General features: G+C 38.7%; 1 protein-coding gene across 1 annotated transcript; it reads right to left on the bottom strand.

Annotated features, from left to right (window-relative positions):
• Positions 1 to 32,849: 32,849 nt before the first annotated feature.
• On the bottom strand, positions 32,850 to 139,076 carry ATXN10 (ataxin 10). Its single transcript, XM_075162139.1, has 11 exons — positions 138,940 to 139,076; positions 132,980 to 133,171; positions 129,786 to 129,868; positions 109,882 to 109,978; positions 108,771 to 108,935; positions 96,283 to 96,363; positions 90,291 to 90,456; positions 85,176 to 85,284; positions 81,757 to 81,926; positions 51,736 to 51,799; positions 32,850 to 34,813 (listed from the first exon to the last, which is right to left on the bottom strand). Exons 1-11 carry the CDS (start codon positions 139,062 to 139,064, stop codon positions 34,626 to 34,628), a joined length of 1,440 nt encoding a protein of 479 aa, XP_075018240.1. The 5' UTR covers positions 139,065 to 139,076; the 3' UTR covers positions 32,850 to 34,625.
• Between the last annotated feature and the right edge of the window lie 5,103 nt (positions 139,077 to 144,179).

Genomic DNA, 144,179 nt, shown 5'->3' with positions numbered 1-144,179 from the left:
TAAGCTATTTCAGTGCAGATTGGACGTTAAGGTGTCAAATTAGACAAACAATTAAGATTTTGTAGGCTTCACTCCCAACAATAAGAATGGCTGAATGAGCAGGATGGGGAGGAATCAGAGCGTTACGATACTTGGGTTTGTCTTTCTGCAATTACAGAGATGAATTTAGATGAAACCGTTCTGCTGTCTGTGGCTTTAATGAAGACCACTTGCCTTGCCTAATCAAAAAAACAAAAAGTATATATTTGAGAACCAAAAATATCTTGGTTTAATGACGCACACAGACAGAAGTTTATAAGTGGGTAAACTTCCTTGCTGCACAGCCTCAGTGCACCTGTGCAACAGCTGGATTTAATCTATCGAGGACTGTATTTTAGAAGCCATTGCCGGATTTTAGGCTGGAAACTGAATAGTGCCCCACCCAGCCATGTTCCAGTCCACAAACTACTTTTAACATTTCAGTGAGGGTAGAACAATCGTGTTCTGTGGGTTAAAGAAATCCAGGGATGATTTATGTGTTGTTGGGAGTTTAAGGAGGAGAAAAGAAAACAGGCAAACTCAGCTGACAAGAAAATAACCTACCCATCTGGTCTAGTGCTGCAAACAGAACATCTAAATTTATCGATAAATGTGATTGATATTTGTGCTAGATTCATTACAGAACAGATATGTACAAACAGGATCCTGATCAATACCAGCCAAGCCAATAATAATCACAGTTTCATAAGAAATAAGAGCTGTATTTCCTCCGTATCTTTCAACAGTCACATACGTGTCCATATTTTAACAGTCTGTAACAATAAACATACAGATTTAGGCATAAAGATCAAATACTCTGCCCAAGGGCCGAGCACAAATAACTATCAGCCAAATGACAAAACAGTAAACAAGTGAGGCTCTGAAGCCTACAGGCTTTCCCAGCAGCGATTTAGGAAACCTATCTTTGGACACTTTTTTTTTTCTCCTCCCCCTCCAATCATGGGTAAAATCTTGATACCACTGACCTAAGTGGAGCCAGGTTTTTAACCGTTAGCCTTACCATACAAATCCATCTGTTAAACAGATGGTATGAGGTCAGGGTATGATCTCATACCTTCTCAGGCACAATATCAAACCCATGTGATCACACCCGAAGCATCTACAGCAAAGGATCTGGATGTGACAAGAGCACCTCGGCACCACTGCTTCATCACGAAGAGGAGCGGAGCTCTCTTTCCAGACTTGTAGAAGGCAGGTTTTTCAAATAAGACAATAAAAATGTTGTCTTGCCTGCTCTGTAAGCTCTGAGACTCCATGACACTAATCCTAAGACTAAGGGATGGACACGCTCCTTGATAAAGTCCCCCTTCTCCCTTCTATTGTTGAAGCTACTCTACTAGCATTGAGGATCACTAGACTGGAAAAGCGAAACGTTGTAAGAAAATTAACCAAAATTATTACTGAAAAAATAAACCCTCCTTAACATTGTAATTAAACAGTCAATTTATGGCGATCTGGAAAAGTTATTCCACAAACAGTGAATCTAATCTAGTGACCCTTTCTATCCATTCAGGTGCTAACGTCGCTCTATGCTCTAAGACAGCATCTTAATACCACTCGGCAATTCTCTGCTTTATATAATTGTTGGAGGATTTGTTTTCCTGACCTTCCCTTTCCATCAGCTACAGATCGACATCCTATCTAATTCTCTGGTTCAACAGATGTCTGATACAAAGTGAAGCTGCTCCTCAGGAGAGGCTGATGAAAACTTATCCCACAAGCCCTGACATCCCAGTGGTTAGACATCCATCTAGGGACGGGGCCCTGGATTGTGTTCCTTGTTTTGGGGCCTAATTATGCACGACCTAAAGTGCCATCGCAACCACAGAAATTAAGAATCCTCCCGAGTCCGGTGACCAGGACCTAGCTCTGGGAGAAGCTCTGCTTTAGATCAAACCGGTCATTCAAGGCTGAATGAAGTGGGAACACTTGCTTTTCATTTTAATGAGCGAGAGGGAGGGAAACTAGCTGCAGTTGACCTGAAGCAAGAGTTTTTTCTAAAAGTTTTGCTGAACTGGAAAATCAACTTTTCACAAAGCCCCTAATCAACACAGGCTTTCATGTTAAATACAGATGGATAAAACCCCCTATTGTACATTACTTTTTTTTCCTTAGAAATACTATTATTTTCTTCCTTTGTTCCACTTTTCCCCTGGAATTAGCTTTGCTTACACTAAACTAGAAGTTTGAGCTCAGAAACTTAGAGGTGCAAGGCGAGTCTTCTAATCCCATAGTGCAGTCAACCTATGGAAATTAGAAAATCTTCTAATTTTAAAGATTTACCAATGAGTTTCAGTTAATCAATCACAAAAGAAGGATCTCAGCCTGCACATAATCTAATGCTAAAAGGAAAAGCAACTTACCAGAAACGCACGTTTGAAAATACAAAATAAGCAAACCCCCAATCCTCAGCTGGAGTAAAACAGCAGATCTTCGAGTCGCAAGGCTGTGGGGTGAGAAGACAAAGTCAAATTCCCATGGGGTGAGAACGCACGTATGCCAATTACATCTGGAAACACACAACTTGTGGTATTATTTGGAGGCTGAAGGTTTCACCACAATAGAACGTGAGAGGGTCTTTCTGTTGGTGACAAGCCCTTTCACATATCCTTGCCCTGAAAAGAAAGGAATGCCAACACACCGAGTCACTTCTGCATCTCCTGTCACCATATTTTTCTTTCCCATGCTCATCTTGGCCAGCTGTTACATTGTCCTGGCTCATCTTTATTTGAACAGCTTGATGGTATTCTGGAGCAGCAAGGTGGCCTGCCAGGCAACTCCCATCCTGATACACGGCTCTTGCTGGTCCCGACCACATTTCATCAAGCAGATTTACAGGGACAGACAAACAGCTAACTTACAGATGGACAATTGGTGGATAGTGGAGCTCTGCAAGTAAGTGTGGACTCTAAACTTCATTTATTCATGTTTTAGTTCTTGGTAAGGGCTTCAAAGCAAAAATTAGCACATTTTCTAAAATTATTTCCTTAACAACAAGCTCTGCAGAAATCCCTTTTGCCAAAATTCCCAGGAAGCAATTTCAAAACAGCTTTATGCAAATCTCATTTTTAAATGGCAGCTCCGATTCTTCTACTCACCTACGCTTTCATGAAACAACTAGAAATTTTGACAGATAGAAGCTTAAGCGCTCACTATATTTCACCATATGTATGACCCCTATATTAGCATGCTATTTGTTTGCTCAAATATTTATCTTAACTGTGCCCCTGAATGGTTAAGAAGTGTTACTAATTTCCCATCTGTAAAATAGGAATTAGGCACAGAGATGTTAAGGACCAGATACTCCCCGCTTTCCCCACGAACCCCATGATAAAAGGCGAAGTCTGAACACAAACATCTAATGTTCGTGAGGTGAAATTTGGACTGTCAAAATCTGAGCACATCTTTCACAAACACACTGCCTAGGCAAAACTTTTGTCAGTAAAAGAATATATTTAACTACCTAAAGTTTTTCCACTGTGCTTGCACAGGACTGCAACTTTCTCATCAGAAAAGGGAGTCTTTATTCTCACCTCATGCGAAAGCCTGTTCGGGAATTACAACTTAGCAGGAGGAGTCCTTAGGCCTAAAATCCCTTAAGGAATCTGAGCATATCCAAAACACGTTTTCTATATTGAGTTCAATACCAAACACAACAGACTTTGGTTTTAGCATCTAAAGAAAACATATTCACATTTGGTAAACCCTCCAAAATGAAACCATAGATAAATTAGCAAGTTCAAATCACCTGAACAAAGCTTCAGATGAAATCCATCTTCAAAACAAATGACAACAGAGATGATTTCTAAATGTGACAGGGTTCACAGTAGATTACAGCATAAAACCAACAAAGTCCAATTTCAAAGGTGCATTCAGAGAGGAACAATGGTGACCTTCCCACAGAACATTGCCAATATACAGGGGCACATCTACCTGCTCTGAGCTCACAACCATTTCTGGGAGAAACTCCCAGTAAATTTTGCAATAGAAAGCCTTAAAATCACAGCTCTGTCTTCTGCACACATGCCATAAATAAAAAGTATTCACTTAACGTGCTTCAGGTTCCACCTATACCATTAGCCATTAAGGAACTTGTATGCTCAGTGTGCCCTTGTCAAGTTCAACAGAAATCTACTGCAAGAGCATTTCGATTTCAAGCTCATATTGCAAAGGAGGCAATGATAAATAAGTAAAAGGGGAACCACAGCATTAAAAGACAAGCTGAAGTGCATTCCCAATGTTGGAGGTCCAACTACTACTGCGGCATTATATTTAGCTCTGTTCACTCGACTGCAGTTCATATTATCATGCAAAACTTTGCGAACTGAGTTCACAGAGGTTGGACAAATGTTCCCACTTTGGTCCAATAGCATATTACAGGGGAGTAGAAAGCAACTGAAAGTGAAACGCAAAGGGAGGAACTCCTCCAGTAAGACCTCTGCCTTACCTAAATCTTCTAAATTGAGCTAAAGTTATTCTTAAATGCAAATGTATGTTGCATCTTCCATAGTTTTAGCTGAATGGGAGACACCAGTGCCATTTGGGCAGAACTGAGATGGGGCAATGACTGCTTTGAGCCGCAGCTTCAGGCACAGAGAAAGTCCTGTCCCACAGAACAATAAAAAAAGAATAAAAAGCTGCCAGCCTCAGACAGTACAAGGCTGCGTTATCCAGAGGATGCAGGCACTGTAGGGATGGAGGCATAAGCAATACCGATTCTCTGGCCACAGGAAGGTGTAATAGCATGTGTTACTGACCCAATGTACTCGCCATCATGCTGTTCTTTTCCAAAACAGGAAACATAACTCTTGTAGAAAATTACTGCCAGTCTGAAGATTATATGCATCTACTCAGGCAATTACATTCAATATTCAAAAATCTTGACTGGCATTAAGAAAAGCAGATCACTTCGGCCAAGTCCTCCGTCTTGCCAGAAGTCACAGATTTCTTTCTCTCTCAGCTGCAAGCCTTGCTCTCAGGACTCCAGCCACTCATCACGCCGTAGGTTCAGTTGCGACGGATGTAACTCGCATTGGCAACCACCAGCCCATATCATTGTGCTTCCTATGCAGCTGCTCATAACTCTAGGTCTCTCCACAGCACCGAGCCTTCAATCAAAACAAATTGTTTGTTTCTTTCTGACCACAAGAAGAAGTCTGGTTTCATCGTTTGCTTTGGCTATGTCGCCCGAGTAAAAACACGCTATAATGCTAGGAACTCCACTCAGCCCTCTCTGGAGCTAAAGCCATACGGTTGCAGTTTACAGTTCTGACTGACAAAGCAAAATAATTCACAACCGCTTTTGAGGCCGTGGCACTCACCAAGGAACCCTTCTTTGTACGCCTTATTCATACACCGAACTCCCACACGAGCGTGAAGGTGAGGATACTTCCCGAAGGGTTTTGAAGGATGGCATGAGAAAGGGTTTCCAAGGGCGGCGTAGCGCCCAATGTAGGGATACTCGAGCTAGCATGGGAATGGAAAGCCACCCAGCTGGCGCAGCGTGGGGCTCCCCAGGCACCAGTTCACCCCGTCCCCAGCACCCAAGCCTCCTTGGCTCACCCTAGGCTGCACTGCAGGGTAGGCAAACCCGGGGGAAGCATCTGCTTTCATTCCTCTGACAGCAGGTTGGGAACAGAAAGAGAAATAACATTTGGAAACCTTATTTTCCGACTTCATGCTCCTCCTGCCTGCTGGAAGAGCTACCCTGAATCCTCGTTCTTCATGCTCTGCTTGCTATCGTCGCTGCCTTTGCCCTCCACAGTCCCCAGCTCCCTGGCACATCGCCTCATTGTAAAACACAGCCACCAGCAGAAACTTGTGATAAGCCTCTGTGTGGGTCCAATCCCACAGCTAATGGAGACAGAGGAAAACTATACTGGACTGGGACAAATCTGTAAATTTAAACCCCCATCTTTTGTATCACCTAACGGTACGTCAAGATCGTAACACAGTCTGAAAGAGGGTAACACAATGTGGTTTCCTGAGACTGGGAGGGACTGGAGCCAGTGACCCAGGAGGTCCCATCCCTTCCCATGCTCTTCTTTTCTTTCCATGCTCCCTTCTTGCTGCCACACATCTAAATTTAGGCTGTAAACTAATTTTAACTGTAAGGGGCATGGGGTTGACTCTTTTGAGTGTCTGACACACTGTAGGAGCAGGGTAACTAAAACACAAATGCTTATGTAAATTCATCTTTGATTTTGTAATCAATTTACTTCACTGATTTGTTGCAGGGATTGGCTGAAGTAACATGCCAGAATTTTTACTGCCTCTCTGCCATAAAACTGACAAGCGTAGGTTTTCTGTTTTTGTTTTTACTTCCTTTCAAGTGTAATAACTTCCCTTTTCATAAAATGCCAACATATTCTTTTAAAACTGTCAGGCTGCCATCAACCTGGTCATGATCCAGTGCCAGGCCATAGCCAGACAAGATGAGTTACAAGGTAATCTTTTCCCTGCCAAACAATACAAAGATATTGGCACCTTTCTCACGGCTGCAAATCAGCTCAAAGGGCCACAGAAATCAGAAACCCGAGAATCACTTCTTCCTCTTTTTGGTGTTTGCCTTGCGAGGAAAGTGGCGTTCTGCAAGGAATCTAATGTTTTCATTAATAGCATACTGGCTTCTTCCCTTTCTCCAAGCCTTTTCCTCCACAGAAGTCCTGGATATGATTTTAATGAAATTGAGGATACCGTCCCCCCCTCCAAGTTACACACTGGATTCCTGAAGACTGGTTTCAAGGAAATGCTACTCCCAAGATGAAATACAAAGCAGCTGCACAACTTTGGCAGGGGAGGCTGCACAAATGTCACCAAAAAGTGAATCGCTGTCTCAGCCTAACTGGAAGTGTATCAATATTCCTATTCAGGAAGGCCATGCAGCAGTGGAGACCATCCCTTACATCATGTAGAAAAAAATAGTACAAAAGGCCACAGAACTGGAGTATTGACCCCATTTTTTCCATATGACTGACATTGAAAATGAGGCTTTTCAAAGTCCATCAGCTGGTAAATTAATACATCAGCATAGTCAGAGTTTTAAGACAGATCTTTAAAGCAGTGGCAGCTTCATGTGATTTTGAGATTGCGCCTACGTTTTTTGCTGCTACAATCTCTCCAAATTCCTGTTGCTTTTAAATGATTTGAGATGTATGTGGGTGGTACTGAACTTCCACCTCCTACCTCCATCCCTCATCTGGCATTTCAAAGGATGCGTCAGCCTCTTAATTTCATAGTTCTGAAAGGGCATCAAGAACTGTGATGAAAACAAGTGTCTCCACGAAGTACTTTCTATGCCCCTTATCCTAGTAAATGCAGAACCGGCAGCTTTGCACATGCAGAGAACGTGTAGGGATTGCAAGAAGATCCAGTTAGTGCTGCTGGGAGAATTTTCTTTTTTTTAACAATTTTAATTGTATGACCATAAAGTATACAGCAACATTAGTGCATCAATCCTTCCTCATACCAATTTATTGAGCAGCATGGTACTTATGGTTGCCAAGCTGAGAAAAGTTAGCCTGGGCTCTGACTGAAGTCAAGCTGGTTTTTATTTGACCTACGTAGCACCACCAGTAACAGAGATTCCTGAAGCCAAACTCTGCCCTCAAATCAATGTGGACAACTCCCTGTTTCCAATAAGGTAGAACAAGGGTAAATAAAAGGCAGGATTTGCATCCACAGTAGGAAAATAGTTAACAATGCCAAGACTTATTCCAAAACTGAGACAGCTGCACACTTTGGCAATGCTTGCAGCAATAAAAGTAGTAAATATTAATTTCTTTCACAACAGCAAGCATATAGGGATATGTTATCAGGTATTTGCTGATAATGGTGTGTTATGGAGCGATAATGGTATGTTATGGAGCGATAATGGTATGGAGGAAAGGTGAAATTTTTTTCAGAATGACTTTTCAAAGTAGAAATGTCCTCTGGAAAGCATTGGGTTCACTAATATATTACTGATATTTATTGACATTACTGATAATTACTTGCTATTAGAACAAATATGCACGCATATCCACACGCAGTACTTGTAAAAATGCCCATACAACAAGTGTAGCATCTATCACACACATCCTTTTTGAAAACTTGGACTATCATTGGAATTTAGACAGTTTTGGGCTCTACACGAACTATTTAGCAATAGACAATAGCCATTTAATAAAGGGTTTGGGCAAGGTATTAACTTTGGGAAACTTGGATAAGAATTTACAGCAGTAGGCTACAGCTCCCCAGACGGGGAAGGGTACTTAACTCTAGTATTCACAATTCTAGTGTTTGCATCCTTTAATCCAACACAAGGTATCATTAGAAAAGTAATGTTTGCAGTCACGTTAGAAATCGCAAACCCCAAAGCATGCATTATGAGAGAGATGGTAACTGAATATCAAACACACTAATTTTAAGGTATGAAGTTTGAGACAAGCACGCAGAAGATGATAGTAAAACTTTTGCAATACTGTGGCTCAATCATTCCGGAAGCATGAAAAGAATGATTAAAGAAAATAGAAAAGAGAAAGGTGACACAGCTCACTGAAAGCATGAAGTGATTTGGGAGTTTGTCTAGTTCTGCTTAGGAAGCCAAACGAACCACTCACCAAGGGAAAATGATATCCAGTACGGAAAGGAAATCAGATGAATACACAATTTACACACCATCTAGATAAGAGATATTTACCTTCAGATAACTTTAAAATTCAACAACTGAAATCAAGTATTTCCGGTCTCCAAAACTCTTGTGACTTATACCAACATCTTAATAGCTCTAATCCATGTAGTTGGAGATGAAAAAAAAAAAAAAAAAAAAGAAAATCAAACAGAGCTTGAGGTACCTTACACTCCAACTTGATCTGTTACTGGATACACAGCAAGATAAGGTGCATTCAATAAGGAAGTCCTCAGGCAATCTTCTGCCTGAGTATTCCAAACAAAGTAGTCGTCTTTTTCTTGCTCAGTATATTTCATTTCAAATGTTTAACTGGAAAATGGGATTATATTAAAAACAAATTTCCAGGGAGAGTTGCACTTCGGCTGCACTCCAAAGCTCAGTGCAAAATATTAGACATGCAAGTTATGATGATGGAGAAACCAAATTTCCACTCTTAAATTTATATAGTATAATTAGTAGCAAATCTACTCAGAAAAATATTTTAAAAAGATTTTAGTGGTTAAGCAGCACCTTCCTTTCTGATGACATAATGCTATTCCTTACATCAAATCCAACCTCACTCAATAGTTGCTTTTGATATTAAAGTGGAGCCTAGCAGTATGAAAGAATATTAAAACTGATGTAAAATTTAATTTTACATGCTCTTCAAGGCATCTTTAAAAAGCGGTAAAGGTTGTCTTGATGTTATTGGAACCCAGTTTCTTTGCTAATACATGAAAAGCCTTTAAAGGTTTCATTCATCTGGAAAGCAACAATATACTAGCATAATACTTGCCAGTGAATCATGTAAACCAAATGAAAATGTACCCACTGGATCTCAGTGGGTCAGGAATCAGCACCAGAATCATTCTCCTCTTGATCTCCGTGCTAGTCTCCATGAAATGGCCTATCATAATCCCAAAGAAGTCAGGAGGACAAAGCACCAACAACCCCGTTTTGCACATCGCACCCACAGTCCCAAGGTTTTTGGACAAAAGCACATGGAAGAGTGTGGGGCAGAGGTAAGCGGAAAGCCCACAGACTATGTCCTATCAATGAGCTCGCCATCTCTTCTTCTAGGCGAAACCTCATGTAAAGGGACGGCTGCTTTTGTGCCAAAGCTGTAATAACATACAAAATAAATGACTAACCTAAAAGACTAACTTTATAAAAGAACTAACTTTATAAAAGACTAACCTAACTCCTCTCTTAAGGAAAGGACTCATTCTTTTTAGGAAGTACCATATGCTGTTGGATGTATGGGGAGTGAGCATTAATTATGGGCAAGGATCTAGGTGCTGTATGCACCTAGAAAGTAAATTTGGTTCTTGCCTCAGAGAACTTCCAAATAAAGAGGTTGAGAGGGAAGATGTGGATTCAGGCAGACAGGTAAAGGACAAAAGATGGCCAGGGACAAAGGAGGAGAGCAGCCTTGTGAAAGTACCTGCAACAAGCTGTAGACAAAACTTTGTAGGCATTCTTACAGCGCAGGCTCAAGGAAGATTTTGAAGGAAAATAACATAATACGTGATTTTGTATGACTGTAGAAGAATCCTCTGACATACAAATAGCAGCAGTAGAAGGGAAGCTTGACATATTCAGCATACGGCAATGCATCATTTTTAAGACTTCACTAAAATAGCTCATGAAATGTCACCAACATACCTTGAGCACAGGGTGATATTTTTTAATTATCTTTATTTGTTTTGACATTTCAGCCTTTACTATTTACATACTCTTTAGCATTAACGTTGAACCAATCTGGCTTTATTTTAGCAGGCAACACTTTATTAACACTCTAAAACTTCAAGTTTCCTCAGAAATGCCTTCAACATGCAATCTGGATGACAGCCAGGCATGAAAAGCCACCTGTAGCTGAAGAGTATTAAAAAATGGAATGGACTTTGGAATGGAGAATATGTAAGTTCAGTTACCTAAGTCTTATGCAAATATAGCAAACATGAAGAGTAGATGGTGTGCCACAGGGAAGAGTCTTACACAGGTTGATTGCCTAATCAACATTTCTTTCATGGATGCACTCTCACTCACAGCATACTGGTGAGTAAAGCAGTGCCAGTGCTTTGAGTTACATTCACATGCCAATTCAAACTTTTAACTGTATTTAACATATTTGCCTCAAAGAAGAAACAGTCCCACAGTAATCTCACAGTCTACCTCAATCCCCCTACCCCAGGCATCCTACAACTGGGAGGGGATCACTTTCTGCAACATAAATGGGAGTGAAAAAAGCCTAAATATGATTTGAAACATTTAGCTAGTAACTTTTTTAAAAGTAGTTTACCTTGAATATGCATCCTGTTTCCCCCCCCATGCTCTATCAGCATGGCGGTACTCACAGCAACACGATGGTGACTCTCTTCACTTCAACTCCAAGGGTAGCTGTAAATGTTCACAACCGTGTTTTGCCCTGGGTCGTTTGCTTCAAAGAGGAAAGAAAAAAAGAAAATAGAAAAAGCAAAATAGGGCACAGCATTAGCATTGTTCTTTTCACTCCTGCAGCTGACCAGGAATGAGGATTAGCTCATTTTCAGAAATCCTCTAGCCTTTAGCCTTTACAGGCCCGACGAGAAACAATGAAATTTTGCTTGTTCCTCTTCCTGGGGGTTTAAAAGATGACCCGATTTTAGGAATTGAACCAACAGGAGAGGGAAAGTGTTCTCACAACTAAGTGCCTTCCTCGCATTCTTTCCCAGCATTCATGGGACAGAAAAAAAAAGTCAGAATAAAGTGCCTACCCTGCCACACCTGGTCATTATTAATTACATAGTTAATCAAACTGGAAAGGCCACACAACCTAATTTAAGCAGAAACTTGGACACAAATCACTTTTTTTTACTGTTGATCTTCCACTGCTTTGTATGTGTGGGTAATCAGAAGCTGTCATTTTCAGACTGCGCGGACAGGCAAAAGCCAGAACTGACATATTTAACTTGGGAGGAGGAAAGCTGAGATTTATGGTGAATGGCAGGAGCCAGTTAAAAACTAAACACCTGTCATATTAAATAGAAAGAAACCTGCTATCTACCGAAACTCTGCTGAGCAGAGTTTGACCCCACCTACGGAGAGCTTGAATTACAGGATATTTGTTATAACAAACAGAAAAATACTGAGGAACCCAAGCCAGGAGTCAGGCTGGGCAGTATGTTGCTGCTCCCTCCCCAAGGTGACAACCTTTCTCCCAGTGGGAAGAGCAGCCCTGCCAAGGAAGAATTTATTATTTGCTGGGGAACTCGGGACCTCATGTGCGCCCAGGACTGGTCTAACGCAGCAAGAAGCAGGATTGCCACGGGAGTGCAGGGCACGCACTCACTCCTTGGAATTCAGCCTATCGTCTGCCTTATTTTGTGGCTAGCTGATGAGAGATTACAGCCACAATTATCTTACAACACATAAACCAGAAACACGACTAACGGCATCAGAAGTATTACAGCGGGGCAAAGGCAGTAGCAAAAGGGAACAAGCTCTGTGATTACCTGACGTAAGATAGGTGATAAAACGGATCCCAGCTTAGGAAACTACTATATAAGAGCATGCCAAGTTATTCCAAACCACTGTCTAACCCAATATCCTGCCTCTGATGGTATCCAGCAGCAGATGCTTAGGGTAGGTGTATGAGAAACATAGCAAGAATAAAACAATCCTCCTTGATATATTCCTTCTCAGCTTCCAGCAATCCTGAGTATTATGGGGGATATAGATAAAAACAGACCATATTCCTGCTGATGTGCTTCATGGACCTGTGCAAATCACCATCCTTCTGTGCCTACCCTGGCTTGCCCTCCTTCCCCCAACACTTTTTCCTGCTCTTTAGACTGAAGCAGACCTGGGCAAGAGCTGCCTTGCAGTACATACAAACGGCACTTAATATAAACAAGCCCTCATCTTGGCTGGCCCTCAACAAGCTCTACAGAAAAAATTGTAGGTTAAATCCCATCTTCATCTAGAAAAGTCAAATGAAAAAAGGAAAAACTCATATTCTGCTTCTGCACGCAAAAACAGAGAGATGATAGATAAAATCCCTCACTATGTAATCCCTCCCCACTTTTTCTGCTGCCAGAAAAACAAAGGAACTAAAAACAAAACTTATAAAACAAATTCAGAAAGTAAGCTGAAATACAGCAGATACAACGTAAGAGCTACTACTGCTGCATTTGCAAGAACAATCTGATGATCTATTAAAGAACTAAGATAGCAGAGACGATTGAGAGGCCAGTCACTGCCTTTCATATGCAAACTGACTATGCTATAATTATTTTCATCTTCTTTCTTACAAATAAATAAAAATTTTATTTGAAGGCATAGTTAGTCTCAGGAAGCAATGGCAAGTATAAGCCACAACCTTAGTGTAAACTACTTGCTTTCCAATGTATTTGGATACCATTATCAAAAATGCATGCATGCAGCTGAAAGGTTGAACAGCTATAATTGAGGGGAAAATTTGGCCTGGTCTCTAAAATCAGGCTAAAATGACAGTTAGATCCATATTAAGTACAGCTTTTTTTTTTTCCTTTCTTTTTTTTTTTTTTAAAAAAGCATCAAAACCATTAGTTTCCTAGCTTAAATCTCTTGCTGAAAATGCACTTTAAAATCTGATACTAAACAGCCCAGCCATAGTCCTGATACAAAATACAGTACTACAGATGACACACTGGGAAAAATAAAACAAAATTAACATACCAATGTTTGTGGCTGGACCACTATACCATTACTGGCATTTTGCTTATGTAGTGATTCCATTGGTGTTTTGCATTACATGGCAAAACCATAGGTTCCCCTTCTAAGAAAAGAATTGCTTAATGTGCCAAATGGTACATCTGGAGAGAAGTATTGCCAGCCTGCAATGATAAAAAGAAAAAAAAAAAAAAGAAAAAAGATTAATCTGATGCCTGCTGGCTAGGTTTCTAAATGATGATGCTCCTCACAATATTCCTATTGAGAATCATATTTTGGTAATGTATTGTCTAAAGCTTTCAGGCTGGAAAGCATCTTTAATCCATTATTCTATGGCTTTTTATTTTTTTGGCAAATCCTGTAGCTGCAGGGGAGACGACTGTGGTTTTGGTGAGATAACATGTATTATTAGTGCTTTGCTTTAGCTTTCTAATTAAAATATTCTGTTGCCTTCCACTGTCAGAGACACCATCAGGCACAGAATTTGTTTCATCTTCAAATGAGTAATGTAAAATGAAGCCTTTTGCCTTATAGTGTGGATTTAGCGTCACGTGGTATTTAAGGTTCAGCACATGTATCAGAGATAACAGGTAGAACAGATCTATTAGATCATACGTGATCCATTATAACATGTTTTTCCGAAGTATATTACACTACTACAGCATAAAGTCAGTGACTTCCGCTACTTCTTTGGAATGTTACTGCACAAATCAGGCTGTTACTGGCAATGGGATTCCTGCAGGGTGGACCTCTGTGCCCCTTGTCTACTGTTGCAGGGCTCTGGGGGCTAAAAGGCTCCGACCGCACAACTCCAAGTGGAGTCATGAGGTGTAGCAGACCTCCATCTGAAGTTTTTAATTTATTCAGCTTCAAGCTATGCCTCCTTTCTAACGGTGTTTGGTTCCTGACACTTCCACAGAAAGAAAGAAAAAAAATCCCAAACATTTTAGACTCTGGGGACTCAAGTTTGCACAGTGGCCAGATCTGCTACGATTTAACTCCAGTGATAGAAAATATAACCTCTATTAGCAGAAGTAACATACCTTGTGGAAGATGCTACTGCAGCAAGGCACACAAGTAATTCACAGTAGGTTCAAGACATCACCAAACACATCTGTCCCAGCAGACAAGGCAGGGATACAAAGACGCCTTGGAGCAAGGCTGTGTGTCGCTAAAGCTGTGCCAAACCATCTGAGAACACAACTGTGCAAATCTGCAGCAGTTTCAGAAGCTGAAGGAGCTCTCTGGTTTTGCGGTTTGTAACAGCCCCTGCGTTACAAAAGGCCATCCAAAGAATACGGATGATTTTTTTTCCACTAAAGGTGAATGATTTTCCAACTGAATACCTCCCTGATTTGACAGTTCTAGGCATGCTTTCTGGAGTTTTTGGAAAGAGGCCTACATTATAGATCTCAGAGCAAAAGTTCTCAGAAACGTTGCTCTGGAGTTGTTCATAACCAGTCTCAAATAGTCTGTGGACCATATTAAATACTCAGTGGAGAAAAAAGGTGAGGCCTTTTTCCAGAGTATTTCACACCAAAAAAATCCAGAGAGCACGCTGAGATAGCTGAGAGGGGTACTTAATACAGCAATACAAATGCTTCAGGGGTGAGACATCAGTGCATGTGACAATGTAGACACAACACAGGTAAAATATTTGAAATTCTGTAAAATGCCAAGGGTCATTACTACTAGCTCACACTGCTGGGTTGGGGCTGGGAGGGGGAGGTGAGAAGAGACGTGCCTTTCAGGGCTACATCCCTTGGAAGCTGCCTTTACGGTGTGAAATTTCTCACCAGTTAGAACAAAGACACCAACAGCTCTGGCTTGGTCAGACTGCTGGTTTTGAATGGCACGTGTACGGCCACACTTTGCCTGCTTCCCTGCTGGTTTAGGCATCTGTAATTGTGCTACAGATGTCCCTTCAGCTCTGCCGGGTAGATATACTAGTCCAGTCTTCTACTAGGTAATTACCTCTTCCCATAGTATTAATGAATACAGAAAAATAGAATTAAACCCATACTGACCTTTTCAAAAGTCTCCATCATTATCTTCCCTATGCTGACACATTGCCAGCTGTCACAGGAGGCTTCCATGTTTCATAATGTGAAGAGTGTAAATTGCTTTGACTTTAATCAGTGTTGCCTACATGTGGGAGCACCTCCTCACAAACTTGACTACACACATTAAAAGATAGACTTGAAGTTTGCAAATAAGTCAAGTTTGGCAAACAAGCTCACCTGTCCTCCAAATAAATTGACATTTTTCATCTCTCACATCCTTTATTTTACCAAAGATCAGAATTTTTACATTCCAGGTGGTAGTTTTCAGGATCGCTCTTTAGTTCCTTCCTGAAGAAACATGTTTGAAAATTGATCTTATCTAAGTTATTTCCCTTCTCTGACACAGAATATTAATGGAAATTTGAACAAAGAATTCAGAGCAGCATGCCTGTCGACAAGTGGATGAGGAGCGTCTACATTTAGGCACAAGCGACTGAACTTTTTGAACAGCTTTGGGAGACTGATCTCTACAGAGCTTGATGTTATTTGTTTACTTTCAATGCCCAGACCTGTGTTTCATTTTATTGAACAATCAGCTGTGAAGTCTTTCCAGTGGCATTTAATGTGCATCTCTTATTTTAGTGTCAGACATCAGATCTACAAGTATGGCTCTCACGGCATGTACCATGAATTTCTGCTTAACTTATTTTTATGTAGAGAAAACATTGTTTTTCCTGAAAAACAATGTAACAGCAAAAGAGCAAAGTTCACAGTGAGAATAGATGTGGCATGGTTTTATCCTACGATAATGTAACAGTTCCTTAATATTTAACTTTTATAATAACAGCTAAATTAAATACATGCTTTCAGAGACACAAACTGTTCCAAGCCTTGCTGTTTCACAGATGGTGGATGCAGAGATTAAGTGACTGGCTGAAAGTAACACAGGAAGTCTGTGGCAAAGTCAAAAACAGATCCAAGAACTCCTGATTCCTGTGCACTGTCTAAACCACAAGACTATTGTGTCTTCCAACTTGTATTATTATTTTGTACCTGTATATACTGTTCGCCCTCACCACGGTCTGTTAAAAGAGCTCTCGATACCATTAGAAAACACCAGTTCTTATCTCCGATAACCCCCACGTTTGGCCTCACAAGCCCTAACCCCCTCTCAAACTTGGATGGAGGTCCAGGAGCCCCTTCCACCACCATTCCCAAACACACAGCACTGACAGCCCACCTCTCGCCAGTCCTATGAACACATCCCCACAGACCTCCCACCTCCTCCCAACCTCTTGAACGCAATCTGCCTCACAATCTATTTGCTAAACCTGCTAATCTGGCAGCATAGCTGCCAAACTAAGCATGGTACGTGAGTCTTCTCTGTCCATTACTGTCTTGAAGGTACTTGTGGTTCAGAAACCCCTTCCCCATTTGGTCTGGGAGGTCCACGCTCACTCTGGTGCCCAGCAGCTTCATCCAGACAGCTCCAGCTGCAGGAGCGAGCTGCCAGTGCTCTTGGAGGGACCGTGCAGTAAATGCCACCACTGCAAATGTATTTTTGCAGAACTTACATTCCAGGGAAGAAAATGCCAAAGCTTTCACCTTTTATTTGGGATAACTGAGAACATGGAAACCAAAAGACTGTATGGGAGGGATTCAGAAAAATACAACCGGCTGTTAACCGCTTCATGTTATTGCGTGTCAATGGGAAATAAATACCAGACATGTGTGTCTTCGAAAGCCTCCCTGATGTGATTTGTCTAGAGCTGCAAAGCACATGCCAGAAATACAATCCGGGAATTGCATACCATTGTGTCCTGGCACTGATCACCACAAAACAGCTCGCTGCACCTCATGTTCACACGTGGAGTGCCTCAGGTTCTTGCTAAGCGAAAAGAAATCGCGGCGGTTCAGAAGCCATCAAATCCAGCTTCCACAAATCTGCTAAAAATGCTGAGCGAAAAAATGAAACAAACATGAAAAATGTTTGTATACAGCAATAAATGAATAGGGAATACAAAATTCTAAATCAATCACCACTTTAAAACCAGTGATTATTTCCCTTTTAAAAATTCCTTAATTTTCACAAACACACATACCTGGGCTTATTGTTCCATACACCAGTTCATCCAGATTTGTTCCCATTAGCCAGATTCCATAACTTACAGTGGACCGAAAAGGAAAAGCTGGATCCTGCCAATGGATGCCAGACAACTTGTGATTAAAAAAGATTTTTGGGATGAAGTTTCCCAAGTAACCATGGAAAAACCACATATTGATCATTTGAATTCAGCGTTCTCCTTTTCCCAAGGGAAAGAACATAAAAACATGCATTTGTTTACATCAGTTAGAAAGGAAGTGGTAGAAAGAATGACTGTAATACTGCCCTGTCCAACATTATTTCCTGGAGCTCTCAGCATCTGCTGATGTTTGAAGTCAATCTGCACAAAGTGTACCTTTGCTAAATTTCTCAAAATATATGAAATCTCAACTATTTCTGAACAACAAAATCAAAATAAGGTGATAACGGATACGCAAAACCAATGCCACCTTCTCTCTCTCTCTCAGTCCACCAGCAGGAGCTAGCACAGCCTGAATTTGTATTTGAACCAGCACCAGTGGGAATGTGTTATTCAGAAATCTCAGAACAATGGAGTTTATTTCAATACTAGCACTAATTTCTGGTCCCTGTCTCCAGTTTGACCAGTTCCCATAGAAAAGTGAGGAAGCTGTGGAATCGCAATGACAGCAGATAAGGAAAAGAGGATTATCAGAGACTTACCTTACAGTGATCATTTGTCAATATTTTAGTTATGCCTTCCATTATCATAGCATTTGTCATATTCTTTATATTACAGACATAGAAATGCCGTGTAAATATTAATTTTAAATTATTAAGTAATTCCAAAGGTGATCATTTTGAAAAAATAGAATACCTTACTCGGGCTACTCACGAATTTAGTTGCACAACATGGAAAACAGGACTGCACTCTTCCTAACAAGCATAAAGTGGAAACAAACAGGTCTTGTGTGGAGACTCATGCTGTTAATTTGATCAGTAATCCCCGGAAGACTCTCTGCCATTGGCATATTATCCTCCTGTTCCGCAACACATCTGACAATTTATTGACAGTTTATTTATCTGACAATTTGCTATTACACCTCAATGCACTGGGCAGCCTCCAGTCTGTAACAGGCTCCAAAGCAGCACTCTCCTAAATTCAAAGTGCCTCATAGGCTCCAGTAATGATTAAAATGAGAAGGGACAAGATGCTGAACATTTTCTGTGAGGGTTCTCCTGCCCAGCAATTCACACGATTGGATTTGTAATCCCGTTAACTTTGTTACCTCAACAATAAGACTGGACTTTTTTTTTTAGGTTTTTTTTTTTTTTAGGGAGTGATAGGAGATAGCAGGACAGCAGTGAATGAAATAGAAGGTATCTGTTTGGCATTCAGTGCCTGATAGTTGCTAATGTCATGGGTTGGAACAGTTTAATTTAGGATTTGCCTTAAAAGAAAGAGAGAAACAAAGGGTAATAAATAAAAGGAGATATGTGACTGTGGTGGAGCAACTCTGGAGAACAGTCAGTGGATTGGGCACTTAAGGAGAAGCAGCACTACTCTTCCCTCCATACCAGCTTCCACACAATCCTCCTCCCCATCTCCAACACATCCTTCAAAGCAACAAGTTGTCCTTGGCACGACCCACGTTTCCAGCTAGTAAAGTCCTCCTCTGTTCCCCCCATTCCCTCAGAAGGCATCAGTTTTCTATTTTAAAAATATCAAGTCACCCTATCTCAGCTGCATTATAAACAAAGACAAACAAAACAACCCAAAACAGTTTTTTGTGTGTGGAACAAGAACAAAACACTTCAAACCCAAAGAAGTTTCCAATAAGTCACTCATTGAAATTCAGGAAGAAAAAACCCCAACGGGTAAAAATACCCCCACGTATCCAAGTTCTCTGAGGCCATTTCTTTCCCTCATCTGTGTTCCATCATCTTCTTCCTTATCCAAAAAACTTGCGGTGTCCGTGGGAGTATGAAAAAACATTGGTGTGACCACCGAAAGGAACTCTCTGTCTGGCAGCATAAAGCCACGCGTTATCCCGTCTCCAGGAACTCAGCCTTGCTTCGACGGTCATAAATATTCTCTGATGACAAAGCGAAGGGTAGTCATTCATCCACACTGAATAATACTTTAAAACCTTGAAAAGCACACTGGGATCTGTGCTCTGTCCCTGGCCAGAAGGTAAGATCCATGGGAAACAACCCTGACTGGCTTTGCGTGTAGGACACCCAGCGCTGGCCCACCTCCATCTTCAGGGTGATCCAGGCAGGAAAGAGCGTTGGGCTTCTCCCTTTCAGAGGTCCCAATCCACCTGGTGGCCATCAAATTTATCTGAAGACAGTATGAAGCTTTAAAACCTTCCCAATTCCCTCCCTTGTAAAAATACTTGCTGGGTTTTTTTGCTTGCTAGCCTCATCCCATCTTGAATGTGTATAGGAAGCCAGTCTTCACATTATGTAGGCATCACTGGATGTAGTTTCACAGGGTAGCAAATTAAAATATTTTATCAGTGAGAGCCATCAGCCTAACTACACCACTGAATGACACACAGACACATGAAAGCTGAAGAAAGCATCCAAGCACAGGCTATCTGATTAATGATAGTTAGTGTATGCTATTAAAGGGTACGCAGAAAGTTAGGTCACCTTTTTAGATAAGCTCTGCCCTTGGAAGCTTTCAAAGCTTTACAGAACATTTACATATGTGTTTTTAAAAGGGAGGGGAAAAAAAAAAGACTCATTACAATATTAACTGAACACTACAGTGCGTAATCAGAAATCTCCTAATTTTCAAGAGAGTGTTACTTGACATCTTGTTGCATAAATATTCTGCTTATGCAAGCAGATCCACGAATGATCAGTAATGTACGTCATAGTCTTGCAAAAGTTATTGATGAGAAAATTATCTTTATGACTAGCTTTCATTTAGTCAGTGGGGAAAAAAAACCCGATCTAAAGGTAAGTCACTCTCCTCTCTTGGCCTCCCTTTCCACCCCCCAAATTAATATATTTACAATGAATAAATAATAACTTTATGCTTACCTGTATGCCTTCTCCTTTTATTGTAGTCTTTTAAATTAAATTTAATCTTGCCATTCAAGGTAGAAACAAGTAATAAAACCAACCTGTTTATTAGTTAGTATAGTTTTAGAATTATATTCACATTTCTTCCTTTGAGAATGTAACTGATTGTTGACACAATGGAGGCCAAGCATGCATTTATGGTGCATGATATCATTATGTGGCTAATAGAGGGAGTTTACTTATTCCACAGATGACTGCCACAAGAGAATGTAATTGCTCAATAATGTGTCGATGTACCCATGGGAAGGATTTAAGTCATCTGAGACCTGTATTGGGAACTTGCCAGGGACCCCAGCACTACCTCTAATTTGCACGAAATGGAAGAATTGTGGCCATCTTCCGCAATAAGGATAAACAGAATGAGGGAGAAAGTCAGAAAGAGCCAAAAAGGCACCCCAAATCAAAAAATCGGTTAGACTTCCAGTCAACATGAATAAATTGAAGGTTTAGTGATTTAAAAAAAAAAAAAAATCAAGTTTTTAAGTTTCTGATTTAAGAGAAAGACTAAAAAAACATTAGATTAAAAAAAAGCTTTTTAAAAAATTTTGATTTTTATTTTTTAAGGGGTCCGGGATGTGGAGAGTATTGCCACCTAGCCATAAGATCCTAGCAAATGTAAATGCCTCCTCATAAAAAATGATTATGACGTGCTACTTTAGAAAAAAAAGAAAAAAGAAAAAGTATTTCTCAGAAAATTGAACACAACTAGAAAGGAAAAACTGTTACCCAGGTGCAGGAAATAAAAGCTGTAAGAGTAACAAACTTCCAAGGGGACAAGTCAACGTAAGTGTGGTATACTCCAGTACATAAGATGATCTGCATCAGGGAGAAGTTACCTCACCCAGAATTAAAGGCTCAAAAACAGATACAACACCTGACTGAAAAACTATTTACAGACAATGAAATCTGTGTACCATGTACACTATGGCTTTATTTTTTTAAATCATGTATCAAATTAAAGTGGAACATCTGACTGACTGAATACTAGTGTGAGATAAAAAATAGTCAAAGCAGGGTTAAGAGCTCACTGAATATTTCAAATTAAGTAGCACAATGCAGGATCAACTCAATCAATAGGAATATTTTCCATACTTCTCAAGGATGCAAAGAGTCATAGGATGAGATTCAGCTTGTTGGATGCCTACTTTTAAGTACATAGGTCCTTCCATTGAAGAAGGCTACCCAATTGCTTTAGTTTGGGGACATGCCTAAACAAAAATGGGTGAATGAAGGTCTTGATTAGGAATTCACCTTTTGGATGTGAGAAGCTTTTCAAACCAATGAAAATTGTAACTCCAACGAGACCCATAATAATGTAAAGAGACCCTGTGGTTAAAATGAGAATGACCAGACAGCCCCCACTGGCTAGGGCAGAACTGGAATTGAAAGCCTCTCCCAGTACCCAATTGGAGAATTTTTCCTGTTTTCAAAATGGTTTATAGGATATTTTCTGTCCACCTTTCCTCGACGCTGCTCAGAAGAACCTGCCCACTTCTAGCACAAAAGAGTTCAGCCCCAAACCCCACGAGTCAAATGATCTGATTCAATGAGATGCACTGTGTCATGATGTGATGCTCAGCTCAGGGCCCATATGTAACCTACTACACTTAAAAAAAACCCAAACCAAAACCCAATTATACTGGTTCAGCTAATTTCAGGTTAGTTTTTCAAATGGGTCCTTTCCTCCAGCCCTCCCTCTATTCCTCCCACCACCCCGATCTGATTTTTCCCATTTTCAAATAAGATTTAGAAATCTGCCCAATGGCAGGTGGGTGGAGGCACTCCAGATACTATGTTTATTGGTAGCCCAGCAGTTATTTGTGGTTGACTTTTTTGGTTGCCCACAGGAATTTCCAGGGTGGTGTAAACAGACAGATGTGGGTTCTTTTCTGCTACATAGATCACACCAGAGAGAGATATCAAAGGAAAAAAACAAATCCATGAATAATGTACTAGTGGCAGCGTTTGAAGCTCAAAACTTTAAAGACTGGCCTCTGAATTTATTGGTTTAATTGTTGGGTATGGACATTTAGGCCACCAGATAGCTTTTGAAATCAAAACATCACTGAAATGTTTCCCAAATATTTAAAAGTTCATACAAAGTGAAAGTGGGCTCAAGTACTAACAACTCAAAGCTGCTCCCTCCCTGACAGCACTGCCCTAGTCTTAAATGCATTGCTCTTTCCGTCTTTTCCTTAGTATCATACTGGTTTGCTTTTTACTTCAGTGAGGCATCTCAACAACTATTCCATGGCTCTTTGCTGCTGTAACATTGGCAAGCTAAAGGGGAGGGCTTTGAGGATATGGGTGACAAGGCAGACTTTTCCTGGCGTAGATGAGTAAAGCTCCATTGATCTCAGGCTAACTCATATTAGCCAGGAAATTTTGCTCCTTGTTCTCTTTTTTTTTTGTTTTTACTGGTATCACTAAGCAAAATTTACTTTTGTCATGTGATTTTTGTGTGCCTTATGCTCACAAAGCAGACACATCATGGCAGTTTTTCCCTTGAGATTAACAAGTAGCACATGATTAAAATCATGTTAACTCAACAGTGCAACTTGCTAATGATTCTTACTCTGAAATTGCCAGCTAAAGCTTTTTCCATCATTTATTTTTTCAAGAGGATTTGTATAGGTTTCTGTCAGTCTATTTTAGAGCATGGCAGGTTACAGAGGCGCTTTGATTCATGGCTGGACATAGATTATTTTAAGTAGAAGGAAAAAGGAGTCTTGGTTTAACAGCATTGCACTGTCATCTTGCGGTTGCAGTGCTCAGTTCCTAACCCTTATTTGGAAATGCCTTGAATAAGAATTCAATGTGAGCAGGAAGAAATGGTAATTGCCTCACTCCCGGGGCTTCGGTTTGTTTGGAGGCCTCCTTCCTGCCACTCTTGTGACAAGACAGACTGGCCTTGCCAACTGTTTCCACTTCAGTTCTTTCCATCTCCTTCCTTCGTGAGAGGAGAGCGTGACCTCCTCCATAAAACCATCATTATTTAGAAGACTTCACCTCCTCCAGACTTGCAGTACTTCTACTATGAACAGTTAGTCGAACACGCATTTTCAGGGCAGTGTTGTGTAGAGTCCTCCTTCCTGCCTGAGCTTTAAAGAGGGAATGCTCTACCACTGTCAGCTCCTGATTAGTTATGCATCTCTTTCACAACTGAGGCAAATCATCTCAAACACCTTCTTGGCTTAACCACTTTTTCCAACTTGTAAACAGCAACCATTTTTGCCTCTTTTTCTGGACTGCTCAAGATACCAGCCAGTGCGGGGTTCTCCTTATAGACTCTTCCAATCATCTCAAAAGAGTTAATTTCCCGAGCTTGTCCAAAATGTAAGAGAAAGCCCTGCGTTAGCCTTCCCTTCGCCTCCAGTTGTGCTGTTTCCAGCTAGAATGCTGCTCTCCCACCAGCCTCCTTACATCTTCCTGCCGGCTAAAAAAAAATTAACACACATTCCAGAAAGGTGCACAACATAGATCCAGTCCCAGTGAAGTCTGACCTAATCATCTATCAGCACGAATAGAAACCATGAAATGGTAGTCAGCCTATCTAGTTACTCGGCAGCGCGCGGCATGATGATACCCCTAACCTAAATCACAGATTTCAAAAGCTGCGACCCTGTCCTCCTCCTCAAAAGGCAATGCATAAATCCCCTATTATACAGATTCTTCCTACCCTTTTACCAACACCAGGAGTCAAAGGCTTAAAAATCTACTTACTTGTTTCTCTTGGTGCTCGTCACTTTAGCCGTTTCTTTCAAGTTAGAGAAGAAAAACTAATACGGTCACTATTGTTAACTTCGGTTTCGACCTTCATATGTGGGTTGCCAATACTTCGAAGGAATGTTTATTTTTGCAGAAATCACTATTAACATTAAAACTCAGGGGAAACAAAAATCAGAAATGGGTTCCTACAGAGCTTAGTTTAGTATCTGGGAAGAAAAACACTGTATTTTGATTAGAATTGTGTTACTATTGTTCCCCTGCATGGAATTCGGAGTATGCATACTGAATTCCCCATTTTCAGAAAGAATTGCCTACAGCTTAAAATGCTGTAAACCATGTTTACTTCAACTTTTTTTAAATGTGGAAATTTTCGTCATCTTGCAAATGGATTACCACAGATACACTTATGCATCAACCCAAAACCTTACTACCAGCAGAGGGATCCTCTGTGGCCTTGGAATCCATTAATGCACCATTCAAAGTACACGAGAGTCGTACTCTAAAACTCCCAAAATACAAGATATTTATTGCAAGATTCTTTTTTTCAGCAATCAGATATTTTAAAAGGTAAGAATTATTTATTTTTTCCTCACACCTTCAAAATGGCTACATTTTGGTTTAGCTTCAGAAAAGAACAAAACTTCTTGCAGAGATAAAATGTAAAAAAGCTTCAGAAAGAGGACTGCAAAACGATGGGGATGGTATGGAAACTTTTGCAACTGACAGCTACCACTGGTGCGATTGCCATTATGAAACAAATGAACTGAAATGTGAAGAATCTTATTTGTGGTAGATTTAGCAGAGATGTTAGGGGACTAATCTGACTAATAAAGGGTGCATGGGGAAGTCCAACTGCCAGGTATGGAGATGCCCCTGAACCCAGGAATCGATAAACTGCAGAAGACAGAGCAAAACCAAACCAAAAAGGGGACACGACTGACAGATTGATATCACGGGAGTAGGAAAAGTTGCAGTCTCCCCAGAGGGAGAAAATATACGTCTATACGCCATCCAGACAGTGTCAAAACTAAGCTGCTGCTGCTGCAAGACTCCAAGAGCAGGGTGCCTTGGCTCTGTTTCGGAGAGACCACCTCTAACAGCAGAAGACAGCTCGATAGCTAATTCAGTCCTTCGCCTCACTTAGCGATACTGCCAACAAGGCTGCTAATTAGTACTAACTGTGACGGTGGTTTCTGTGATGTGGACAGCTGTTTGCGAAAAGCTGGACTGAGACCACCAACTCACTTCAGACAGGCCACTAAACAGCCATCTGAGGGTAACCACTAGGTTGCTAGCAACTTGGGTTAGATTCAAACTAGTGACTTCGAGGTGAAAAGGCTCCATATTCAATTACCAGTCCCCTGAGTCATCCCATCCACCCTCTGTAGTTATTTCAAAGTGCTTTGGTAAGCAATATCTGAGGACATTACATGTGTTCAAAATGCTAAAAATACACGTCTAAGAGGGCAGGGAAAAGATCAGATCACCCAAAAGTAAATTTTCCTTCCTGTTTAAAAAGAAAATAACGGGAAAAAAGAAAAAAAAAAAATCACGATTCTAACACTTCGAGCCTGTTTTTTTTTAAAAAAACCCCAAACCATAAAAAGTCCCCCCCCTGCTTTGCCATTTCAATTCATTTCTTGCAAATATCATTAGAATACTAAAGAAAGAGAGACTTTTCTTGGGGAAAAAAGTAATATTCCTTTTACCTTTGTATTTTCCGAATAGCCAAATCAATAGTAGAAACAAGGGGAAAGCACTTGAGGGTGGGGGTGTGAGAAGGGTAGCAGGAACAAAACAAAATGCTCAAAGATGGATTAAAAAAAGCCCCACGCTGAAAATGACAACTCCCAGGGATTCCACCCAGGGCTTCTCAAACTTGCAGATTTGTTTTAAGAGCAACGCTGCCCTCTGGTACCCCGGGATATGGTATTTTCAATGCAGCTCCAGAGGTCCACCAATCTATTTTTGTCACCTATCCTGGGATCTGACAACTCTCACCAGGGGCTCCGTTAAACAAGCCTCCAGTTTTTAAACAAAGTGGATTTTAATTGAGAAGCACCTGTGGCGAGAGAGTCTACTGGCATTATTAAAAAGCAAATTTATCAAGTGAATCATAGAGGCAGGGGGTAGGGGAGCGAGCGGGGAGGGGGAGTCCACACATACGTCATACCTGCAGCACAGTACCATTCCTTTCATAAAACTCCCTTGAAGAAATGTGTAGGATTTGACTGCACCCCACGAAGAGTGTTTTTCCCAACAAGCTGTTCCCAGGGTGTTGAAAAGCTATCATTCATAAAAAATTATTGAGGGGGAAGGAGGTAGCAAAGGGGAGTTCAGAAGGCCAGGGATGCCAGTGGAAACCACAGAATGAGACCCTCTGTAAAACACGCACCTGTTTATGGCCACCATAATAGCTTAACTAGAAAGCTTAAAGTTCCAAATTGTGGGGGGTGGGAGAAGGGGGGAAAGAGGGAAAACATAATGAAAGCTTGTTCTAATATCAAAATACACTTTAACCCATGGAGTGCAGGCTCACAACGCATGGCTGCAATTTGGAATAAAGCACTGACAATGCAAAATCCACAGAAGTGAGGAAGACGCTCTTCAGACACATCTTGCTATCATTAAACAGACATGGGCTGGGGCCAAAGATTGGAAGATGCACCACTTTATAAAGTATGTGACTAAAAAAACCCTACTTATTAAATAATATTTAATGTTGGCCCAGAAGCAGTTGAGAGTAGAGAGTAGGTGCCAAGGTCTGTCTAAATGCAGTAATGAACAACTCCTGTAATAAAGAATTTACAAGGCAGGGAAAAGAGAGTGAAGCCACCCTGCAAAGACTTGGACGATACACAAATGTTTAGAATGACAAAGAATGTGCTGTGATTTTAGTGACGCTATTAGTAAAATCCCTTGGTGATTTGTAACACTGTTATGCAGGCACTTTGCCCTCAGTGAGTGGTAGAAATGATGTACTCAAGCCTGTTGGTCCAGCTGAGACGACTTGACATTAAGGATGAGACTCCTCACAGGTATTAGTCAGTAAGGATGCCTTTTTCCCAGGAAGGAGGCTAGGCATTTTCATCCATTATTCCCTTATGAAGTGGTTTTTGTTGACATTTTTGCCAAGACTTCTCGAAACATTTTGAGAAAACAAATCTCAAACTGAACTGAGGGAAACCACAGGCAGGGGGAATATACATACCTCACAGAGAAGCTGGGTTTAAATCTTTTATCTGAAGTATTCTGAGCAAGGCTGGAAGGCTGCCTTTGAAGCAGAGCACTCAGTCTTGTTGACAAACTAACACTTCTGGCAGAACCTATCACGATGGGCCTATAAAAAGCAGCACGGGAGTTTGAAGGGGAACATGGGGTAATACAAGACAGTTGTATGTTTCTTTTCATTAATATTCTTGGCCCAACATTTTCCCATTTATTAGTGCACAAGCAATACTGCATTTTTTTTTTGCCTTATTCATATAAATCAGCCTACGGAACCTCACTTTTAATCAAAAGTAGGAACAGTCTATGATGTGCAGAAGAAAAGAAACACATGGTGCAGAATAAAGGGGGTAAGGAACTGAACAGAAGCATCACCCGCTCTACAACTATGTCTCGGAAAACATGATTTTTTAATTGGTTTATCAACAATTTATGTTTTTTTTTTTTCTTTTAAAATCACCCCCAAAGTAATAAGCTACTTTTGCCCTGCCAGAGGGCTTTGATGTGCAAGGCTTGTCTTAACTTTTTTTTTTTTTTAAACACAGACAACTTAAGACTGTTTAGATCTGTATTTCTAGGTCTAATCTTTTTTAGTCAGCCTGTCTTATATATTCTTCCAGCATGCTCTTTCCGTCCTCCACTTTAATTCTTACATATAACATTAACAGCTGAAAAAGTTCTGTAGCAAATGTAGGTAACTTCATCCACAGTTAATGAATAGGTAACCTGAAGCAGCAAATGGATTCTTCCACTCCTCCCCCAAAACCCCCAACACCCAAATAAAAAAAAATACATTGCAAAGCCCAGCACAAGACATTGACCTTGCAACGTGTGACCATAAGTCCAGGCACTCCAGACAGAACATTATAGGTTCTTATCACTCTTTCCACTGTTCTTCCTAGGCAGTGCTCTACCCAAATTCAGTATCACTTCCTAACATTTCCAATAACAAAATATTTTTAGAAATTACTGGGAAGGGATCATCACTTACCGTTTAGCTAGTCAAGCTGTGAATTATATAAGTAATTAGCCACAGGAAAGTCCTTTGTCATGAATTCTTCCCTAAGCATTACTTCCCTAATTTTTACCCAATTTGCCCATAAGCGATTTATCTTACAAAAGCCCACATACACTAGTTTCATTATCTGTTCTGCGAAAATGTGTCAAACAACATATTACATGCTAATGCTCAAACTGATTTCTCATTAAAGTTGTTTAAATATATTTAAGACAAGCAGTATATAAAGGATTTATCATGAAAAACCAAGAAAATGCTTTCATAAGCATTCATTAAATGCTCACAAAGAATAGATTTTAAAAGGTATGTAATAATAGAAGGATTCGGCTTTATAATATCTTTCAGTAAACAATTTCAAAACTCAACAGGCTAACAGCTGAAAATTCCCTCTATACCCAGAGTTAGGACTTGATATTTAAGATAAATTACATAATCCATATTTTTTTCCTTATTATTGTACTGTGAACACAACATAAACACGTATTTCTGAAAAAGAGGTCAACAGCAGAATAGCCACCAATATTTGCTATGCTTATGTTTTAGAGTTAACACCACCGTTGAGAGGCCTGTTCAGTTCATACATTTCAGATGTATTTTTGAGATTTTTTTCCTTAGGCAACATAGCTTTTGTGCCTACTTTGATCACATTTTCAAAACCCCATGAGAAGAAAACCTTTTAAAAACAAATGCAAATTAGAAATTGGACTGTTCATCTTCTAACAAATATTGACTATGAATGTGTGTCAAAAAGTGTGACGATGTTCAGCACTCTTGAATTATTACAAAACACCCCACCAAAACTAAATGCATTGCATAACAACTCTACAAGTGGACGGACAGGTTGAAATACTTCTTGAATGACAAAGTAAAAATTCAAATAGAAATCCCTTTTGTGCTATTGTGTCTCTAAACTTATGTTTGCTTATACTCAAAAACGATAGAAAACTTCAAGTTTAGCATAAATACGTTACGGAAGTCACCTGAAGTTTAAATAAGACCAAGTGCAAATTACAGTGCATCTTACTAATGGAGCTTCAGTGATGCCTCTACATCACTATTTGTGAGGCGTTAGCTGTGCTTCTGAACTGATGTGAGATGCCATGCAGAAAAAAGAGGATGAGGTTAATTCTAAATGCTCTGGACTTCCACCTGCTTTACCTCCAGCTGCTTTTTCTTTTCCTATGAAAAGACATGAAAAATTAGAATTCTCTGATTTATTTGTATGTTTTCTGTTTTCGATTTAAATATTTTAGCTATTTAAGTATTTTCTGTATTATATATCACTTTTAGAGTAAGCTGTAAGGCTGCAAAAAATGCTGAGCCAGATAGCAGAGCATCCTTGATTCCAATAAGGTAATTAAAAGCAGTACAGAGCCAATCCTGTCCAAAATAAATTTGAGGTGAAAGTACATTGCTTTGATCTTAGTCTGGAGAGGGGAGGCTCTTCCTAAACGACGCCTTTTGGATAGCAAACTTCTGCAACTGTCAGAGTCTAGGAGGAATGATGCAAAATAATAATTTTGTTTTACAAACAGACTGACAATGTGTTCCCCATCCTCTAGAAGTTCTCTCTTGGACCTGAACTGCTCCCTCTCTCACCCTCTGAGATTCATTTTTATTTGTTGCTGCCATCTCCAGTCTAAGCAGCTCCTTACTCCACGTTAGATGGACATCAGCAGGCAGCTCACAGAAGTGCAGAGAATCAGTTCTCGATTTCTTTTGCCAGCACCACGCTAGTGAGGAGCAATAGCTGTTGAAAATGTCCTGTACAGACCCTGGATTCATGACTGGAACAAAGACAATGCAAAAGCAAATTCAGCAAATTTAGTAGCTCAGTTCTCACAAGTCTCTACTTACAATGTATAAACTAAGGATTTCCAGAGCTTACAATGTGGCCAAATTTGGACTGGATTATGACAGAGGAAAATGCATAACCCTCATTTATATCAGGAATAGTTAGTCTTTAAAAAAAATGATTTTAGGGATACTATTAACACATACAAAAAACAATGCCAGTTTCTCATCCTCATAAATTACTGGATCTTATCAGAAATCACTGTGAGAGAAAGTTCCCGTAAAGAAGCCAATTAATCCTAAAGCAGCATGGAAAATTTCCACTGGAATGGTTACGATTTGGCCAAGCTACAAGCAACTGGAACCGGATCTTAACATGGAAAGCATCCTTTAACCCTAAACAGAGACACTGCTAACAGATCTGCCCATAAACAACAAAGACCTAAATATCTTCCACATGTAACGCAGTAAGAAACATTTGTCTTCGGGTATACTTTAAAACCAGCACGCAGACTGTTACCCAGCTGTGACCTCAACATGCTGCAGCGAAACTCTAGGGGAAATCAGGAAAACAGCGGCAACTAAACTACGCAATTGCTTTGCAGGGGAAGGACACGGGAGGTTTGCAGAGCGCTCCCTTCCACGGAGCGATGGGCAGTTTTATCAGAACCTTGGACAGCACTGAAGGGACGCCACCAACGCGGCGCTCGGCCCCGCCGGCTCCGGCCACTCTCCCCCCGGGGCTGCAGGCACTCGCCCGGCCCCCGGCACACCTTCCCTCCCTACCCCGGCTGCCACGGCCACCCTCAAATACCAAGGGGGTGTATAGTGCATACGGAAGCCTTAGGGATTTTAAGAAGGAAGTGAAAAGGCAAGGGAAATTCGGTTCTTCTGCATTACTTCATAAATTCCCCCCCGCCCCTGAAATTTAATACGAAGAAGTCTACTTAGGGTACTGTAAGAAGACAGCAAATTCTAAGCCAACATAAAACAAAGATATAGATAAGGCTACGTACAAACAAAGATTTAAGGCAATTTTGGGTACAGCCTCACATTTTTAATACTTTTTCATTTGCAAATAAAGGGGAGTTTTTTGGAGTCTTGCTATGCAAACACTCACACCAACCTCAAAATATAAAATCAGCTGCTATATAAAGATTGTGACAATGGTATTAACTGCCTGGGGTTTTATTTTTTGTTGGTTGCATTTAAAAATGCATTTTACAAGTGCTTTAGGCAAAACAAACCTAAATTATTAGAAGCAGTAAAAATTCAGAACTTTGCAAACATTTAAGCTTACTTCTCACAACTTGTAAGAAAGCTCTTTAAAAATCTATCCACTTATGATGAAAAACCAACTCCCTATTCCCTTTTAATAAAAAAATAGACCTTAAAAAAAAGATCTGATCACTATTGTTTGAGAGCACTCGAAAGCAATAAGATGGTCACAAGACTTGATCTGACTGTTCTGCCCCTTTACAAACTCAATAAAGCTTGCTTTTTATGACTGATTGCTGTGCTGTATTAATCCCCTAGCATATAAAACAAGCCTATTGGAGACTGCGACTCCACTGGGGGAGGACAGGGAAGCTGTTGTGTTCTGAGAATTAATCCATCTAGGAAAATCAAAAGCCAGCCACTCACAATACAGTAATCAGCATGTTCTCCACTGTGAAAGCCCTACATTTCCCATTTAGAAAACACAACTATTACTCCATTATGTAGTGAAACACACAAAACGCTTTTATTTATTTGTGTTTGTTATTATTTGGCTTATATTTATGGGTTTGTGCATATTCCATTGGTGGGTACACAACCATCAAGTTTTTTTTTTAAAAAAAGTCTATTCCCAACTGCTTAAAGGGAAAAAGGGACTCCCACTGCTTTTTCCACAACCAAAGTTCTTTCTGGATTTGCTTTGTGAACAGGATTTTAACTCTTTATTAGCCTAAACAGAAGGAAATTCTTTGCATTTTTTTCCCTTAACAAAGTTCATTTTCTTTTCAGGATAATTACGTTTTTTTTTTCCCCCTCACTTTGTTAAATTATCTAACATAAGTTTCCTAAATAGTGGTGCTGAAATAAAAATGTTTGAGGTTTTATAATTACTCAATTGAAAACTACATCACTTTATTTCTAGGTGCTATTATATTTTATGCTCCCTTGTTAGCAAAAATTTAATTCTTTCCTTTTAAAGTTGAATGATGCAGCCTTCCAAATAAAACCTTTTTTTTTTTTTTTTTAAGAGTAGAATTCTATTTTTTGCCATTTAGGTGCTAGAAGTATGAATTTTCCATTCTGTTATGGAGATAAAGATTAAAAAACCCAAACAAAACCAGCTGTAAATCTTATGTGACACAGTAATTAAACTGCTAAATGCATTCTGGCCTAAACACAAATATTAAGGCTTCTGGAAACCATTGAGAAACCACAATCTGATAGACCATGTGCTCAAGAAGAACCAAAAACATATAACCTTCTCCATTCAGCTACCAAAAGGCACCTACCTGTATAAGAAATGACTTTATAAACCAGCACTTAAACACAACAGTTTTTAATATCCTCTGAAATGTTCCTGTCAAATTGTTTTTAAAAAGCAAATAAAGCACTTTAGTTATATTCATATTTATTCTTTGCTAAAACAAAGAACACATTTCTCCCCTATTTGTTTTTAAAGTAATAAGTCACTACAAGCAATAAAAGTTATAGTCTTTGTTCCTATTGCCATTATCCCTTTATACACAGCCTTTACTTAATAAAGACAGCAGTTTTATATCATTGCCTTTCAAACTAACAGGTGACTAAAATCCCACTAGGTCAATTCCATAGTCCTACCTGATCAGCATGGTAGACATGGAAATCTTATGATTAACTTGAAAATATCTTAGCAGTCTGGCTACACTCCCCATCACTTTTTTAAGCATTTTTAAATGCTGTATTTCTGAGATTACTATGTATTTCTCACAGTTCAAAGTACCATGTGTTTTTTTTTTTTAATTTTTAAATCAGAAAGCGAATTGGAGGAGCAAAAGCTGATGCACATGGCTGAGCGTCTGTTACATGTACACGTAGTTTTAGGACATAAACCTCCCTTTCCATTTAAAAATGGCATTAAATGATGAAAACAACATGAACAATTTAACTTTTCTGGGACCTTCCTGTGAGACACAACTGAAGATAACCAAATGACAGCAAGGATATACAAGTGCTAGTAATATCAAGTTGCAATTCTTGTTTTGCTTAGGCACAGAGGATTACATTTCTTGGCCACCAGGGCACAGCTATGGCACACACAGAGTTAACCATGCCCCCCCGCCCTTTCTTCACCCCCCCTTCTCCCCCATCTCATTCATGCCACATTCCACAGTGGCAGGGTCCAACAACAATATAGGAGGGTACCCAAAATGAAGAGGCAGGGCCTTCCATTCTTCTGCCTCTCTTGAATTAATTAACTGGAAATGAGTTTTGTCAATGTTTTGGAAAGGCAGAGGGGTGAAAAGAAACTGCTAGAATTAATCACAGTGAGAAACTACCTCTTCAGTAGTCTGCCAGAGTTCAGAAAACCCATGAGAAGTGCAAAATAAAAGGAAAGTGGGCTGACTTACCATCCAAAGGAACAAATAAAATTCAAACAAACACCCAAGTCTCCAAAACAGAGACATGCCCTAGTGCAAAGGAATGTAGCATCTGTTGCCACAACAGCTTCAGCTTTTTTTTTTAATATACTTATCATGGAGATTGAAAGGTGACAAGGTAGAAAAGACAATTTACTAATAATTTAAATACACAGAAGGCATGTTGTGTTTAATTCACTAAATATTTATGTACATCCAATGTTCCACTGATCCTTATATAAGCAGAGATATTTAAGCACTATGATTGAAAATGAGTAACTTTCATTGTTTAGCCCTGACTCAGCATGGATCTTTTAAATGGAGAAGGCAGACTGCAAAGCAGTTATTTCTTTGTTGAGTTTTTAATGATAATTATCTCCAGGTTCAGCAATGGAAATTATAACAACTCAATACTGCACGCATGACATCTTTCTACTAAGGAAACAAGAAAATAATGGAATTTCAACCATATGAAAAGAAGGATCTTCTTCCATAGGTTAATTTACCTAGGAAAGTGTGTAGGTATCCTTTTGGTTATGACAGTGAGGCAGAAGTATTATTTGGCAGTTTTTCTGAGAATGAACGTAACAATTCCAGCAGACTGGAACTAAAACTGAAGAAATCTTGATTGCCTGAGCAGGGAAAAATACTTTAGAAGAGAAATCCGCTTTTAATGATTTGACTGTTCTTAATTTTTTGTTCACGAGGGCTTTTTCCTGACAGATCTCAGAATTAACTTGTCGTCTCGTTTCTCTACCTCTAAACCCATACTCTCAAGGGCAGAATTGTCTGCCAGCCCCTTCTCCTCCATCTGCGCAATAAGCTCTTGGTTCCTCTCATTCTGTTCAGTGAGATTTCGGATAGCATATACTGCCCACTGGTTCACAACTGTTGGACAAAGTTAAGGATTATTTATTTATTTAAAGATGAAACAATGCTTATTTTAATTTATTACTGCATTCCCCTCCCCTTGCCCGCCCTCCCCCCCCATCCCTCAAACCCAGAAAAACAGTAGAAAACAAGGGTTAGAAAAAGTAAAACATTTACGTGCCATGATTCTGAACCTGCAAATACTTGCATATGAGGTAATTTAAGTTTAAATGAGGTATGTCCATTAACTTCAGGCAAGTTTACTAGGTTTTATCTTGGATTAAAAAAAAAAAAAAACCAAAACACAAAGGAACTGCAGGAATTAAAAGGACATATTGTTTTAAACCAAAATTACAGTTAATTGAAATGTTTCAATGATCCTCCTAGTGAGATTAAAAAAAGAAAAAGTCAGTCACTGTGTTTACGATCCGAACACTTCAACACTACACTTCCAAGAACTGGCAAACGAAATGAGCTGTAGATCAGGTACAAGAAAGACAACAACTATTATTTTCACTGTGCAAGTTGAAGAAATGTAGAAAAAGAGAAACACATTTTATCCAGGTTAACAATTGAAAATAGCACAAATAATGTGGGAGATGGTTAAAAATATTTAACTTTTAATATTATCTAAACTCGATTCTTTGTGCCTGGGTGCTTTTACAAACTTGCCAACAGAACAGACACTAAGATCACCAGCAGGTAGCTCCTGTTCATGTTTAAATGGGCACAAGTTACAACTCATTCACCTTCTAAGGTGGTCCCTTGAGGCCAGGATTGAGGCACATGTCAGGGCCATAGACAAAGGATTTAAATTCCCAGGATTATCAGTCAGGCATCTTCCAAGTGAACTACAGTGTTCATTTTATGAAGCGTCAGAGATGTTAGCCCCAATTCTGCAGCTGAAAAGCTATGTTATGATATAATCTTTCCCAAGTTACCCATATGGGAGGCAAGCCATTCTGAATCACACAAAAGTGGTTTGCCTGCAGGGCACCAATTATTTACTACATGTAGCTTCACATCCAGTAGAAGAATATGCATAATTTACTCATCTCCTTGACGTCTTTTGGGTTGGACACTGTCTAAGCACAGAGATAAGATAGTGTTCTTATGGGCATTTGCCAGGGGGTGACTGGAGGGGAAAACTCCTCAGTTGTGGAAGATGGGAACTTCAGCCAAAACAACAAAATACAAGAACTGGACTTTCTTACACCATCTCCCATGACAGCATTTGGAAAATCCAGTACCACTGCATGCACGTTCTTACAGTAGCAGTCTTGCCATTTTCTCTGTCCACCTTGCACCGACTGTTGGTGCCTGCCTTGCTGCCACCTCCAACCACCCCTCAGGCTTACACACTTCCAGCAGAGGCAGTCTTTCATGCTGGGTTGTTGGATGCACCAGGCAATGTGGATGAACAGCAGCATGTAGCAAAAGCAGCTTTCTTAATATAAGACCAGGTCCTGCCTTCACAAGCTTACATTTTAAGAGAGGGGAAGTGATAAACTGAGAATACAGGAGACCAAAAAAAAAAGTTTATGACCGTACCTAACCACAGCACCACTTAGATGCCAAAAGAGATTAGAGAAGGGACTGAAATAAGAAGCACACGCGGAATCCTCAACAGAGAATGAAGGGTTTAGATGAAGAGTAGCTTGGACAAACACCACAAGAAACATACATACTAGGGAACAATCCTGCACTGGCATGCATCAGTGAAACAGCCCCCTGCCTTTTAATACCAGTTTATATTTATTTTCACATTCAAGCAGCCCAGAACTGAAAATCAAAAATGGCAAAGCAGTAACCACTATAGGGCTTTTTTCTGACAGAATTCTTTAGACTTTGTCTGGAAACATTCTGCACTCCGCCTTCATTTAAAAAATTCTGGTGTGAGGTAATGACAGAGGAGAAAAATTAAGAAAAAAAAAAATTATGTGTCACATCAAAGCCTTAATAGGTGAACATGAGAGAGAATATCAATGTATTCTCTTCTGTCGGTGCATCACTACTGTAGTTAAGTGAAAAGACAAGTGCCAAGCTACATTTAAGTTACACAAACTGAGTACTTCCACTGAAGATTACATTTGAGTATATAAAACAACAATAAAATACCAAATAAATAAAATCATATATGAGCAGAATCTCACTCATCAGCTCCAATGGTGAGAATAAATTTCAGAATTGTAAAGTATGCAGGCTGATGAATGCAGATGAACAAAGGCTGATACCTGGCATGTCTTGCAGAGTTCTGATTTAGGGCATTTCACGAGTGCCAAAAAGTAACATGAAGTTTTCCCAATGGACCGTGAGAAACATGCTACCACCCTCCCTGGCTCTGCTCCTGGGATGAGGAGCAGACTTCTCTTGTATTCCTAAAAGACAGCTCTGCATAAAATACAGCACTTGCATAACAGAATACCTCCTAAAAAAATACAAATAATTTTCAAAGAGTGACAGTTCTCAATCACGCAAAGTGCCACATAGAGAAAAAAGTACGCCCAAAAAAACTTTTTTTGTGTATTAGCCTTGGGAATAATCCTGTTACCATCATCTTTATGTCTTTCAACACAAAAACACTGCTAAACCCCACAGCAAATGATGTTTTCCTATTATCATATCCATTCATGCTTACATAATATCTAAGACATCCCCATTATCTTATGAACTCTATCATCATTATGGCATTTATCATTATTGACTACTGTAGCTGAAGCTGCAAAATGGTTTCAATAACGTTTTCACTCATTCAAAAACTCTTTTCTGTATGTAGGTTTTCCATTGTAAATTCTGTCATGAATATGCATGATTTCCCTTGTTCGCATGCTGTGTGAGGCTAAGACCTTTGGATGGCTGTGTGCAGACCTAGACAGACTTAAGTGTCAGCAGAGATTAAAGCTAGTCCCCAGCTAATATTCACATTACCCTCTTGCTCCTCTCCACAGATAGAGACACAGAGAGAAAATTAAACATATTCTAGAGTCTCTAATCCTACCAACACTTTAAGCACTTTATTGTATGCTCAGCTTTAGAAAGAGAGCTTCTAAAGTTTCCATAGTTACTACAAATAAGAGCATGAGCCTGTTTGTTGTGCAACTGCATGAAAGAAAAGAAATGCAGCAAGCACAGTAGATATGATTGCGTAGACTTGTCTAGATTTTTCCAACAGGACATATTGCACTCTCAAATTAATTAATATTATAGACGAGTGAAGATTACAATATCCTTGTCACAGTGCAGAGGGCATACACAAGAAAGAAAAAATTTCATTTTATTTTGCAGGAGCTTCGTTACTAGCCTACCTATGTTTAGGGAATGAAAGCAAACATTTGCACGCATTTATAACAACTCTTTTTAAAAATCCTTCAGTACTGTATGCTATGGGATTCCTATGTTATTTTGACTTATACAAATAGTAACAAAACTGAATCAACTTGCCCTGTGTTCCATACTTCTGTAACATCTTCATGCAGCAATTTAAAATCTATCATCTAAATTCTGCTGGGTCGTAACTTCAATTGTCAGGGAGGGGGGGATACAGGGAGAAAGGAATAGACGTGGAGAAAATGTGCCAGCAATCTGCCTTAAAGGATGAAAAATTTTTCTATCTGGAATCAACAAAACCCAAGAAAATCTACGCCACTAAATCCTGTGAAAGTTTTGCCACTGAAAGCAAAGGGAACTTTTCACAATTCTCTTGTTTCTTTTCATATGGATTCTGCTACAAGACATTGCTAGAGTCAATGCTAGCAATAGCACAGTGACTGTTTTATAAGTTTAATGGTGTGTGAAAGTACAACCGCATACTGTCAGGAGTAGCTAACCAATATACTATTGCGATGCATTACCAGAGAGGAGGACTTACAGACCATTTCCCAAAGAGAGTATTCCAGCTTTTCATTCTCATATTAGGAGGTGCAATTTGGACTAAATGTTATTGGCAAGTCTCTTGCAGCCATCAGGACCTCTATGAATTGTTCTATAAAACAATTTGGATTCTATGGATGAAAGACAGTAAACATAATTATTAATGAGGTTTGAATCTGACAAGGTAGATATACAGCAATGCATAAGTAACATTGAAAGTATGTTGCTTGGAAAAGGCAAGCAGTAAGTTTTAGAAGTTGAGTATTATCATTAATTAATACAGGATACTGAAGAGTGGTGACAAGAAAATGAAATACATACATCTTTTTTCTTAAGTCCCTGTGATATTTATTAACACGAAATATAACATCCTTGGTGAAGAGTTTGATTTATTACATAGTGTAGATACTTTTTTTTTAGTTAGACCATTTCCTGCACCACAGTTGATTTTCAATAATTAAATGATTACTTAGGAAACTCTCTTCTGTAAGAGTCATTTGGCCTAATAAGAAAAAGAGGATATTCTTTGCCCAATTCTATTACCTCATTTAAATCAGAATTTTGGCTTAAATATTTGGTTTAAATATTAACTTCGTTTTAATCAAATATAGAAGAGATACAAAACCTTTTAAAGAAAGACAACCCACATAGGTTGGACCCCTAGTCAAATGGGCTGTTTATGCAACAGCTAAAGCCACCCTACTTCTCTAAGAGCTTTTCTGGAACAGGTCTATAGGGCTAAAAACCAGAGATAATGAAAATACAATTCTTGTTAATTATATTTCTTTCCGGTCTTCAACAAGTAATCCAATTATCACTAAAACTTCTGTAGACAGGAATGAAATACTAAAGCGTCACATTAGAAGAATTACTTCCACTTACAGACCTGACTGGACCACACTGAAAAGACATAAACCATTTCCCCTTCAAGTCTTTCAGTCCTTTTAAGTACTTTAGTTTCACAGCAACTTGAAGATAATTCTTCTCACCATTAAAAGAGGTCTCTAGACAGCTACCACAACTGTTAATCACAGTTCAGATCAATGTGTCGTGATTGACCACACGTAGTAGACAGTCAGGATTTTGGTCTCTCTCAGTCAGCCAAATTACTTACAAAGCTCTACCAGTTTCTTCCTGTTAGGGGTTTTAGTAGTTTTATGAAGTCCTAGAAGTGGTATAAAATGATAGCAAATCCTTACAACTCCTCCTTTACCTTTTTTACGTAACTTTTACTTCTGTTTAAGATGTTATCAAAAACGTAATCACAGAAACGTAAAGAACTAAAGGTATAACCTTAATTTATTTACTCATTTTAAAGAAGCTAATTCATACTTATAGGATTAATATTTTGGATTCTATTTATTCCTGACATTAAATTATCAGCATCAAAAAACTTCAGAAATTCAGCCTATACAAACTTAAAATACTCTGCCCAGAAGTTAGAACAAAAAGGTCTAAAATATGGCAGTTGCCTGTATTTTTATTTATTCCACATGAGTTATTATCATCTATTACTGCAGTCACCACATTCTGGGTTTAAAGGCTAGAAACAGGCAGTGTTGTATCAGCCAGGAATGTTCTTCCTTCCCCTGCTTGACCTGGCTCTAGCAGAGCAGACACAGCACAACTCATCTAACCTAGAAGCCTCCAAGGTGGAGAGGCACCACTGGATGCTGGAAGAAGCATTTATTCCTGATCACACTTTTTAGGGGCAAGATTTGTAACACTGGGGAACCTAAAGCAGATAACTCTGCTACAGATAACTCTCACCTGGTCCAAGAGACCAGTAGGAGGGTTGGACCATCCACTGCCAAACAAGCTTCAATCTCCACCACTACGTGGCAGCAAAGCTTCACTGGACGTGCATGGAACAAGAAGCCTGCAGCCAGCCCCTTCCTACTCCTTACTGGGACAGGAAGACCAGGGTGGGCTGCTGATGCTTATTGCAAGCACTCCCCATACAAATTTGCCTCCACAAAATATTTTGGTAAAGACAGAAAGTCTATCCCCAAAAACCTGAACTGGGGTTTGCAGCTCAAATTCCACCCTGTAGAAGAACATTGCTTTGCCAGAGAAAGATCTCAAATGATACCATCTCAGAATAGACAAATGGGCAAAACTACTCAGTTTAAAGTAATCAAAATAGTTTCAATACTAAGGCAACATTCTCTGTAACTCATAGTCTACAGAAATTAGGAAACATCCATACATTTAATTGTATATTAAATATTTTTTTCCAGTTCCCATGCCTTTACTAACCTCCCACATCAGTGGTTATCTCTCCCTCTAGCAGACAAACACCATCTTTCTGGCTACCTGTATTTATACCAGTCTCTGAACATCCTACCTATCATCTGTAATGATGAATCCATTTCTTAGAGTGTGCCTTGTGGGATACAGGTTTCTTTAAAATGGGACTGATATCTTCTGTATAATCAGACAGGCATGTTATATCTCATGTATAACTTTCAGTGAAAGTTCACCCATTTAAGTATCTATGACCAACAAATATACTTTAAGACCAGAATGGACGATTATACCTCTTTTGCTCAACAGTTCTACACAGAACACAGACGACCAAAGGTAAGTCAGTCTTGAAATCAAGTCTTTCAATTCTGTTTCATGTACAAGATATTTTCATGCCTTTTTCTGAAAGACATCCAATCTTGATGGGGGATTTCACTGTGTCCCTAAATAAACGGTTCCAGTAGGTAAATATTTCATTCATTACAGCCTGTGATTTATTTCTGGTTTAGATTTGTTTAGAATTGTTTCCAAACACTGATTATCATTACAGATTAAAAAAAAAAAAAAAAATCACAGATCATAATCAAGACAGTCGGTAAGCATCTTTTGCATGAACTAAAGACAGAAACTGAGGGAGATATTCCAAGGTTTGCGTAATTCTTGTACCTCTTCCCTTCATTTGTATTTTTCAGCATCCCTTTTGAATCACAGGCACCAGAGCTATGTAACAAATTCTGCCAAAGTTTGCTATATGGCTGATTACAGATGCCACACAGTTGCCTGCTCCTTCTGGCTATTAATAATTCAGAAAAAGTGAAAAACAAAAGCTTACAACATTCAGCTGCCCTCTCACTCCTAGCTACATTCCTGCAAGAAGAGACCAAGCTCCTTCTCCAAGTTATTCAGAAACACATTTTCAGCACTGTCCAATTCTGACACCCAGACCCAAATCCTGAAGCTCATTCTTAGTTCCAAGGCTTTTAACTACATACTCACTTCAGTGACGTCCAGCTAAATGGTTCACAATGTTCATTAAAGTGCTGTTGCTGTTTACTACTTCAGCTATTTGGGTTACTAAGACGTTTCTTACCTAGAGCAATGTGAGGATTTTTCTCCCCAGATCACTAGTATTTCTAGGTTAACAGATTACACAAGACACCACTGAACAGTATTATATACCCAGATTGCTATTACTCTTTAATGTCTGCCAGCTAAACAACATTTAATCCATATTATATGTGCCTCCTTTCATGCTCTATGGGACTTAAAAGCACAGTGCCAACACACCTTAGTATACTATGAAATTAAACACAAAATTTCGGTCAAGTACTCCAGAGCTACAAAAGCCATAGTACATGTTTAGCTATGTCAGGCTATTTTTATTATAATGTCTCTTATGCCAAAACTTACAGAACTTCAAAAAAAAATTAAGCCATAACCTCTAGTTTGTTTTACTTTTTCCTATACTCAGACTTGTAATACTAGCTTAAAACCATGAATATGACACATTCATTTTTGCTGCTTAGGCTGCCAATTTTTTTTTAAAATTATGACTTACATTTTTAATAGAAACCCATAATTTATGAGTAACTATAAATCATCTGGTTTTAAAACAGAAAGAATCACACTCTTGATCAATCTCAAGCTAATGCTCCACAGTTACAATATTCTGTCCTTACAGTCCCTTCTATTACACTAATCCCATTTTAAGAATTCATGACAACTAAATCTGTTAGTTATCTATAAGTAGTATCAGAGAGTTAGCAGGTTGTTACATTAAAAAGAAAAACCTTCAATTGCTGTTACCTAATTGTTAAAAATGCCTTAGCTTATCTTCTTTTCCCAGGTACAGAAAAAAATGCAAAATTCCATTAAGTTGAAACTCGTGTATCAAATTACTATTAAAACCTACTGCAAACATTGAGATGTAAAGCACTAAAGCATAGGGGGATGGTAATTGTGTTCACAAACTGATTAAATATCAGGCAGGCCTTAGTAATTTTAAATTTCCTTGGACATGTAAAGAAAAAAGATCCACCTACACACAGAAATATATTCATGTGCATTTATATGCATACATATAGAAATAAACAGCTTTTCTAAAATGCTTTAAAATGGAAATTACAAAAGTCAAATAAAACTTTCAAAAATTTGGCACTAGACTCAAAACCTCAACCTAGTTAATACCTGAGATGTGGTCAAGCTAATTATAATTTAACACTCTAAGGTAGATGACAAGATAAGCTGACTCACAATTTGGACAGAAGCTCTTTTTCTCTTTATAATGTCTGGAGATTAATCTATTTATATAGATACAACAAGGATCTGTATGCCATCTTATCTATCAGCCTTGTACTTGAGCATTTTATTGATTCAGGGTCTCTGAATAACTTATGTGGCATAACTCCCACCCCTGCTGCTTTTGGTAATTTCAAATGTCACTTTATGACAAATAATCAAAACAATGAAGGTAAATGAAACTCCAGTTCCAGTCTCATAGACACCAGATGATGTCCAATGTGCATCCAAAAATAACAAAGGTTAAATAAATGGGTGTTTTGAAAGATGCAACTAAATTATAACCAACTAAGGTTTTTCTCCCATGTTTTGCAAAATAGCCATTAGCCACAATTATATCTGCTACAATTTCAGGAAATGGTTGCATCTCCTTGAAGAAATCTCAGAACACCAAGAGACAAGAACAAATCAACAATTTCAGTGGAATGGACTGCAAACATATCCTTAGTGAGAAAGGAAAGGTTAGATTTTGGAAACCATTTCGGAAATAGAAAGAACAAAGTCTACACAAAGATCTGGGGAAGTGAGGGAAAACGATTTAAGGATCAGGAAGGAGCTACATAGGACAATGCATTCGCCAGCTGAAGTTACAGATTGTTTTAATAATAGTGACCAAAAATGGGACAACAGAAAAATGTCAGGATAACGATATTATGCAAAGCATTGGCCATATGACATCTGAATATTCTTTGGAGGCATGCAAGAAACAATGTCAAGAAGACAGACTGAAATATGATAAGGTGGTTGTAGAAGGCATTCCATTCTCAACAATATTTTTAAACCACTCCTAGCTTTATTTAAAAAAACCAAAAACCTTTGGGTCTCAAATTTCTAGTGCTCCGTCTCAGCCCAGAGGGGAATTTTTCAAAAGAAAGTCTACAGAAAAATCAAGCAAGCTGTTTGAGCTATAAAAGCAGTGAAATATTATATTTTCTCAGTTTGTTTTTTTTTTTTTTTGGTGCTCCTGGTAACTAAAGATCCGCTTTCTTTCAAGAATTCAAGCCTGTCATGGATTTAAATCCACCAAGAGGATTAGGGCAGAGGACAAATATGACAATATTTGGTTTAGAAATAGAGTTATTAACTTTAATTCCTCACTTCTACATGCATGAGTTGGTGCCTACAGAGATTACTCTTCTCAAGGGATTAGAAATATTATAATGTAACATTTGAAAGAGCCTTCTTGCATTTTGTATACCTCTGTTAAACTTTCTCCAGCTCTAAGAGGGACCCTGTACATCACACAGGTTTCTTAATGATGATAATTGTCACTTATTGGACCTGGCTAGAAGTGAGATACTGAAGAATAGACTTCATATTTACATCTCTGCAAATCTGCTTTAGTAATTTATATAGACTCAAGAAAATTAATATTCCCCTCCCCTGCCATGAACTCTAAATTTCAGTATTTTAATCATCCTGCCGATGCATAAAATAAATTGCATCCTGAAATTATGGAATCAGCAACCTGAAATATACCATTAGGAATAATAACTTTTTAAAATGTCCAAACACAAAATTTAATCTGTGATCATTTCTGGAAGGAAAAAAAAAAAGGGACAGTGCTTCCATTTCCCAGAGTATCTTCTTCTGTACTGCACACTGCATTCCTCTTGTGGTCTTAAGTCTTTTTCACGTTAAGGAGAACTTTGCATTTGACAGGAGAAAATTTGTTCTTGGGGAACAGTCTGGATTACTGATATAGCTAGTAGATGTAGAACATCTCACACGAAAAATTCACATTTTTCTTTTCATTCTAAAGTAAACATTTTCTTACAACAAACTTCAGAAGTGCAGTCTTTGAGTCAGAAGTTAAATCTACCAAATATGCTTAATCCTGATGTGGTAGGTTTTCTTCTTGGTTCTTCACCTTTAGGCGAGTTCTGTTCCAAAGAGTTTGCAACATACAGAAAAGATAAACAATGGGTTAAGACATGGAAGTTGTATTATCCCAGCTCTTCAGATGTGAAGCCAATGTCAAGAGTCATTTAAAATAGGATTAGGTTACACGAATGCCTCCTGTACCCTTTTCAACTGGGACTATGCACCTACTTCCTCCCCCTTTGGAACTTTACAATAATCCCACTTTGGAGACTTTACTCAACAGCATATAGAAAAATTCTACTTAGAATGAAATCCAGACCTCTTTAGTCCATTATGCTTCTGTAAGAACAAGTTACTTCCAATGCTTCTTTCAAGAGTGTAAAGACGATCTGATGCATAGTGACAGAAGTAGGCATTGGTGGGCAGATGACCTTCCCAAATAAAACCAAAAGCAGTGTTTGGGAATAGCTCTGTTTTTCCCGTTTCACCATGAGAAATAAGAAGAAGGTTGAAGCCTCTTGGGAATCATTTAGGAAACTGGCCCACCATTGAAGCTAAAAAAAACCCTTATCATACAACACTGAGGGATCCCCTTGTGAGCCACACAGACCCCTGGGCTCCATTAGTACCTAACAAAATATAGCTATAAAGAATTCACAGCAACTTGCAGGAACAGGATACGATTTGGTCTGCTGAATAAGGTGAAAGAAATAAGCCCTTCTCAGAGACTGTTCTTGCTCAATGAATAACCACACTTGTACCTGTTCCAGTTTCTAGTCTGACCAGTTCATCCAAATATAATTGTAAGATAGAGAAGGAGCTAAGGTTTGCGCATATGCCACAAACCAGAAATCCTCCACTCTCTCCAGGGTTTTAGAGAAGAATTCTCAGCACGCAGGAGTTGAATTGGACTGAACTGGAGTATAGCAACATAGTGATTTCTTCTCGTTTGACCATTTTCTAGTTCCATTCTAGTTCCACCTATGGTAGCTGGCTGCCACTCAGTTGATATTTTGTGTTGTCTTTGGCACTAGGAACCTAAAGGCCAACAAATTTCTGTTCTTTACCTGTGCTGACAAGTCTCATTCTTCCACTGCCAACTTCAACCACTGCTGGGTCACTAAAAACTTACTATCTACCTTTTTGTTAAAGTCATACTGACAATCAGTATTGGTTTATAGAAAATAAGATTCTAATAGTGCTCTGTGTCCGAGGATAAGAGCTGCAGCAGCAGCAACCCGTGATAATGCAAAACTTTAGCCATCTACCAAAGAATACACTGCCATTCAGCCCAGGTAGACTTTGGACTTACTTGTGCAGCAAGGCAAGTGTCAACGGGATGAGGAAAGGGTAATTTCTTCCAAGTGGGCAGAACTTGACTGGGCATGAGGTCATTACAGTTTTCCTCAATAGTCTAGGTCCTTTGCACTGACCATATCCACTGAAACAACACGATTTTATGTATGCTTATGAAAATACAGAATCAAATAGGTCACCTCCAACTACTAAATGCATTGGCAGTGCCTAAAGTGAGCTTTCCAAAGAAAGGCAACCATTACTGATGTAACTTTATGCTGTATTTTCTTGCCAACATACATGAGATAGCCGCGTTTACGTGAAAATGCTCAACTGTATGATGGTTTACTCTAAAAAGTCAACTCGCACTCCTATTTTTGCTTTCTACTGGCTTCTATTCAGCTGTGAGGCTTTTTTACAGTATGTGGCCTGTTTTAGGTTGCACTCTGTAACTTAGAAATAAAATGTCTGTCAGCTCCCCCAAAAGTCTTTGCTGGCATCTCACAAAAACAAACTGCCATTGTTGTAGACCATAGCAACTTGATTTCTTCTAGCTTTAGCCAGAAGTTTCATGAACCACAATTATACTTGCTGCTGCCATGAAGTCAAAAGTATTTTCAATATACCTCTCAGATGACTTTCAGACTGAATATAATAGAAGAAGCTTAGGGAAGGAGTATCTGAGAATTAACTTACATTTTCTACATTTTCATCCATTATTCAAACTAAGGGGCCTATGTATCAATATCCACAGCAACCACATGTTTTCCTTTCATAAATGCTGAAAATTCTTACCCCTAAAACATAGCCAGCTGGGTGTTTACTCATATATATAAACATATATATATGTGTGTGTACAAAGCAGGATATTTTTTCTTCAAGTATGACAGCACTTTTGGATCACAGAAAAATATGCCTGATTAGGGGTTAATATAATATGGACACTTATATACGGTCATTCCAACTAAATTCAGACATTCACAAAATCAATTTATCAAGAGACCTACTATAAGAATCTCAAAAGGGTAAGATTGGCAAGCATCCTGAAAAAACAAGAATATTCCATCTTCAAAACTGCATTTCACTTCTGATTTTCAAGTTTTACCAGTTTAACTAACAGCTATTACATTGTAGTACTTTGGATAATATGTTTTTTTCCTAAAATAGTTATAAATATTTTTAAGGACAGCCATTAAATTAAAAAAAAAAAAAAAAAGGAAAAAGAAAAAGAGAAGGCACATCTTTGTGTGTAATTCATGAGCCTAAATTTTAGGATGGAGCGAATAAACAGACAACTTAGTTAAGGTAAACTGAAAAGTCTTCAATAATAAACAGGTTAGTTTATTTAAAGGCTTTCATAGGCACCTTTTTTGTATGATGAGGGTCAATAGTCTTTTGATCAGAATGGGCTGGCCTCCCTCCTCATGTTTGCCTTAAGCAAGTGGAATCTGTGAAAAGTCAGAAATGAAGCTGGAAGGAGCAAGAGCAGCTTAGGATGAGGTAAAAGACAGGAACAAAAAGAAGGGCTCTTGTCTGATGCTGGAGCCTGTCAGAGATGAGGAAGATGGTGGCTCAGAGCAAAATAGAAGATATTTTAATTTAGAACACCTTTTCAACCCAAATAACCTGAAAAGCAGGATCTGGAGTAAATTTTTTACTGGTATTACCCAGATAGGCATCTTCAACCCACTCTGCTATTCTGCAGCAGGTTTAATTTATTTGTTTTTAAACACAGGTTACGTAAGTAAAGGACAACACTCCCGACTTTTCAGAAGCAGAACAAGAAACTGAATTTTCAAAACCAAAAATTTATCACATGAAAGAACCTCTCCTTAATCTAAAGGCAAACAAGTCCACTTGCATTTTGAAACACCCTTTTTTCTTTTGAATACAGAAGGACAGTTATTATTAGGATACAGCCAATTCAAGAAGGAAAATTTAAAGGGTATAGAAAAAGTTAAAGTGACATTTAACCTTCTCTGAAGTTTAACTCTTTAGACCCCAAGGTCTATAATGAACTGCACCTCCACAGTCTCACTCTATTTTCCTCTTCCCCTGTGCTAAAAGCCTGACAGCTAAGAGTTGAAAATCTGGCATCTTTCAGCATTTCTCCATTGAATTTACTTGGAACCATGGAAAGTTACAGTAGCTGAATATTTAAAATACCAATTCAAATAATCTTTGCAAGAGGTACAGAAAATTTATTCTCAACTGTCCATAATCATCTTCATGTCTGTTACTAACGAGGTTTTTTTGTTGCTTTTACTCATGAAATATCCTGAAGGAAAAGGACTATTTGTTAGTATAAATGTAGATGATACAAGTCTGCCTGAGATGTAATTAGACAAGATAACAGTTCTCCCAAACTGGGCACTGAAAGATGAATTCAAACCTAAAAAGCTAAAGCAATGCAAACATGTCAGCTGAACTTCAGCTAGCAATCTCAAAAACGATGAACCTCCTGATATTTCTATGCACTGTTCAGGATCTCAAAGGATGCAATTTTAAGGTAATGACAGGCTTACAAAAGAATTTATTTTAGGATAAGAGTAGACCCATTTCCTCTTTCAGTATGCTTCCATACGCTACAAATAAAAAGATTTATCAAAGGATTTCTCCTCTCAAAGGTAATAAAGAGCTCTTTTAACATCTAACATGGCAGTCCAGCTTCTCCTGATGAATTGCATACTTCAGGGAAATTATTTTTTTTTCCATCCAGAAAAAAATCCCATCACTCTTACCACAAAAGTTACATTTTTCTTTGGAAAATTTTGTATGTGTAATTTGGAGGCAGAACTTAGTTACTAAAATGTAGAAAATCAGTATATCAACTCTGGTTTCAGTAGAAAACATAACGACATCTTAACTGTAGAGCTTGGGTGTCTCTGAAACAGATAAAGCTCAAACAAAAATGTGCATCTACAAAGACTTTACTAAGAAATCTAAGTAGTTCTTATATAAAAGGAATTTGGATGAAACTTTTTCCAGTCAGCTTTATCCAAGGAGAAATCCGAGTAACACAGCCCGAAACCACAAAAACAGGCATTAGAAACAAGAATGTAAAGAGAAGTTTCTGGACATGACTCCCCAAAGGAACCCTGGCTGAAGATCTACACCGAGCTGTCCCTCGCAGCTTTCTACATCACCTTGGCAAACTGCAGCACCACTGAGTGATCATATTCAAATTTCGGCAACTCTCTCAACACCCAGCTCAAGAGCTGCCTAAATACTTCCTTTTCATTAATCTTCCTTGAAAAGAGACAAAATATATTCACTCTGGATCACAAAGTTGCAATGCAGGCAATTTTAGGATGTTTCAATTTTAAGCAAGCGGGCTTTCAAATCTTAGTAAGAGCATTGCTCTGGTTTACAGGCATCACAAAATGGATTTGTGCCAGACAGGACTGGGTGCACAGGGGGAGGAAAGAAACAGACGAATCTCTTCAGAGCAATGCAATGGAGTCAGGCATCTACATGCTACTAAGGACTTGGTTTGGGGTGTCTAGAAGTAGCGGAATATGCTGCAAAGCAGATGGAAGTACAGACAGATACAAATTGCAAACTCCTCTTCTGCTTCCCTGCATAAGAATGCAGCATATGAGGAACGTTAGAAGCAGGAGAGCAGCAGGGGAGCATTAACTTCATATAGCACAAGAGCACCTGGAATAGCTCTAGGTCAAAACGACAAACAGAGTAGTAGCCAGAAGCTGTGCTCCAAAAGCTGACGCAGCAAACTTCGTCACAGCAGGTTGATCCCCCCTCTGCCCAAGTGCTACTACTTTTTATATACCTGAATACTGTACACTATGGATCAGTGGTGAAAGCTCATATGAAGAGGTGTCTAGTAAGTCTTTAAAACCAAGTAAGCAAAGTTTTATCTTCTGGTAAGAAGTTTATAGTTCAACCATAAAACGTCAGCCTGTATCAAAAGGTGTAAGAAGTTCCACATTGCCCAAAATGCAGTAAAGGCTCCCATGGTATTTTATTTTCATTTCATTCAAGATCGTAAATTACAACCCTGCCCTTTGAAGGCCTCAAACTTTATCCTCTTTTACTAACAGTTAAAATGAAGGACTAATCCTAGAAATAAATTCTGAAAGTCGTTGCACAGCTGGGTTTTCCAGCAAAGGAAGAGTAACTCGGGATCAAAACTACTTGCTATATTTTCTCAGGGCTGCGCTTCTGCTTAGGGAAAGGTAACTTTCCGGGCACTTCCCATCGCATCCAGCAGTGCCTCTTACCAGAATCGGACCATGGAAGTACAACTCTGCTACTCGGTGCGCTGTCAAGAGACACGCTGTCAGGTCTCCAACTATAGGAACAGTGATGAATGTAAAAACCTTGCACATAAAGCAACAGAGTGAATAACTCAAAGGATACTTACCACCCATTACTCCTCCACCCAGCTTGTTAACATTTTGCTATCACACATCCCTACATTATTTCATCCTTTTAAGATATATTTATACGTAGATGAAGTTCTACACCACATAATTATGAGAATATGTAACATTTCCACAACTTCTTTTTGTTTTTAAGATACATGTTAAAAAAAGTGAGCTTTTTCTGACAAATTAATTTAAAAAACCTGTTTCACATGTTCAGTATAAGAAAGCTGACATTACTCTAGACAGGACAGGCATTTGATTTCCAGATGCACTTATCAGAAATTTACAAGGAACTAATGGTTAAATGACAGAAAATAATAGCTTACCCACTGAACACACCAGCAGGGTTACTATGCAGTTCATGAAGAGATGGGTAAGTCTGCTTTAACAACTGTTTATCTTCAATATAAAGTTATTTCCCTCTAACAGCAATCTATCTTGAAAAGTCTCTGCTCTTAAACCCCAGGAAAAAAATCCCAAATATGAAGCACAATGCCATTTATATTAAAATCTCCCCAACATTTCAGTAATCTGCATCATTAATTCTCTCAACTATACACATTTTCATTGCAGCTTGCTAGCCTTGTCTCTGTGCTTAGAATAAATTCTGCAGTCAAATTTAATAAGCATATAGAATTGATGGGGTACTTATTTCAGTCTACTGAATAGATTTCAGTTGAAGCAAAAGCTCCAAGATCTGATACAATGACCAAACATAGTCTTAATTCAGATTTCTATCACAGTGTGCTCTTTGAATTGACATTTGTAAAGCAGTAATATTTATTATTTTAGGAAACAGAATATAACCACAGTTCAACTTACTTAGAAACCAGTTCATGAAAGCATATTTATGAGTGCGCTCGCTTCTGAACCAAGCGTTTAAATACAGCCTAGAAACTCATGAGGCCAGTTAGACTTAGGTACCAAGTGAAAACGATGCTGGCATAAATATATTAAACACCCACACCTTTTCTTATGAGTCATACTCAGTAATTAGAATTCTTTTGTAAAGGATACAAGGATTGTTGTCATCAATGCTGCAGTTGTCCAGGATCAAGGGGATGCCATCTAACTCATAAACCTAAATAAAAACAGAAGTTTCAACAATACTAATGATGTCTCATGCAAGAAATACGTAAAAACATAACAAGGATGTTTGTTCCATCAAAAATATTAAACATGTTACCAGATTTACTGTGCAATTTATGTTATTATCAGCAGTAAGTATCACAAAATAGTAACACAAGCAGACATTAATTTCACATTTTCCTTCATTTAGCAAGTGTTTGACTGAGGCATTTTCTATGTTATGCTTCTCACACTGTGCCAGAAAAGCTATGCTTATTGACAGCTCACGCTTGCTTCCAGAAGGAAGAACCACGAAAAACTACTGAGTGAAAAAAACAGGAAAAAAAAGTTGAAAAATACATATACACATGCACACAAGTTAGCATGGGGCCACGTGTCTTCTGTATCTTCTGTATCTACGCAACCTTCAAAAGCAGTGTCTTAGCTGTATGTACCTAAGCACAAATTCTTTATATCAAATGAGAGCCACTAACTTTTTTCCTTTGATAATGTGTTCTTATGTTATTAGCAAACCAGGAAAGAGGATGTCTGTCATTTTTTATTTTCTACATATAGACACACATGTGAATTCACAAATTACACCAATACATTTGTGTGTGTGGATGAGACAATGTATAATCCTAATAGACTCATACATACATACACACCCACATTACCAAGAACTCAGGACAAGCTGACAATAAATAAGTAGCATAATTACCTTAAGGAAAGTATATTCCATAAGAAATTTATCCAGACTTCTAAGGTACACAGTAACACCATACATCATCATGCATACTTATAGCTTTAGAAAGTGTTACATATTTAAATGAAAATCTGTTCTAAATTATCTGCAAAATTTCAGCCTCAGAAACACCTTCTTAAGACATGTAAGTATTTATTAAATTACAAAAGTAGTTTTAAAAAGACTTGAGAGCATGAGGATTAGTTGTTTATATTCTTATACCTGTATATTATTTATATAGTTTAAGCCATCCGGACACGGTCCTGGGCAACGTGACCTGCATTTAAGCAGGGGGGTTGGACAAGAGGTGCCTCCAAAAGTCCCTTCCAGCCTCAACCATTCTGTGATTCTGCGATAGCCAAACCATACTTGTCCAAATCTTAAATTCTTTAATTCCTTAAAATTTAATTTCAAACCAAGAACTGGTGGGCAAAGGAATTCAGACAGAACATCAATTTAGGTTGTGGCTTGATGATGGGATTCTCTCTTCCATCTTTTTTGTCCAAAATAAGATACGTTTTTATGTACAACAAATCACAAAGTTTACACTGCAGGATGGATCAGTTTTCTGAAATGCAAGTTCTACGTAAGAGAGGACAGTTGGTAGGAGGAGATTTAGATGTGAAATCCAAATCCAAATCAGACTATTGATCAGTAAAACCGAATTCAGAGACAAATCTGAGCACAGCCCTCTTATAAGTTCCTTTTCAGATAATCTTATTGCAGAGTCTCAAGCTATAACATGAGAAAGTAACAGCAACAGAGACAGATACACGAACAGGCACGGCTTACATGTAAGAAAAGCAAAGAGCATTGCTAGCTTTTGAGACCTAACTGGTACATCTGTGTTAACATGCATAACTACACCTACATGAAATACAGTTAACGCAAGTTTTAAAATATCCATTCTTTCCACAAAATTTTTGTGTGTTTTCCAAAGGTCATGCATCATATATGATGTCATACTTCAAAGCTTGAACAAACAGTGACCCTTCTGTAATACAGTACTTGCGCGTGCTTGGGAAACCTTAGTTCTTTGATTTTTACGCTGTAGCCAAACTCTGATATGCCTACAATGTTACCTTTTATTTTCCATCAGTGAAATGCTGAACAGTACAAAATAATCTAGATTAAGTGCTGTCAACTGAAATAAACCACGCAATCTGTTCCAGTTCGATTCAAATGAGACGTTCGGTTAACAGATCAAGTAAGTATTCAGGGAAAGTAAAATTTTAATTAAAATCCACACATGCTTCAAAAAGTTACTGTGGGAATATAATGAGATTCCTTCAAAGTTAAATGGGAACAGAAGCAGCAAACCACAGCCTTAGTGATACCTTAACATAAAAAACAGTTGCTAACTACCACTGCCTTACACACCCACTAAGAGTCTCTTGAACAGCATATAATTAAACTGTACATATAATTTGACCAAGTTAGGTATAGTTTTTGTCACCAGTACACCAGCTTTAGTATGTCACCTGTGATTTACTACACAGTGAAATGAGGCAAGGAAAAGAAATCTTACCATATACCCACCCAAGACAAATCTATATACTTCTCAGAAGACTCGTGAGGCGAAGAGCTCCGATTCCTAAGCAACCACTGCTACAGAAGTTCCAGTCCATGCCAGCTGTTCATGAACCACCAGTGATCCACCGAAACAGCAATTTTATGGTAACCTAAAATCCATGCCAGTGTACTGTAATAATCTGGCCTGCAAAGTGAGCCAGTTCAGTAATTGCTCTGCATGTAGCCGCGCCATTTCTGCAATGAGTGTGCCACAGATAGTTGAAGGAAGGAATCACTGTCCCCCACCAGGCTGCCCCACTTGCATGCTGAGAGTCTCTCAAATCTTCTCACTCTCATCTGCCTGTAATCTCCCATACCAACAGATTTTGTAAATATCAAGAAACCATCACCCTAGGTCTCAACCTCTTACACAGATTTACTGGAACTACACTGCCCAATACAAAGAGGTTAGTGAATTTTTCCAACTAATTATTGGCCTCAGAGTTTTTCCTTTGAAGAGAAATGTCTGCACTTAGTGCAGACTAAGGCAGTGGACCTTTTGCAGGGATCTTCTGCAGGGCTTGGGAAAGCAGTTAATATTGCACAAGCCCCAAATCTCACTTTAAATAAGGTGCAAAAATATCCTGGGAAGAGAACATGTAGTGGCTGGTATGAAACTGGCTGTAATCCATCCAGATTTTGGAAGAAATTAGAGACAGAAACTAAGGAATAGGACAGTTCTGGTGTCTGTCTTCTAAACGTAATTGCTCATATTGGCTTGTGTTATAAAAGATCACTAAACCTATTCTCCATTTACATTACTCATGACAGAGCTGACCAATAACAGGGAACTGCACTGGACTGTAAAAACCTACAAGGTTATCTTATTATGAAGAACTACAATGCTTTATTCTGAACTACACTGCAACAATAAATGAAGCTGCAACATATGTGTAGGCTGAAATCTCAACCACATTTAAGTTAATTACAAAGGTTACTTAAGACAAGTTAAAAATTAAAAACATACATCTCTGCGCTAGTGATGTCTAGTGCTTCAGTCAAGTCAGTAACAAAAATTTTGCCCTAATGTTACTGTGTCAGCTTCTGAAGCTGTTTTCTAAAAAGCAGAATGATAGAACTTCCAGCATTCTAAGGCAGGTGTCCGTCTCCGCCACTTAAGAAAGATAACTTTCACAACACAGCTTTATATTTCTGTCCCACTTGTTTTCTGTACTTGCCTTTGAAACATAATGAAGATCGGTATCATGCCTGTGAGACATTTAAATGTATTACACTTAAAAGAAAATGCTTTCCCCAGTGACAGTGTGACTGCTAGGTTTTTTCCTCTTTCTCTGCATCTGGAATTTAATAATCTATTCCAATTACTTAACCCAGACACTGAACAGAAGTCCATGTAGGCAGAGACGCTTTATAAATATTAAAGAAGAGCCTATGACAGTGACCAGCCCAGACCATATATGCCCACTGTTTTCACGGCCAAGGAACAATGTAGTGTTTTATTCAGATGGTTTGGGACAAGTGAGTCCTGAGGAAAAAGCTACGCTTTTTCTCTTGATAACCAATGAAAATATTCAGACCAACATTAAAGCTTTTATGTTATCTTATAGACTTCACATTTATTGACCAATATATAAATAAGGTAACTAGCATAATTAAGGATATTTGCCTGAATAGAACTACCTCCAATAATCTCCCAGTATTTTCTTATGAATTTCACAGAAGTAATTATCACTAACATAATCATTCACAGCAGAACAAAGAGAAAGTAGAAATTAACAGTAGATGGTTTCTTGAATCTCCCCCTCTAGCAGCAATGGAGCCAAGCTCAGGGGTAAGAATGCAAATTCTCCAAGCATGACAGTGCTTGTTGCTGAACAAGAAATCTGCATACATCTAGCAAAATGCAACTACAATCTCCAGGTCCAGCAACTATACAGACAGTAACAGGAAAGCCTCCAGCAAAAATAGTCTCTTCAAAGAATCATTAACACTTCAGGCATTAGAAATATTACCTAGTCAACTAAAAGAATAATATTATGCAAAAGATACACTTATGCCTTTATATTATAACAGCTTGAACGTAAATTGTTCTTCTACCAGAATGCAACTGAATCTCAGTCTCCAATCAATGCAGAAGGTAGAATTAGAAATGTGTTTGTTTCAGCCACAGAAATATTTCTCTTTCCTAGAAGTTTTATTTGGTGTAACTGTAGATAAGCAAAAGGAAATGCGTTCTCACAAATAGAAGTGGACTACTAATAGTTTGAGTAATCAAAGTTGCTAACACTTGCTCTTCTTTCTACATGTTACTGACAAGTACATTGACATATAGAAAGACAAATTTCTAGTTTAAAAAGTGGTTGGGAGGGGAAACACATACTCTAGAAACAAGTCAAAAAACGGGAACAAGTAGGAGCCATTTATATGGAAAAACTCCAGATATGACATTCTTTACAGATCACCAGTTTCCTACCAGAGAAAAAGTCTGTCTCCAACCACGTTTAGCCCCAGAGTATTAAATTTCAATTCGCATTATGGAACTTAAAAGAAAAAAGGTTTCTGTGAGCAACAAAACTGGCAAACTTCACATTTTTATGGACTTAGCTCCTCCACTTCACTCTTTGCAATGCTCCTAATTCTGTCACACAGCTAAAAGTGTTGAAAAACACACAAGTAGCATCACATGCTTCATAGATACAGGTGTGCTGCTCAGTTGCCAAACATCAGCCTTAGTTTGTAGTGGATCAGGGATTAAGCTGCCACTACCCAACTTCCCCTCTCAGGAGCACTACTTTGGGTTTCTCATTTACCCGTTTGCTGACTCTCATGAGGCAAAAAGTAGGAGTATAACAATATTTCTGATACCCATATTTCTCTGACAAATTTGATTTAAACTGGCTAATGGATATAAAAGCTGGAGGAGGTAAAGTAAGGGAGAAGGGGAAGAATAACACAGCCGGAATGGCATGACCACAGAAAACGTAAAGAACGTATTAAGGTCGCAGAAAACAAACCTATTGACTATATTTTCTGTTTTCTCTTAGTACCCTAGATTACTGAAGTTATTATCTTTCAACATACTTCTCAAGAGCTGAATCATCAAGATATTAACATCCATCTTACATGAAACAACAGCATCCTAAGCTGTATCAACAGCAGCATAGCCAGTAGGATCAAGGGAAGCAATTATTCTCCTTGGTACTCATTAGACTGCAACCTACTCAAGGGGCTGAAGCTACGCCATGTGAAGAGAGGTTGAGGGAACTTGGTTTTTTTAGCCTGGAGAGGAGAAGGCTTCAGGAGAAACGGATGGCAGCCTTCCCATATCTACAAGGAGCTTACTAAGACGACAGACTCACAGTAGTTTAAACAGAGAACAATTCAGTCATAAAAATGAAACTGAGAAGGTTCTGACTAGATAGAAGGAAAAATTTTTTACTATGAGGATATGGAGCAGGTTGCCCCCAGACACTGTGAGCATCTTGGAGGTCTTCACGACTTGTCTAGATAAAGTCCTGAGCAACCTGCTCTGAATTCAGTTTTGAGCAGGAGGTTAGACTATAGACCTCCCAAAATCCTTTCCTGCCTGAATGACAGTGCGAGTCTAACACTTTTCCATCTTACTCCAAGAAAAATGAAAGGGCTAAGACCACGCAAAGAAGCACATAAGTCCATTCTTTTCCTCACATTAGTTGAAGACCAGATTCTTTCTACCCTAATACGACCTCTTCTTGGTTATAAAGCTGGAAAAAGTTGTCAGAAACAATTTATCAGAGTATGTAACAAACGAAGAGTTCTAGAAAAAAACAGCTTCAAGGAATAAAGTGTGGTCTATTATCTACATCCAGGAGGACGAGAAGTAATGCGCCTAGCGAACAGAACATTCACATTACACATTCAGAAAATATTTTTAACAGTAATGGTTAGTCAAGCACTGCAATACACTGAAACAAGAGTCTTAAAGACTCCTGAAGCAGTCTACACTATTTCAAGTCTCCACAAGTGACCTGACAGATCTTAACCATGAATACTCTAACCAGTCCTGCTCTGGACAGGTGAATGGTTATGACCCTTTGAGTCCCTTCTGTCTCTAAGTCTGCATGACTTTCTCAGACAGAAAGTCATACTAGAATAAATCATGCCAAAGAAAAGTTTTTTGTTGCCAATCTTTGGTCATCATTAAAGATATGTTTAAGTCTTATTCCTTCTGAATGTACCACATGAGGACTATATAATGATTACGTAATGAGAAATATATCCTTCTGGCCCTGCTACCAACAGGAGTCGGTTTTCCTCAAAGACCTGCTCAACAAGATAGGTAATTAGTAATTAGACATCTGGGCAGAATCCAGCATTTGAGTAACAGAGCAGCTTAATAAGAGTAGGAATATGTCAACTGGTTAGGTTCACAAATTGGCTCCTCTGCAGCTATGATGGTACTGAAAAATATTATTTCATTTTGTTCATTTGTGAGTCTCAGTTTTGGGATTTTTTGTTTGTTTTTCCAAGCAGAAGAAGTGACAGGAGACACACAGGAGATTCTACTTCAAAGGACGAAAGAACACTTTAATGCCTTAGTGCTAGTGGATTCCTAGGTCTACTGCAGACTACAGGCACTTTGGCTTAGAATAGAGGCAGCTGTGGCTTGCGGCAATCAAGTCTATTATTGGAGTTCACCACATCCTGCAGATCTACTGAAATACTTGTGGACAGAGGCTCCTTTCTCCAGGACATCATAGCAGACTTGCTTAGCTAGTTTGAGAGCTCCTTGCACCAGCGTGAATGACTTTGAGAGCTAAGAGAGATCTTTATGTCTATTTCAGTCAAGGCAGTGCTCCCAGAATACTCTTCCATCTACTACGCTGTTTAGGTAAGCATGTATTATACATTTTAATGTTTGAAATTCAGAAATCACAGCAACAAAACTTGTTGCTCCTGCTACATTAATTTCAAATGCATTCTCCGTCTTTCAGCATTATTTCCCAGAGAGACGTGAGGTTTATTTCAACTCTCCCAAAAGAGGTGACTTGCCTCTTTCTGGGACATAAAATAATTTAAAAAAAAAATCTTAGAATCTAAAAGTGGGATTGCTTTGTGATGTCCTGAAATGCTCTGAAGAGAATTGGTTTAGAAGATGAAGGTTTTGGCCTTACTGAGGGCGAAGGGAAGAGAACAGAACAGGAAGGTACCAAGCACACAAGCAGGACTGAGCCAAAACAAGCAGAAGCTAGAGTGTCCAGCTACTAGAAGAGGGTAACAAGCCATCTCAGTTGCTGAATAATTTTTTCCACTAGTCTTTCCAAGAGCAAAACACAGGAGTTTCCAGCCATTGAGATGATAATATAAACACTTGAGAATTCAGAATAAGTTCCCGCAAGAGACAGTAACACAATTGGTTCATTTGTTTTTTAAACAATTCAGCTTTCATCATTCACTTATTTACAGTTCCTGAAACAGAAACCACTTTTCAGTAAAAAATAGGTGCTGCTATAAGGATCAGGCTCTTAGCTCTTTTTAGGCTTAGATCTGCTACGTAACATGGATAAAGTAAAGTCCAACACAAGACGGATTTTGCTTGAAACACCCAGTATTTGCTAATCCGGTCTTTGCCTATCCTGGCAGCAGCAGTAAGAGAAAGCAATGGTGCTAAGCATCATCCAGTATTAAACCCCTGAGCTTTATATCAGTTGAATTTGTACAAATTTGCATCAACAGAGTATGTTTCCCTACTTCTAGTCACTCACTATCTTATTCTCAGTCCACTAAAACCAGTAATCAGACGGTCTTAGTTTGCTGATTTTCAAATCATTGTTATAAAAGAGGTTCTCTTTTTTTTTTTTGTTTACCAGAAAAAAAGAAAGTTAAAGGAAATTAAATGTAAAAATTAGCTATGTGATTAGAACTGGGCTGAGGACACAACTTATACAAGATCATCAAAATTTCAAAATTGTATTTTGTTCCAAAGCAGAGTGAAAACTGAAGACTTCAAATTACTCCAAAGTTCTCAGAAAATAGAGAGATAAAGGTCGGGTAAGTCACGTGATTCATTTCAGCCATTATAATCACCACTGCAATAGGAAGTTCCAAGTCATTCTGGCAAGCTGCCACTGTTTTGGTGGCTATGGTATTTTCTTCTTCCATGTCAAGCTTAGCAAAGCATTTTAAGCATCTCTGAATTAAAATAGAGGGACTTTGTTTTGTTGGTTGTGTGTACTGGGTTTTTTTTTTTTTAGCACAGGGCATGTGTTCTTTTCAGTTTCACATTTTATGTTATGTTGGCATAGCTTTCCTTCTAGAACAAAATTTCAGGCATTCCATAAAATATCCCAATTTTGAAAATCATTGACATTGACAGAAAAACAGATTACCACAGAATGTTTCTGTTGAAGATTTGCTCATTACCGTTCTACACATGATCACACACTCTTCTAGCCAAAAATCCGCACAGCAGTCTTGTGACTCTCTATTAACCTCTTCACTCTATTACTCATGCCAACTTTGGTACTCACTTCATTTCTCCCCCAACAGCCTGCACACCAGCTTTGCTGCTACCTTCTCTCAATATTCCAATTGCTCCTTGAAACCCAGTTCAGCTGAAATATCCCCCAAAACCGCCAGCTGCTTACAACTTTGAGTGAGTGGGAATGGAAAAGGAGAAAAAGCAATTCAAATTCATACCCTCTTTTGATGAATACGCACCCTCACTAAGGCCATGTGTCATCACTCTGCCACCTTACTATTATATTCCAAAATTGTTTCCACTCCCAACATCAGGGATTACAACTCTTCCTCGGAAACTTCTGAATTCAGCAAACAAAAATAAATGCCGATCAGATGTTCTGTGCTCTAATGACGACTTTTGTTGTGTCCAGCATTACTTAGCAATCTTCTTTTATTTCACTTTGAACCAAGGGTTTAAAAAACCTCAATGTCAGTCATATAAATTCATCTGTGGCAAAGACTGCAACACACAATACTCCAATGATGAAAATAACGTGTAAGAAAAGATCTAGGATGATTTCAAAACATACAATGATTTGTGCTGGTGATCGGTGCATTTCATGGTAGAATGCTGCAGCTAAATACAACACCATGCCACACTGAACTGCAGCACTTGGAGTGCACTGACAGACTCAAGACTAAAAGCAAAGTACACAACCACCCAAGTGGCGGCAGTTTCCCATAATTCCCCAGTTTCCTATTGCAATTATGAAGTGACTTTAGTAGTGATAAAATTTGTTAAGGAACTGTAAATAAGAAGTTATTGAGTATATTTTTATCACCCCAAACTTCACAGCCAAGGGGTGGGATGGGGGAATAAAAAAAAGGGGAAAGCTAGTAGGCCTGAAGATTGAAAACAGCACATACGCATTATTAATGGCATTCACTATTCTCTGTTTCCACATTCCCTCGTATGCAGAGCTTCCAAGACTTTAGTGACAGGTCAAAGAACAAACCATTAATTTTCTAGTATGTGTGTAAAGGACGTACACTCTATTACATGTTAAGTATAAAGCTCTCCTTGATGATAATTACATTTTTCACTAGGTTAAAGCATAGCAAAATAAAGCAAGTGTTTCAGGAAAGGACTGTAAAATGCCCTTCTACAGAAATGGTAAATGGTAGACTGCGGGACCCAGCTGACTACTAAAGCTGGAAGACAGTTTAATGGTGTTTGCTGCTTGTGTTTTAAATCACAGCAGTCAGGGAAGCCTTCAGAAGCCTGCAGCCAGCCATACACCTCCATCACTTAGTACCGCAGTAAATAATACTTCTCACTGAGCAATGCCAATTTCACGCTCCATTTTATATGAAATGTTACATTTTCCAAGAAACATATAAACAACAGAACTACGGTCCTTTCGAAAGAAAAAAACCCAAATCTTGCAATTACAATAATTGCTTTGTTTCAGGACTAACAGACACGGTCTCAATTTACTGCAGCGCAATACGTACAGCTTACTGGGATGGTTTCAAAGGAGGTTAATGCAGGTACAAATCAAGTCTTGAGTTGGGAGGAAAGAAGCTTTAGACATACACCATTCTGCTAAGACTGAACAACTTTTTCCTTTATGATACCTTCAAGTCACAGAGTATTCTTCATCCAAAATAGAACAAGGGGCATGTCATTTCAAATACAAAGCCAGGCAAGTACGCTTTCTTTCATTTTTCAAAAGTAATTAATTGGCTTCCTTTTTATTTTATAATCCTGTACAAAATATCAATCCTGGTCTAAGTACCTCCCTGTAAAGCCCTTTGATTTCTTCCTCCAAGTCATTTTATAACCGAATTCAGTACAATTTTTATTTATTCAATGCTCAGTACACAAATAAATCCCAACAACTTTCACCGGAACATTCAGGAAAGGTAAGAAAAGGTTGAAGTTTTCAGCTTAACTTCGTAATGAGGACTAGGTCCTCTTTTAAACATGATCAAACACCAAGCTGCTTTCAGTCCTCTTTCACAAGCTCTGTATACTCAGCTATCAGTTTCTGCCCATATTACCTAGAAGAACAGTGATTAAAACCTACCACATTTGCTTCATATGTAGCAATAACAGACTGACTGACAGGTGCTGGGGTTCACATATTTAAGTTGCTTATGTCTCTTTTTGGTATTGTGTTTTTGTAGAAAGCATCTACTGCAAAGTAAAACAAATTGTTTGTAAGCAGTATCAAAAATAAGAAATTACCATAAATTAAGTGATTATAAAATGAGCAGAGTAACTTTTGGTTCAGTTTAGCATTGTTTACAAGTCAGACTGAACTTATTTCTTCATGACTGAAATAATGCCACAAACTACTTCAGCTACATTTTTACTAAAGACAACTATAGTCACACATTTTATCAATAAAAAAATGTTGTGGTTAAGAACTTTGCCTGCAGAAGATACTCTCTTGAAAACTGAGTATCCCAGACAGACTAAATGATTTCTCACACACTGAAACCAAACATTAAAAGAAAACAGAAGACTTTCATTCACATATTTAAAAGATTTCATAATGCAAGAGAAGCTGTGGCATAAGAGAAACACTTTTCTATGGAAAAAGTGTTCCAATACATTACGAGAGGCTTTATTCACGTGAACAATCAGTAATATGATGTGTCCGTTCTTCTCACTTTATGGCACCCTGTGAAAAATGATGACTATTTCAACAAATGTTATTTTATAAATTTGATTTTTTAAAAATCAAATTTGGTTTGATTTCTCATCAGCTGTGTCTTACATAAACTAGTCATTTAATCAGAAGCAGGGATATACTAATGAAGGTGTTTTGAATTGCCAACCTATTTTGGAGTGGCTAGCAGCATTGTATGCTAATATGAAACTTGGAAAATATCAATGTACTTGAAGACGACAAACCAGCCTTTTCTGTTGTTTAAAGAGAAAAATATTAGCCTAAGGTTTGTAAACCAGTATAGTTGCATTAAAGTGTTATTCTTTATCAGCTTAGCTAAATAAGTGGGGGAAAATCCCTGTGCACTCATACTATTCAGGCATTTAATGTTTCTCACATAGCAGAACAAAACAGGTTTTCCTTTGGTTTGGGGTCTTTTTTACAGCTTTTATACAAACAGAACCAAATCCTCAACAATTCCAGGACTTTGCTAGTAATGGTGTTTCATTTTTAAGTGAAAAAGAAGTCTGAATGTTGATCCCTTAATGACTGTTCATCGTTCTTGATACTTGCAACCCCATTTGCTAATGTAACTGCAGTTAAAAATAACTGCTAGAGAGTTTTCCCACTGACAATCATTACAAAGTGTGATTCTGGTGGCATAAAGTTTTCATAACTTTTCCATTATCATTTCAGACAGTCCCAAATTGCCAATGGCAAACCACGCAAGGATTCAGAAAGCCAGCCAAATTATACTCTAGGTTACACTAGTGCAATAGCTCACTTGGCCCCTTCCAGCAGTTATCTACAAACACACCAATATGTAAAAGCAGAATAAATCCTTGCACCTTACACTACACCTCCATGACAGCTGGGAAATCAGTTATCAAATGACATAGTCCACTTGCTTCATAATCCAGCTCAACTGCATTCTGAAATGCCACTGCCGACTCCAAATACCTATTCCCTGGAGCACCCTTTGACAAACATATAAATACAATACCTAACAAACCCCTCCTGCAGGTTGAGAGCTATCTGTGTTTTGAAAACTATTTTCAAGGAAAACAAACTACTGAAAAGGTTAGGAACTAGAGAATGTCATTAGGTTAATACAGGAGCAGGGCATAGCAGCTTCAAAATCATGTGCTGCAATTCAGGAGATCTGCAAATGAATTAGCAATGAGTTCTCAAAGGTTTATCTACACAGAACATTATGAGGTGGGGGTCTGTCTCCATGGCCCAAGCCAATGGGATCCAAGGTCTAAGTCCTCTTACTGTGATCAAAATAAGTACAAGAATCATTACAGGAGATGCAGAACATAGGGTTGAAGGAAGGAATCATCAACCTCATCTTAGGTGAACAATACACTAGTGAAGTCTGAAGGCTTCTAATTGCATTAGTAAGAGATGCAGAGCTGGGATGCTGGGCTTCAGTGCTGGCTTGTGGTTGCCCTTTCTTGCTGTACTTTTTGGACGGTCCCTGAGGGGCTCATGACAACTAGCACTCCTCTGGACATTCAGGAAGGGCTAGGTAGGCTATGGGCTCTTCCCAAGGAGAGGTATGGGAAAGGTAGTTCCGTGATTTGATTTTGGTAGGGGGAAGATGAAAGGTGACGGAAGAGAAGCCCATAAAGGAGAATTCTGTCATGCGGATGTGAGCCATGCCAAACTCTGCAACTTGCCCTCCAGGCTAGAAATGGTCCCTAACACATTTTACTTGCTGTACCCACTAGGGACTGGCCCAGTCCTCACGTGACATTGACTGTGTTTCTTTGCTGACGATCCAGACTTAAAGAAAGTTGAGCAATTGTTCTCTGCATTTACCTGAAATTCTAAGAATACGCATTTTCTTTTAATGATTCACCAAGCATAACCTTTGCACAGGATCAGATTCTCTTATTAAGATAAATTTAGCCACCTTGTTGAGATTAAGATCAACTTTACATTTATAAAACACAAGAATCCTGATGTTGTGATTTATATGTCTATAAAAGCCATATATTTAGTATGCATGATATACAATAACTCAGGTATGCATGCACTAGCACTAAATTTCATGCTGAAAGCTTGCTAATGCCTCAGGCTATTGAGCGAGATGATACATGAAGCTGTACATAAGGAGATTGCATACTAGTTTCTTAATTTACTTCTAAATTACAACTACCAGAGGTTTTATTGCGTATTTGTGTCTCTAAATGTCTTGCTGTCTGGTAAATACAACTGCAGGTATGAAAGGAAAATTCCCAGCTTCTAGCTGAACACATATATCCATGATGAACAGAATTCTAAGTTTTTAAATTTGTAAAGGTGTTGTTCAAATTGTTTTAAAAATTCCATAATTAATGTATCCTCTTATATGGTCAATTTACATGAAAAAATTATTGTGCGAAACAAGACGTGTATATACGCCCTCAGGCACTAAGCCAACTGCTTATAAAATTTTAAATATTCTGTTTAGCTTCATTTATATCGTTATTTCCTTTCTTGCAACAGATCATTAATTTGATTATAGGTCTGCATCCATAAAGTCAAGACTGCAGGTTCTAACTGAAAACTAGAAAGAGTTCTTGTTTCAAGACACAGTTTCATTACTCTACATTAAGTATATATATACACCATGTTATTAAAACTTCATTAAAGAAAACCTACACATACACAGCAACTCTTCCTAGCAAGTCTGTTAAAAAAGATCTCATGTGAACAGAGCTGGAGGGTACATTTCAGTAGCTGAAATTTGTACCAAAATAAAACATATTTTTAAAATTCTTAAGATTGAGAAGTCGCTATTTTTTATTACTTTTTTTTAAAGAACAAAGACAACTTCTATAGGAGTTTATTAATAAACACTGTTTTCTTTGAAGTTGATTTTCAAAGGGACAGGTCGACACTTTTATAGAAAAGCCTGCAGGAGCAGGTTGACAGTAATGGTGGGTCAGAAGGTGAGAGGAGACAAAGCGTTGAATCAGAATCTCAATCAGCTGCCACCAGATTGATCGACTGTAAGGGCATTAAAAAAATGACATTTTTACTTTTAAAATAAAGAAAGCATTTTAAAGTTTTTTTTTTTCCTCAGCAGCTACAAATTCTAAAAGCACTTTCAAAAAAATGCATTAAATGGTAAGGTGCTAATGAAATTGTATGACTCAAGAGCTGGAATTAAAAGAAGGTATTCCCAACCACCAAATACTTGGATTGCAAGTTCCAGAAGAACTGGCAGTAGTGAATGTCCTCTCAAATTGCATCAGCTTCTCATGACTGGAGCTGTGGGGAACAGGCAGAGCTGAGACAACTACATAGACCTGGTTGGAAAATACCAAGGTAGTGATGTCTAATTAAGTTCAAGGGAACATAAGTTCGATGCAAGTTCAAGGGAATTTACCAGTTTATTATTAATTTTCACTGAACTGTTTCCATTTTTGTTGCAGACAAAACACTTGCCTGAAATAACCTCTTCAATATTTCCAAAGCCAAATGCACAACCTTAACTTTGCTGGACTAAAGGTTGAAGGGATTTTTAGAAAAGTTGGAAACTGGTCTATGGAAAATTCCAAGCCCTGAACAGCTCCATGGGTAGCACCCCTCCTTTTCTAAAAGGACAAGAAAAAATTGATTTGGAGGTAAATGTTGCAGTTTTCCCTTACTAAAACTCAACAGAAATGTCGCCAACTTCAATATGAATTCACTGAGCTCCATAACTGTGTTCTAGAACAGCAATTTCTAGACAAAATCTAAATCCTTCTTATTTTGTCATAGGTAAGATTTAATGCCAAACCAAAGCAGACTGTAATGCTAAAACAAAGAAAAAGAAAGCAAGCAACTCAATGCTTATTTTAGTTTGTTAGTTTTAGAATACAAAAACTTTTATTTTCTCAAGATGAAGCTAATCCTCATATTAAGTCCAGTTTCAATATTTCACTTGAAATATCAGTCAGACTGTAATAATTTAAAAATATTAAAGCAACCTGAAATATTGCACGTATCACCTCAAAAATTATTAGACTGCAATGAAGCACACTGGCTATTTTTACTTTAGAGGCAGTCAGCTATCTAACATTTTTTGTTACACTTAAAAGCAGCAAAATCGTATTTCTGAAGTTACACAAGCAGAATGAATCTCAAACTCAAACGAACATACTGCAACAGCCTTGGTTATACCCATTCATATTGCAAATAGATCCCTTACACTGGGTGTTCTGTTCCTCAGGAAACCATCATCAGGGGAATATAGTTTCCACGGTTTGTATCATATCTAAATTGCACAGTGGGATACATACATTGTTCAAGACTCACACATTTTTGGCATTCGAAGTTTTCAAAGTACTGCTGGCTTGCAAAGTAAGATTTTTCAGCCTCTGTAAATTCATATAATTTATGTTCATATGAAATTTTTCATGTATCAGTGTTGTTTTTCTTTTTTCCTTTTCACATCATTAAGACCGGTCCATAGGTCATTTTTTAACAAAGTTCATTGAGAGATGCCAAAAGACAACATCTTGCCACCAATGAAAAAAAGATTTAACAAGGTACATAAAACTTTTTTTTTTTTTAAATTTAACAATGAAACTTTTTTCCCAGAAATGGAACAAAAGTTATGATTCTTACTCAAGAGATTAATTAGTCTCATATTTGAAAATCTCTTTCAGAGTATATATGAGTAATACAATCTAAACACTGCTTGTGGGAAGATTAGTAAATCAAAGATGTACAACGCAATTAGTTTCAACGAAAAATAACACTCATCTTCTGTATTTTTTCCAAAGAAGCCCACGCACAGTAGTATATTGAAACAACTGATCAGTTTGTGTGTGTGTATGTATATACATAGATCTAGGGATGTATGTATGTATGTATTAGAACCATAGCATGGTTTGGTTAAAGATCATCTAGTCCAACGCCCCTGCAATAAGTAGGGACATCTTCCACTAGACTGGGTTGCTCAAAGCCCCATCCAACCTGACCTTGAACACTTCCAACAAGAGGGTATCCACAACTTCTCTGGGCAATCTGTTCCAATGTCTCACCACCCTCACAGTAAAGATATTCTTCATTATGTCCAATCTAAACCTACTCTCTTTCAGTTTAAAACCGTTGCCCCTTGTCCTTTCACTACAGGCCCTGGTAAAAACTCTCTCTCCATCTTTCTTATAAGTCCCCTTTAAGTATTGTAAGGCCACAATAAGGTCTCCCCAGAGCTCCTCTCAGCCTGTCCTCATAGGAGAGGCGTGCCAGCCCTCTGACCATTTTCATGGCCCCCTCCTCTGGACCCGCTCCAACAGGTCCATGGTTTTCCTGTGCTGGGGCCCCCAGAGCTGGACGCAGTACTCCAGGTGGGGTCTCATGAGAGCAGAGTACAGGGAAAGAATACCTCCCTCGACCTCCTGGCCACACTTCTTTTTCATGTATATATTTATATAGTATATACACATGCAGGTGCCTATATATGTATATAAAATATACACATACACACATGCCTATATATATATAAAATTATTACAGATGGTAAACCAGAAAATAGCTGATTTCTAGTGATTATTAATTTCCCTATTCCCTAGAAGTATGGAAAATATTCAATTTCATAAATGAGGACAATGAACAATAATACAAGAACACTTTGACAGAAAGGCTGTATCTGCAATTTCAGAAACAAATTGTTACAAGTGTGTGGGTTAGTGGTCAAAGTATATGCAAAACAAAGTAGAGGTCTCTTCTGTACCTCCTCCTCAGATCACTAAGCTTTTACACCGACAGGACATTTATGATAACCCACCAGAATGATTACATATTATTATACTGAACTTCCATTTTGCTTTATCTTGCAAAGAATGACTTTGGTCAAAACCATCCCTTATTTGTGTATCACAACTGCCAACAGTTTCTATACCTATTTTAGCCATTTGGAACCTGCACACAGACATTTGTTTTCTCTCAATCCTCAATCAATGGCAAAAAAGTGCATTTCAGAATTTCAGACTGTGACGATGCATTTGAAAATTTACTAAGTCAGTCTTGGAGACGAGGATTGTTTGGGCATACTATGTTTGTATTATCACTTTTCTTTTCCAAGCCCATAAACCCTGCTAAAGTCCACAGGAGCCTGTATCAGTGTCTGGAAGGTGGATAAACAGATGTGCAATGTTGTTGTCTGTCCAGTTGCTCTCTCTCATACTAAACCCATGGGGATCCCCCACCTGAATATACACTGATTATTAGCAAACACTTGATTTTACCCTACTGAGTGATAACCTTACAAGCAAGAAAAAAAATCACATTGGAGGCTCAGGTTTCTTCTTTTCTTAGAGAAGAGCTTAGCATCAGGATATGTGATGGAAGCAACAAGTCCTGTGCTGTTTTCCAGTGGAAATGCTTGGAGGGAAGATGGAAGGAATCTTGCTAGCAGTCTCTAATCAACTAAAGCTTAATACATACCATCACCTTAGCTTTTGCAAATCTAGCTCATTCTGCATTTCACTAACAGCAGAGGATTAATTCAACGTCTTTTTGGTGCTCTGACTTTCAGCACAGAGATCACTTGACATAGTACTTTGATGTTGCTCCCACTGCTACAGTATCTAAATAAAAGCAGTGCTCCATTCAAGAAACTTAAACTAAAACCCAATTGTTTTTCCAGTGTCTTTACTAGATCTTTGGTCAATGTCCCTTCGAAATCCTTCCAGCAAACCACTTTTGCCATAACAAACTGAACAAGCCTGATTGATTCAATTATGATGTGTGAACTTGGAGACAGGCGGTTTTAAACATTTAAATGCTCATTAATGAGGCAATTTTTATCTTTGCCACTTCTTTATGGGAATACTGAGCCTTTTTGATTAAAGAATAGAAATTCTTCAAAAAGCACAGTTAAGGTGAATTGCCAAAATAAAGATATCAAGACTGTAAAGGGAATATTATTAAGTCTGTTCTCCCTCAAAACACAGACAGAGGCTCCTCACTATTTATGAAGTCCTTAAACAATGTGAGAACTGAGATATTTTTCCAAAATCTTCTTAGAGATTACAAGAAGTTTTCCTCTCTTCATCTGTTCTACCACTGCATAGAAAAAAGAAGGCATGAAAAGCTAAGGAGGTTTCTTCCAATCATTGGCTGTTGATAGCAAGGAGATTAGATAATCTATAGTTAATAAAAAGGACGCAAAAGTGATCACCACTTATTTTTATATTATTGCAGCCCTCTAATATCGGTGCTCTTCAAAGATTCTGCATTTCAAGCAGAAAAGATAACTGAATGGAATCCTCCAAATAAGAGCTGAACAGGCAGAACCTTTGCCTACATGGGCACGTGCATCCTCATTTCCAGTCCCCCTCCCTCCTCCCCACATGCAAACGAACATGCACATGTTCACTTAGTGAAGACAATACTTAATACCTACTCTGTGACAGTGTGCTGTGGAAATCTCTCTCGAATGTCTTGTTGAAGAACAAAAGAGCGAAATGCGGACATGGTCAATACTGAATGCTAACTAGAATGCACTCTGGTGCAATAGTATTTTATTAAACCTTTAGCAAAGGGCAAGGAAGGACTTTGGCTTTCATAATAATCTTTTGTAATTCTGCCTCCTCAGAATCATCTATTCGTGTTTATTATTCATTCCTAATAAATATCTCAATTAATTTATCAGAGTTGACACAAGCATTTCCTCAGTTAGCATTAATGCACAGTTGTAGTACACACTTCTCTTAACTTTTAAAGAACACCCTTCAAATGTTCAAATGCCTAAAATGAAGATTTTTTTGCTGCTATTTTTGACTTACAAAGTAGATTAGAAATTAAATTTTTACCAGAACAAGACAAATACAGCACATGGACTGTTGGTGTAATTGCTCATTTAGGAGAAAAAAAGAAGTTTTTTTTAGCATTGTATTTCATACTCTTTAATTTTATGTTAACTGCTACCACCAGCAAAACACAATAAATGTAGAAAAATCAAGCCACTGCAGAGTCATTTAATGTCCTCATTTGCTTATGTAGGATCAGAACTATTTTCCAGGTCTGAAATAGGCATTTTTCCTTTTACAAATCTGGATGATGTAGGAGCTCTACAGAAAACTTTGAAACTTCCCAAGAAACAGGAAAGGTCAAGCTCCAGTATCCAGACATTTTAGTATCAACACTCTCTACAATATGTGAGGTACCCTTTTTTGGTGACATATTTAGAAGCTTGGTAATAAATAAGTGAAAAGAAAACAATTCCGTTTCTGTTGGAAATGGTGCACAATTTCACCAAACTCATTTCCTCTATGACCTAACATGCTTATGACATGCAGCAAAAACCAGGCTAACCACTCAACCAGGTAGACCCTCACTGTCTAACAGAGCACAATTAAAAAAAAAAAGAAAAAAAAAAAAAAAGGATGGGGATTTCCACCCCCTTCTCCCTCTCCCCCGCCTTCTGGTTCTGCAGCCTTTAAAAATGAGGCTATCCAAGTACTTTGGTTCTCTTTGGGCACGGACATCACCAAACTTCACTCAAGCTTGCGCTGAACAGCAAGGAGCAGAATAATGCAGGCTCTACAATTTAGAACAAACAGCATCACCCAATGGCAGAAATTCAAAACTGCAGATGACAGTCACTGCAGTTTCCTTTCTCTTCCCAAAGACAAAGAAAAACAGGAGAAAGGGGGGAAAACACCTAAGAAAACAAAATGCTCGGTCTCCATCCGAAGACTAGGTGCTCTGATACAGCCTCACGTGCTTCAACAAGAGTTTTAGCAAACAATTTTCAGGGCTGGTATAACAGAAGTTATACTGGCTCGAAGGCACACAGGCAAAGAGAACTGAAGGCTCACAGCTGCTTTGTTGATAAAGCAAACCCAGGCTGAAGCCTGCAAGACATTATACCTCTACTAACCTGATGACGGGCTGCCACAGGAGTGGAAGGAGTTAAGTAACTGAACCCCACTGGACACCAGATTTCTGTAAGCACATTTGTAAGCTTCTGTCTAGCCCAATGCTTTTCTGATTTTGGTGGGAAAGTTAATATCAGGACTCAGTGGCATGCGTTCAGCACCCTGCTTGCTGATCAATGGTAAGGGATCTTCCACCACTCGCTTCCACAAGCCTTCACACAAAATCTCCTTCATGTCCTCCTCACCCTGAATGTAGCACAGAGTTCTGCTAAAACCAAGAGTTACTGCAGTAAATTAATCACAAAATGTAGTCTATCACATATGCCATGTTTAATTACTTCCTCAGTGAAACTATTTTACTGGTGCTTCCAAAACGTGAACGGAACTGACAGATTACAAGTAGTGATGGCCAAATCTCAACACCCAACAAAACAGAAAATCTTCATTTTTTTTGCTTGAACCTATGTTTACAAACTCTAGGATTGTCATAAAAATATAAAAATACAAGCTGAGAAACTTTAATATCTCACAGTAACCAAAACTCAGTAACTACCGAGGAAACAGATGAAAAAAGATGCCTGAATTCCTGTGCCTCACAGGGTAATTAAAACAGTAAACAACAACCTCTTATAAGAAGGAAGAGAAAGTTTTATGTATCCAAAAGGGATCATGTTCAACACTCACAGCATTATAACATCAGCCCATTGTGAAGTCTCGTGCAGCTTTTTAAAGAAAAAAAAAAAAAAGGAAACTGTATGTGGGATGGCAGTTAAGAAAAGATGGAGAAACTCAAAGTTCATGCTGAGGTTAGAACAATGAAAAAACAACATAGAAAACTAATGAAATTCCTTGTTATAGTTATGGAAAATATATGTCACTTGTATCTGACACCAGTAAAAGTGGAAAGAATTTGGATTAACAGCTCAGATCTGAGCTGGAGAAAAAGCATTCAGAAAGGTAGGCATTCTTCCACATATGGTAGTCTTGCCCCCAGCAATCAATAACACTGGCAAAAAGCAGGAAACACAGATAAACCCCCTTCCTGCAATACAGGGTACGGTATGTCTTCTGAGCCTTTTTTTTTTAATATTATATTAGCCACATCAGAAGGCGGTTATTGTAGTAATAGTCTTCCTAACGTTGAGTACCCCAAACAAATTCAGTTCTTCACCACCTTGTAAACTAGCAAGAAACATTTTTGGTTGATACAGTGCTCTTAACTGAGAATGATATATGGAACAACAACAACAACAAAAAAAATCTCCTAATATCTCAGAATATTTTGCAAGCTACTAGAACTTTAACATCCCATGTCTTACTGAAGCATCTGAATCCAAGCTGCAGAAAGGAAAAAAAAGTTGTCATGACTGCCAGACTCCTTTTTGTAGAAGCTAGGCCACATCACCTCCCATCTTTATAGGCCTCAAAATACACACCCGGAAAAAGAAATGACGAGGCTGATCGAGATCGCGGAGGAAAGCAAAGACATTTTCTGATTTCAGTGGACTTTAAACCAGGGCATTTGCCTAACAGATGCTGAGCCTATTCTTGAAGAGAGAAAGCACCTGCAAAGCCCAGGAGAACACTCCTCTGTTTTACAAAGGAGATAACACACTAAGAACCACCTGCAATATCCACAGCACAGCTGTAACCCCCTCATTAAAGAGGTACTGGTTCATTACAGAAATTATTCCAAGCAGCGAGGACTGCCACACAATACACCTTTCAGGTAAGTACTACATCAGACTGTTCTGCAAACCAACAAGTCTAAAAAACCTGCAACAGCATGAAACACTCTGGTGAACAGCAAGTTTAATTCATGCCTGCCATATGTATGATAACTACTACTCAGCCCATCAGATCAGGAAAGGAGTCGCAGCAACCTCTAAGAATTCTTCCATATAAAGGTCAACACCTTATTTTTAGATTTCAATCTGGCTTAAAATGAATATTTTTACATGAGCTGCTCATCTTAAACAGGCACATGAAATATCAATGCTATAGATGCAGTTTCAACACTTATTCTAAGTGCTTATTGTGAGTTTGAAAAAGGCCTGGAAACAGTTGTTTGACAACAGCGTGCTGAGCTTTCCTTTAAAAAAGGCTAGAGTCCTGTGCTGCGCCACAACGGTAATAGGGTTCAATACCAAATAGGGTTCAAAAAACCATTCAGAGTCAAGAAGAGGACAACAAGCCTATAAGTTGGTACTGACTGTTTGGAAATGTATGCAGAGCCAGCTTGTTTTAATTTTGAATGTAGAAGACATCTAGTCATCTTACTCTTTTCTATCTTCCCTCTCCACTATAAATCAAAGCAATTAATTTAATTTCTAGAGCTATCCAACATCTTAATTTAAAACACTATGAACTTCACAAGAATAATCCTCCTCCCACAATCTTTCTTTTACTCCAAATGCCCAAGTCCTGTTCTCGCGTTTGGCAAATGTATGTTGCATATAATAATCATTCTACAGACATCTTCACATTGGCAGAAGCCAATGTAGTTTACATTTATGTATATTCAAGGTTTGGTCAAAGTCTCAGCCTATGATTCATGAGAACATAATAATATACAGATTGATCTTTATACTCCTTTATCTGTTAGATGGTAATTATGGTAATCTTCCACATGAAGCAGGCCAATAATATACTAGAAGGGAAGTATGGTATTGTGCGTATGTCAGCCTGCATCTAATCATTGAAGACATCCAGACAATTAATGTGTGAAGATGTCTCTATGTAGTATGCAATTTAAATATCAAATGGAAGCTGTTTAAAATAAAACCTAAAGAAAAACAAAAAAATAGCTTATGCACTACTAAAATTACCTTTAATATGAAACTTTGACTATACCCAAGTGCATCTAAGTTCCTTGCAAGAGAGAACTTTCTATGCATTGTATGATCAAGGCTTCAAGTGAAATTGGTCAAACTGGACAAGTCACAAGGAACGACTGGATCAACTGTATCAATTGCCAAAAATAGGTGGGGCAGAAGGGGGAATAGAAGCAGGACAGGAGGGAACATTAACTTGGTGCCTATAAAGGGGCAGCACAACAGAACGAAGTTTTGTATTACTCTCTAACAACAAATGAACCACATTGTTATAAAAATAATTCAGCACTTTACAAACTATACTGCATTAGGCATGCATCTCTGACTTCAGGGCAAAAAAACTCCACACCAACCCTTTATTACTCACATATTGTCCCACCACTTAGAGATCGCATGATTCTTTTTTGTTTAACAGTCTCTAGCACTTTGATGAAAATCTTGGCACTTGTTAAGGATTCATGATTGCTGAAGACTAACATAAAATCCGTATGGGACCAGGACTAGAGACAGTTACCTTGTATGTCACAACAGATACTTTCAAAGACACTCTTGGACCACAGACGCTTTTCTATTTGGGTATCTCTATACTAGTTAGGTAGAGATCTCATTTCCACAGCAAAACCCAAGCTTTTAAAGCACTTCTGTGATAAAGTCCATTTTAAGCTTTATTGCTGACTTTTACAGTGCTATACCTAGACAAAACTTACCAATTAAAGGGCTCAGTCCTGCAACACCCTGAATGTTTTGTCCTTATCTAGCAAAGCATTAAAACATACAGATAGCTACAACATTAAATAGCTGCATCCAAACAGTGGAACCATGCAGAAATTGTAGCTACAGTTAGGTGTGCAGGAGCTCACCACTTCAGAGCATCCAGATCCAAAAGACTCCTCCTTTTTTGCTCAGCCAAGAATCTCTTCCATTTTAGGCTTATGTTTAACATTAGGAAAATATAATAATCACAATTATGTAGGTTTCTAGTGAAGAAATCAAAGTGGTTCATTTCTCTCCTCCCTCTCTCACCAGCATATGAATATAGATGTGGGATGCTCTTCATTGCAAGTAACTCCAAATCCTGCCATGCCAGGAAGAATGTAATTACTTTAAAAAGTTAAACTAATCTTCAGGAAAAAGAACAGATAAGCTCATACAGTCTTTCTGAAAACCTTAGGTGAGAAAGAGCCAATTGTAAAATAAAACAAAGTATTTGTCTTTAGTTTGAAATTTTCTATTTTATAATCACTACAGCAAGAAGATTAAGTTAAGGAGCTGAATGGTGACAATTTGATCTATGAATGCTGGCACCTTTTTCTAACTGTATTCTAACTGGATTCATTGCACACCCTGCCCCAGTGAAAAAAAGAATGGAAAACTGAATTCCAAACAAGTCAAATCTTGTTCATACTTTCAGGCAGAACAGTCTTCAAATTAGGGAGCTAGTCTCATATAAAACAATTTGGCTTAGATGTATATAAAAAAAATCCAAGTTACATTAAACACATTAAACCGTATCCAGATGTTTTACTTGCTACTTTTATTAAGATTAATTTTAACTGTAGAAGTTTTTTTTTTTTTCCTTTTCTCCCAGAAGACGTCCTTTCTCAACTCTGCATTGACAAAACCCAATATAATTGCATTAGAGGAAGCATTGCTGCCACCTCAAATAAAAAACAGGCATGTGAAAAAATCTCCCTCATAAATTGTTCACCTCATTAGAGTGATTCCATTTAGGTAAGAAGGTGCCAGGTGCCAGTACCAAAGACAACTCTGTATTTAAAATTTTTTCCCCTACATAAACAACAGAACAACTTTACCAATGAAACATGCACATACCGAGATTAATACCCTATCATTGGGTCCATCAGCATTCCCAGTATCTAAAATCTCCTTGGCATAAGGATATGGATTGCTTTCTTTAACTGAGGGGATCGGTTTGCTTTTAACAGGCTGATTAAGAAAAAGAGACATCTCAAAAATATACTTGTGCATATTCAGTATTCTGCAGGGGATAAGGGTCTCTCAGCATGTATCCGTCCCAGCATACTAACTGTATTGCTAGACGAAGTGAGCGGGTAGCAATAAACCACCTATCCTATCAGTAACAAGAGTCAGTTAAAGATAGCAAAGCCAATGCAACCAGATTACAGCATCAAACCCAAGCTAAGTTCTTTGTTCTCACTAAGTTAGATTTAACTTTGCATTCAGAAATGTCACAATTTTTCCCTTCAGGATCCCTCTCAAAACGCAACGGTATAGCATGATCTCAGCACGCCAACGTTCTGCCAGCTGGCTGCTCCCCCGTTGTAAGGAACGCAGCTCATGTCTCGTATCTAGCTTGTTCCAGACAACGCTGCATCCTTCGGGAATAGTTTTCACAGGACAGAAGCCCCAGGCAATTCAGATTCCCCCGTTTGATCTCAGAAGTAATAGTGAACTAAAGTGAATAGTGAATAAAGACTGCAATTAAACTTTGTCAAGCTTTCTACTTCCTTTCAATTCCCTATTTACTAACTCCAGCAAGGTTATGTGATTGAAGTCTCTGTAATTCCCCTCTTTACAAGAGAGGAAGGGAAACAATGCAGGGTAAGGTCTACATTATTCCATTCCTTATTCAAGTACTGATGACACTTGCAATTAAATGAAGTATTTTAAACAAGTCATACTGTATAAACACCTCACAACATAAACAACAGTTTTAGGGAAAGGTAGTAAGGTTGTGCAGAGCAGTGCTGTCTGTCACAATAAGGCAGAGATTAGTCATCTCACCTTCCAGTTCATATTTTTGTAAATGAACAAAGAAACAGGGGTGCAGATTAATTGCTATGACCTATTTTGTATTTGTTTCATTTCTACAATAAAGGATTATATCCTCTGTACTTCATTCATTAGGTTTCTTTCATAAGTTTTATTCTTTATTAAAACAGTTCTACTATACTAAGCCAGCCGAAAGAGCTGCACTGGATCCATCACTTCATAGCTTTAAAAGTGAGAGTGGAAAATAAGAGCCTAAAGCCTCCCCCCCAAGAAAACAGTATAAATTCTGTCCAGATGATAAAACTGAGGTGTTTAGAAGACAAGTCAAACAAGGTGAGGGGAGTATAGAGGAATTTTCACTTTTTCCTTCTGATAACTTCATTCATCAACTACCAGCCAAAACCTCCACTCCTTGCTCAGCCTGAGAATCCACCTCCTTCCTTACAGTATATTTAATAAAAACATACAATGCATCTTTGTGAAGGAGACATAACAAAATACAAGCCACAGGACTGCCCCACATGTATGACAATAACTCTTGACAGCTCTTCCTCCTACAGAGAGAGAAAGCACAGAACTACACATCCATTGCAGGCTCTTGGTAGGTTCAGCAGAACTAGAGACTAGAACAGAACTAGCTCAACACTTGGTGTCCTAAGTACAGCACTTTTATTTGCTCTTCTCTCCTCTTCATGCAAGAGTGTCTCAGGACATGCTTGTAGCCAACATTTATCAGTCCAAAATGAACATTTTGTCAGACATTTTTCTTACAAATACCAACCCATCCAGCCTTGCAAGTGGGCAGTAAGCCTGGCAAGACCCATTTTAATAACTGCATCTCAGTTTACGGCTTAAATGTCTGCCCACTCCCTTATATCTTAAGAATTTATCACAACAGTGTAAATAAAACTATGAGGAAGAAAAGATGTAAAGAATGCATTCCTAATGCTAAGAGAGTACAAGCTAAAGAATGCTTTTTAAAAACAAAGAATGGTTTTAAACAGAAAGTGAAGAAGCAATAAAGCACTAGTAAGATATTTCTCTGTTCCAAGGCATTACAAGATTTTTCACCAATGCCAACAAAACAGTGCACTAATCCCCTGCAATTATTGTTCTTATAGCAGGTGGAGACCATAAACAGAGATGGAGAAGCACCTTTGCAGAGCAATTATCCTCCCAGTCCAGGCATTCTTTGTTGCTTTAACTCTGTCACTAGTGCCCCATGCAGTAGGACTGCACCATCATACTTCAGGAGACACGCACTGCATGAGGCGCAGGCTGGCTCAAGACCCACCTCCCAGAGAGCAAGCAGGTTGTCACTCAACTCTTGAAGAAGCTCCTGAAGACAGTGATGCAACTCTGTCCACTCAGAGGGCTTAACCCAAGTCACCGTTCGAGCCCCAAGTCTTTGGGAGCTACTTACGTTTTCAGAATAAGTCAGGCAGACCAACACCAAGCACTAAGGTTACGTTATAAAAATAGGAGCTATAGTTTTTATTATTTATTATTAGTAGTGTGCTATTACTCCATTTACTAATGCATTATCATTGTTACTAGGAAAAGAGCTCTACTGGGACGGGAAATTACAGAAAAAATATTCAAGAAAACAAGTGTGAAAGTCTCCGTTCATTAAAGAGTCAGAATACTAACAGCGCTGTTCAAGAGCCTTTGGTAAGTGATGTGCAGCCCTTTCATGCCAGGCAAACAGCTGAACTGACTGAAGAGAAAGCCACTTCCCCAGCTTGCACCTACAATTCAGACAGTAAGTCTCACAAAAGCAAAAGCCAATTTTAAAGCCCAAGGTCTCTCTGATGTGTTGGACAGTTGGCTTGTTATATAAAAACACAATCTACCCTGTATTACATTACTTTTGACTGAATACAGAAAGTAAACTCTGTGTAAAACCAATAATGAATATAAAACAAGACCTATATTGTGAGATCATACTCTGAAGAGAGATGTGGGAACCCAGGAACTGACCTCATTTTCATTCAATTCTAGGTCTGACACACGCACCACTTTGAACAATTCACTCCCATCTCAAAACTTCAGTTTTCTTATCTGTGCAATGATACGGGCTGCTTGCCCTGTCCTCACAAGCATGTGGTTATGTATGGAAACTGCCTTAAAAATGAAAAGTGCATTTATTAGAACCAATTTAAATGTATGAAATAAACTGAAGGTACAGACAGGATATCATACTATTGGCATTTCTAAAGTTTCAACGGCACTTAAATAATGTTCCATGATATCACACACAAGAATCTAAGTAATTTTCAAGACAGCATAAAGCAATAATATTTGCAGGCAGTTTAAGGCAAGTTAATACCCAGCTTCCATTGAAAACACTAAGCCTGCATGCCTAATTGCTCCAGGGGCCTTTGAAAATCCCAGCGAAAATGAACAATAAGCAGTAAATCAACCCTTTCAAAATGAAAGCAACCCCCTCCCCTCCACTATCATAAGGTATTCCACAAAAATGTATTTCACTCACTACATCATAACGGGTCAGAGCCAGAGTTATGCAAAAGAGATTAACAGGATTAATAATATTTTTCAGAAATATTAAAATCTTTTATTGTACACTGTAATACGAATGGGGAAAGGGAGGATCATTACCATATTTCCCATCTATATGCCCATATTGTTAGCATTTGTCAGACAGAGGTAGCATTCCTCAGATTTTCCATTTCTCTACCCTGCAGAAGAAAAACAAGGAAATGGGAGCGCTGCCCTCATACACTATGAAAATGCCCTGCTGCCATTATAAAAGTCTAACTTCGTAGACAGTGCAGCAGTTGAAACCGGATTTGATGGCATCAGTACAAAAGAATCTATTATCTTTGTAAAATGAAGTAATCAACAACAAAAAATATTTAAGAAAGCTTCTAACAGAGACTGATTTTGCAGTACTCAATGTCTCAATAGCTCCTTGGCAACACAGAATTAGACTCAGAGTATGTCATCATATGTAACTTCCTGCAGAGTAACCGGTATTAATTACTGCATTTTTGGTACTTGCTGACATGGGCCTTATTTGACATCATAAGAGAGAAGTAAAAATACTCCATTATTCTCCTTTACTCCTCCTTTGATACAGCCTTTCTTCTGTGTTTTTCATTTTCCAGCCTATAAATTGCTTCCTTGAGAGCAGGTGAAAACTTTGATTCAAATTAGTGAAGTAAAGAAAGGAAAACAATCCCAAATTTCCCTGTTTAATAACAAATATCAATAACAAAGGCTACTCAAGACCATTTCCTTCCAGGACAAGGCTGCCATAAGGAAAGACGCTTTTAAGAGAAAAGGAAGATACGGGAGTCAGAGGGTTTCTCTACAACAAGAAACTCACCAGGAAGAACTAGAGAAACAGAAAGGTTTCACTAGCTGAGGCTACTGTAATATACTAAGTGGTTGCTTAGGCCAAATGAGAAAAGTAACCTACTTGATTTTTGAAAGTGCTCAGATGAACTGTAAGACAACATTATTTCATGACTGCTTTTCTTGCTGAAATTAGGTTAGTCTAACAAGTCCTGGAAGAAAGCCACATCTTTTATCACTCTAAGAAAAAAAGGTTTCATATTTAAAAACATGCTGCTGTTTCCTCCTTTTCCTCATTGTGGAATCAAAACTAATTTTCCATACAGGAATTCTAAAGATAAAGGGTTCAAAGTGATTTGATGGAAGCAGACCTACATTTTTAAAGTGGTATGAAAAAATTTAAGGAGGGGGAGGGAAAAAGCATTAGAGACTAATTCAAGGATTTAAAATTAAGTTCATGCAACAATTCCCATCCACTTCCCTTCAAAGTGAAGTTGAGGTTTAGTCTTAGACATTTTCTTTTCACAGAAAGTGCAAATGTGAAAACAATAAAGGAATTAGGCACTGGCTTGCATTCTTTAGAACTGAAGTAAAAGGTAGACAGGCACACATCACACTTATTAAAAAGTTAGCATACCTGTTACAGTAACTTAAAGACACTAAAAAAAAAAATTACTTCCTTTACATGACCAATTCTAATCGCTATTTGTAGATCAACAATATATTTTCATCAGTAAAGTCATGGTCAGGCATACACATCTGTCCACATGTCAGAGTTTTGCCAGAAAACTGTATAAACTTACCTTGTCTTGATTTTCCTTATTTTTGTAACACAAATTTCCAATCAAACGAATGAGATGAGATTTCAAACCCACAGCTGGATGCGAAATTTCTTCCTGCCCTGTCATAGCATGTGTGGCAGTAAAAATATTTACAGCCTGTTTCCCAGCAAGATGAGTTAATCTCAGGGTATCTACAGAAAACAAGAATATTTTAATTAATTACTACATGAAAATTAGTATCATTTTGCACAGAGTTTTACTACTAATTGTTAGGTTCAAAGTTAATCAACATAATTTCAGATATTCAGCAATATGTCAAAAGAACTTTGAAAGTTTTCTTAATTTCTTAATTTGTGCTAGTATAACTATAAAAGGCCGTCCCACAGTCAGAAGGTATTTTTGCATCCTTTTTACACACTTATATAGTTCAGACATGAAGTCTGAAGGCTGGTGCTACCGGTCTCTACTTGAAGAGTCAGGATTTGTAGGCTCTTGATTCTGGTACCGTAAATATATTTCTAAAAACAACTTTTCAGAAAACTTCCTTTAGTTCAAACTTGTCACAGCAACACATAATCACAGAATTCCTTTTTTCTCTCTTCTCCGGTCTGTTCCTAGCTCTGTAGTATGAGAAAAGATTTCGAGTATGTCTAGCACCTTGACGCACTTTTACAAATCCTTCAGTACCATAATCTTGTCAACTGAGAAATACTAATGTTCCTGTATGGTAAATACTAGTTTACAGCAACTAGGATTTTTTCTACAATACTCCAGAGAGACATCAGGGAGAAGGGAAACTAAAATCTGTGAAAACAACATTCCACAAAGAGACCACACCCAGAAGAAAAGTTGAAATCATGTGAACCCCTGAGAACCCATATAGCTGAGAAGCCAATTCACTAAAGGCTGCGCCTATTATTTCAAAATTAAGAAGTATTTCTTCTCTAAGCAACCTGCAATACTAATAAACGGCCTGGCATGCCATTGTCCCCAAGATGCTTCACACAACTTACATTGGAATAATAAAGACAGAGCAAAACCAGGTTATAGCACAGGGCAGTAATGAAGCCCTATGCTCCTTCCACTCCAACAGCACACAACAGCACACAGCAGAATGGGCACCAGATTTCCTGGATTTAAATTTGAAGAAACTTCATACGTCCTCGTATTATAGGCTGATGGCTGATACAGGAGAAGAAAAAAAATCTCTGTGCTGATAAAGAGGCAACTACATTTTTGGTATTTTTTTACAGATATGAAACTATAATAGGGCCTAGAGGCCTCCCGTATGAGAGCTACCACTTACATTTGTTCATTATTGGAACAGGAAAAACCAATCAATCTCCTGATGGCCTCTAAAAAATGTCATTATAGTACAGCTTTTAACACAATCTTCTTTCACAGAAATTTGTTTGCTTTTGTAAATTCATAAAAATCGGCAGTCTCTCACATCCTTCTCATAGCATTCACTTTGTGTGCTTCCTTGCCTTATAGTCTTAGTATTTTCCCCACACACAAACACATAAGAGGGAATTCTATGGTCTCCCCAAACCTTCTGCCTGCCCTGACCCACAAAAAAAAAAAATAAAACTCTTCAAATTTTATTACAGTGCAGACAAAAATGCAATGAGCAATACACCTACCTGGAAAGAGAGGTACAGGAAAAAGGTGGAACAAAAGCAGCCACCTTCCATGCACGATGCCAACCCAGAGAGAACACTGCTCCTCTCAAACACTGCACATCAACACAACACAGCAACTGCTCCTGAGATGTCACCCATGCTCTCAACTAAAGACACCTCAGTCTGCCGTTCTCTCATTATCCCAAAGAGCAACTCTTCCAAAATGCCCCTCAACTCAAAAGACCATTTACGTCCCTGGTGATATTCGCCAAACACTGTGCAATCAAGCTGTTAACAGTGCTAAAGATGATATTAACACTGCAGTATTACTGTCTAACTTAATCCAACAATTACTGAAAATAGCAAAACACAGTCCTTAGTTGATACTTAAAAGATCATTCAGATATTCTTCAGATCTTTCAATCAATCTTTCAGTAATTTCCCATAGGAAATATCTCATGATATAAACTGAATAGAAGAACTGCTTCATCGAAAGATCTATTAGATGAAAATCTTCTGCGCTATCTATCCTTATTCTTCTGGTCTTCAGAACTAAATACTGAAGGTGATATAACACATTAATACAGTTTTTTGCCCTTTTTGCTAATCCAGGATTAAAGGAGTCTTGTAGCCAAAAGGTAGTCTTAAAAGAGAAACTATAAGAGTTGATAAATTCCTGTTGACTGAGGGCATGTGAGAAATACGTAGGATGCACATGGTAGCAATGTTCTAGCCTGCACCCATTTCATTAGCCTGGAGATGGCTGCAGAGAAAGTCAGTCTGCACACAGCGAGGGAAAGGAGGACTGGCCTACAGGCTTCTAAACTTAGTTGATCTGCAGCTCCGTGAAATTCTCATTTAAGTTGAAAGACTTATACAAGCATTCAGATGATACAATGCATAACTTCGAGTTTCCTCAAAACACGTACACATGCACAAAATAGATCTTCTCGTTAGTCATCTTACTGTAAGCAATAAAACTAATGCACCTGTCATCAAAAATACAGGTATGGTTGTTTTTCTGCTGTGGTGGGTTTTGTGGTTCCCCCCCCCCACACACACACCAAGGACTCTCCGAACATCTCAAAAGTCATAGTTAACAGCTGTTTCAGTCTTTTTCTTTTTTAGCCAAAATATTACATATTTCTCTTTAAAACCCATAAACTTGTACAATTTCCTCAGAAAACAGTGGCATACATCAGTCTCACAAAGCGCTAAGATTTAGGAAGGCACAGGTCAGCATATGTATATTTCCTCCTCCTCCTCCCTCCCCGAGTATATAGAGTGTCTCTGGACGATCCTGGCTTAATTTTCTTTGCGTACAGCCCTTTGCTTGTTGTTTCTTAGCAGAAGAAGGCTTCTTTCAAACTGACCTTTAAAAGTCACTAAATTTGGTTAAGAACATTCAAACTGTACTTAGTTTCAGTTTTCAGGAATTTGGGAAACAGAAGGGAACAGGCATGGAAAAGTCCTTTTTCTACTTCTTGAGGAAATTCTTCCACACGCATTCAGCCAGTGGAAGAACATAGGAAGCAGCTGTCCTTTGCACAACTCTTACGGTATAAATAGCGCATTGCTGACAGTTGAATCAAGGCTCTGTTGGGTAATAGGAGCCAACAGAGCAAGTAGAGAACCAGAAAAATTCCAGGAACAAATCAAATATTTGAAAATGTAGATTAACTCCATCTCCTATTTATTTATTTTATTAAAAGGTCAGAATCATAATTACCACCAGTTGTGAAAAACATGTTTTCATTCACAGAGCAACCTGATTTGGAGCAAGCCAACAGTTAATAAACCTTGTGGCTTTTCACTCACCTATGGCTGTTTCAAGCAAACCAGGCAAAGCCTGTAGATGTTCTAGCTGTCCGTTGTTTGATGTCATTTCACAAAGAACGTCAAGAAGACGAATTGTAACCAGGGCTTCCTGTAAATGAAAATTACATTTCTGAAAATGGCTTATGAATGATACCGTAAGAATATAAAACTGATGATCTAAACAGAGGACAGGAACTCTCAGTGCCTCAGGTTCTTTGCAGGTCTTCTAAACTGCCAAGAATAGATTTATATAAATGAGGACATCTAACAATAATGTATTACAGAGCAATAATTTCTACCATCAAACAGTGTTATGTGTGCCCTGAAAAATCATGGGGAAACCAAAACAGAGCCATAAGGGATAAAATTTTAACAAAAACACAGTAGCTTCCAAAAGCAGAAATGCAGAAAATTACTAGCTGAGAAAATTATTTCTGTATAAATGTTTTCTTTGCGTTTATTCAGTAGGAACATCCCACTTTAAAGACACAAACACCGCCTGCAAGACACCAATTTGTTATCCGCAGGAATTCTGTAAAGTTCTGTGGTCAAATGAACTTTGGCTGCGAGAATTTACATTATTCTTGGGTAAACAGGATTGGGATCATAGATGCAGCATTTTGGTTAGGTATGAGACACACAATTTTATTTGCATATTATTTATTCAGCCAGAGAACTATTTTTTCTCACAGACTATGTTGATGCGTGTTTATAATGACAATCCAGCACTTACAGAAACTACCTTAGGAGCGTATGGCATAATTTGGAACACCACATATTGCTCAAGAACCAGACTGTGACTGCAAGATGATTCCACACAAGGTGTGGTACATAAACTGCAAGTAGCCTTGAAAAGGCTCAGACACAGGTCACAGTATTCCTGCCTTGTCTGGTCCAGGACAAGGAGACATTTACTTACCAACAGTATAGTATTTTTGAATCTATATAACCAATATAACATAATTGAAATAATCAACAATAGTGTTCAGTAATTAAGTATTACAATTATATCCATTTTTTGCTCCTTCCTATGCTCGTGGAAAACAACAAATCGGTATAGGGTCCAGTTCCTAAAGCTCTATTTTCATTTTTTTCCTCACACAGGTGTAGGAAGGTGCAGGTCTTGCCCTAAGTTAAGTCAGTAAATTGCTTTCAATAGCACAAAACCCGCCTCTGAATACATTGGTCATTGTCCCATTATAAAGTAAGAATACCCCAACTGTATTTCACAGACAGTAAGCAAGTATTTACAATTTTTAAGCCATTTTGCATTGTTACAAGACAGTAGCTTAACCAAAAGCCTCTTCAGCTCGTACACTTAACACTTACCTTTGCACAAGAAAAGGTTACGCACTTTACAACTGTAAAGCAAACGAGTATCAACAGGCAACTATAAATCACAGCAGTAAGGTACAATGGCCCTTGCTGCCTATGTGTACCCCATCACCCACCTCCACAATGCAAGCTCTGTAGCAGGGGATACTATGAGGTGTGGCTTTTCCTTTCTCAGCCTTATCCTTTTTCACTCCCCCCCCCCCCTTTTTTTTTTAAATGCCTTTCTTCACTGTCCTCTACATATTTATTCCCAGGGTTTTATACTACCATCTTTCTCTTTCTCTTATCCCGGCATCTGGCTCAGTTCAGCAACTGTTCCATCTAGATTTGAGAAGAGGAACAAAATATTTTAAAAGCACAAAAGAACCCTCAAATTCTTATCTACATATGAAACGTGATACTTCCAAAAAACTGTTTAAACATCTTTGGTTGGGTTTCCCTCCACCCTGCCCCAACTTTCCAATTTTTTTTTTTTTTCCCCTCCACCTGTACAAAAGAAAGGCAATAAAGCAGAATACTTCCTTTTTAAGTTCAGCAACAAGATGCTGTTCAAACCCCAAAATAGTTTGAAATCTGACAGCCATCTTGATGTGGATACAATCTTAAAAGTAAATAAGGAAATAATTGAAGAGTTTTTAAATAAACATATTTCGAGAGAGACTCAGAAAAGATGTTCCGTATAAAGATATGAAATAAGAACTTAAAATCCAGGGGAGGGTTTTATTTTGCAAGTATGGTTGAAAGTTAGTGAAAGCAAACTGATGTTGAAGTCAGGCTTATAATGGAAAAGCTATTTTAAACATTGGTTTAAGCATTGCAGAAGCATATGATTAGCTTTTCATTGGTTTGAGATGGAAGTTACAAGACCTGAGGTTCCTTAGGGAAAAAAGGCAGTGTCTACATATAATAAATTAAACAGTGGATGGGACACCCAGACAACATTTTGGGAGTCAGGCCAGTTCAAGGACTGTTCCCAAAAGACAGTCTTCAAATGTGGCCTCCCAGTTTTGGAGGCTAAGACAGCTTACTAGTACAGACATAGCCTGACCAAGGCACTTGGCTTCAGGGCCACAGAAAGTCCAGGCAGAGTTTCGTTTAATATCACAGATGTTGCCTAAAGCATTTTTAATGACAGACTCTACATGCACAATTGCATTTTTTTCAGTTAAGTAGAACTCTTACGCAGATACGAAAATATTTATATAATTGAGGAGAAATTGGTGCAATTTTTTATCATTTCTAGTAAGGAAAGAAAGAGTTTTATGAATTTAAGCTGGAATTTCTCTTTTCCCATGGCAAGCGTATGTTACGAATAAATGTATACACACCATATGCATATACACACACTTTTTAAAAACTATTCTTGTCATTGCTCTCCATTTATTCAGCTATTTTGACTTATATTTTGTGCTCATTAAGTGATCCACATTTCCCACCAAACAGTGATACTCAGCTTATCATACATCATGTTTATGTGACAGAAGGATAAAAAGTCAGTGTCAAGCAGGGCAAGTTATACAGTAATGTTCTCAATATTGCTGTCCCAGCACCTTCAAGTTGGACAGAGACCTCCTTCTGCTAGGCGCAAACAAATGTTTTTTTCCAAGAACTGAAACCACAGAATACTTGGAAAGTAACCACACAGGATTAAAAAAAGAAAGGGGGGGAGGAGAAGGGAAAAAAAAAGGGGGGGGGGGAGGAAAGAGAGCGCAACGGAGAGGGAAGGGTGGGGAAGATGGAATTATCTCAGTGTATGTCCTCTTACTGCCAAGTTGATACCTTTTCCAGAAGTAGTCAATTAAGTTTTCTAACATAGCTTAGACTAGGCAATTATGGCAGCAGGGACAAAGCTACGCTTCTTGGACAGATAAGAAGAGATTGCTGTATAGTTGTTGGTTTGTTTTTTTTTTTTATGCATCCAACTATCACCTCCTCTTTCATAACATCTCTCAACACACATGTAAAATTCTTGTGCTCATTTAAACAAACAAACAAAAAAATCAGCAAATACAACACTATGTAACATCATATAAAAGCATTTAAAGATCTATATTTTTTCACTTTGATACTAAATTAGTTATGACAGCCATTCTCAAGAGTTTCCACAAATGAAACTATTACAGGTTTCTTTTGTTTTAACAATAAAATGCTTCTGACTACACATATTTTGGGTAACAATTTCAACATACCACTGTGGTCACTTGGCAAGAGAGAAGCTAGATGTGATTTTTTTTAAAATATGCTTTTAAGATATTAAGAAAATGTGTTAATCACACTTCTGAAACTAAGCATGATTAATCCGTGAGAATCAGTGATTAACTAATTCTATGTTTGAGTAAAAAATATTAGATTTCTCAGGCTTTTAGTTTTCTGGCTAGTTGTCCTAAAAAAACAAAAACAAAAAACAAAAAAACCCACAACTCGCCCCAAAATCAGCTGAAAACATTAAAACTTTATCTATATGAGAGGGATCAAGAACTGAGATCAATATGACCCGGCACTGCCTGCTCACAATACGATGACCTAACACAGCACAAATAAGGCCACTGCAAGTTATGGTGCAAGTTGCTTTCTGTATTCCCAAAGGTGTTGTTGAAAGTAAGAGGAAAAAATAGAACACTAGATGATTTGAAAAGACCTCTACCCTTAGATAGCCTAAACCTCCTTACTGCACTATATGGTGTGGCAAGTAGCCAGCAACTCTTGGATACTTCATAAGGAGGAAATAAAATAAGGCCACTCAGCTCTGCATCAGAGGTTCTCAAAGTGCAACCCACAAACTATCTGTGACCCATAAAAGCCTTCTTATTGAGCTTGCAAAGGGACTTCATTGTGGCCATTCTCAATGGAACCAGTTCATTAAGTCTGAAGCAATAACAGATTTCTTTCAAGTGGACTGGAGTTGGGACAAGTGTCTGGGTGCTCAGGAGACAGGAGTTGTCTGCCACTAAGAGCCCAGCAAGCTCTGCAACTTGATGGTGTGGACGCTAGCGGGCCCCAGGAGTGCCGCCTTGTCAGAGCCATGCAAGGTCCACCACAGAGTCCCAAATCATTGGGAAATGTGGAAGAGTCAGTAACGAAACCCCTCGCTTGCAGGGGGGATCACTATACATTTCAGACAGCTCCCCTGCACTGAGCCAATCACACGCATACCACAGCTCTCCATGGTCAGAACGTGAGGTACCAGGTCCCAAACAGATCAGGAACACCTGTCTTAGAAGTAGTCAAATGCATTTTCAAAGAACTAGTATTTGGGACCTTAATGATGTATTAATTATCAAGTTATCATCAGTAATTTAGGTTTGAAAAAAACACCCAAGATTTACTTACTCTAGTACTGCTAGAAAAAAAAGCATTTACTCCATTTTTACCCCAATTTTAAGGGGGGGGGGGGAAGAGATGCTGTTCCCACCTATAAATAAAATAAGTATTTTAAGTTTTGATTCATATTTGAATAAAATATAATTCACAACCCAAGTAAATTATAGAAGTGATCCTTAGTAAGAACATAACAAAACATCCAAACGTGACAACTTGAACATTTTTAAAATTTTGAGATCTTTAACAGGATTTATTTCTATCTCAAAGTACCGTATTCTTTGTCATCCTCAAATTAAAAGCAAAATTAGGCTGCTGTCTTACAGATTCTCCTGTGCACTCTGTCACTGCTTTCCCAATATAAAATAAATGGAATGTCCCCAAGTGCCACTTGGGTAATAGTGGCAATGAAGATTCACCACTTCAGACTCTAGTACTATAATGTTTTTTTATCAGTCATACCTCATCTTCTGCATCTGCTGCAGAAGTTAACTTGAGCACAGCTTCACATTTCTCTTGGAAACAGCCTGCAAGGAAGTCAGCATGCCTCATGAACACATTCATTTCTTCACTGGTAGCTGGGTTCTTCTCACTTACTTTCGCCATTATCAGCTCTAACAAAGTAACTCTAGAATCAGAAAACAACTTGTTAATCAAATTCACTAAGCCATATAGAATTATCAGTAGAATAAGCAGATACAGTTGTTAAAAATGGTACAAACAATTAGCATGCTAGTAACAGAGCTGATTTTTAAAAATTAAGTCTTATGAACCCTGGCAATCAGTTCCTGTTCACTGGTTTATTTCTGCACACCATTAATTTAATTCATCAGTCAATTAATACAATCTGGCCAGACAGTCAAGTCAATATTTTTCTCAAGTCTATTTCAATTTCTAATTTCTTGTGTCCTAACATAACATTACTGTGACTGCCTATTCCGTATGTCTAAAATTTCCACCAAAACAGCTCTTAAAAGCTGTTGTTAAGTTCAGCAAAATAAACACAGACTATTTGACAGCTTCCGTTTGAAAATACCAGCTTTTCACGGCCCTTGCCTTGCACGCAGTCCTTCACCAATTCTCCTCTCCAACCCCAAACCAATTCTGAGCAGAAACAGGGGAAATAAAAAGTGATATGCACACTCGGTTCTTTACAGCTGTTTTATAATTGCCACTAGGTAGACTACAGTAAATCCAAGTTAATTACTCATATACCCAGTAAGAGTTATTCAGAGTATTAAACCAGCAAGTAAGTGAATACATACGAAGCTGCTCTATAAAACGTACTTGGGTCATTCATTTTAACAGCTTTAATGTCATTTTATTTCTGATATCCCTTCATGTTGTTAGGGGCAAACTGGGAGTATTTTGTGGAAGCGGGACATTAACATGGCAGAGGCCCTCCTACAGCTTCCCTGTTCAACTCCAGCGCAGAGGAGCACATGGGTTAGTGAAGTCCCACTGTAATTCTCTCAACCTGAAAGAGCGCTATTTATTGAATGAATTCAAGAGCAGGCTCAGGGTTTTCTTTCACTAAAATATTTGCAATTCAGATGGAAGGACTGACATTTAAACATGTGGAATAGTTCAAATGCTTTTTCTTTTTTTTAGATTTACCAAGCAGGTTGTCACAAGGGGAAGAGAAATGTCTTTTTCTGTGGAAAAAGCACGGTCACTGCTTTATTAACCTCCGAGAACCCACCCCTATTAATCACGTAACAGCTACTCAGTTCTTGCTAAACTCAACCCTCAATGTCATTAATACAGCTGCATTAAACAATTATCTGAATGAGGACAAAAAGCTTTTTCAACACGGTAGCACAGAAATGCGCTCAAGACATTTGGGAAAGGGTGGACTCCAGACAGAAGGCTGTCAAACACTGGTAACCTCTCTCACAGGCTTCGCTCACGTATGTGACAGAGCTCCGACACAGAACAGTCGTTCTGTTTGTTCTGCAGGTTACAGCTGGGTACCACACGCTTGCCCATCTACAAACTAGCGGAGTCCAGTTACCCAACATCGCTAACTGAACGAAGGCTTTCAGATTTGGCATACTATACAAAAATCAAGTTAAGTGCACAGACGTGTCATTCATCCCTAAGACAGGGCTAGATTTTACATGCCAGCTTTCACCAAGTTTAGAGCCTTTCAAGCGTATGCTCAGCTAAGAAAACACGCTGCTCACAGACTTTATGATTACGGGAATTATTCCAATAAAATACTATCTCCTGCGTAACAGAATTCCAGCCAGCTATTGTTGCACCAATAGTCCAAATAATACATGTTTAACACCGACAAGGAATCCTTCTGTAAAGAAGTTGGAGGGTCACCACATACTTGCATAAACTATATTAGTGAGATGAAATTATTGCCAATAGGGGAATTTTTTGCATTACTCTTCCTCTTGCAATAGAATTGAATGTCCTTTTTGACAACCATAATCCTTTCGGAGAAATCGGAGTGACATCAAAACACCACCTGTATGTAATTTCTTTTAAAGTTTTCTGTTCTCTTTAGGCATTCATGTCAAAACTGTTTTCCTGAGTTTTCTTCCAGGCACAGTCATTCAGGACATACCCATCTTTCCCCTGAATTTCAAACAAGTCTTGCCATTCAGGCAACAATTTCCTGAAAGCAATGCTTTTTGTTCTGGTGCAAGTTCCCTTACATTCCTTTCTTCTATTGTTTCTCTCCATTTTCTTCCAAGACTCACCCGAATTTTTCCAAGTTAGTTCTCCCACACAAAACAATTTTCTCATTTCTTTTAAATGGTCTCACAACTGTTTAGCCATTCAGATGACAGAGTTTGTTCCTACTTATTTGCCTATAGCTAAGTACAACAGATATGACAATTGTTAGTACCAGTTTTAGCATGTCTCATAATGAATTTTGTAACACTCAATTCAGTATCAAAAATATAATTTTGTGTATTATACTTATGATTATATTTCTATTTGGAAACGATGATGCCGTGTCATCTTCCTTTTCTTTAGGCACCACTTAGGAAGACTTTTTGTCAATCTCTTGCTTTTTTTTCCCCTAGCCAAATTTAAACCATTTCTTCCCGAAGCTGACCAAATTGGCAAGAACTTAGAACAACTACTATAAAGTATTTGCAATCATCAGTAAAACACATTGCTGTCTCGTATAGTCTGCAAATAAACCATAGCATTAAAGTGCAATTTAAATCTGGAAACTCATTATTGCAAATTAAAGTGAAGTCCTGCTAAGCCTGTCTAAAAATAGCATTGGAAAATTCTATCAATTTCATTATCACCAAACAATTTTTGTATCAAGTGTGCTTGGTTTATAACCTCTTAGCAAGTGCCGGACACTTGGGACATTCTTTCTCTGCGATTGGCACTTCTCTTTCCTGAAATGCTTCACTGACAGCAGTGATTCTATGAGACAAATTAGGTCCTTCCTCGATATTTTCCAATTCTTTCATCTTCAAACAATACTTGTAAGCATCCAATGAAATGAAAATTGGTAAATTTGTGAAGAACTATAATCCAACACTACCTTCAGCCATTCTGTGTCTACAAGCATTACCAAGAACAAAAACCCACCACAATATTGACATTAGCAGCCCCGTAGCTGAACATAAGCAATAAGCGGTGCTGCTTACACGACCCGAGTGCCCATTTCCCTGCTGGTAATTTGATCAATGGCTACATCATTCACTGAGAACACTTCACATGAAATAACACAAAAATCAAAACTAAAGATGCAAGTAATTGAGCATCTTAAAAACACCTGAAGCCATTCAGTTGCTATTCAGTTGCATTTTTGTTGTTGTCAATCAAAGCAAGACCCCTTCTTAAAACGGACAACACAGATGTACTCATTTTGAAGATTTTACAATGTAATTAAGACCATCAAGGCATTAAATTACATTGTCCATGCTCAAGGCTAACCTGGATTAAAGCAAAGCAGGCTTTTTCTAAATACTTCCGACAAATACTTGCATACACGTCTAGGGAAATTTCAAATCTGGCAAAGAATTCAAGAATCTACAATCTTTTGGCTCAATACCATAGCCATATGTTTCTGCAATAATCACTTGCAGAGAAACAGCAGGCATTATCACATCATCATACACTTTTCAAAGCCAGAATACCATTAAAAAAGTTGATCGTATTATCACAGTATTTATTTCAAGCCATTTGCAAACTCAGACATGCAACACCAAAGTGCTTAAATTTGTTTGGAAATGAAAAAGAAAGTCGTCCAGAAGTCAGGAATTTGTCTTTTAACTGAAAATTCAGATTCCAGATCCACTTCTACAACAAGAACTACTTCATGGCACATACCATGGCCACAGTATCACAAATGCACTAGATTTCAATTACAAGGAAATACTTTGAATAGTGCGAATACTGTGAATAGTGCAAATAACTGCGGTTATGCAACTACATATACTTTGGTTATCTAAGGCAACTGCCAACTTTAAGAGTCACCACTAACGTATGTATTCGCACACTTTCTCAGCATAGTTAATTTCATTTCAGTAAATACATTTAAAGTAAGCGTATTTAATGTGCATGATAGAGAATACTGTAACTGAGAGTTACCATATATTCATGAGCTCAAGCTGCTTTCCCCAGACACGTCAATACCACAACTGTCCTTTCTTTACTTATATGACTTAGTCAGCCTTATTGGACACCCAATGCGGCAACTCCTGCGGTGAAGGCTTCTCGTCTCGTTTTGAAACAATGAATTCCCTATGCTTTGGTTTATACAGTTACTTTTTTCTCCAGTTAATGAGTCAAAATGTTTTTATCTGAATTGGATTTGTTTCCTCATATATCTCAAAAGAATGCATTCTTAAAGATGCTAACATTATATAGGAAGATTCCACAGCAGGGTTTTCTTCTATAGCTGAGATGCAAAAGGACTATTTCTACACCACTTCCATATGTTTGACAGTAAATTAAGCAGTATCAAACTCATAATAAACTGTACTGTGATTATGTTTTTGAAAACTTAACTGAGTTTACTTGATTTACAGAACTCTTGGGATTATAATAAATTCAGCAAATATACTGTGACTAGCCATCCTGCATGTGATCATCCATGTGATGCTACACCAAAAGCCTTTCAGTCAAGGTAGCTGATTACCATCTGCAGCACGGTGCATGCAACAAATCCAGCTGAGACCTTTCTAGAAACTAATTACATCTATTGCTTTAAGTACAATTCAACAACCTAACCCAGTCCTCGCTGTCCTCAAGGGGATTACGAAAACTGCCATTCGGGACATCCCCCAAAAGAATTAAATCTAGCTCATTCACTTAAAACAGTCTTTCCCGCTAACTGGTTAAGGAGCCCCTACCTCCAGGCACAGTAAGCACACAGCTCATATTTGTTCCCATTTGGTCAGCCTGAATAAACGAAGGTGACAGTATTTCCCTCCTTATCATTCCCATCCCTTGTTTTCCATCCCATACCTATACATAAATGAAATTTTATCTATGGTTCTCAGCCTATCATATACTGTTCCTTTGCCTGCCACCCCTTTTGTTTCTTTATAATCTCCAACCAGGGTCTGTACCCCATTTGTAATAACGCTGTGGCTTTAGTCACAGCAAAAAACACAGGAAAAAAAACATTAAGGGACTGCTTTATCTTTCACCTTCAAAAACTATAGGGGGAACTTGCAGTTTCCCTAGGCGAATGGAGAACAAAGTAGCCATGTTGAATACATAAACCAGATCACTAGATCTTCAAGCAGTTGGAGGAGCTGTAGAATTATACTACAGGATTTCCCAAAGTTGATTATTATAACAAAATAATTTTTTATCTTCCCCGATTCTTTATTAAAGCAATTGTAAATGAGCATTTTCCCAATTATAGCTATGGCCATTTCCCATCAATTCAGCATACATTTACTCAAACGCTTGAAGGAAAACTAGCTAGTTTCTTTCAAGGTGAAGGTTTGTTGAAGCATTTTATATTTTAAATAGTGGAAATACTAAAAGATTAAGTAATCATGGGCATCTGTACATCTATGTTTTTTAGGTTCTGCTAACCAGTATTAGATACACTTCCAACTTTAGTAAAGGCTTCCTTTTAATTTCTTGTAATTATAACAGGAGTATGAACAGCTGAGGACATTTCAAATACAGCTATAAAACACTGCAGGGTGTGGTGCTCTTACGAAATCAAGACACAGGCATGAAATATTGTCTTTTTTTAAAAAAAAAAAAAAAAAAAGTATTTCTTTACTGAGTAATGGCGCCAACCTGGATTCTGCAACCCTACATTAATCACTGCCAGTTGTGGCTAAGCTGTAATGTTAACCAACCAATTTAAAACCATTACTGACATAGAAACATGTATTTAGAGATTTTGTGCCAACTATGAAACCACACAGTTTTTCAATCATGTGAACAGGATACTCTATATGGAATGCTAAATACTAAAAGCCACACTGGTTTTTGGGGTTACCTTTCTTGATTGCTCAGTTTGGCATAGAGGGCTTTTACCAACTCTGGACATCTCAGCAAATGGTCTGTAACAATCAAGAACCTAAAGAAAAAAAAAGGTGTTACTAGTGCTACAAAAACAGCATCTACATTTACTCCAAATGCTGCTGGTTATTTTTACTTGTAGATGACCATGTGACATGCTTCTGGTCCTATTTGCTAATAGATACAAATTGTCAAAAAATAATTGCACATTGTTCTGCAGTATTTTTCCTAATACAGCAATGGCCATTTCCCATCAATTCAGCACACTTTTACCTAGATGCTTGAAAGAAAGCTGGTTAGAGTCTTTTGCCAGTTATACAAAAGGCACACCACAATTCAAATAATAAAACACTCATCCAATTGTTTATGCATCTCAGCAAAAAGCCAAAGTCCAAGCTTGAAAACTGTTATCCTGCTCGTCACAACACTGTTTTTAAGCCCATCAAACAGTCAAAAATGTGCCCAAATAATTTATCTTTTAACGAAATTCTAACAAAGCATCAAAGCAAATGGAAACTTCTTTGTCAGATGCAAGGTAGCAAAATACTGTTCCCAACTTACAAAAATACCCTCCTTGTGTAATAGGAACCTAAGCTGATAACCAAATTAACTCCTTGCTCTACGAGGCAGGTAGGTATGGTCAGTCTACCCTTGTGCTAATGCCAGTATTTACACTGATCACTTTCCCAAGCACTATGCACAGCAGTCAATAGCAGATGCTAGTCATTTAATTTCAACCCAGATGGGTACTCTCAGCATTATGGGGAAAAAAAAAAAGTATGTAAAAATATTTTTCTCCGCCAATTACATTCCTAGGAGTACTGACAGTGTTGTATATGCTGCATAGGTAATGCATACTAAACTATGCATTTTTAGAGCAGCGTGTCTATCTACTAAATATAAAATTATTACAGGTCAAATCTCAGAGCATCCTCTGAGCTGATGAAGCTACTGAGAGAGAATAACTAAAACAATATGAAAACAAAGCAATTTCAATATTCCCTTCACCTCCTCCCTACTTTTCACTTTGCTGACAGCCTTTTATTTTGTGTATCCGTAATCCACTACATAGCTAACATGAAGATCACATAGAAGCCTTCCAGCTGCAATGAAGTATTTTTTGGACAAATACTCAATGACAATGGGGGAAATAGGAGAACAAGAAGTTCAAAAGATTAATAGCTATTACATTTCGAATGGTAACTGTGGACTTAGCCAGCATCTGGTTCAGTTACTGTAAACTAGATGTTTGTAAGAGGGGGAGGGAGAAGAAAAGCTATTTTGTGCTGTGCTTTTTTTAACTGATATTTGTACACACTTTCAAGGAAAAAAATAGTATAGGTGTAGGGAATCATCAACTTAAAACTGGCATTCTGAGCAGCGTAGCATTGATTCAAGAGTTTCTCAACACAAATTTGAATCTAAAAACTTCCCCAAAGTCAACAGCACAAATGTATTCCAACTGGGCAGCACAGACTCAGCCATAACAACTGAATCAAGCCACCAGCAGGGCAGTCAAGGGGAACACTTCTACAGTTCCTGAACCAACAATTCACAGCATACAAGCCAGCCGCAGTTAAACCTTTCAGAAAAAATAAACTGACTTTATTTTTTAAGGATTTGAGTAGAAACAAAGGCTTTTCTCTGGAGCTGCAAAAGAAAAAAAGCGTAGTAATCAGTGTTGTGCAGAACACAGTACTTAGCCTCATAACGTACAAATTTCAGCTGACAATGAATTATGGTAAAAGAGCATTTAAGGGGACAATCTGAAGCCCGGTTTTTCAATTTTGCAGTTGGGACTATGAATTTAAATCTTAATTTTCATGACTAACATTACTTTGAGGAAATCTTCTTGACTATTTGCCTTGTAGTTAAAAAGCAATCAGTAATTATCACAAAAAGATCTAATGCTACTAGGTGCACGTTAGTGATTACTCTTGCAAAGTGGAAGACCTGTATTTTAGTCATTACTTGGGTCTACACTCCTGTATTTATTCACACACATCTTTCATGTTCTGTGGACTAGACCTCTACCGCTTGAGGAGCTTGCAGCATTTCAGAATAAAGTTTCTCCTTATAAAGGAGCATAGACTTCTGCATATGCTTCTTACCTTTTTAATTTAATGACATGATGTAACACCTCAGAAATTTCTTTTTCTGTATTTAAGTTTCTCTTTTACGTTACCCACTTCCTGAATTATCATAAAGAATAGAAGCACTAGCATATTTTACAAGAGCATCACCAAGAGATAACAGAAGAATTAGTAGTGGAATAAAGCACTTTCAATGCTTGCTACCATGCCCAGAAATTTTGGTGGTAGTTAAGCAAGGATGCAGCAAATTAAATCTATTATCTTTAGTCCTCAGCTCTCATGTTTTTCATTTGGGGCAGGGGGAGAAGAGAAGGAAAAGTAAGACCATCCACAACTCTGAAATAAAAAAAAGACATTCAGTTTTGGGTTACTGACTGAATATGGCATTTCAGATGCACACAAAAGGCTTTGGTAGGAGATTCAAACTCTCTTTAGGGGCCAACAGCAGAACCACTGGGATAAATTGAGGACCACTGTAATTTAGTGAAGGAAATGGTGAAAATTAAAGTTGTTATGCAAGTGTAACACAGTAACAAATGAACAGTGTTAAATATGCCAATTTTCTTGACTTTTAAAAAATTGTTTGGCTAAAATCCTAAAAAAAAATCAAGTGCTTACATAGTAGATAAATACAGGAGGAGATGTTCAGTTCAAAGACTTTACAATAGCACAAGGGCTGCATTGTACCAAATTGAACTTGAGAAGCAGCCAAGATGAAATGGTATAAGCTACATTTGTGCTCAGTATATTCCAAATGACCACTAAGCTTGCTCCAATCAAAGCCGGGTGTAAGCAAATCAACTTTATCATCAAATGTCATGCTCCATATTAAGTTGATTTGATCCCATTAGCAAGTTTAGAGAACAGTGTCCTCGGTCTCAGAAAATGAGGAAGAAAACTTCCGCAAATGTTTTAGAGGAAAGAAAAAAAAGACATGGTGATTCTCTATTTGATCAGCAAACTTCTCTTCCACTCTCAAAACCAAAAGCATTTTTCATCATCTTACAATAATGCCACTCTATCCAAAATACTTAGTAAAAACTTAAAAATAGCTATTTTTACTGCAGTTTGACAAACAAATGTAAGAAATCATCCAAATTTTGAAGGAAAAAAAAAGAAGAAAATTTGACAGCTAACCTTTCAAAGCCATATCACCAGCCTTTTTAGATGATAAAAAAGCAATATGCCTTATGAGGAACTGTTTGGGACCAGAACATGTTTTAGAAGCAGCAGTTTTTTGCCCTTGCACAAGAATATAAGCACCCTATCAAAACTGTTTATAAAACAATTACAACTATAAAGCTACTTAATAACAAGTGGAACACATGTGCTGTCATAAAGACCTCTAGAAACTAGATAATTCATCCCACTCAAACATCAGCGCTTCTCGCTCAAAAGAAGAATAAGGAAACACATTTCCACATTTAAGTATCAAACACCACAATACTCCTCTCCTGAGCTGAATCAAGCACAACAGTGAACATCCTTCCATCTTCAAAAGGCATTACCCGTAATGAATGCATCCTCCTTAGAGGCCACGATACTGTCCACCAAGTCAACTCGCAGGTCTAGAAGACTGAGTTCAGATTACCTGTAATATTTCTCTGATTCAGAAGACACTCTCATTCAATTTGATAGCTAAGCTAAAAAGATGTTCTCGCTAAAAACAGATTTATTTTTACTTATGCGCAAAGTTGGAATAATTTTTTTCTGAAGAGCTACCCAGAAAAAACTGGAAGATGATTAGCAATACAATCACTTCCTGCTCCTCCCTCTCCACAAAATATACAAGAAGAAATAGGTGACAAGATAAATAAATGTGTGAGGCTGGGCTTTGAAAGATTGAGGAAATCTGTGCCAATACACTGCTACTGCAAATAGAAAGTAGAAGCTACTCAGTTCTCTACAATTAAGGAAACTTTTCCAATTGTCAGTACTATTTAAAACCACAGTTGAACTTGGCACCTGCAACATAACTCCAATTTTCCTGGAATTAAAAATAAGAATTACTTTCTGGAGAGTAGAAGAAGGGGGTGGGGGACACCCTAAACTATCAGAGAGAAGAGAGAGAGTTGCCAGCCCAAAATGGGGGGGAAGAAAAAAAAAAGGTAACGTTTTTTGGTTTCTGCACCACAAGCGTACCAATTAAGCAACAAGCCTCTACTGAGGAGTTCCATCTTTGCCTTTAAATCTGTGCCCATGGGCGAGACTCTTTGCCACAGGAGCACTAGTTTCTGTCCACACTTCTTTCCATAAGCCAGGACAAAATAACCAAAGGCAAAAAATGGGGAGGGGGAGCCCCACATCCTAATCTTTACAGTCATAATTGAGCTGTGGTTTCAAAAAGAGAAAGTGGATGTTCAGAAAATCTTATTTCCAATGCCAAACAGCTGACCACACTCTTAATATCTTCTTCTGGAAGCCAAAAGGCGTATTACGCCTCTTATTTTAAAATGGAGGATTTTTGTTCCTTGCTCTTCAGGAATCAAAAATACAACCTGTTTTTTCTTTCCATAGTAGCTACACTGCCCCATGCACACATTTGGAAAAACTGATGACACAAGCTGTACTCTCATCTCTAATGGAACCACCAAAGTATTTCTAAAATAAACAGCTTTTAGAATACACATTGGTCTCGGTTAGGATAAATTATAATGTAGTTTTGTACTACTTTTTCCTAATTATTTTACAAAACACATATGTTTGCAGGTTCAATATTCTAAAATAGATCTCATGTGGCATTCTGTGCTGGTTTCTCTTCTAAATACAGTAGCTTCTAAACTGTGTGACACACTTTTCTGCTGTTGATTAATACAAACCCGAAAGGGAGTAGATGTGGATATGTGGGGGAACTTTAAAAGGCTCCACAATTTTCCAGAGCCTATGGCATAGCTCTCTGCATGTTTTAAGAAAAAACTTTTACTGAAAGGAGAAGAAAAAAAAAAAGGCAGTGCTTGGCAAACCTTTTCAGCATACTGCACATATGACAAGGAACACTGCTTGTGCTTTCTTCTTCCTTTGGAACCGCAAAGGAGTTTGTTACAGAGGACTCTTCAGACCTTAGTAGTAATCACATAGAAATAGAATGAGTAGGAAATACATTCAGATACTGAACAGTGTATTCCAGCTTTGTTTCCTAAAGGAAGGATATGTCCAATTCCCAGATAGCATCCTTTGGTAGGCAGCAGCTGTTGCAAGAAAGCAGCACTGGAAAAAGAGTATTAGCTTATAGAGTAAGTATATTTGCTTATATGTTTAAGATATGTTCAACTTAATATGTCAACACTTCAGAAGAATTAGATCAGCATACCATTACAGAGGTATATTGGAAAGATGGAAGATACACGGAAAATAGATTATTGTCTCACAAGGGCTTGAAAACCATGCTTATCCCTTTGAATAGAAACAGGAGATGGAACATAGGGGTGGAGGAAGCAGAACGAAAAGATGCATAATGCAGAAAGACTGATCACAGTCTTTGAGACGGATCTTCTGCTCTTAGGAAACAGATAGAAAGGAACTAAGTAACACTAAAAGAAAAAAAAAGATCACAAGAGGCTGGAAGCAACGGAACTGAAGTTGAGAGTTTTAAAAGCTCTCCACGTGCAAGGAAGTAATTGAGAGGGAATGCTAATCCCACAACTGTGATCACGAGCAGAGCAAGCTGGAAGCAACAGATCATAACCAACGCCTGAAAGGGGGAGCCTGCATTAAAGGACAAGGTCTCAGAACTAAAGACAGGACAGGAACGGTCACTCATGCACCAGGCTGTAGCAGCATGGAAGTTTTTCACCGAAGCTAGAGGGTATTAATTCTTAAGCTAATAGCCTAGAGAGTAGCTGCATGTTGGAAAGAACAGCACGTTTTCTAGAAGACAACTGCACAGCAAAGAACTGTCAAGGAGATAGGATCATTTAATTAGTGTATGCCATAAATCAAACCAAAGAAAGGAAACTAACTTGTTTCTGCAGAGCCAGTGTCTTTGCAAAGACATACGCTTTGAAGTATATTCTGTAACATCATGCTCCTTGAAACTTTCTGAGAGCAGCAAGCTCTGGGCAATCTTCGCAAGCCCAACTACAGATCCAAACATTCAGGACAAGACAGGTAAGTTTCAACGGCTTTCAGTCGTGAAAACTTCCAGTTTCTTCTTGCTCTAAGATTTTAGCCAAAAGCTACAAAACAAAGGGGTATACAGCCAGTCAGGCAATGTTTTGAAGAACCTCAGTTGGAGATACACAATCTGCCTCCTCAGATCATTGCTCTTGGGAGTTAGACCAGCAGCAGCAACCTCGGAAGAACTCCTAGTATTAAAGATTACAGGATTGCTAGCCCAAAACAAGTTCAGGAGCTGTGTTGACTAGAAATTTAGAGGCCGTTTAAAAATACATTGTTTAATATATGTTAATTAACACTATTTTAAAATGCCACTCAGCATCTAGTATTAGAGATGGCAAAGGTAGCAACATTAAAAAAATCTTGGAGCTGTTTAGAGGATCAAGCTTCTAAAAGAGAAAGAGGAGGAGGTATCAGTTCCTAAATCAAGAGAATATTTATTAAATGTGTGAATTACATTCTGCAACTTCACAGATTTCAGAGATAGAGCATTTCTGATGCTTACAAGTAACCACAAGCTTAATGAAATAAGCCTTCAGACCATCTGGTCTGGATAAACAGGTATGATCATACGAGGACTGAATACAAAATTTGACCAGGGCATTCCTTACAGAACTGACTTCCTTCTTAAATTTATTAACTATTTCTTAGCTCATAGAATGCCACAGAAAATACTTAATAAAAGTGTATCACTCATGAAGTCGCACTTAGGTGTGCATCACAGCACTGTTACCTCCCTTTCTTCCAAGTTCTGAGGCAATTTTTGTTATGCTGTCAATCTACAAACACATTTTAAAAACCCATCAGTGCTTACAGTCTCAAAACCTCACTATGCTGATCTGCAAAATAGCTCTCCTCTGTTTCAAAAACTGCTTAGAAAGTGGATGGCTTGGCTTTCCATCACTGATTAGATTCAGAAGTCGCTAAACTGAGGTCTTATCTCCCATAACCCACCCCTCTCAGGAAGCATAGCCAACACTTCAGACACTCCCTCTTCCCCAGCGGGAGACCCTTGTCTTCTACCAAACATCTCGTGATTCGAGAAGCAGGCAAATGTGACAGGAAAATTACAGAAAGCTATGTCCTGCCTTTAAAGAGGTCTCCTCCGCTCTCTTTATCCGGGAGAGGGGTTCATGGAAGACAGAAGAGGAATTGCAAAAGGTCCACTACCAACAGCTGCTTCTAAAAAACGATCTCTGAGGAACTGCTCAGAATAATCTCAGATTTCCTCTGACAAAGCCTTCTCCCTATAGAACTGCTGCGAGACTGGAGGGAGAAGCCAAAGGCGTCACACGTGGAAAGAGGTTCCTCCTGAACTTTCCCTAAGGACTTTTACAGCTTGGAGATGGAAAACCAGGCTCCAAACACGAATGTGGGATCACGAACAGAGGAGGAATTGCAAATTCACCAAAAAAAGATTTTAAAGATGTGCTTGCCCTCCTGTGATGGGTGAAGAGTAGAAAACCCAACATATGCTAGCTGAATGGAGTAGTGAGGACCCCATGGGAGAGACTACAGTTCAGCCAATGGCCTTAAATCCAAATATTTGTCCTGGATGTCCTCTCTCTGTCATAACGGTTCATGGCAGCAACTGCAAAAATAACTTGAGCATCTTAAGTGTTTATTTGTGGAATCCATTGGATACTAACTTAGAGGAACATTAAGTCATAAATTTCAGTGCACAATAAAAGGGAATAAAATTGTGAATAAAAGTTTTGCCTATAACCAAAACTCACCTGGTTATTCAAAGAAAGACTTTCAATACCTAAAAGCAGCATTTGACAGCAAGAAAGCCCAGCCAAGAGGAATAAACACACGAGGTATTCACTTTTTATTCGGTATATTACGAAACCAGATGCTCCAGCTGAGAGGCAAGAAGGTAGGCAGGAATTCAGTAATATTTTTTACTTTAAACGTAAGAACATCTTAATTTCAGTCATTTGTGAGTCCAGCAGTGAGCATAACCTCCTGGAAGAAGAATAGTTTGTATTTCAGCTGAGCCATATAATGCCATAACAGCTGCTTAAAAATGGTTGTTGTGCACTTTGTTAGCTGTGGCGCAACGGACCCAAATCTTTACAAGAGTACTGGCTCTGTTGCAAATACCGCGGCTATGTAAATTCATTTAAGCTATCCTAGCGGTATGTACTTCAGTGAGAGCTGAAGTAAAGCTCCAAATTTTCAATGAATTGCTGACAAAATATTTTTTCTACAGTCCAGCCAGAGAGACGTCCAAAACTTCGCTTCGACTTTGTAAGAAAAGGGACAGAAATCTTTTTATGCACTTCTACATGATTATATATCATGCATATTCTCCCATATCAGAAAGTAACATAGTTCCTCGATGAGGAGAAGAAAAAAAAAAGTACTTGAGTAATGAACCAAGAATTAGTTCAAACCAGGAAGATTATATGCAACGATAAAAATGGACACCAAAGTAAAAGCAGCAATACACCAGAGTCCAAACTTATTCTAAACATATCCTCAGAACGACTGTGTCTGTCTTTCACACACCTAATTGTAAAAAAACCTGCAATTCATTCAATATCCAAAAATGTTTAGAAACAGAAGGCTCTAATGAAAGAATAGCTAGTATTGGCATAAGGCACATGCAAACCCACACAATTTCAAAAGCTATCCTGAAAAGACAGCATTACTACATGTCAGGAACAACACTGACCCAAGGACAAAGCTTAGCTTTTCACTTATCATTGTCAAAACAAAATGTTCTTATATTAAAGACAAGAATCTTCAGCTTTCATCAGCCAAAGTAAATAACATTACTTCTACCAAAATGAGAAATCCTGTTTACTGTTCAGCTTTTCTGTTCACAGCGAAGTACATGTTAGGAAGCCATTTCTGGACACTGCCTGCTCTGCCTGATCACAGGAACAGAGCTGCGCTTTACGCTAGTAAAGGGAGAGTGGTGAAAAGTTCACAACAGTTTCCTACAGAAAATAGATGCAACACAGCTGGCATCAGTAGAGCTTTCCCCTAAATTCGGAGAACCGGCAGAAAAAACTGCTCGAGTAGGCAGGACACAAAAAAGCCAGCACAAGAGCTGGCTAGCTTGCTTCCTGCTGCTCTGAAATAGGAAAAAGGAAAGGAAGCAAGCAAGCAACAGAAGGTATCATCATTACATTACACAATTGTATCCATCCACACTTATCTCACAGTAGAAGGGTTAGCGCTAATAAAAGAAACAGACTTCAGACCCAAGTCAAGACTACCCTCAAAACAAACCAATTCTAATATCCTAGAAAAAAGAGAAAATTATCTGGACTGGGAGGTTCAGCTGTGTGACATCAGGTGTAATACTCGTAAACACTCTTACAGTACGTGCTTTACAAACGGAAAATGATAGAAAAATGCAATGAAGAATCTGAGATACAAGCTGCAGGTACCTTGTGAAAATGTAGTCAGTTATTCATAGGATTAATCGAATATCCTCTGTAATTAAAGCTAAAGTAAGAACAACTTGTGGCCTATGAAATACATGCTGTGTTAATACTGTCAAGATAACAGGAAAAAAACTCAATAATTTGCAAAAAAAAAAAAAAAAGATATTGCAAGACTTTACAATGATTGTTCTACTTGAAACAAGACTATTAACTTTGTAGGCTCTTCCAAACCTTTAACTACACAGAAATACACCATGTAGTACAGGCTCACAAGAGGCATGTATGGTCTAAGATAAAAGCATTACATTAGTGTAACACACTGACCTATGACTAACTGAAAGAGGGGAGAAAAAAGAAAAAAAAAAATCATAACCAAAACCAGAAAAAAAAGACTTTGTTTAAATCAGTGTTGTGTAAGGAAGGGTACACACTAGCAGATTTCCATTGAAAATATGAAAAACAAACCTCTTACACCAATCTTTTTTTTTTTTTAATAAAAAAAGGATATTAAAATGTTACTACACCAAGTAGACCAAAGATACTACATGTATTCCAACATATAAATATCATCGTTTCTTTCAGGATGGAAATAACTTTTTTTTTTTTTTAAATCTAATATGAAGAATGAACATATTTTGCCATTTAAATTACCTTCAGCCATGACAAATATTATCCCACAATAAGAACAGATGAACACGAGGGAGAACCAGAGAGCAAATGTGTTTCTTGAGATGGGAGATATAAGAAATGGAGTATTACAAGAACAAATGAAGTGAGGATCAAGAAACGGGGGGAAATAGGTACAAGACGAATCACAAAAAGGCTCTAGCGCTAGAAAAAGACAGAAAAATCAGTCCCTTTCTAGCAAGGAATTATCTTTTTCACTTTCAAGGTAATGCTGTTTGAATACCTATTCAATGCTTGATACTGCACTGTTGCAATACTTTTTGGTTTAGATTTTGCAATTGTGAATGCACTTTACCTGTGTTGACTTGAAAACAGCACCAACATTATTGAAAGATTTCCATTTATAATTCGGTTCAAGACGACTATATAAAATGCCAAGAAACTTATACTACAAAGCTTATTATTTCTTTCAGTTGGGAAAACTGATAATGAGCTTTGAGACTTAACTAGCCAATGTTAAAGTACCATGAAAGAAAAACAAATGTATTATTTGCTTAACACGTGGAAGATATTCTAATGCTTTTTGTATATTTACTGTATGAGGAACTCAGAATTCTGAGAGGAATTAGAGGGCAAACATTCTGCAACTGCATTATGGCAGGACTAGGATTACTCTTTTCTACCCACCTCTTTTCCTTCATCATGGTCTTATACATTCTGTAGAAGTTTGCCTCTCTTGAATTTCAAGACTACTCTGAAGAGAGACCATTTCCCACCCACATCAAACATCCAAAGTCGAAGTAAGACATTTTCATCATAACATCAACAGAATGCACTTCAGACCAGAAAGATCAAGGGAATAGATACCTCAGCATTTATTTTGATGCTGCATTTATTCTGCAATTACCTTCAAAATATAAATTTAACAGCATGACAACCTCTTCCAGCTCTCCCTGGCTTTCATATCTCAGTTAAAATACATTTCAGCATCTCTTCAATACATAAAGAAAATTAAGGATAATTATCTGAAAAGCAATCTTTCATATGTGCTTATATTGACAGATGCCAAAACTAAAGACTCAGTTTGTCACTTTTGAAATAGAAGTCTGGTCGCCTGACCCTGAAACTTTGCGTCCTGAAAACTATCTATGTCCTAAGCAAATTGACCTGGTTATGAAAAAAGCCCAGCCACAAACAAATTTTAAAGTCATTTTTTTGAGTACAAAAGCAAACTATTAAATGACATTTGCTTTTCATTTAATCATCTTAACTCTGTTTAGAGACTTTCAAAATAACTAGTAAAACCCTGACAATTCGTCCTAATTAAATTTTGAATTTAAACATGACCTTCAAAAGAATGCTACTTTTGCATTCAATGTGCTAGTAGAGGTACAACTACTGTGTACAAAAGATTTGAATATAACCACAGAAGTTACATTATAAAAAAAAAAAAAAAACACGCATCCATGCTTACAAGAAGAGATCTGGGAAAGCACACTTCCAAATGCTATTCTGGGAATCTCCGTTTCCTGCTGCAAAAAACCTATCTTTTTTTCCCCCCTTGGAATGCACCATATAACAATTAACTGAATGTGTATCCTTGCTGATGCAGGGCAGAACATTTCTTAAATGATTGACAAGAATATTTACAAGAATGGCCATTAGCAAAAAATATAAAAGCTCAGTGGAATAAAACCATTGATTAGGTGCTCTTAACGTATGAAAATGAAACGTGCAAGTCTTCTCTGTTTTGGTATAAAAATGATTGCATGTTGCACCAGACAACAGATTTGAGGGGGGAAAAAGAAAGACAACGAAAAAAACCCACATTTTATGTAGTACTCACAAGTACTCATAAGTGTCTTCCCAGCATGCCCCAATAACCAAAGTCTGTAAGACTATATTCTGCGTTAACTTTATTTCAAAAATCTCCACAAACCAGCACCCAAGTATAAATTAGTTTGCATTCTAGAGCCCTGTTTCATTAAAAAAAAAGACCATGATTTTAAAATTCCTGTCTAAATCCTCAACAAAAATGTAGTCTTATTTTAGAAGAAATCAAAACAGTCAGTGGAAGTATCATGAAAATTATCTCTGTACCAAATTACTAACTTCTAAATATATCTCCATTTACTACTTCGCAGTGTCACAAATTTAGACATTTTAATACAGAGATTTACACTAGAAAAGCACCTAATTAAGGGGGCAGGGAATCTAAAGATACATACGACCACTCAGACTCCAAATGCTCTTTGTAGACTTTCAGGACATGGAGAGCCACAGTCAAGTTCCCAGGATCCAGTAGTTCTCTCACTTTCTCTGAATTAAGGCAGGTGAACAGGACCATACAACAATAGGCAACGATTTTCTCATCACTGTATGTTAGGCATGTCCTTCAAAAGAAAATAAGGAGTTAAGAGAGTAAGTTAAAACTGACCCTGGAAAAACAGATTAGTGGCATTCAGCTCGTTGAGTTGTTGTTCTTTGCTGTCTTTTAGAGAATCACGAGTTTGTCATTGCCTAAGAGGGATAGAAGTCATCTGCAAAGAAAAACATCTAACTCCTAGCTGAAGGTCAAACTCACAGGCAATTTACAAAACTAATGCTAAATTGGAGCTAAATGGAGATCTAGAATTGGATGAAACCATAATAATTATCTGCTTCTATTATCAGAAGGTCTTTCTACATCCAGTGCTGACAAGTGGGCTCAAAAACACACTCAGAATGAGTATCAGATTGAATGAATATGCCTTCGTTACTAGCTCACCACGAAAAATGTGGCCAAACACATCAACAATATTGTCATGTGTCTGCACAAAATCCTTTATGTAATATTTCATTACACATATGTCATCAAACCTCTAGGAAGATATTTTGGTGAGGTTGGGGGGGGGCAGGGCAAAAGGACTGGAAGACACAAAGATTAAGTCACTTTTGTAGATTTCATCTGATTCACAAATACTGACAGGTCTGCACATCAGCAAAGTGAATAAAGAGAAAGCTATGTTCTTGGAAATGAGTATAACTACTTGAAAACACCTCTGAAATAAAGCTTATATTTGAAGCTCATCATTTGAAATAGAGTTTTCTTCCAGTTTCTTTCCAGTTAAAATCAATTTGCTGTTAGCTTAGAACAAGCAGGTTTTTAAAGGTCCTGACCCCTGCGGTTGACTAACAAAAAAAAAAAACATCTACAGGATATGGTCTCAACCGTCCCATTTTCCCCAAAGTTATTTTTCAAAGCTTCATGGTGCTAGTAGAGGCACAACTACCGTGTACAAAAGATTTGAATATAACCACAGAAATTACATTATTAAAAAAACCCGCATCCATGCTTACAAGAAGAGATCTGGGAAAGCACACTTCCAAATGCTATTCTGGGAATCTCCATTTCCTGCTGCAATGTTTCCAAGAAACTGGAGGCTACAACGAAGAGCTGAAAAAAACACAGAAAATATATTAACAGGAATTCAAAGAAACACTAATAAATTTCATATAAATGACAACATTATATAATGTTTTCAACATTATACCTATACACTACAGAATCCATCTCAATTAAGCGTTGGGTGCAGTATTTCACTATTACTGTACATAAATATTGTTTTCTCTTCTAATGCAAATAATTTTACAAAGTATTCTGGAATTATACCCAAAACAAATACATTTTTTCCCTCAGTTAGACTTATATGAATATCAAACATTGGTTACTAGTGATTACAAGAACTAATTGACTCTGCCAAGGTTTAAGACAGATTGAAATCAATGAAAGCTTGGAGCTACATTTAGCACAAACTGAAGCAGACCCATGCTGAACCAGTGGCTGCCACATGGCAGTGGCCGTTTTGCCTCTTCTGGATCTGAGGTGGCCTTCTTCCTCATATTAAATTAATGCAAATAGGCTGCCTGTCATCACCTGAACTCTGCAAGAGCAGCTCTGCCTGCTACTAAGAGAGCTCCCCAGGCACCCTCCCCAAGCTGGCCAGAGACGTTTTGAAAATTTTGGAGCAGCAGGTAGAGCCAAAGCAAGAGAACTCAATCTGTTCCCTCGCTATCCACATTAAATTCTATTTAGCTGGACAAATCATTATATAATATGATGATGTGCTCAATACTTTCTGATTTCTATCCCAGAAGAATTAAAGCCAGTACTCCAAGTACTTTGCCTCCAATTTTAACACTGAATTTAATATGGCAGATTTCTACTATCGCTACAAAGGATTTATTCCAGCCTCCTCTCAATACAGACTTAAAATATGGGAAGATGATATTTCATCATACAAGTTAATATCCTAGAGCCTGCCAAAAGATGTAGATTCGTGAAAAACAAAAGCATGAACCCACAGATCTCACAAAATTAATACACACTTTTTGGCCCTATTGACAGCTCTCAGTAGCCTGGCCCTTATTAATAGGTTGGCAAAGAAACTTAAAATTAAATGTTAAAATGCAGTTTAACAGATATTACAAACTGCAGCCTATTACAGATGGAGATGACCGATATTGCCAGGTTCTGAAAATATAAAATTAGGTCTCTTTGAAAGGTGCTGTGCCAGCTGGCAGCCAGATTTCCTACAGAGGTCTGGGCATATGTTCTCTTGGGAACAAAAAGAAAGCAAGTCTAAAATGAGGTCACTTGAGCTTAGGGAATAGTAACATTTTTTCCATATATATTTTTTAAGCCCAAAATATATATGTCCTCTCCATAATGCATTTTGAATCATCTCCTCCTTTATGCTTTAGTTCTTAAGATCTCTGTTCTCTCTCCCTGCACATCTGCACTTTTTTATTATTTTCTGCCCATCATTATGCTCCCGCTTCTCCCATACATCTGGTTCCCATCCTGCTGACTCAGATATTTTCTGAAGGACAGCAAGCACGGGCATGCTACTTTTCTAGCCGACATTTTATGGAAATACTTCCCTGCTAGAAAAAAACTAACAAGGCAGTAAATCCTAGGAATAGCGTATTATTTCTCTTGGTGAACTCCTTACCTACTCTTTCTTTGAGAGAAAGATCTCTCAAAGAGACATGAGGTTGGTTGATTATACTCCAATCTTTACCCGAAATTTGCTTGACTCTTTTCAGCAATCAGTTACATTTTGGTTGTTACGAGACTATGCTGTCAAAAAAAAAATACTACAGACTAGGAAAAAAAAAGCCAAACATCTTTTAAAAGTTGCCATTCTTACTGTAACAATGATGAAATGCTATGAACACATTTGCAATACTATAATAAATATCTACAAATTCTCCATTAATCACAGACTGGAGTCTTAACGTTTGTGAAAGCAAGCAACACTGTCCCTGTTCAATCATGACGTCCTGAACAAGCAAGAAGGATCCAGGAAAAGGTCACGATTCTGTGGATGTACCATGGAAAAAAAACAGTTTTGTTTGTAATTGCTTGTTTTTAAACAGTAATGGTTAAGATTTTTCTTTTAATTAGAGGACACAATCTGTGAGACAAAAGCAACTGTATCTATTCACAACTAGGCAAAAAAAGAATATGTCTTGATAACGCAACATTTCCCCATGCAAGTGATGAATCTCAGCAATTCAAAAGAAAGATGTGATTCTACAAACACCTGAGGTAATTGAACTATGCCAGGAGTATGGATTACACACAACAGGACCTAGCTCACAATTCATGTGCTCTGTTACAACTACACTGCAACTGCTGCACTGCTTCTGCAGTGCCTGAACTCCTTTTCCCTACAAAAAAGAATTTAATTCATATTATAAAAAAATATAACTCGTTTCAGAGCACTTAGTGTGATGCCAGGTCAATGACATATGCCAAATATGGTTCATGTACTGGAGTGCGAACACTTATGTTTTGGCTTCTATGATCACGGATCTACCTTTGAGAAGCTGGGTCTGCTGGGAGCTGATGAGATTCACCTGACCAAGTGGGACAACAGAGTCTTCACCAGCAAGCTGGACAGACTTATATGGTAAGACCCCACCTGGAGTACTCCGTCCCGCTCTGGGGCCCCCAGTACAAGACAGACATAGACCTGTCAGAGCAAGTCCAGAGCAGGGCCACAAAAATAATCAAAGGACTGGAACACCTCTCCTGTGAAGAAAGGCTGAGAGAGTTGGGGTTGTTTGGCCTGGAGAAGACTCCTGAGAGACCATATTGCAGACTTACACTATATAAAGGGCGCTTATAAGAATGACGGAGGGAGACTTTTTACCAGGGCCTGTAGTGACGGGACAAGGGGCAATAGTTTTAAACTGAAAGAGGGTACATTTAGATTGGATATAAGGAAGAAATTTTTTATGACGAGAGTGGTGCGACACTGGAACAGGTTGCCCAGAGAAGCTGTGGATGCCTCATCATTAGAAGTGTTCAAGGTCAGGCTGGATCGGGCTTTGAGCAACTTGGTTTAGTGGAAGATGTCCCTGCCCATGGCAGGCGGGTTGGATTAGATAATCTTTAAAGGTCCCTTCCAACGCAAACCATGCTATGATTTTATGTGCCATGTCCAGCAGTCACACATGGAAAGTCAATGATGAAGAGGAGCAAAGAGCATTAAAAGTCATTATAGCACCACAACTAGCTCGTCACAGCATGTTCTCTGAATCACATCACAGTAGTAACTGCACGGTTATGCTTAAAAAAACAAACACCCCCCCCTCAAAACCCCACAAGTACACCCGGTGGTCCTGGAGTATGCAAATGTCTCATAGGCAGTGTTTCTCTCCAAAGATGATTCCAGATAAAATGTACTAGCCTAGCACCAAGCTACCAGGTTACAGTGAATTTTGATACGAGCATTGGAAATCTATACTTTAGTATTTATGCTTTAAAAAACAAACCCCCAAAAAATCCAACTAGAGCTGTTAATTCACAGCAAGGTATGCATGTGTTAAAAAACGTAAATGCTACAATAAAAGTGAAGCATTGCATTCCCAACTATGGAAGTCTCTTCTTAGCATTCAATTTCCATGTTTTTGGTTTTTGTTTTACCTCTATTGGACTTGACTGCTGCAACATATGATTCAATTATGCTTAGAAATCTGTAGAATACAGATACTGCTTTTCTCCTCTCCAACAATTTCATTGTCCTTACAGCAAAAGCAAGAAAATCTAGAAGCCGATTAAGACGGACTTCATTGCATGGTATACCAGCTGAAACCATTCTGCCATCCATTCAGTAAGTCATGTAATTTCTGAACAGGGGAAGAAAAAAAAAGGAAAAGAAAGGAAAAAAAAAAGACAAGACTATTTCACTTTTTCCCTGAAAACTTAGATATTTATGAAGCTAGAAATAATTGTCAACCACTCTTTCCAGCTGCATTAGCTAGTATTTGGGAAATACAATTATAAAAAAGTATGTCTTTTCCATAGGACCCATTTATTTAACAACTTAAGTCCATCCCCTACCTTCTGGTGTCTATAAGCACTGACTTTAACAAATAGTTCTGTAGCTATCAGCACAGCTAAATTTTAATTTAAAAAATGTTACACTGTGTGTGGTCAACAAGACTATTTTTAACCTGATGGTCAACCACTGTGAAATTACATGTACTAAGATGTAACTTCTGATACACAGATTGACCCTAGAGCTGAAGAAATTTTTCCCCCCATTGAGATTTCAATGATTCCTATAAAAGCAAGATGTTCTTTAGCAAATGCAAATACTCAGGTTACATGTTGCTTTCACAACCAGTCTGCAATGGGTTATGGAGAATTTTCTAGGTTCTACAAAAATAACCCCTTTATACAACAGGACAACGTGTACAAGGGGAAACAGTGACTCTTCTCCTAATGAATTTTGGTACCTAAATGTTTGCCTGTGTGTAAACCAATCTTTCAGAGTCGCTCAGTGCCATCTATGCAAAAGGTAACGCAGCTGATATCACTTTATGGCCCTGCACAAGGATGGCTTAAATGCACTCCAGCAGTTCAGAACCTTTAAGATCACAGCTCCATTTGTTCATTTCAGTCTCTTATGATCACACACTAACTGAATCAAGCTCTAGCACACACTTTTCATTTAACAATTATATTGCAAGTACTACCCAGATGGTGTAGTCCGAAGGACATACATGAACCTTTCACAGGCCTGACCCTGCACCATGCTCCTCATGAAGACGTAATTTCACACAGTGTCATTTGCAGAATCAGGTTGTGTATTAGATGAAAACTTAAATCCTTGACGTTATTAGGGCAAAGATTTTAAGCATTATGATTTTAAAATGTCATAGAATGTTTCCTTCTGCTCCACAAGGTTAGGTGATAGTATTTCCCAAAAATTTATTAAAGTCCCAGGACTAAAGTTAGAAGACTTTATTGCTGGTAAGCCTCCATCAACAATATTAACTGCAATTTCTCCCCCCCGGTATCTTTCGTGATTAGATTGCGACACACAACCATTATGTTATTACGCAACATATTTTGCTGTAGTGTATTTAAATGTTTATATTCATACACATTTTTACATCTTCCTTACAGAACATGAGTTTTTTCCTGGTGGATAATTAGACTTTCAAATTCCTACTACAATTCCTCTAGTCAAGAATAGGAGCCCGTGAACTTGCTCACCGATCACTTTGAAAAACCGTGATCTCAGCTGCAGAGGCTTACAAGAGTCGTAAGATATTTCCATTCTTTTTATTTGGGGCAGACAGCACAGAAATAGTTATAAGTACAATCCTTTGCCTTTACTGGAGTTACATAGAGATATAAAATAAATCCAACCAGAACATGTATGAAGCTGTACAACATCACTTGCCAGACTGCAAACATAAGGCTAGCAAACTTGCATATCTCTCCTTAATGCTTTGCTAACCATTAACTATGCATGAAAGATACAGCTGGTGTGCCCCCTCTACACTGGGGGCATGGACAAAGGTTTACAACTACTTAGACCGAATCACAGCCTCCCGACAGCCTGTACACCTTTTAAGTCGCCTGTGAGCTTTGCAAATCTAAATTGTGGACTGCAAGCCATAACACAGACCACACCTTTGGTTGTTTGTAAACAATGGCAGAATGTTTTGTGATACATTGCCATCCCTGGAAAAATAAAACCTTCAACTTAGCATAAGGTGTAGACCTCTATTTCTATAAAATGTAGTTTCCACCACTATCATCCGGTCATTGACTTGTTTCCTTGTGGCTGCAAGCTAAAGCAACTTCCAGTCATAAAAAGAGTTATTTGCCTCTTCACCACCATGAATCATACCACAAATACTGATGAAAATGTATTTTCCTTGGAAAACAGACTGTCTAGACTACTCAAATTGAATGTACAATACATATATGGGCTCTGTCATTTGAAGTTATTAAAACAGTGCTTAGTATTTTATTTCTGTAAATAAAATGAACGTCTAGCTACCGATTATATTTCCACCTTGATCATACTGCACTTGCTGCAGTGCAAACTAGTAACCCATTTTTACCATCTGTGGAATACCAAGAATGTTGTGTTTAATAAGTTTCTGTTCCCACTCCTCATCTCCTCCACCTCCAAAAGAAAGTAACACTCTTAATTTTTTTTTCCTTTCCCTTCAGAAATGCCAACTCTAATATTAACAGAACATTATGTGCGGTGACTGGACAACCATTCTGTCCTTGGAAGATAAATGTCTAGGCAAAATATCAACGCTTTGTTCTTACTAAAAAGGAGAATTTGACTCAAAGAGAAGAAAAATCCCCACTACGCTATTAAAAATGTGGAGTTACAAGTGAATTAGAAGGGAGCTGGAAGAAACCATCAGAGCACTCATCAAATTAGCCTCTGATGCAAATTAAGTTCTAATAAGATCTCATAATGGTAGATTCAAAAAAATGTATTTGTGCATTTACTAGGAAAAGAGTCAGTTCGACAGCCCGCTGCCTGACATGAGATCAGTTTCATACTGATTCTGATTCATACAGCATTAGCAATGCTTATTAAATACAGTAACGGGACCATACTCTTTATCTTCTGGTATTTTAATTGCATTGTTTTATTTTTAGAAAGTAAACATCATAAGTGTGTTCATTTCTTTAACAAATTATCTATTAAAGTCTAAAGGCATAATAAATGGGACTCCTATTATATCCCCACAAGCAGCAAAAACACATGCCTGAGATTACTCTCCTAAGTGAAGTAAAACACGTGTAAGTTCTTGCAGACTTGGGAACTGCATTTATAAGCTTCCTGCATGCGTTAGGATGTAAAATCTTTTTCTTGAATCAACCTAAAAGTTGAGCCTAAATCTAACAGACAATGTCTCTTTAAAGACCCTGCTCTAGCAAAATCAGCAAGTTTGAAGTACTGGGGAGTCTCAACCTGGACTTAAACCATGCCAGGAAACCAAGAAAAATAACAAAAAGGACTGGCCACCCACTATGCGTTATTCGTGGTATCTAACCATATGACACGCTACTACATGATACCTTGTACAGGTCTTAAAAAAAAAAAAGAATATTATTAACATGTAAAATAGTAACCAAGGTTATGAGCAAATTTCTCCAATTATTTTTGATGGCATACCATGGCTGTTGTTTCATTTAAACCAAAGTTTCCACTGAGGTGCTTATATTTTCCCTAGAAAAACTAAATTATCTTTTTCTGTAAGTCTGTGGAAAGGATATCAGACTTCCCCCCCCCCCCCCCCCCCCTTGGACCATTTATGTTCTGTATCTGGCTAATAATGGATCATGGTCCTTTTGCAATAGACAGAGATCAACAAGTAAACTTACATTTAGTATTTTTACTTGCATAACCACATTAACATACAGCAACAGTTTTAGCGTCCATGTTTTTGGGCATTACCATTTATTTGTATTTTTTTTTTATATCTATAAGGGCTGCTTGCCTCTTCTCATTGGCTTGTTACAGTCCCTTCCGTATCTCACATGAAGTATGTCCGGAGGATGGAAGAAAGGGATAGACCTTGATGTCTCCTGGTACAAATCTTGTAATTTTTCCTTTCTACACTGGCAATATTCCTTGAAATTCTCGCTGAAAAGTGAAGGATAGGCATGAGGCATTTCTCTCCCAGCCCAAACCTGCTAGCAAAAAGAATACTGCAGAATGGAAAGACAGTCACGGTTACAGATAGCCCCCTCCTTTTCCATCAGAACAATGCTCATGTAACTGGAGAGTCCGGAAGTTGTGTCATGGCAATGATAATCAAAAGGTTAGAAGAATGCCATGGTGAACTTTTACATAATTGTAACTACTTGGATTTTGATCCAAACAGGCGACAGTTCACCCGAAGACAAGCAGATGCCTCACATTATTCTCTTCGCCTGGATATTCTTCCAGTTCCTTTCCACCCCCTTCCAACTTCACTTTCCCTGGAAGAAGAACTATAGCACTCTTGGGCCTCCTTGGGAGACTCTTTAGTAGGGGCATTTCCTCTCAGTACACGTAAAAACAGCTAAGCTTCTTCTCTCTACATTAAATTTAGGATGCTCTGCCTTTAGGAAGCTCCCTGCATGAAAAGGTTTGTTTGCCCCATTTTTCCCTCCTTGATCTTACAATCCTGATGCCCCTGCTGGGAAAAACAAGAACAACCTAGGTCTGGTCATATCCCATAAGAACATTATGTAATCTTTACAATTATTTATCCTTTATCTCTTCTCCTCCATCACAGCCATAAGACAGGGAAGAAGCATGTGACCTGCACTATGCCCATCATTGCCAATAACCACAGGATCTATTATGGACAGTAAATAATTGGCTAACCCGATTGATACCTGTCCTTTTCTGGCCAAAGTCTAGCAGCAGGTTATGAGATAAAGACTGGTTCCTCTTCCAGCCTTTGATGTAGAGGGAAGCTAGAAACAGCCACCGAGCAGCTGCTGCGAGTTAAAGTGATCAGAATTATGATGGCCTTGCTCACACCAGAGCTGCCCTGTGCAGCTGCCGATTCAGCACACAATGTCAGAGCAAAGTAAAAACGCCACGGCCTTTACAGTGAAAGAAAAAGGCAGGCAACAAATTTTCCATCCATAATAGAACAGAAATCTTTTTTCCCCACACCTTTACAGTCAACCAATGGCGACCATCTTAAACCTACAGATATTTCTGCAACTTTTGATTCACATGTACTTATGTAGACTAGAGATCTGCCTCATTACGAATCTTGCTGACACTATTTGCTGGTAGGGTAGGGGACAGTAAAGAGCAAGGAAGGAAGGAAGGAAAGGGCTTACAGAACACTGTATTTAAAAGTCCACAGAAATATAGGTATTACTGTTCATTTCAAGCCTCAACCAAAGTAACCAGAAACCATTCTAATTAAATAGACATCAGCAAACTCCCATTTCCTTTGTGCTCCAAGTGGATATCAGTCCATATTATAAAACCACTATGCATGTGTCATAAATCAGCAACATCTTGGCAGACTATACTAGAAAGCCTCCAAATTGCAGGAGCAAGAAAAAAAACCCAAAACAGCTATACACACTGCCTAAACGCAGTATCAGCAACTAGAAAAAGGAACCCTACAAGGCAGCCCATTGATCTACTAATAGTTACAACTTACAGATATTAGCTCAGGTTAGTCTCTCTCCTAGAAGGAGCAGAATGATTTACATTGACTCTGAGAGAGGCACCGCCTCTGTGTCCCAGTACAGCAATCAAAACATTTTTCCACGAGTATTATGGAAAAGACAGTTTTGAACATCAGTACAACAAACACCGAACTGTTGGAAAGCACCAGCTTTTTTGTCACTCTTTCAAAGTCTGCTTCCAATGCCACCCATGTCAACAACATCATACAGGTGAACCTCGCTAGGCAGGATCTGGTCTTTACTTCAAACTGTACCTCAACAAGCCAAACCTCAACAAGTCGCTGCAATAATACACTTCTATACTCACAGTTCACAGTAAATAAAGTAATTCACTCAGCACAGCTTAAAGCAGTCAGTCACTGCAGAAGCAATAGGACTCAAGTAGGGAATAAAGCCCAAGGTAGGAAAAAAGAATACTATCAAGAACCACTGGCTTCAAACTTGATAGGACATTTTCACCAGAGTAAGGAAAAGGTTTTTAAATACGAGGGGACTGTAACAATTTTCCATAGGACTAACAAGGGGTAAACAGAGAAAGCTGGAGCTTGCTGTATTCAGACGCAAGATCCTACACTTGCCTATGGTATCAAGGGTCTAGTAATGATGATGCAGGCCTTCCTCAAGCTTTTATTCTCAAGTTGGAAGCCCCACTACTACCCGCCTCTCCCCTTTTTTCCCCACATTAACATAAGAATATGTTGCATTTAAATAGCATCCCTGGTCCTAAAGCTGCCCTTCTTCAATGGATCTGAACTTGATCTCCTCAAACCTCATTCCACTCCAGATGTTATGAAATAAGAAAAAGAAATTAAGGTATGTGTAAAGTTTCCGTATTAATAACAGAAATCACAGCCAAGCCATGTGCGCAAACACAGATGTGCCAGGGTGAAAACAATAGTTAACACTGGCATTTACTTAAAATGACAGCTACTGCTGTATTACATAAATATAGTTTACTGTACTAGCCATGCAGGGCACAGTTATGAAAAAAACAACCCCTCCAGGAGAACTGGCAGCAGTGCACAGTTAGTCGTGCCTGTATGTACCGCACAAGATTCAAAGTGTGAGAGTCTCAGTACACGGGGCAAGAGTTAACCACTGCAGACAGGGGCAATACGACACACACAAGAGCTAAAGAGAATTCAGTGTTTGCAAACTCAGGACAATTCATCGGTTTGACTCGCCTTAGTCCAGGTTTGGCTCTTTTCCTTCTGTGGACAGCTGAAAGAGGTGTAAAAGCTGGCTCCCTATTTTGCAGTTTCTGAAAACAGGCCAAAGAACAAAGTCCTGGAACAAAGACCTGGAACAAAGCCCACCCAAATCAGAGTCTTTCCACAGCCTGCAATGGATTTTGGGCCAAACTGTGAGGACCAAGTGAACCTTCTCATCCACAGAAGGTGGCATCAGGTTGACATACTTAGGAAGGGTTAAGCTTGCATAGCTGTAATCCTTGCCGTAGATGTTATGAAGACAGACAGTTCAAAAAGCTGTGGCAATATTCACCAAAACACAACACAGACAGAGCAGTTGTAAAGTTAAAACCAGGGCAGGACTGAAGTATTTTTACACCTGGTAACTTACCATCACCCAGAAGCAAGAATGCCTAAGTCCTGTCTATACCATTAACTAGCAAAGGGGCAACTGTCTAATGTTAGAAAACCTCGTACTTGCTTCCTAGCATAGATGTTTCTGCAAGATGCTCAGTCACCTTTCAAAAGCACTCAGACTCACCTTCAAATAATAATTAAAAAAAAAAATTAAAAAAACTAACGAGCTAAACACAAAGGAACAAAAAACCCCAAACAACCCCAAATGGTACCAAGAGAACAAACCAATTACTTAAAACTTTCCTGTCTGGTAAAGTAGTAAAATGCTCAGAGCTATAATAATTAGGGGATAGCAAAACTCAAAAAAACACAGGATTTTCTTAAGCTATGGAAACATGAAACCAAAATCCCAATACAAGTGCAAATAGCAGTTTACTTCTACCAGATAGTATATCAACTGATTGTTAGGGCATACACTCTGCAAATGCTACAAAGACCATGAAAATCCCAATATTATTTTTACAGATTGGAAAAACACAAAGGCCAAAAACAACACCAATAACTCAAATAAAAAACTCATGCTTATGTTTACATAAAAGTTTGATGAGTATAATATATTCGTCACACTCCCACAATTATTCCCCGAAAATACTATAAATATTATTTTGACAATGTAATTATAGTTTTTACTTTAACAGTGGCAGCAAAGTACTGGCACCAATCCCCCATACAAAAAGCCTAGACAGACAAAGCAAAGATCACACATGGAAACTGGCAACTCTCAAGATCAGGGCTGTCCCTTATTTACATGACTAAAAAAAGTCTGTTTAAATTAGCATCTGGTTTATTTAAAGCTGTATAACATAAGTAGTTTAATTATGCTAACAGTAAGCAAAAGGACCCCCCCCCCCAAAAAAAAAAATAAATGGAGGTGAAGATTTTTAAGTTCTCTTTTCCTCCAAGCAACTGAGGCATGCTCCTTTCATGCTCCTTTTTGGGAATTAACCCTAAACCTAACTGTGGGTCCATTCAGGAACTGCTCTCGCTCACTTCCTCTCCCTTGAAAGAAAAGCTAATATGAATATGAACTTAAATTGACAAATGTCACCTATTAACATTTCATGATGTTTTGACTCTGTATGACAAGATGGTTCAAGCTTTATAACCACTTACTCTCTCATTCCACGTAAATCAGCACGTAACATGACTACACAATGAATCTGCAGCGTAATAGTTTACAGTATTTGCTCACAAAAAAACAAAAAACAAACCACCACCAACAACACAACACAAAACAAAACCCCAACGAAACAGTTTGCCTCCTCCTCCAGAGATAAATATAGAGGGCACTGATGTGGGAAGAGAGGAAGGATTAACTTTCCTTCCTTAGTCCTGTCGGTTTTAATTTAGTAGCCATTGTATCCTGGAGACTCTCAAACACAATTTAAAAGTTACATCTTCTTCAACTGTAGTCACATTACAATCAAATCCATATAACCAAGCCTGCGTGGAGACACTTGTTCAGACAGCAAAAAAGACCTCTGTTTATAGGCAATAAAACTTAGCAATGGTTTCCCAAATGCATTGGGCCAGCACTGGATATTCGCTCTGCTATGATGTCTGTCTAGTAAAAATTTACTGTTCCATCATGCTTTGCAGGCATATTTTAAAATATTTATTTTTCATATATGAAAAACAAGCAGTAATTTGGAAATTAAACCATTCAGTGCAACATGATTAAAAAACTACAAAAAGCAGTGAAAGCAGAATGCAAATTTTTTAAAGAATAAAACATGAAAGATACTGAACAGGAAATAGAAGCACAAAAGATAAGAGACAATCTTGGTCAATATTGGTATTTGTTAAAGAATATTCAGGTTCCATAGTTGACCATTCTGTTTCTCTTTCCTGTTAATTTAAAGTACACTGCTGAATGACCAGCCATTCCAAATGATAAAGTACAGAAAAAAAGTAAGTATCAAAAATAGGCCATAGTTAGTTAGACTCCTAGGCCAGTACATAAGCCCTAAATACCCTGATTTTCAAGCTAACTGGTTCTGCAAAGGTACCACTCAGATGCATTCTGAAAAGGCCTCACCTTCCTATTGCCAAGTTATAATCTTTTTAATGGGACTAAAAGTAACAGTGCTACTGTTGCCATTGCCTTCTAGGGGAAGAAAATTAAATAAATAGATAAATAAATAAATATTGACAAGAATCAAGAAGTGATTAAGGACACGTGGCTGCCCATTTAAAAAAAGAATAAAGGAAAATCAATTTAGTGTTCTTCGGCAGGTTTGAGAACATCACCCTCTCCTGTTTTCCATACCCTCAAAATTAGCCAGTCTTGGTTTTCCAGTGCAATTCCAATTTGCAAATGGTTGAGTGCAGAACTAGGAACAGGTCAGAGCAAAGAAACATCTTATGTTTCCTTTCACTGAGTGAGGACAGAACTGAAAGGTTTATTTCTCCTAGCCTCTCTCGAGGAAGTACAAATCACTTGAATCATTTAACTGGTATTCATTCATTTTTATTTTCAGGAATACTTTTTCCAAACGTAACAACTCAAAGCTCCCCGTTTTACTCAGATTCTTCTTCAGGAAAACAAAAACATTTGATTAAACATCTCCTGTTCTGTAAACCCTTGAAAATTACTTTGAATTAACAACTTTTTAGAAAGGATAAGCTACCCAATGCAGCTCCTGGGAATTTCTGATCTCTTCCTCATTTCTTTTCAGGGATCTCTCACAACGAAATGTCAACATGATTTTCTAGTACTACATGAACTCCTACATCTTATGATTCAGTGGCTTTTTAACATAGCATGTCTTCACCTTCAAGAGTTCACAAAGAAATCAAGTATCCTTCTTTGCTCAATCGTGTGATGTTCTCCTACTGCAGACCCCAGGAGAAAGTTTTTGTCTTGTTATTTCATCCAAGATGAAATGCTTCCATCCCATCTGGCTTTTGCAAGAAATAGTAGCTCTGGAAGCTATATATAGCCTGGGTTCCTCACCTCTTATTTTTGAAGCACACACACACCGTTAGGTTTTTTTTTTTTTTAAATCTCTATGAAGGAGTGATGCTGTTTTTATTTTTAGAGAGTTCTGAATTCCAAGGTTACTTATTGCCATTTCTTCTGCAGAGTACTTCTCCTCCGTACTGATAGACTACAAAGTACTTTCCAACGCACTTTCTTCCTAGATCACGATAAGCCAGCAATGGGTCAAGAGCAATTGTTTTTTCATTAACTAAAAGAAAATAAGCATGATAGCTGATCAGGTCCAAATCAGTTTGAGTACTTAAAGAACAGTGACTGAAGCTGAACCCGAGTCATTATTAAGGCTGCCGGCAGGCTTTCTCCTTTTCTGCTCAAAGCAACAAACATGTCTTTATAGCTCCCTTGTACGTACATGGCATTTGGAGTATTTTAAAAATGTTTAAAACAAGATATTCCATATTTTCCCACACATCCTCCCTCAAGAAAGGAGGTGTGAACAGGTGTTAGACATATGATATTCATGTTGCTGAACATCCTACCAGAAAATGCTCAAGTTACTGTAATAACCTCAGTATTAAAAAAATCTACATAGAGTCATCTTTCATCACTGCTTTTAAAGGAATGTTTTAAGTTCTGTTCTGAATAGAGTATCTGTAGCAGTTTAACTACACCTGAACACTTTTCAGAAAATTGGAAGCAAAGTCAAATTCCTGTTCAAGCATTCAAGCTTATCATCCACTGTAATGTACCCAACATTTCTGGAACTCATAACATTAAGAACAGCAAACAACCTAAACCTTTGTACAACAACTAGCACATCTGGACTCTGATTTTGACTGAGATCTCCAGGAGTACCCATGACGTTAATGTATGCTGTTCATATTCTCCCATTAACGCATGTTTATGCGGCTTACCCTGGTTGGTTAAAACCCCTAAAAACTTAAGAGGCATGGCATCAGCACAGGATAGCAATGACAATACCTACGCTACTTGGTTTAAAACTAGCTCGAGTATCACCAGCATCCTGGAACTGCGGAATGCTGGCGCGATGCTCAGAGCACCTCTCTCAGGCACAGACAATCAGCACAGTATTCCCTCTGTGGCTGACACCGTGCAGTTGCACTCAGTTCCGCTCAGAGAGGACAATCAACTCATTCAGAGAACTTGCACAACAAATTGTCCCACGCAGGGCAGCTATCAGGCACTCAATGCCTTTTCATCCCAGAGGAGAGAAAAGTATTTTGGCAGATAAATACTTTTTAAGCAATTATGTTGGAATTCAAAGCACATTCTTCAGCATCGGCAATATTTTGAAGCGGTGAAAGGTTTGAGAAGATCTATTTACAAACAAAAAGATTAAAGCTCCTTCTGTCCAGGATGGGGTGGGGGTAGGAATCAATGAAAGGATCAAATGGGACACAGCCTATTGAACATAAGCTTGCTTCAAAACAGGCACGCCCTCACTGCCATTTATTAAGGAGAAACAAAGCTATCTGTTTTTTCCAGATTTCAGAGATGAATCCTAAATCCAGATCTCACACTCTGGAATCTAAAGATTCATCATCTTGACTAACCTCAATGTACCTTCCCAAAGGTCTGCTAGACACTGCTGGAAAGCTTAAGATTTGCCATAGGAAAAAGGAAAAAAAAACCTCAAGCCCACAACCAAACCAAGACACATGCTATGAAGTGAAGGAGATTTTTCTACTTGGGCTTCTGACAAGGATACTTCCTATGTCTGTTGCAATCCCTAACATACTGAACTACTACTCAGCTCTTAAGAGATCTGGGTGTGCTGTAAGTTCAGTTAAAGTTCATCTGGCAGCTTCATCAGCCTGTTCCTCTCCCAAGTGTTCTTGGTCTTTATACCTACAGCAGGAAAAAAACCTTAACTTGCTACGATAAGGCTTTTTTTTTTTGTAATTAAAAAAATAACTAAACCAAAGGGATGTGGAGAGGGTCCTATGAAAATGCCATTAAATCTATATTCTGCAGAGAATTAATTTTTTTCCCAAGACTCAAGGTAAAAATTTGAGTATCTTATTAGCTATTTGTTGGAAGACTGTAGTCTCAAATCAGTTAACAAAGAAATGTAATGGACCTTCTTGCGTGCAGCATTTCCGCATGAGTAGGTACAGTTCCTGCATCTGCAATCCCTGTTCAAATTAATTCTGAACTGGGGAGAGGGGCACAGCATTTGTCATCTTTGTCTTCCCAGCAGGAATATCCAAGCTCCGTAACCTAAAAGGCCAAGTACTTCCTTACACAATCACCCACTTCCTAGACTTTCAGCATGTATAGTTTTAAGAACACTGAGGTGAAGTTCATTTTTCAGATACTGTCCAAGAAGTACAGCACTTTAATTTTTCTCTACTTGACTGGGAAGTTCTATCTCTTGCAGAGAGAAGGAGGGAGGACTGCTGGAGCAATAAGAAAACAGAGCACATGTACAAGTATGTGTGACTTATCTGACATAAATCAGTCTTGACACTGGGCAGAAGAAGAGCTACAAATTGTTAAACACTTGTAAAGCATCATTGCCCATCAACCCCCTGCACTCATCTAGCTGTTGGCTTTCACTGTGCAATTCCTTAGAGCACGTTCCCTTCTCTAAGAACTACAGAATATAAATTACTCAAGACAAATTACTACTATGTATTGTAAGCGATTGTAAGAAGAGAAACTGGGCTGTGGAATGCAACTAAAACTAACTTGGGAAGTAAGAAGAGAGGAAGAGTGGGGACAAACAGCAATCTGCAGCAATACCATACAGGAAAGGCCTAAAAATGTTCTTCTAATATATGTATTAAAAAGAAAGAAGATTATTATTACAGGGATGGCTGGCTTGCAGGTGGGGTTGGACAATCTTTATATGCCATATGTATGAATTAACTAGTTATTTTTAAACCTATCTGAAGCCTTAAAGAGCTATTCCAGGACAGACATACTAACTCACCTTCAGGTTTGCTGGCCCATTGCCTTAGCAGCATATCATGTATTCAAAACAACAGCTTTTTCCACAGCTGGCTGGGACAAGTACATTACAAGCATACAGGAATTCATCTAACTTTTTATAGAAGAAGAAGGAAAAAAAAAAAAAAGAGAGAGAGAGAGAGATGCTGAAAACCTGAAGTAGAGTTGTTTCAGTAAATATACTCAAGTGAGGAGCCAAATTAACCATGAATATAACACTTGAGCCTACGATAAACTATTACAAAAAGTATTTCTCCTAGCAGAGGAGATGCAAAGGAGTCTGGATTTAATTGAATGAATCTTAGCAACAGTTTTTAATCGCACCACTTTGCACAGCACCTCCTTTTTTGCTGCTTCGATCACTAATCTATTGTTAAAACAGGCAGTTTGTCCCCTCCCTTAGAACCACTACACTAGTCACAGTAGTGGCCAGAGAATATATACTTTATTTCATATCTGGTTTTATCCATCATGAATTGTACTACACTGAACTTTCCTACAAAAATTACCATACCGCTCAGAGACTTACCAGTCTTAACAGTTACCAACAGACAAAAGAGTGAAAACATACCACAGATCAGGTTAAAATAAGTCTGCATGAAGAATTTTCAATCTCTCTTCTTCATAAATATAATAATGTTGGAAATTCAAATTTATTTAGCCTACAATGACTTGCTCTGGGAATTTTTCACAGGGACATGAACTGAAACATTAGCGTTGTTCACTGTGCAATACAGCATTACCTCTTTATCCTTGTATTTTGTTGCTGTGGAAGCAACACAAAGGTATTTAAAATACTTTAAGGATATAAACAGGCACCAATAGGGATCATCAAATCCAAGCAGCCATTTGAAGGAGGAAACGGGACACATATCCAAATGAACAACTTGAAATATTCCATTTAATACCTAATTATCTGCTAGAACAAAATACACACGCTACTCTAGCCCTGTGACCCGATTTCCTATATGAAATATGAGGAGAATCATGAAGCAGAAATATAGTTAATGAACACAGTAATATTTACTAATTTCATGGGGGTTTTTTGTTTCAACAGTGCTATCCAAGTCCAATTTAGTAATTTGCCTCACTTTTGAAAGTACGACTAATAATCCACAGTTGAATGTAACTGTTAACTTCTGAGGTACACTCTGTAGAAGGAGCTGGTGCTCTAGGCACTAGCTTAATTTTCACTTAGAACAAAGCTCATCAGATCACTCAGCAAGGAATTAGCAACACTTGCTTGTCTGTAATTTTTTTTTTGCACTAACATAAATGGAATACCTACGTCATGCTCATCACAGATGTTTCCCAATGAGATCAATACTACATATAGTATCAAATGAACTCTCTATCCTGGGTCAATACATCAAATTTTAGTTACAACTCAAACACATTGTTGAACAGCCATGTGGAGTAACAGTCACAAAACACTTTTTATTGAAATACTGTTAAAAACTTTCTGGTCAATGCCCCCCTTCATTTTTAATGGTGATAAAAAGAAATTTTACAACATCCTCTGGGTAGGAAAAGGAGACTGAAGCAGTTAATCAAATTATTGGGTTCCACCCCCTCCTTCCTTTTTTGCCGAGTAACATTCACTGATGCTTCTTCAGATCCCAGCATCAGAAGAACAGCACACATGCATATGATAACCCATCAAGGAGGGGTCAGCAGCCACAAGACTGAAGGGGAAACCTCAGGCCACACATGTAACCAACAAGGGGTACATTCTGCTCATTCTCCTGCAGATGCTGGGAGGTGCCACTGAATGGTGGTATTCTCACACCACAATTCCTGATAATTTGAATAAGCTGAAGGTGGGAAGTCGACTTTGGAGCCTACTGCTGTCAAGGACCCTAGCAGGAACAATGTCAGGCTGGACAAAACCAGCATTTTAGTTCCCATCGCTTTTCCTTTTCTCTTGCTTCTCTATGAAGGGGGGCAGGACATTCTTGCCCTCCACACCTTTTCCCAGTCCTCCCTGTCTGACCCTGTGACACGACTTGAGAGTCACTCCTGTGTGCTGTCAGTTCCTCCTCTTTGTGGTCACTGAGCAAGCCCTCTTCTTGCCACCCACAGTGTTTAGTTCTGGTCCTCCCACAATGAAGGGCTCTAGCATCACTGTTCCTTCCCTGGAAGAAGTATTCAGCCACGGGTGAAGAAGTGAACATGGATTAAGCATAATACTGTCACATACCTGCAAGGCTTCATGTTGAGCCAAATATAGCAGCAAAAATAAAACAGTATCCTGGACTTCACTGCTCTTTCCCAGCTTCATAAAGGTGTTTGAGGGTAAGTTACTGTATGATAGTAGTTTCACTTGCTTTCACAAAGTGATAGAAAAGCAGCAACAGGAACCCAGTAAAAACCTCATCCAAGTAAAGGGAGTGAAAAGAAATAAAAGTAGCAAGAGAAACCAAATGTTCCCTACTCTCTGCAACCACAGACGGTAAAGACTCGGGTCCAATGCCCTGTATGAAGCTCCACATGCACACGCAGTGAAATGCAGATTGTGAAGAGAATTACTGAAAGTGCCTGAATATCCAGTGAAATGAGTTCGGTAGAAATCGGTAGCAATAACTGCCATTAAGGAGGAAGGATACTATAGTCAGATTTTGTCTTCACTGCATGAAAAGAAAAGAAAAAACTAATCCATTAAGGAAATGTGTACTTAGTTCTTGGCAGATATTACCCTGACTGGCCAGCAACCACAGTACAGAAATGAAAATTAAAAAATAATTTTAAAAAGTCACAGCCAAAATTTGTTTCCTGGAATCAAATAAATTATTTCAAGTGTCATCAAAATAAAAAAGGAATATTTCTTCATTTCACTATGTTCGTAGATCAATAAAAAGACAGTAAAACAGCAGAACATATTTTGAATGGAGATATTACAGGAACTTCTCCTTTTTGCAATTCAAATATCCTGGTTAATTTTAAAGAAGTTTCCACATATCTTTCCTTTAACAATCTACAGGGAACAGTTGAGGGAAAATACAATTGGACTAGACTTGGGACCGAGATTTTTTTCAAGCAGCATACAAGAAGGCCCCCCAATTCTTAATTGCAATTCAAGAAACAATTAAGCTTATTTATGAAAAAAATGCATCAGTAAGGTGCCATCATATCACTACAAGACTTCCCACGTAAAAAAATATATTGCAGGCAATATATTTAACAAAATCCACAGCCTTACCAGTCAATAACAATTCTTCTTTGATTTGTATTCCATGAAGCAATTTGATCAAATGGACAGATGTAGAGATGAGACCCAAGTTCCTATCATTAAATTGGGGGGGAAAAAAAAAAAAAATCACTTGATATGAAATACACTCAAATAAAGCAAAAAGGCTTTTCACTGAAGTCAACAGCAAGTCTTTAACATCTTCAGAAACTCTGAAATAAAAAGCAGTTTCTCCTACTTAACTGTGCCTGACTACCAGCAGCCACACTACTGCCATAAGAAGCAAAAGGAACAGGTTTACTGCATCAGCCTCCATATTAACAATTTTGGACACAGTACCTTCAGAGCTAAGTACCCTTTCCTCTCTTTTTGCTATTCTTCTACATCAGATGTTAAAAATTAGCAGGTCATTCCTGTAATTTAAACAGCTTTATTTGTGTAAAAACTTTGCTTTGTTTGAAGTTCAAGTGTTCAAGGAAAGTGTCAATGTACATTACTTAGTAATAAACTTTGAGGATTTTAAATACCAATAAATTGATTAGTGATGGCCATCAAATGAACAGGGCCAGTTCAAAGGGAAACATACAAAACTCTCAGAGAGAGGCAGGGAAGGTCAAGTAATCATTTATCCTTTCTCCAGTGAGAAGGAATCATAGGTAGAATCTCAGAAAGGTTTGGGTTGGAAGGGACCTTTAAAGATCATCTAATCCAACCCAACTGCCATGGGCAGGGACAACTTCCACTAGACCAGGTAGCTGAAAGCCCCATCCAACCTGACCTTGAACACTTCCAGACATGGAAAAATATGGCGTTAGTGAAGATAAACCAGTGAAGTGAAGCCATTTGGAATGAAAAACGCCAAAATAATTCTACAGCCAAAGATCAGCAATCCTGGAGGTAGACAACATACATGCCAGGATGCGCACGCAACAGGAGTAAAAACCAAAAGTCAAAGAAAACAGTATAAGCAGATGAAGTTTTCAGCTTTTAACTTGTTTCTACTTTAGTAGTCAAGCTTTTTGAGAAGAGATTAGCCAAGATAGAGTGGCTGAAACTTCAGAACATGGCAATACCATCTCTACCAAACCTCCACACCCATGCATGAGTTACTTAAAAAATATCATATCATTGCATGTGAATAATTGTCTTCTGCAGATGTTTTCTAGACAAACATATACTCCTTCTCATTAAGTTTTAACATGGAAGAAAAGCCAAAGATACATTTATAAATATATAATACACACATGCACACTGGTATACATACAATCTATTAAAATCAAAACATTTCCCATTCCTTCAGACCCCAAATTTCTTCACAGCACACAAAGCAGAAAAACTGCTGTTCCTGGAAGGAACAAAGCTTCATATTCCCCAATAGTTTAAAAGCTGTTACACAATCCACGTGTTTACAATCTTTGCATTCTTTCCTAGAAACAATGTTTCAATTTTGATCACAAAATTTGTATTTTGGGTTTTTTTTTGGAATATCTGAATGCTGCACACTTCAAAGCAACATCAAAAGCTCAAAAAACCATAATTTTCCTTCCATTCACAACTTTTGATCATTCAGGACATTTAATTCCTAAACAAGTTGTGCATTTGCAACCGTTTAAAATCAACACAAACACATGGCTAATACACAGCTGGCTCAAAGCACCCAGTGTGGTATTAAAAGGAGCATAAATTCTTATGCTGCTAGAAAGCCAAAACAGTATCCGATGAGTGACCCACTGAGTCCTTCAGTTAGAAACGTGGCCAGAACTTTCTGTCCACACAGGCCTTCCCCCTCCTGCAGTCTAAAGGAAAGTAAAATTATTAGCATCCAGCTTCCTAAATGAGTAAGGCTATGCTAACTGCCTAGTGAGGGCAAATACACAGCACAAGGTATAACCAGTGCAGAGCACATTTCTGTTCAGAAGCAGGTTGGGCATCTGAATTCCATTAAAAAGTAAAAATTAGTTTTTACTTTCTAATGGAATTCAGATACCCATAACTAGGTTGTGTTTGTCATGCTACTGAAAAGGGCAATCCTACCAACTCCCAGCCACGCAGTTCTGTTTCCCCCGTTTTGTTAACATGAGTAAACTATGGAGCTACAGTAAGTTACAATAAGGAACCCAGTCTGGCTGAACATCCACTCAGCAAAGATTTATAAACAAGCATACAAATTTTCTGTCAGATCAGTTCCTTGACCCACAACATGATCACGAGTGCTAGCATTGCCAGGAACAAAAAGGTAAGAGCCTGAACTTAGATTTACCTTATTCTAAAACTAATGCCTTCTACAAAAAGTCCTGCAACTTTTGTGGCATTAAGAAAATTCTGCCCCAGCACAGAAGTTGCGACTTTATCCCATGTCAAAATTATATTTAGTTCAATAAACCAAATTTGACAAATCCCAAGAAACCAAATTTTAAGATTGTACTCCGTAACAATTCTTTGTGATCTAACAAACTTGTAACAGGTTTTTGGGTTGTTTTTTTTTTTTTGGTTGATTGGTTTTGTGTTCTTGGGGTAGGGGGTGGGTGTTTGTTGTTTTGGTTTGGGGGTTTTTTGTTGTGGTTTTTTTTTTTGTTGATTTGTTTTTTTAAAAACAGCAAGTAGACTATCAGGTTTTCAGAAACTACAGCCAGTTGTATCCAAAGCATCACCTCAATGTTGCAACAGACGCAGGCAAAAAAAGAGAGGCTAAATAACTTAAGGAGCCAGACTGACTTCTTATTATCCATTAATATCAATTTATCTGTATATGTATCAGGGTTGATAAGCACAATTCTACACCCTATACTTTGCTGTGAGTGCCACACAGATCTAAATGTACCTTAAAAAACCATACTAATCCTGTAACTGATAATTAAGACTATTTACTTACTCATTGTGTTATCCAAAAAATTAAAGAAACGAAAGAGAAAAAAGGATAGTTCTACAGTCAGACTTCCAAAAGGCTTACATCATTTGCATAATCAACTTGTACTAAAGACACAAACACTTTGTTCTACTATTCAGCAGTGCCCCAAACTCTAACCTACAAATAGGTCAGCTATTTTTGTTCCTTGCGTACTTCATTTCAAGTGATTGCATCAAGCAGGAAATACCAGTTAATAAATCAACTAACACAGCAGTGTAAAATAAGAATCTCTATATAAAACCACACAAACATCAAAAGCTTATATTTTTGTATGGGTTAAAATGGATCATAACTATACCTCATGACATGTTGATTCTTGGCACACTCAACACAGGCATTCCTCAGACATCTGAAACACTCTGCTATGAGCAGCAGGCAGGTGTCTAGATCTACCAATTCACAGGAGTCCTTGTAGGCCTGCTCAATTTCACTTGAGGTGCTCATCAGGATTTCCAGGAGATCCCGAAATATACTTTCTTTTGCCATTTCTCTGAAATAAATAAATTTGTTGTGAACAAAAAAAATGCACTGCTATCAAAAAGCCTCATATTATGACAATTACACTTCTTGTGGTAAACCCGAAGATGTTCCTGCAACGGTCTTTAACAATCCATAGTATACAAGGTCTTTCAAGTAGAACGAGCAAAATACATGCACACAATCATCCCACCAGCCTTTTCAGAAAAGGGGCTGTGAGACAGTTGTGTTGCCTTAGTATTCCTCACAGCTTTCCAACAGCTCTTTGGAATCTTAATTTAAAAAAAAAAGTCTCCCTAATGCATATAGCTAGCATGGTTATACATGCCACTGCATGTTTTTTTAAGAATTAGGAATTGATGTAATTAATTAACACAGTTTAGATGTCCAGCGCTAGATGTTTCAGAAGAAGGAGGTATCAGAAGCTCCATTATAAGATAGCCTGCCACAAATTTCACCAGAGGGGGAAAGAGAAGTTGTGAAGAAAGCCGGTGGCTGCACTATCATCATTCTGAAGTGTGTGAATCAAAGCCAAGGGAGAAAGTCAACTCAGTCTACTTCAGCAGACAACTACCCCAACACAAAAAATACCATGCCACTTCTTAGAGTATCAAGACCTAGGAAAACAACACCATAAAACCATAAGCACATAGGCAGATACTGTATGAATGGATGAGAGAGCTGATGCTGCTGCACCACGGAGATTCACCAGGCTCCCCAGGACTGACACGCACATCTGCAGATGATCTGTCACACAGATATGCACGTTTCCAAACTACAGCTATTCACATACTTTTCTCCCCTGATTTTATGTTCAGAAAGGGGATGAGGGCAACACATTACAAACATTGCTAGCTCAGTTTTGATACTACATGCTGGTGAAAAGAAGCCACACCAAAGAGTGTTTATGGCATTGCTACAGGAAAGTGCAATAAATTCGCTCATCCAATACTTCTGACTAGTCAAAAAAAGGAAATCCAGATGCAGCCTCCTTGAACCTTAAACAGACTTGTCATGTACTCAAGATCAAACAGGAAAGTTAGGATCTGAGACATAAGGTTGAGAAATACGTCCTAAGCTATTAACGGAAGAAAGTGAGATGAAAGGGAAAGTAATACTAAACAAAATATATTCGCACAGAAAATTCTTCCTAAAGGAGAATTCAAAAATTTCTTGATCAAACATTAGTGGATGATACAGAACCTGTGTTCTGCTGCTCGCTCAAATGTCTAAACATTTGCACAATTAGAAATTCTACCTACTCTTTATCATAAGTGATCACATGTCCATAAACCAAACCATAGAATCATAGAATCATTTAGGTTGGAAAAGACCCTTAAGATTATCAAGTAAACCATTAACCTAACACTGCCCACTCCACCACTAGACCATGTCCCTAAGCGCCACGTCTACACATCCTATCTGTAACACCCTTAGACATGTCTGTAGACTATCATATTTCCCAACTCTGCTCCTGCCATGTTCTCCTTCCTAAACTAAACAAAGCTGATTCTCTCAGCCTTTACTCACAGTTCACGTTTTCTAAGCCTCTTATCACTCCTGTTGCTGCGACAGTGACACTTCCATGTTCATCTACATCTTACTGACAGTGCAGTGCATCCAATATTGAGGTTTGTTAGGCTGTGGAGTAGACTTACAAAGAAGGGAGAGCACTTGTACTGTAAGAAATACAACAATGTACACAAATATAATTAAATTACTACATTAGATTTCAGATCTCCAGGAAATATGTATTTTATTCTACAACCTCACAGTTGATCAAGACCAATACACTTACACAATCTCCAGCTACATTAAAACATTAAAAAAAACCACCACAGCATCAGTGAGAATTACCTACGGTGGGGTGGGGGTGAAGCTACATTTTACACTGGTGTAGTACTGAGGGGAAAATACTAAAGTGACACAGCAAAGACCAAAAGCAGAGCTGGCCCTCAGTCATAAAGAAAACAGTGGAGCTTATATAACCAGAAAGAAGGTTTGGAATTTGGTTTTGTTTTGAAGACATAAGACAAGACATTCATGGGACTTCAACCTCCGACTTACGGGAAGTGGTGCGGCTCCTGCCGCTGATGTACCACAGAAGACATTTACATGGTAAATGCATCCAGACACCAGTTTTTCTAAACATTAGAAGAGCTACAGTCTGGTAAAGGAACGCCCAGCCAGGCCCTGTCCCAAACACACAAAAGCTGTGTTTTCTCTATTGAGTGAAGATGCCGTACAGAACCGTTAGCTGTTAGTCAGCTGAGTTTTTAAACACTGAAATTATTCTAAAATAGGAAATCTCTCAATCCAATTGCAGTTTCCTTTATATTTAAAATGCAACACATGGCCTATGCCTATCTGTTGGATTATCACATGAAACTGGTCATTTCCTGACTCCGCTTCAAAATACAGAAATCAGTGGTCAGTACAAGGCATGCACCACTGTACAACGTTCAATTATTTGAAATTGGTAAAACAGAAATGAAAAAAGCTGCAAGTACTTCTGTGCATGTTCTTGTGTCTCTACTGTTAAAAGGATACCTTATAGTCATGCTGATCCTGGAAAAGTTTCTACTCTTGTTACAGAGTTACGCAGCAGAACAGAAGTTTTAGTCAGATAATGGATCACAAACATACCGGGCCACTGTGACAACTTTTCTCTTAATATTAGATTGAAAGTAAAAAAAAAACTAAGAGTGTAGACGTTGCCAGTAAAATACGAAGATGAAACTCCTGCCTGTCCTAACCGAGCAAATGTGATGTGCGCAAGGAAGTGCCTGTCCTCATTGAGGATGTGGAAGTACATGTGGATTTTTATTTATCAGCAAGGAGACAGGCCTCCAGATCTCTCTTTTGCACACTATGACAGAAAATGGAAGTGCTCAAGCCAGATGTTTCTGCCCACAACAACTCTCTTCCTACAACAGAAAAGAAAAACCTAACAAGCAAAAGTTATTCCAAACAAACAAAGAATGACTTAAAGGCTGTTTGGAAAAGCAGGATTCTCTTCAGAGAAAATTTAAATGTGACTCTTGTACTTAAGCATTTATACATCACTGCAATTTGAGTGTGTGTTACAAAGGAATTTTAATTAAAATCATCCTTCTGCACAAAAAACTAAATTCTCAAATCAATGAGGAAAGCAGAGTGTGTTTAGTTACCATTAAAAAAAATCAGTCAAGAGTGATTTCAGGTAACTGTTCCACAGCAATGCTTAAAACCATTTTTTAAAAAATAATCTTTTTTCCAGGGGTATGTCAAAGATTCACATACAGATAAAAACAGCAGCTACGAGTAAAATGTATTTTTGAAAAGAAAAAAAAGGTGAATATTTTCCTTCCATAACCCTTTCCCTAATCTTTAAATACTAATTTATAAAATTAGCAAGGAGCCTGTTCAGAAGCTTTAAGGTGAAAAAATACCTTCTATCGTAAATAGGCCTTGACATTCACTCAGAACTGCTCTGTGGCTATTCCAAAAACTTCTGTTTCCTCTGTTTTGTTGCATAAGACAGGATCTTCACAATTTGCTGCTGCCACCTGTCCTTGATTTCAGCATCAAGTATTCTGCAATAATACAAGAGGATGCAGAAGCAAAGGGTACAAACAGCCCAGCCCTTAGACAAGGAAGACATGCACAATTTCTTGTGAAGTCAAAACAAAGACTTAGAATTCATGTCTCCATGCCAAAAGGAAGATTACTGTCACTCCTTGTAAGATCTAAGTGCTTGATTGTTAAAAATAGAAACTGTACAAGATAACATCCTAGTGAACAAAAAGTTAAAAACATGAATGCAACCCTGTTCAAAAGGCTAGGGCTCCAAAAATCATGAAACTAGTCAGGAATTCCGAGAACAACCCAGAAGTTTGCAATTCTGTATTACCATTTTAATTAATAATGGTACTTATACCGTTCCACTCCTATAAGGAGAGTACCTAAAAAGCCTTTAAAGTATTTATCTTCACAATATTCCTCGCAATAAAGCCATTTTCCTCCTTTTGTAGATTAATAATGGAAGCATAAAGAAATCTGGTCATCTGCTCAAAAGCACTGGAAGTCTCAAGTAAAGCACACAGCTGAACTCAAGTCTCCCAAATTCCACATCACAGTCTCATAGTTGCTGCATTATTTTCCTCACCTTACTGGCTTCTGAATTACAGACCACTAGAACTCACATTTTTAAATTACTTTGCTTCCACAAGCACTGAACAATCACATAATAACAAGAGAATTGTCACTGAGTATCACAACTTTAAATACCAAATATCCATTGGGTTGTGTCTTCTGGTTCAACAGCATCAACAACAGTATTTTCCACAGTTGGCAAATTTATTGCCAAAGCTGCTCTCAGATCCATTGTGTCACGTCCTATAGGATATAAGCTAACACTACAGCCTTGTCCTTCTGGAAGGGTTCTTTTCCAGCCCACCTGCACCCACAAAACTTGGCTATTTGGGGGAATATCTACTCCTCTGTCAGATACAGGGGCAGAGGTTTCAGGGAGGAAGGCAAGAAACAGGCAGAGAAAGCATCAGCATGTAAGCCCAAAATTTGCACAGGTCCTCCTCTCTTCCTAGAGAAACTGAAATGAACAACAGAAGAAGGTCTCCTGTACACACAAAGATCACAAGAAAATATTTGTAAGTACATCTTCCCCTCGCCTCTGACTTTTAAATGTGGGTTTAATTAACAAAAATAGTATTGGGAATTAAAAAAACAACCACAAAACAAAACACCATCACAATTTTATGCTGAGCTAAAAAGTTTGATATCTTCTTTCTTAGGTGTTAAAACCTCCAAACAGCTACTGTTAGGACGAGTGAGCACAAGCTTCACACCAATCTATGCTGCCTCCCACCTTCCAGGAAGGGCAGGAACCATCACCCAGCTGAACCTCTGCATGCCCAACCTTTGCCAAAGCCAACAGCGTTGTGCGGTATTGCAGAGGTCCCCCCGGCCTTACAGGAACCACAACGCTCTATACTGATCCCTTGCTTTCTCCAGTAACCCCATGCTTTCTCTCCCTATCTTAAAGCTACTAAGGTGCATCCAACCTTTCCTCCCACTGAAGCCACCGCAGCCCATTCCTGCTGCACAGCGCGTGCCCTCAGCCACCAAGGCCCTACAGCCACCACCCTCATCCCAAGGCCTTGCCCTCACAGGGGCACGGAACCGCTGCCCAGCAGCGCTTCACACGGGCATGCCTTCCCCATTTCTAGCCGCCCTGCAGGGCTCACCGTGGCTTTTTGTGGCCACCCACAGTGGCTACTCCCACAGCTACAACCCACCTGGGCGTACCGGCCCAGAAGGGCAACTGTTGTCATCTACGACTGGGAGACGCAAAGCTTTCCTCCCTGCCCTGGGCTTGCCACAGGCGCAGGGAGGCGAGCAGCCTGCCAGCTCCCCATGGGACCCCAAGGGAAAGGAGGGGAGAAGGGACAGGTCACCCACACTGGCCCCGGGCCCCACAGCTGACCCCCGGGTTCCACACCAACAGCCCCCGGCGGGCAGAGATTTCACAGCAGGAACCGGCGGCACTCGGCCGCTCCTCTGCGGGCACCGAGGGCCCCTTTCACTGCGGAACACCCGGTCCCGCAGCCGACACCCCGAGGAGCAGGACTGCGCTCGGAGCAGAGCCGAGCTCTGCCTGCCGGCACACGGGCGGGCGCGCCGCCGCAAGGACCACCCAGGCCCGCCGGCACCGCCGCTTCCCGCGGCCGGAGCTCCCTCCCCCGGCCCACGTGGCCGCGGGCGGCCCCTCCTCCCCGCTACCTGGGCTGCGCCTCCCGGAACAAGCCCGCCAGCGCCCGCACGCTCTCCAGGCGGGCCTCCGGCGCGGCCGCCACGGCGCGCCCCAGCCGCGCCGCCGCAGCGGGCAGCGCTCCCGCCGCCGCCATCGCCTGCCCCGGCGCGGCCCAGCTCCGCCCCCGCCGCGCGGAAATGGCGGCGGCCCGGCCCCGGCGGACGGGCGGTGCGCGCGGGCCCCGGGGCGCGGCGGTAAAATGGCCGCCCCGCCTGTGGGGGTGCAGGAGAGCGCTCGCTCGGCGTCGTGCCCCACGTGGGGCCCCGCGGCTTAAAATCTTGCCGTTCCCCCCGTGAAAAACGAACGCCGGGGACAGCTTTCAATTCCGCCTCCTGCCGCGGGCCCACGGCGGCCCTCGGGGCTGCCCTTCGGCTCTCCTCGGGGAGCGGGGTGAAGGCTGGCTGCGCACCACAGAGCTGCGCTTCCCCTCGTCCCGTCCGCTTTTGGAGATGGCTGCCTCTAAACGGAGCAAGTAAATAGTTCAGCATGTTTTGAGCATACGTATGAAAAGTTAACGTACATCCATTGGGTAAAAAAATGAAGCTTCCCATGGATGAAAAGACTGATTCTGGCCAAATACTCTAGAAAGCCTCGTTAATATGGAACTAAACTAAATTTACCAAAGATAGTTGAGGGAACCTGAAAGCAATACTTCCAACAGGAAGCGTGTGGCAGAAAAACCCACCGGTGATTCATTTCTCCCCATTCACGCCTTCCTCCGAGTTTCCCCACGTGTCTTGGCACCCGAGGCCACGTGAGCGAAGCCTGGCGCTGCGGGGAGGGAGGGGGCCTCGCTGCCATCCCAGAGCTAGTCCCCACACAGCTGGTGTCTGAAGGCAGTATCCCTCTTTTGGAAATAAACTTGCACGTCTTGGGTTACCCGTGGGGGGCTTTTTATTATGTCCACTGTCAGGCTTGTTTGTACATTAGTAAGTGCCGTTTCCAGGCCTCTTCCTGGTAATTATTGTGTATTACCAATGCACAACCAACCCGTTCTTGACAGCTCTCTAGGAAAAGTAGCTTCAAATAACAAGTAGAAATTAAGTAAGTAAAAGATGCCAGGCAAGACCCCTTGCAATCATGCAAGTTCTTCCTTTTAACAGTTCCTATTACTTTTAAGAATTGCCTGTTCATGAGTAAAGAGTAATTTGTTTCAACTGCAATGAAACTCGAGACTAAGAATAGTGAAGCATCAGAAATGTCCTGGCTGCACCTCAGTATGTTGTGCCCGATGGTGATGACTCCAGGGAAGATAACGGCTACAGGACGTAACAACGTTGTTCTGCACGTTCGCGGTGATCGCTGACTCCACAGGTCTGGGCAACAAGCAGATCACAACTTCAATGAAGGAAGTGGTAGAGTACACTGAAATCCAACAAGATAGTCACATGCGCTCTGTGAAAATTACCGGCAAATATGTAATTGTGTATTATGTTTTATCCTACCCTGTTTGGGAAAGGATACAGTGTGCCCAGCAGTCCAATTTTATTCAACCTTCATCTTTTACTTGCCATTTTGCCGGTCTTTTGTCAAACAAATCTTGTAAGCAACAATTTCTTGTTTACCCCTTATAAACATTTCTCTGTGGGGATTTTTTCAATGACATCTGATGTTTTAAGGTGACTGTTAACCAGTTTTTACTCCATTAAGTATACAGATTTTTCATGTAGTATACTGATGAGTTACATTGCAAAACACCTCAGATCAAATAGCTGAAAATACAGACTAGACCATAGATGTCCCATCTATGGGAATGCATTAGTTCTCTAATTCAAACTAGTACATTGTTAAGGCTTCGACTTAACCCCAGCTGACATAAAGGAAGACGAAAGTAACTTGTGCTTACCCTGGGGCAAGGTTAGATAGCATACAGCAGCTCCACGTATAAATATTTTCTTTTTAAGAACACTTAGAAAGCAATGCAGAACAGAAGAGTCTTTTTTTCTGGCAGTTTTAACAGAGTCCTGATCTTGGTGATAATCTTCTTCCAACAATTTCCATAGGCCAGCTTTATCCTCTTTAGATTTGCTGCTTGTTTCATCAAATGCCTCTTGAATTGGTATTATTGATTATTACTTGTGGATCCTTGTGAAAAATAGTTTTGCCTATGCATATGATCTCTTTTGAAATTATTTTTTGCTTTAAACAGCTAGAGCGTTTTTGGTTTTTTTCATTTTAGTCTTTCCATGCTTTCATTCATTCTCAACAACATACTCAAAACCACCTTTATTACAAGGCTATGCAATGCTTTGAGATAGGCTTCTCATAAGGGAGTTTTGCAGGGTCGCAGGGATATCGGTTATAGAATTTAGTCGTTTTTACCAGATTACTCACAGATGTTATATCTTGAGCTCATCTGATCTGCCTGATTCTGTGAACACAGGCAGATCCCTTAAAGATCCAGTTTTTCCTCCAAAGAGCTTACAATCTAAATAACATTAGTTTTTCTTAGCACAGATTTAGAGAACTACAAGAAGGAAAACGATCCACCTAGAATCGACTACTCCATGTGAAAATAAAAGGATGCATAACCTATTTTTAAGAGTTCTGCATCAAATTAAGAGGTAGACCAGTCTCCTGAGGCACCGGTGTTTGAAGCTGGATGCAGAGAAAGCTCTGTCCCAGCTGAGGCTCTGGAGGGAGACAGTTCCCCCGTTTCAGCAAATGCTGGCTCTGCAGGAGGCAAAGCAGGTCAAAGACTTTGAATCCCTCATGTCTCAAATGTTGAGAGATGGCCGCTCGTTTTAATCACAAGATGTATGGTAGCCTTGCCTTTTTTTATTGGAGGTAACTTCCATCAGAAGATAAAATTCGAGCTCTGGAAAAAGTTACTTTACACTAAAGAAGCAAATCCCACAGCATGTTATATTTCCGGCATCAATATTAGTTTTCTGTCTCTTATTTTGGGCCTGTATTAGATTAAGTATGACTTGGGCCAGAGAGCTTTGAAGCTATAGACCAAAGCTTTTATTTTTGGTCTAGTATTTAATAGGATCCAGTGAAATTGATTGATGCACTCGGGAAAATGCTTTTGATCAGCCTTTGTTGCTGAGCAGTGAGTCCCATGGTGGATCCACTGAGCCATGGAGCGCACTGCACCCTCATGCCAGTCCTCAGTTTCCTGCTTATACCAGGCAAATGACAGTAATTAGCCAAGGAATTCTGAACACCTACGTGAAGACGAGGAAGAGCACATCTGAGAGGAGATAGCACCGTCTTCTTAACCACCAGAGGTGGAACACAAAACAGCTTATATGTTTTTTGGAGGTATTCGAGAGCAATGAAGAATCCATATGAAATGGATACTGTAGACTGTCTTAATCCCAAGAACAGCTATTGCAGTCCCAAGCCAACAACTCAAGAGGTTATTTGGCTTCAGCTGAGATGTTACACATGTGTCTGAGGGCCATAAAAGAGTGATTGCATTTGATGTTGAGATGTACGTGTCACTCCTTTGTTATGTAATAGCAGAAGTAAATTTAATTTTTCATAAGAAAGAAATCCCTCTGCCTGGAAAGAAAGCTTGCAAGGCCCTGGAGGAGATGTTCAAAGCGCTTGCAGTTTGTCATGGAAATGAATGGTGTTGACCAAGAAGTAAATATGGATGAAATGCTGTCTGCCGTACAGTTGTCAGGCTCAGACTCACTGCAGATACTCACCTTATTTGTTAGATACAGTCCAATTTCCAGAGTGCATGAGGAATTTTGTAACTGTCATCTGCCCTTCACAAAGATTTTATGCCACATCTGCATGGAGTGTTTTTGCCAGGATCAGCATTATCTTCATCATGTTGGGCAACTGCACGAGCGTATGGAAGGACACAATCCTTGCCCTATTCAGCTGGGTCGGAGAGATGCTACTTAGGGTATCTCATACCCAAAGTCTAGTTCCTTCATCACCTGGGGAATTTCATGGTACATGAATTTCACCTCATTCATGTACCAGTTGATTTATATTATGTAGAATTTAACGTCAGGTTTTGGTCTGGTATGGCAGGAAATGCAGCTGAATTGTAAGAAGGCCAGTGCTAAGTTAAAGGAGGTAATGTGTACGCTAACTTACATAGTCCTGCAGTTTTCTGTATGTAAGGGACACAGAGATTGTCTTACACATCAGTAGAGTACGTGTCAGCCCTGGGAGTGTGAGGGCTGCATCCAGCCCTGGCTCATCGCCTCTGCACTTCTCCATCGTTCTGATTTTAAACAGTAACAACCAGGAAACACCCAGGGAAGGGTAATTTTTTTTCTCTGCTTGTCATTAGCTTTGCCCTTGGCAACAGCTGCCTCCAAGGACAGAGGAAAAGCTTGTGCTATTTTACCACCTCCTCCTTTCCCCCCTCCCAATCCATATGCACTGTGCGCAGCTCTGCCTGCACCTTCCACGCATTTCCCAGTTGCCACCTCTCCCATCCTCCAGCTGAAAATACCTCTTGGGCTGCTTGAACTTGGATGCGAGCTGGCCGGCATCCTCCCGAGATCTTGACAAGCGCCTTTCTCTGCCGGCCTTTCCAGTGGCTCCCTGCCTTGCCGCGACGACCTCTTCCCTCCCAGTCATTTTGTAGTTGTGACAAGAAGCGACTCCCATGCTGCCAGGGTGCAAGCAAAGCAAAAACCTTGGCTAGGTAGACGCTTCCTTCTGTTTAGAAATTTATTCTCACAGATAGAGAATCTTCCTATTACAGGGTTTGACAGAGTGTTTGGGATTTAATTACCAGGACTGGAAGGAACCCACTGGCAAGCCCCATACTGACTTCTGTGTTGCAGGAGCAGCATCGCGTACAGGGCTTGTCTGCGTAAAACCCTAGTGTCTGACAGGCACAACAGGATCCCTTTTGTCTGCAGCACACGATACCCACCGCTACAGAAGTGGACATCCTCTTCAGTTTGTGCACAACTTGTATGTGTGTTTGCACCTGCTTACATGTATAAAACCATGGCATGTGGCATATCGGAGACAGGGAGACCTGTAAAAAGCATGGGGAGTTATTCTATGTTATTGTACAGTATACACTAAATCACATGGGGAGTGACGTTCTCATTTTTGTGAGAGCCGCAGTAAATTTGGATTGGGACGACTAAGGAGGTGAGCGTAGCCAAAATAGAAAATGGATGCATAGAGGCGAAGGTGGGATACAGTCCACTTCACTTTCTATCAGACCCTCTGCATGATATTTTTCTTTTTCCTGTACACTGAGGTAATGCAAATTTGG

The sequence above is a fragment of the Calonectris borealis genome, chromosome 1, assembly GCF_964195595.1.
Source record: "Calonectris borealis chromosome 1, bCalBor7.hap1.2, whole genome shotgun sequence".
Lineage (NCBI taxonomy): Eukaryota > Metazoa > Chordata > Aves > Procellariiformes > Procellariidae > Calonectris > Calonectris borealis.
Note: the sequence above shows the minus strand (reverse complement) of the source record. Positions and strands in the feature narration are given on the sequence as shown.

What these genes read in the sequence shown, in the direction of transcription:
- ATXN10 (XM_075162139.1), bottom strand. Translation starts at nt 139,064, where the DNA reads ATGGCGGCGGCGGGAGCGCTGCCCGCTGCGGCGGCGCGGCTGGGGCGC. An exon ending in AAGAATCAACATGTCATGAG is followed by an intron (nt 129,869 to 132,979) that starts GTATAGTTATGA and finishes ATTTAATGATAG; the next exon opens with GAACTTGGGTCTCATCTCTA. An exon ending in CATTTGGAGTCTGAGTGGTC is followed by an intron (nt 96,364 to 108,770) that starts GTATGTATCTTT and finishes TTTTTTCTTTAG; the next exon opens with GTTCTTGATTGTTACAGACC.